Genomic DNA, 126,970 nt, shown 5'->3' with positions numbered 1-126,970 from the left:
TTTCCCCAAAAAATCCACATCTTCAATATGAAAGGTCAAAATTTTCAATTGATCGTCAGCTTTTCCTCCCAGCTACATACACTTCAAGAATATATCATTAGATTTATAAAATTTACTTTGAGGACTGTTATATATCAAAAATGTGAAAAATATCAAATTTTAATAATTTGTCATAAAATTTGTATTATATCGTGAATTTCAAAAAATTAAAATTATTTGATATCAGAAAGACATTCTTCGTATTCAGAATGCAATTCGATGTCTGATGTGCTCTCATGTCCCACAAAAAATACTGTCAAAACGCTCATTCCAGATCCCTTAAGAACTGCAGTGTATTTGTAGGAAATGAATCAAGGAAACCAATTCAGTATCGAAGTTACGTAATGTTACTATGTCAACGGGATCACGCGCGAGAGTAATGAACCACGATCGAAATGATCACCACATAAAGTATATGGCACTCGAAGGCATACCAAAGTAGCGTGATCCGGTAACCAAGAGAATTACGTAACCACTTCGATGCTGAATTCACTGTATAAGTAATGATGTAACAGGATTAAATATCATAGCAAAATTGTATTCATCTATTATAGATGTATACAATTTTTGAATATATCGCCCTGCACTACAAGCAGGTTGCACTCACCACCCGTGTATGTCTGCAATTATAGATTGAATACAATACCACTCTTTTCAAAGATACTAATCTTACAGGTGCAAGTTATCAGCATGATATGAGTATTCTATAGAATAATGACCCTGTTCATTAAAACAAAGAAACATTTTCAATGTTGTAAATTGTTTCAATTATGTAAGAGATTGCAACAAATGCATGTGTACCGCATGAACGTTGTAGTGCAGGGCGATATATTCAAAAATTGTATTCATCTATTGCTACAGTAGTTCATCCTGTTACATCGTCACTTCTATGGTGAATAGTTGCATTTATATTTCAATAATAAACTGGGCTCAAATTGAATCTTCAATACTCGACTCTAAACACGGATCAGTAACAAAACAGTTGTCCAACTGACACAACAGCAAAATGCACTGACATTCACAGCCCAATAATTAGCACCTGTTTCGTGAAGAAAGTGAAAAGCAGAAAACAGCCCCATTCCACAGTATTCCACTTGCTCTTTGGAAATTATCACCTGTGTAAGGATCTTGTACGCATTATCACAGATTTCTTTTGCTGGGTGCCAATTATTCGCCTGTGAATGTGGTCCAGGAAGATGTTCCGTGTTAGTGCATTTTGCTGTTGTGTCAGTTGGACAACTGCTTAGTTACTGACATGTGTATAAAGTAGAGTATTGAAGTAATTCTGTGTGGAATTTTGGTTCATTTTTATGGACAGGATTTAAAGATATGATCTTGTGAAAGAGTATAAGTTTCTTTTTGAGCACAGTTTATATCAAAACGGAAGTTTTGGGCATTTTAACCAAAATCATTCATATGGGGTGGGACATCTGGACCCCCTATATCAAAGCCTCCTTTGTAGAACCCAAACCTTTCATCTTGTGTGTCAGCTTTATTTGTCTCAATATTTGAGTGCAAACACTCTCATCTGACCTGCCTTTACGGGATTATAATTTGGCATTACAGATCAACAAATGAAAACAAAGAATACAAATTGATTTTTTTTATAAGCTACATGTTTTTATTCTCACCATCATAATTATCATTGAAATACTGTGTGGTACATCTGAAAATCAAATTATGCCATACAACCAGACTCCTCTACAGGGTCATCAAAAAAGCTGCCCACAAAATATGTATCATCATCATCCTTCGGCTGCAGAGCAGGCGACTACAAGTTTCCTCCAGCTACATTGGCCTTGAGCCATTTGCTATGATAGTTGACCTTGACTCAGGATGCTGTCCATATCCCCCAAAAGACACTGGATGTATGTCCAGAACAAGATTCGTTGCCGTCTAGGATTCCTCTTGCCATGAGTTGGGACATACAATGTATACTCTTTCACTGGCTCATGTAGATATTACTTAAAAACAAATTTAGTTCATGTAACGTGTCATGGGTGGATAAATGCAGTAAATATTGCATATTATTTATTTGTTTCTTTCTGAAAATACCCTTGCTTAGCCAAATATATTTGTATAAGTTCATTTTTTTTCTGAAAATATCAAATATCTTTCCAAAGTGTGGGTTCAGAGATGATCTTACTCTTCCTAGAATCCTTATCCTCAAATTTTATGGCAAATTATTAAATATTTATATTTTTGACATTTAATAGTCCTTGAAGATAACTTTATAAATCTAATGATATGTAGCTGGAGGAAAAGCCGACCATCATTTGAAAATTTTGACCTTTCATATTGAAAATATACATTTTCCCCAAAAAAATCCAAAAAGGATATCTAAAATCCATAATTATGCTCCTAGAGCATGCTCTTGGAGCTTAAGCCCAAACCATTGTATTGTACCTTACCTTATGCTTAGGATTTGTGTTAATAAGACTATGGCAATCCTACACCTTAATCCTTAACCATAGGGTTAGGATTTGGGCCTACAACAAATGTTGCAGTTTCTGGGCATACAGAGGTACTTTTATATATGTGACGTGTAATGTCAAAAGGAGACACTGGGTTTGTTGTGAATTTGTGATGTTATTAATGTTAAAAATATTGTCTGATAGTTTCAGATCAGAATATAACTAGCATCTTGTATTTTTTGAGACATTTCTCAAGGTAATTTCTACTCTCAACTTTTAAAAGCCGCTATCTCAATTTCTAATTTTATAATACCATAACTTACAAACTCAATATCTTCGTTTAGGAATGTCCGATTTCATTGGGGAAAACGGCATTGTGGAGCAAAATATCTCTATATTTAAGATATGTAAAAACCTCAAAATTGATAACCTGCCCAAAAGTGTCTCCTTTTGACATGACACGTCACATATTTCCAGCCGAGGCCAACAAAACAAAACAAAAAAGAAAAAGGGTTGTCTCTGGTCTCACGGGAGGTTGGATATGCAATGTGGTATGAGGTTTCAAGGATTTTTTTCTGAATAATGTTTCAATTTTTTTCTGATTTTTTGATGAGTTTGCTGGAGAAGATAACTTCTTTCAAAATTAGAGGAAAAAAGAAATAAAAGCAAAGGAAAACAAATGTTTTTCTGCAAGATTTTATGAACGAGAACAGGTGACAAGAGACGAAAGTTTTTTATGCCCAAGTAGAAAGCAGGAGTCCAGTTGCACTTAGTCTTGTTTACTTGGTTTCACCTAAAAATCAAAGTTTTAATTTTCTCCAAATCAACAGAAGTATAACTACACACACAAATTTAAATAATCATTTTTATAAAAAGCACAGGAATCTACGTACAGAATCAAGAGCATTAAGTATCAGATGAAAATAGTTGGCACATAATAATTGCACAAAAATTACACAAATTTTATCAAATTAAGAGCACATTTTTAATTAAAAATCATGTTTTAATTCAACTCAACTCATACGAAAAAGAAATGAATATATTTAGTTTTGATGTGTATTTGGTTTATGTACAAAACAAATCAGAAATTGGCAAATGAAAAATCAATAGCAAAATTAGGCTGTTTCAGTTGAAATTCATACACCCACTATGGAAGACATGACCTTAATCTTCCACACATGTGTTAATTTCAAATGAGGTTAAATGAATGGGTGACTCCATTTGAAATCTACAACCCCCAGTGTTGGTGATTAAGGTGCATGTCTACAGGGTGTATGTATTTGAAATCAACACCCCTGTGTTGGCATTTAAGGTCAACATCTACAGGGTGTATGTATTTCAAATGGGACAGCGCCTTATACCCAAGCTGTTAAGAGATATCATAATTATGTTGATCTGCAACATACATATAGCAAGCATAAAATATTATTTTTGAATAGCATCTTTAGATTAAAACCAAGGTAATTTGAGTTAGATGAACCTTGCAAGAGTTACTTTGATGCATGAAGCTCTCACGGAATTAGCAAAGAGAAATCATTACATCTTTTTTTAATTTTTTTTTTTGAAAACTAGGACGAACTGGCACTATGAACTCCTGAATGTCTTCACAAGTCATGCATTTTTTCATATTCGCTGTCGTAGTGTGACATCAAAAATTGATCGTTGCCAAGTCAACTGCTTCATGCTATCTGTATTCAGAACCATGATCAAAATGATCACAACACAAAGTCAATAGGTTGCTAACAGGTGTGCAAACCAAGTGTCAACCAGTAACTAAGGTATGTATATGACTTACTGATATCTTGATTTAACATTACATGTTCATGGGGATAATTTTACTGCACAGAGCAACAAAATCATGCATGCAATGATGAGTGAAAAGGGTTATGACAGACAATAAAAACATCACTGACTTGTAGAAGGCAAGCAGAGAGTATAGTGCCAATTATAATCATTTATAATTAACAACAAATATACATTGGTAATACATTCAACATGCTTGGTATAAAATCAAGGTCGATATACATATTTATATAATGTACATAGGTATTATATGTATAAATTGGTATTTTGTACATGGCCAGAATCCTCCTCTATGAATACACAAGAAGAGCCGCTGCTTTAAGAGTACCTATGGGGTACCTCACTGAACACCTAGCAAGATTGGGTGTTTCAAGGAAAGGGAGTCACAGCTCTACTAATAAGCTCACCCTCACAGCTCTACTAATAAGCATAGGGTATATCAGCCATGTGGTACCCCATGTGGTACCTCGCCTATGAGGTACCTTTAAATGAGACTAGCTCATATTGTACCACATTACAGGGTTTGCCAGTCTAGTACCAGTACCGTGGCTTGTCTATCTCGTACCCTATAACAGAGCTTGGTACCCCATATTTTCTTTTCTTTGGGTCCATGAGATGGATTCTGACTGTGTGGCTATATACTTAATACTACTACATTGAGTTGATACAATTGAATAACTAGAAAAGTTAAAAATAATTCTTTATTGCTAAGTACATGTATAATATATAGGGTCCATTGGTCATATACGATGGCTACCAATCATATGAGATGATGATGAATATACACAATCTCCAGGGAACTTTGTTCAGTAACCTGCATGTGTCTATGAACTTATCCTCTAACTTTGTGTACTATGAGGATAAAAGTAATACCTCATACTTGGGAGGTTACTATAGGTCACATTGACGAATACAGGTTAGTAAACTATGTCCTCCGGGGGTGAGACTATCTGGCATATATTGACATCAAAGCTTAAGTGATTAAATTATACATGAATACATAAAAAACAGTAATCATATTAACCAAAAAATTATACGATAAATACAATTAATATAATTTAGAATATAACAAAATGTATATTATTTGAGTTACATTTTTTGCTAGCTTGCAATATGATAAAAATATGAAAAATTATAATTTTGTCCGCTGGAATTTGGTAATAAAACAATATATTATGATATTGGTAATTATAATGAATACAAGAAATGATATGAATAAAGTAACGATGATGATGATGATGATGATATGAAATGACAGTTTGTATTATAAATATACCCATTCATAACTTACTTCATGCTTTTCATAATTAAACAATTACTGTATATTTTCAAGTAATTTTGATTGAAGCAGCCACAATAGAATTAAGTGAGCTGTTGAGAGTTGTACTCCTTCACTATTCCTCTATACAGCGACAAAAAAAATCCACCCTGTTCTACAGCCGGACGGACTTGCTATTTAAGTAGGGTTGGTCAGTTGAGATTTGTTTTTATTTGTTTATTTATTTATTTATTTTAAAAACAGGAAGTGGCTAAATGACCTCACAAAGCTTGAAAAATTGTTTGCAACTTTGACAATTTTCTGATTTTTTTTTCAAAATGTTTCTGTCAAAATCAATTCACTTCTGCCCAAAACGGCTGAACATTTTTAATTTCATGCACCTAAAAAAACCACCAAAACACAAAATCTGGTGCGTCGGGCCTGTAGTACAGGGTGTGTTTTTTTTGTCGCCCAAGTGATTTTTGGGGTGTTCTTTTTTTGGTTGTGAATTTTAACACCACAGATAACATTATTCAAAGTACAAATTTTGCAAAAATACCAATTCAAAGGTCCTGTATGTCAGAAATTGCCCAAAAATGATGTAATACCAAATTTTCCTTTCCATCCAAAGTATTAAAAAAGTGAGAATGCATACTTGTTATACTCTCCAGTCTGTTAGACTTCATGTTTGGCCATTTTAACAGTTGGTACCACAATTGCTATTCCTGTTACACAGCATTCTGTGGTTGTAATAACCAAACACAGTGAGATCTGCATTCTCATTTTTTACTTCCATGGGTATTTACATATCATCATTGTAGTCTCATTTTTATACATCTCTATATGTACACATGGTTTAAAATTAATTTATCATGAATACAATTTTGTTACTTCCATAATAATTGAAAATGGGCTATTCCAGTTATAATCCATACACCCCTATAACCTTAATACTACTGCTATCAAATATTTGAGCTCTGCCATTGTAATATTGCCAGCAACCTTAATTTCAAATGGGGTTGCCTGAATGGGTGACTCCATTTGAAATCTACACCCACTGTGTGGGATATTACGTCATGTCTTCCATAGGGGGTGTATGGCTTTGAACTAGAACAGCTTAATACGGGATACAGACAACTTGACTTGTTTAAATGAAACCATGCAAAGAATTCCATGCTAACTCAATTGTTTTATACATGATATTCAAAACTGTGAAGAACTTAAAGTTTCACAATCTCTGCTACAAGCACTATATTTTGCTACATAAGCACCTTTTTATAGTATATAGCACTGCGATAGCACTGCTTTGATGCAGAGTTGGAGCCTGCTCTATAATGCCGATGAGCAACATGCATAGTATCTTGATGACATATATAGTACGATCGGTAAAAAAAACCAAATTGTTTATCAGCAGAACATCACACAGTTTACATAAAATTAAGTTGACTTTGAACTGGCTTTCAAGAATGTGACCCAATACATGCAAATAAGGCTCTTGTCATAAGTTGATCAAACTGAAATATCGGTATTACAATAGCCTACCTGGACCCCTACGTATCCCTCTATGTATACCCCTTGTAATTGTACTTCCAAGAACGAAGTTATGACATTGATAGAATAGGCATCAAGACATCTTCACATCATTTTTCAAAACTGACCTTTGACCTTGTAGGATGTGTGTCTCAAAGAGTTTAGACCCAAAGAGTACTCAAAAATGCCTCGTGTGTAACACTATGGTAAATCTGCCATCTTGGTTTGTCGCTCAGTGGAGAGCAAATAGTGTACCACCTGTGTTTTTTGGCTAGAACGCAAAATCAAACAATAATTTGCATCTTTAGGCTTGAACGTTACAAAGGTTAGCGTTCTCAGCATTTATCCGGAGGTACTATTTGCCCTCCATGAGTAACACACGAACATGGCGGAGTTGGTACTCTTTGGTTCTACCTCATTGGGAGGTACATTATTTGCCCTCCATGAGTAACACACAAACATGGCGGAGTTGGTACTCTTTGGTTCTACCTCATTGGGAGCTACACTATTTGCCCTCCATGAGTGACACGCCAACATGGCGGAGTTGGTACTCTTTGGTTCTACCTCATTGGGAGGTCCACTATTTGCCCTCCATGAGCAACACACAAACATGGTGGAGTTGGTACTCTTTGGTTCTACCTCATTGGTGTTTCCACCTCCTTGGTGTTTCCACAACTAAAAGTCTAATCATGACAACAAGAACCTTATTACAGTGTTCAAATCACAAGTTCATAATGTGCATGTGCAGTAAATATCATGGAAACATTCAAACCAAACTGATTTAATGATACAGATTATAAACTGACAAATAACAGGCCCATGTCTTCTGTAATTAGGCTAATCCGGTTGAAATCCATACACCTATGAAAGCCATGACCTTAATCTCCCACACAGGAGGAGTAGATTTCAAATGGAGTCACTCATTCAGGTAACCCCATTTGAAATTCACACTCCCTGTGTGGAAGATTAAAGATGTCTTCCACAGGGCGATTTGAACCGGAATATCCCATTAATAATTAAAACAACATTGAACGTATACCAACAATGGCACCACAAATTTACTCATATTTAATCTGGTCAATTGCTAAATGATATCAAACAAAATAACAAATTTGAGATTTTATCAATGCAAAGCGCTCTTGAAGCACAACAACATTGGTTACTTGATCAAACTTTCTTTCATAAGTTCAAATGGATATATGCTCCAAGAGCATTGCCAAGGGGCAAAGTAATTGTGCTCTTATAATGCTCTATGTTGACAACTTCCCAAATTTGCAACGAAATGTGCTTGATTTACGATTGATCGACACATAATAAGAGGTAGCTTTATATTGTCCTGTCATAACTTGTGCTATATTTTGTTAATATTCTTAGCAGCTAAGAACCGACGGCACATCAGTTCCCTGAAATTGCAACTTTGTAACTCAAGAGGGCGTCTGTCATTCAGGTTAGCAATGTCAATGCTCTTTAAGCTGCAGAACCTGATGATGATATTTGAGTTTAAATCTGTGAGAAATTGGATAAATTAACCTTGATTTCCACACACACCCATCACGCAGCAAAGTAATATTTTTGTTTCTCCATCTTTTGATGACTCTCTTTGGGCGCATCTTTTGAGTACCCTCTTTGCAAGGTGCTGCTTATTGGAATAATTTGATATCTACATAGATTCAAAATTTTCATTTCAAATTCCCATTTAAGGTCTTTGTTTATAAATCTACTCAAAGGTTAGTTTGTTTTCCTTTTTTTCCTCTTTCAAATTTAAATTTTACACTCATTAAATAAGGTATTTAGTTGGTTTGAAACTATTTATGTCAAAAATATCATATTTGAAGAGAAAGGTTCATTGATCTCAATCCCTGTAACTCCATGGTGGTAGGGACCAATCCATATTTAACCAGGAAGGAATGAAAGAATACTGAGGAAAACATTTTTGTACTTCTGAGTGAGGGGCAGGAATGAGGACCACAAATTGTTTTTCAAAGAAAAGATGAATACGACATGTTTAAATTTACCAATTTGAGAAGAAAAAAACCCAGAGAACAAAATGTTGTTATCTGAATATGAGGGACAGGATGTTTTTTAATTTAAAATTGTGAATATCTCATTCCTTATTGGTAAATAAATATGAATTGGTTCTGTTGTGACAGTCCCAATAATGAATCAAAATTGAGAATGCATATCAAGAACTCAGCGCAACTCTGCCTTATCTCCGTTGATGGTAAAACTGTGAGATTTTGGTTCCAAAATTTTCAGAAAATTATGTGTTTTCCAGTGATGCACACTCATCAAACCCAATTATACCACAGACAACTGAAACAGCCTTATATACAAAGGCCTACTATCCCAGAATCCTTTAAATGCAATTTTCTCAAAATGACCAAAATATAGATGAGGCAGTGTTACACAGAGCCCTTGAATATGGACAATTCTGTCAATTCCAGTTGAAATTCATACACCCCCTATGGAAGACACAACCTTAACCTCCCACACAGGGGGTGTATATTTCAAATAGAGTCACCCGTTCAGGTAACCAACCTCATTTGAAATCTACACCCCCTGTGTGGAAGATTAAGGTCATGTCTTCCATAGGGAGTGTATGCATTTCAACTAGCATACCCCATTTTCCTATGTTTGTACATTTTCAACAGAGGGGAAAATAGGGCATATCATGGGTCTGATGAAATGTGTTTTTATGGCTGCATAAATTCAATGTGCCTTTTATGCATAAGGCTACTTTTTGTACAAACCTTCATTTAGCCGTGCCTTCCAAAATGCCATGCCAAAATATGTAATATTATTTCATTTTACCTTACATCAAAGGTAGGCTATATTGATTTCTATGTGACAGTCACATTCCCCATTACCATTAAATACATGCATGAGGATATAGTATATATGATGTCCATGCTCTCCATTTACTGTTTTTGAAAATCTTGTTTTTTTGTTGCACCCAATATTTCTCGAGTTGCACTGAAGCAAGGATTCAACCAATCACAATGACCGTATTTGACCTAATTAGTACCCCGGCCGCTAAAGTCAAGGGGCGCTTCTTAAAATTTACAAATGGGAATTACGGTATAAACATTTAAAATGCATGATATCTAAAATCAAAATCATCATAATCCTGAACTTTTTTAGAAGGTCATTTTATTCAGACATTTGCTTGAATTTAGTTGTACAAGTACATTGAAAAGTCAGGGGGCACTAATTAGGTCTAACACAGTCATGAACCTTTCTATAGGCATCATTTTGTACTACTGTATAAGTGGTCATTTTCGCGAATTTCACAAATAGAGATTATTTCACAAATTTAACAACACGCAAAATTTAAATTTTGTCATATGATCACATTGGAAAGGCATGAACTTCACAAAAATATGAACACGCACAAAAGTGGTTGTTGGAAACCGCGAAAATATCTGTACGCAAAAATAACCACTTTCCAGTACTTTCTTCAAATTTCCAGTTTGGATATCCTAGACGATCCACACATTGAACATTGATAATGATTTGGAGATGAAATTGGTTCCGCCACCTTGCATATAAACAAATCGGAGGGTGTTAAGAACCACTGACCCATGCTTACAAGCATTTTTTACTCCTACAAATGTGTAGGTATTAAAAACACGCTCTATGTGAAAATCCATCTTCCGACGATATAATTTGTTTCCATGATAAAAATTCAACTTGTTATTAATCTACACTTGATCCTGTTTAACCCCCTGAGCACTATCTGCCGATCTAACATTACCTCTGATTGGTCAATTACATGATATCTTCACTTAACTCACCAATCAGAATGGAGCTTTGCAAATAATTCACCCCATTTTTTTGCGTGGTGAAATTATTCTAACAATGTTGCTGATTGGGCCAATTGATAATGAAAACTTCTTTTTGGCCAATCGGCAGGTAGTTCTCATGGGGTTAAATAATTTTTAAAAATGTCATCTCGTCTGCTGCTTCACTAATCAAAATTGCACCATATAGTGGAAATCCCCTGCAAATGTCAACTTCATGGCTGTTACAGAGACTGTTGATTAGGCTGATCATCTTCCATTTTATATATCAAAATATCACAAATTGTCCATGTTGATTCTGTTACAGAGATGGATGGTTGCCTAGCTACAGGAGGTTGGGTAGTAGTAATCCCATCATGCAAAGAGACCCATCCTTGTGACCTTTGCACTCAAGAAAGTATGGATGACAAAGACAACAGGTTTAGGACAACCATGCATGTCAAGCTCCTGGAAATAAAAAACAAAACATAAAAATGTTAGAAATATTTTATAATAACAACAAACTCTGGCATAACAAGAAATACACTACCAGATTTCTTTTGCTGCCAACCCCAGAGGTACTAGGTACACCACTGCCCAGCTAATTGCAGTTCTGCGACCAATCTTGTACCAGTGTGTGTATGTATACTATGTATGTGTGATTCTGATGTGTGTACTCTACAGTGTCTACCTACACAGGTACTTTAGAGTACCCACCTTGGTTGCCAGCAATAGGAATTTGGTGGTGTACATGGCTAAATATGGATATCACAAAGGTGAAATTCAAAGTTTAGATCATCTGAAAATAGGAGTTGTTACTCTTGAGTTTCACGCTAGTGGGTGATCGTCAGACCCTGACGTCAGACGACATGATGGAGAAAATTTGGCTGGACCACCATCCCCACTACCAAAATCAAACAGTATATATTTTCTAACGGTGTCCCAGCTAATTTGGTCTACCTATACATGTATATCACACAGGGGCATAGCCAGGCGGAGCCGGGGGGACTGAAAATTTTCAGGGATAAATTGAAGATGGTAAAGAGTAAAGTGTCCTTAAAATGACTAAAAATTGGTACAAAAAATTGACAAATGGAGACGAAAATTTGACTTTGCTCCTCACACTAAAATTCTGGCTACGCTACTGATATCACAGTCTGTTTCAAAAAGAGTAGGGTGTACCCAAATTCATCAAAAGGTAAGTACAGACAAAGTGATCCGATACTTATATTCACCATAAAACAATGCCACTCGGTAATTTGTACAGGATCATATAAATGCTTGTAGTAAATAGAGGGTATTTGATTCTACTTACGAATTCTCCTTCTCCGGCACCAAAGTCAAGCCACAAGAGTCGTTTACTGTCATCGGATGAGTACCTGAGCTTCTCGTATGGATAGTACCACTGGACGTCGCCTTTATTGCTCTCGTTGCCTCCTCCATCACTGTGATTGGCTGAATTGGTTAGGGTGAATCCATTCTCGTAATGGATGGTCAATCTGGTTTCTTTACCTTGCCATGTGACAGCTGTGGACGAGAAAAAAAAGAGTTGAAAAATAAGTATATAAAGAGCACTTTTTAAAGAAAAATGTCAGCTTGGACATGACATGGTCATTTATCTTACGTTGAGGCCTACATGTACCTTAATATGTTTCCAATTAATTATGAGTTGTACTGCTCCTGCAGTTTTGATATGAGAATCAAAAATATGCATATAGACGAATCCAAGAGCCAAGTCATGGTCAGGATTTGGTCGGCCATTATTGGGTCCCCGCAACACCAAACTGGTGTTGTGACTGCCCAATTGGGTGGATTAAAGCCGCTTAAAAATCGATGTTAGATTCTATTGTGCTGTAAACTGTCATCATTCTTTTGTCTACGTGTAACACAGGTGATAGAATGCAGTTTAAAACCCCACTCCAAGGCCGCATCATTTCACATTTTAGGCGAGATGGAGCCAACGGGGACCCAGCTATGGCTGCCATTGAGGTGTAGGAATGCGTGAAATTGGATTCGTCTATAGCAATGCCCCATAGCAGAGTATGGTTAGGTTACCACTTTTACAACATTTTTGTTCACACCAGCTAAACGAAACATAACTAGGGCATTAAATTTTACTGGGGTAATGAGAAAATATTTTATGAGCTCCTGCTGATACCAAAAATCTCAGTTTTGATGAGGAAAATGGGGGATGAGGCTGTTGATCTGTCATATACCTTTAAAAGGTGGATGATGGTGTTTCTATGTTACATGGAGGCCTTTATCCAAAACAATCTGGTTCCGAGTTTTGTGTAAATTGCTCCAGCAATTTTATTTACCATGCTTGAAGTTGAGATCTTATGACATCCATTTCATAACTGCATCTTGACTTCCTTAGAGATTTATTTATTAACCCATAAATTAGCTCAGTATTTATAACCTGCCTTGTTGAATTATAGATAACACCAGCATTAACATTCACTTCAGAATCAATTTGGAGCATAAATTCAAGCCATTGATCACCTAAAGAGTTGGAGTATAATAATGTGAGAATATACTATGTGTGCTGCTTTGTGTTGGTTGTTATCAACAGTGGGCTATTCCAGTTGAAATCCATCCACCCCAAGATGGAACAGCCAAATCCTGACAAAAGAACCAAAAGTAATGCCATGCCAATTGACCGAATCATTGGGCTATTCCAGTTGAAATCCATCCACCCCAAGATGGAACAGCCAAATCCTGACAAAAGAACCAAAAGTAATGCCATGCCAATTGACCGAATCATTGGGCTATTCCAGTTGAAATCCATCCACCCCAAGATGGAACAGCCAAATCCTGACAAAAGAACCAAAAGTAATGCCATGCCAATTGACCGAATCATTGGGCTATTCCAGTTGAAATCCATCCACCCCAAGATGGAACAGCCAACTCCTGACAAAAGAACCAAAAGTAATGCCATGCCAATTGACCGAATCATTGGGCTATTCCAGTTGAAATCCATCCACCCCAAGATGGAACAGCCAAATCCTGACAAAAGAACCAAAAGTAATGCCATGCCAATTGACCGAATCATTGGGCTATTCCAGTTGAAATTCATACACCCCCTATGGAAGACACAGCTTTTAATTTCTCACACAGGGAGTGTGAATTTCAAATGGGGTTACCTAAATGGATGATTTTATGTGAAATCTACACCCCCTCTTTGAGAGATCAAGGTCATATCTTCTATAGGGGGTGTATGTTTAAACTGGAATAGCTCAATGATTTGGTCAGTATGATATTACTTGTGATAGATCGTTTCATCGCATTGGTTTCTTTTGCCAGGATTTGGCTGTCCCATCATGCGTCCCCTGACATGATGGGGACACTTACCATTGCACTCAATGGTGGAAATGACAAAACATGCTATGAAATAAACACCTCTTGGTGAAACAATAATCCTAAAGTTTGCGATTCTTATCAGGGTAATCAACCTCCAATAGAAAAGACAAATTGGTATTTTCTATGCAGAGAAAATTGACTGGAACTGAAAGGCACTGTACAAACCAACTGAGATTTTGCAAGGGTGTCCACTGTCCCCTTTGATAGATGTGAGATATCACAAGTATGTGCAATAGACGGAACAACTCTGAAGGAGAGAATATTGATGCTTTTATTACATATGTTAGTGCACATCTCATTTTTCGATGGACATACGATTTTCAATACCATATTCACTGTATTAAATTCTGCTCCTTACTTTAGCCACTATGAACATATAATAATATCATTACTAAAAAAAATCACAGGGCAGCCATTGGATGAATATGGTTTTACATGTGTACTCTTCACAGAGGTAAATAAGGAGACAATAATTTACCATGCTGGGACCGCATCTCTGTGGTAAGGCATGGTGTAGATGTCACCAAGCCTGATAAATATTTCAGTGAGATTGGTCTGCTTTGAGGAGAAGGAAAATTAGAAAAGTGTTTTTCAATTTCCTACTCGATTGGTTCCATTTGGGAGCATTGGGCAGATATAAGAAGAAATGGCCCAAAGCTGTCAGAAGTTTATTGTTTGTTTGGTTTCAATCCAATTCACTCACTGCAGGTTTTTGTTTAAATGGATGCTCTATGTTCAGAAAATGAATTTGTGCCTTTTATAAATATTGTCTGTGTACATGTATGTAACTGTTTATTCTTAATTGTTTTCTGTCGTACAGGCAAATGTGGATAGTGGTTTTCCTTAATATTCCTTCCCACAAGGTAATATGCGTATTGCATAACAATAGATACAGCTCGGGGGTTAATTCATCTCCTTTGTTTTTGCAATACCCATATTGTATTATGGGATTAAATTGATTTTCGGACGACAAACCCAGGATCCCCGTATTGCATGGGTATGCATGCACCTCACAATAACTGATCTACTATGATCCTGTGTACATTAGAGAAAAGTTGCAATTTGACTTTGATTTATTTCCTATAGAGGCCGTCAGTCTTTTCCTCAGGATCCGCCATCTTGTGGGTACTGCCGTTCTGCATGTCATGCGTTAGACATTACGCCCCCGAAGTTGCACCCCGTGACGCACCTCTTCAGTCAAGCGTCAATGCGGTGATCTTAGCAACAAGGCACTCCGTGCCCACAAGATGGCGTCGTTGACGTCACAATGACTACCTCTATCGAATTAAGCTCCATGTCTAGTATAAATATTTACAAACGCAAGTGCGATTTCAAAAGATACTTTTGAATGTAATCAAAGTACAACTTTGTGTATTCCCTGAATAAACATTAAACTCAACTTTAATTTCCTGATAAGTACACATTCTTCCACTCAGGTATTCAATTAGATTCATGCACATTTGTTCAAGAATCTTTGCGAGAATCAACTCACAGATTCTCGCCAAAATTTCTAGCCCTGAGTGCGCTACTTACGGCAATTAATCTCTTTGACAAGTACTGCAGCATTGTTAGCTCCCTGTACCATGTTTCTTGTCCACCCTGCAAGATCTCGCCTGGTATCTACTCTAAAGAGATGAGCTTCCACACCATTTCTTGTACCTGTTCTTGTTCCAAAGGTGAGCTCTACTGATTGACGGGGACCAAGACCTTTTGGGTTTCCTGAATATAACAGTCTGAAAGAAAGAAAGGAAAAAGGTGAACATTTTGTTAAGCTTATACTATGCAAAGAACACAGCATGAACACACTGTGAATGGGCTATTCCATTTAAAATCCACACTACCCCTGTGGAAGATTTTGGAAATATCTTCCACAGGGGAGTATGAATATCAAATGGAATGAACACATTAAGCAGCTTCATTTGAAACTTCAGTGGAAGATTCAAGTTGAATCTTTCTCAGAGGGTGTATGAAATTCATATGGAGCTGCTTAATGTATTAATTCTATTTGAAATTCATACTCCCCCTATAGAAGATATTTTCAAAATCTTCCACTGGGTAGTGTGGATTTTTATTGGAATAGCCCAATGCTGTGAGCAATTGAGTTATAGCTCAATCTGTCCCAGCACAAAACTCAATTGTTGTGTTCACATTTAGAGTTACACCCTAGCTCGTAGCTCGCTACTCCTGACTTTTGTCAGGAATAAATCGTCCAACGTATGCCTGGCGGAACTTGCGCTGACCATCATTCATACTGCCACTACTCCTGGAAGTGCCTATCCCTACTCATAGCAACTTGCGCCGACCAAGTTCTGCTGGGCGTACGTCTGACAATGTGAACACAGCTAATATCAGCTTGTTTTTGTGAAAATATTGAGCCACCTGAAAAATTTCCAGGAAAAAAATGTTTCTTGTGATTTCCATATATGCAAAAAAAATCAGGGAACTAATCCTGACTGTTATGGTTTATTCTAGAGTTAAGTTGATTATGGTACTGTGCTTGAATAAAGTTATATACATCCCTAAATGAAGAGTCAAATAAGCAAAATTTGTTTCAGGAAACATTACTAAAACAAGTGGAATATAAACCACTTACAAATATAAACTTCAGCAAGGTATTTTTAACATTATCATCGCATTTGTTTGCGATCTCTTTTCTTCCGGACGCTCTATAAAACTATGAATACAAATTAGTACATTATGTAGTTTATTGACACTATCTATGGTGAGTGTACATAAGTGATCATCTTTGCTGTAACGTGTCGCTACCATGATCAATAAACCAACGGAAGCAGCAGCTCCATATGAGTCACAGAATTCCATTAGATTACTCTCACTTATTACCACCATGACTTCATCTTCATACAAAACCGGTTCATTTAAGTTAATCAGTTTTAAGCATCTGATTGCCCACATGCCAAAGTAAAAAGGCAGTAACTGCTTTGTTAATTAACAGCACATACTGCTTTGTGATTAGTATTGAGTAAAAGGGGCCATCTGCTATATGACTTACTTAGAGAATAAATGAAAGGATTTCTTGTTTTTGCTACCCTCTACCATATGATGGACTACAGGCAGATTCAATAGTGGATGCTGGCGGAAATATATCAGCTGGCCAAAAATGCTTGCCCCTCCAGAGCTCATAATAATTATTGCACAGCCCCTTAATTGTAGATACCCTATTTTCACTACAGAAAACATACCTGGACAGGATATTTGGCAGCTTATTCCATTCATCATAATATCATGCAGATTATTCAACCACTCATTCATTTTTTAATATTATAGCCTCAAGTTATGATGACTTCAGACATCTTAACATAGGCATTCATGTTGCAAAGGATTCTGGGAAGGGTAAGATATCATCTCTGCCTTCTTCTCTTCTTGTAGAAGTTCTGAACCACTCATTATTCAAAACACATTTTTACACGGGGACACCAAGTGCCATTTATTTATTTATTCCTTCATTTAATCAGTCACTCAGTCAGTTAGTTAGCTTCATTGGATGTCAGTGGTTTTTACCCTACTCTTTTCAAAAATGACTGCGATGTAGGCCTATATGTACATGTATAGGTACGGAACAGATGGCTTAATGTCCCCTCCAAAGGACTGAATGCTCTCATGGTTCATGTACCAAAATTAGACATTTTCATGCAACACTAAATATGTGAAATTGTAGCTATGAAGAAAATTAATTAGCCAAATTAAAAACACACATAATTTTTTGAAATTGTTTCAGTGCCCAAACTGCACAAAATTTACCACAAATACAGTACCCAAAAATGAAACCTGATTGCATGAAGCCAAGAAGCCAGTCCCTAACTAAGCAAACACTATGAATACCAAATGTTATTATTGTCTCTTTATTTTGCTAATTTGATTCTGCCACAGTATAAAAGCACACTGAATTCTTTGCTGAATTTATGCACATTATAATGAAACACTACTGTTCAAATGAATGAATGGGTGGGAAGTCCCTTTACAAATACTATGTTCAGGCAATGTGCATGCAATCAAGGTGTACACCATCCATACACAAAAGCTGCTTTCTGTTGTTTCAATGTGTTTCAGACACAGGAACCGTATACATAATAGAAGCAGGTGCTGTATTATACAGTCCCCATAGGCGAGATCCCGGGGATGGGGGGATAAATCTCCCCAATATTTTGCCAGGGGATGGTCCATACAATCACACCCCTCCATGTTGAGGCCTGTATGTGGGTTTCTGACCAAATTAACCTCATATTTGACCATATTAGCCCTCAAAGCCCAATCTTTTTCGCACTACGCACAAATTTATTCCACTTTTCCACGATATTTCATCAGTTTAGTTTCAAAATGGCAAACTTTTTCGCGCGCATCGTACCATAAACTTATTCTGTCGCCAAAAGGTGCCGTATTCACTATATTTCAAGAAATTTTTTCCAACCCCATCCCCCAATGTCAAAAAGAAATCTACACCACTGACGGTTCCTGGTATACACCATGGGCAGTGGCGCTTCCTGGAGCAAGACAAGACTTTCAAAGTATGGGTTTTTGGTGGGAGAAAAATGTAAAAAAAATGGGGGCTTTGGGCGAGATATGGACTTTTGGACCCAATTTATTGGACATTGTGAAATTATGTATCTTTTTTAATCGGTATCATGTACTTGGTGTATTTCTTTTCATATGTTTGCATATTATTGGTTTTAGGTGTTCTATAAATTTCAGGGATTGATTAAGGGATCTGGAATGAGCGTTTTGAGCGTTTCAACGGTATTTTTTGTGGGACATGAGAGCACATCAGACATATCGAATTGCATTCTGAATACGAAGAATGTCTTTCTGATATGAAATCATTTTAATTTTTTGAAATTCACCATATAATACAAATTTTATGACAAATATTTAAAATTTGATATTTTTCACATTTTTGATATATATAACAGTCCTCGAAGTAAATTTTATAAATCTAATGATATATTCTAAAAGTGTATGCAGCTGGGAGGAAAAGCCGACGATCAATTGAAAATTTTGACCTTTCATATTGAAGATATGGATTTTTTTCCCAAAAAGACCTAATTTTTTTTGGTGTTTTTCAAAAAATCCTTATCTTCAATACAAAAGGTCAAAATTTTCAATTGATCGTCGGCTTTTCCTCCCACCTACATACACTTTAAGTATAGATCATCAGATTTATAAAGTTTACTTCGAGTACTGTTAATATCAAAAATATCAATTTTAATCATTTGCCATAAAATGTGTATTACATTGCTAATTTCAAAAATCAAAATTATTTGATATCAGAAGGACATTCTTCAGATTCAAAATGCAATTCGATATGTCTGATGTGTTCTAATGTCCCACAATAAATACTGTCCAAACGTTCATACCCCTTCCCTTAACAATGGGTGAGAACAAGTCAAAAACAGTCCCACAGAAGCTTAGAGTTGAATTGCTAGTAAATTGCTCCAAATGGCTTTGTTATTTTAAAAATAAGTAGGAAAAAGCAGAGCTGAATGAATATTGCCATCCAAGCTGGGAAAAATGGCTTGTGGGTGGAGAAATAACGGGTCTTTGGGCGACATAGCATGAGTTTATTAAAAGTATGGGTCTTGGGTGACAGCGATGCTAAAAAAAGGGGGTCTTTTAACAGCCAAAGATATGTGTCACCTCCAAAATGATAAGTATCTCTAAGGCTCAAAGACTGACTCTGGAGATACAAGTTTTAGAATATTTACAACCATACCTAAATGTTTAAAAGTCCCCAAAAGCAGCCATTTGCACACAATTTTGTTTTTAACACAACGTTGGGAAATGTTATTATTGTTACTATTTCAAGCCTATCTATGGTTGGTAGCAAGCAAGCTATACAATGCTGGAATGTAATATTCATAATACAGACTTTGTTATCTTTGCCCTGACATTAAAGGTACCTTCTAAGATGCACATGGCACTAACTGTATGTAATTGTATAATAACACAAATAACTGAATAATGGGAAAGAATGACAATATTTTAAAATGTAATACCAGAATAAGTCAAGACATAAACAAATCAATAATTGTTGAATAATAAATCAAGACAAACAAATAATCAGTACTTGCAGTGACAGCACCAGGATTTTTTTTTTTTGGGGGGGGCAAAGTGAATTTCAGGGGGGGCAAAATTGGCACAAAATTGCAGCAAAAAGTGGAAATTTATGTGATTTTGGGGGTTTTGCCTCAAAAGTGGGGGTGACAAGAAAAATGCACCCCCCACCGTAGCGCCGCCACTGAGTACTTGAACTGCTTTACAATAACGGTGTGCGACTGGCTCAACAGCCTCACCTTCCCACTTTACCCCATCACAATGCAGACTTTTGGTATCATATGAAAGCACATATTTTGTGGAATTTTCAGCCTGGAATAAAGCAGTATGAACAATAACATTCTAGCTTGGTGGTGACCACCCCCAAAAAGTCATATCATGTTCTAGTGGCCACTAGGATATACATTTTTGCTTCTAGAATTGAAATTGCTCTAGCAATTGAACTCAAAATTTGGAATAAGAATGTTTGGGTGATCGGCCTCAATGTGATGTAGAAAATTGGACTGCAATCACAGATCCTGGAAAGTTCTGTGCTGCAATCGACCACTCACCTCATCTTCAAGGACAAAATGACATGGCATATGTTTGCCATTTCTATCCATCATCAGGAATATTATCAGCTTTACCTGTGTTTGTGTTAATTTGAAAAGACGTCGATTGGGGACACACAGAAAAACCCCTTCATATTAGTGGACACATAGGAAATGCTATTGTCCACAGTTACTGGATGATGTTGATAGATCATAAAATCATACAAACCCACAATGAACAATATCCGCAGTTGGTAGTTTGGTGAGTAGCTTTGAGGGAAATATGAGTACTTGGTATTAAGGCCAATAAAGTGTGTCTGCCAGTCATCTCTGCTTACACATTTTCTTTCAACAACAAAAACCACTACCCATATTGTGTGACTTGAATGCATTTTTCAACAATTTTTCAAAATGCACCAAAAATGGAAAAATTTCAAACCATAAATATTTATTCCCTCCTAAAAACTAAAGTGGGTTTTCTTTGCCGAATTCTGCTGACTTCAAAAGGATGTCTTACTATTTTTATCGGTTACCCCAAATACATATTTTTATACTACCGCTATTTTTCTGGAATAAAAGCCGCAGCTTATACAATAAACCTTTGCCACGCAAGATAAGTGAACCTAAGTTTCCCTTGAACACAGCCCAGGCATTGATCACCATCATTCATCATCTACAAACACCTGACAAATACATTAAAAATAAATGATGACTCCCATCTACCAGACACATATCTATACTGTAGCAGAACAATGTTATTTTTAAAGGTAACATTGTTTGAACCATGGACTGTAGCTCCATGTTTGAACACATATCTATATAGTGTAGTTATTTTTGAAGGTAAGATTTTGTGTGGGGGGTGTGTGTGAGAATTGTAAAATTCCCACTGTTGGGCCATCATTATAAACCTTATATAATTGCTGCAAATTAGTTTAGAACTTGGAACCTCAAAATAAATTGCTTTATAATTGACATAGCATATTTTCATTCCAATAAGCGCCCTGGGCGCTTAACAATTCTTGATGTATACCTTGATTCACTTGTCCTGCGAAGATCACTGTTCAGCAAAGTCCACTGATAATAATAATACTTGTTTAGCAAATTGAAATTACTCTGGGTGGGCACTTATTGGGGCATGGGCGCTTATTGGAATGATATGGTACATGTAGTTCAATGTCTTGGTGATGTTGTGAGCAACAGTGCAGAAACATCTGTCAAAATTTCAAAGCACATTTTGAAGTTCAAAGTTTCTACCGGAGATACACAATGTTTTGAAAATACAAACAAATTACCTTATTAATGCCTTAAAAACACTTTGTCAAAAAGTTATGCATCACGTGTACTGTCTTAGAAACACTTTTTTCCTTGGCTTTTGTTCCAATAGCTGGTGAATGTAGAGTAAATGGGCAGGTACAGGTGGCTATTCACAACACATACTGTAGTAAACCCTGAAAGATTTTATAAAGCTGTCCCTACTGGCAGTACTGTTATAGCATTTGATGAATGTAAAGAAAACCAAACTCCTGGTGTGTTCCAAGCAGCAAATAAATAATGGACATGCAGCTAAATGGTGAACCAGTGGAACAAGTTGACGATTTCACATATTTAGGTGCTACCTGCTCCAACAACAATGACACCTCAAAGGAGATCCGAAGACGGCTTGCAATAGCAAGAAACAAATTCAGTCAAATCCAAAACCTACTCAAAGACCGGTCACTCTCAATCAAAGTCAAAACCAGACTGCTTCAGGCACTCATATTCCCCATTGCAACCTACGGATGTGAAGCCTGGACCCTGAAGAAGGCAGACACCAAAAAGATCTCAGCCTTTGAACTGTGGTGCTACCGTCAGATCTTGCGTGTCACTTGGCAAGACAAACACACCAATGAATGGGTTCTTGCCCAGATCGATCCAAAAGTAAGACTCCTGACAACAGTGAGAAAACACAAGCTACAGTACTTTGGTCACGTAGCAAGAGGCAGTGCAGGAAACCTTGCTAGAACCCTGTTGCAAGGAAAAACACAAGGTAACCGAGGCAGAGGACGTCCACGTACATCATGGGAATCAAACATCAAATCCTGGATGGGGATGACCACATACACTGCACCCAAGCCACACAAGACAGATGCAAATGGAGGCTCATCACAAGACTGGCTGCAACCCACCCCCATGATGAGGATGGTACCTGAGGTGAGGTGAGGTGAGGTTCCGTTTGACCATCTGCTGCAATACATCTCAACAATGAAGTTATAAAATGACATGAACCAAATCATATCCCAAAATACAAGGATTTTGCTTACTTCTAATATTAATTTAATTCTTAATTTTGATGTTTTCAAAAAATGAGACCATTTTAATCTATAATTATCACTTATACATGATGTCTGTGATACATGTGCATTCAAAAATAGTCATTCAGAAACACAAATCTAACACTTTAGTAACAGGATGACATTTATTATGCCACACTTCCCAAATGAAAAGGATTGAACACCTACTCCTTTCTCAAGAATAACTGGTTGATTAAACCTTGTCAAAAATGCTATAAAAACTGTACAAAATTATGCATAGACTTCATCAATACAATATGCCATCAGTCAATACATATTCTCTAAACAAAACCAACCAAGAAAATCAACATTCAATCAATCTAAATTTAAATTCCAAACCGTGCAATAAAGATAACCTATAACGCAAGACTAGTAAGACCACTATCATGTAATTGCTCGTTTATGACCAGAATTATGACTTCAGGTGCTACTTTAATGTCTTGAATCATAATTAGTCTTTGTTGCAGACCCGGTTGCAGACACATGCAAGAGCTTGATAGATGCAGGGGCAGCTCGTTTATGTGGGCAAAGGTGACCAACATAAGCAAGGTCCAAATTTCACAAGTTGGATGGAGGCATGTATAAATATTGATGAAATAAATGGGATGCATAAAGTAAGTAGTTTAAGACTTACAAGTAACAAATGAGGCCATGGCAAGGGTTTAGCTTCAAATTACACTAATATTAAATGATAAAGCTGTTTCGGCAAGATTTTAGGTTGTATGCCAGTAGAAAGTGGAGAGTACAATGTAGGCTTGCCTCTGTCAAACAAGGTCCCTTGTTCAATCCTTAGTTTGGCCACTTACTGGATATTGAGTGGCAAAATATGAAATTGGTTGGTGTATCTTGCATTAAAATTATGATTCTTCTTCATCTTGATACATGACTCAAGTTTGGCTTGTGTGTTGGGAGGTGTCTCTGAGATGAAAGAATTACCAACCACTATACCAAATTGGACCCATCGGTATACCCAAAGACCAATTTTTTGGTTAAATTTAACACAAATTTGCACTGCTTTTACCAAATTTCCAGACATTTTTAGCAAATTTTCAAAAACTGTTGGCTACAATGGGGCAACTTTAGGCTATTTATACAAAAAATAATTCAAAACTTAACCCAATAACATACCAAATTAGGCCTCAACAAAGGTGTCACTAAAATACCAAATGGCCAAATTTAATGTGACCCTTATTTATTGCAATACATCCCCATAAAGTCAATTGTAGTAGGTGCATTATTAATTAACCTCATCATGTGATCAGTTCTTCAAAGTTTACATTGTGCTGCTAAGGCCTAAAAAAATGTTTGATTGGCATAACATAAAAAATAAATTAGGGTCGGTCAGTCGGCAATTTAAAAAAAAATTTTTTTACACACATTTTATGCTGTAAATTGTTGATTTAAGAAATGCTACAGGTGTACAACCGATCCAGTCATTATATTAAACATTGGTAGCGAGCACGGTTGGTGTCAGTCACACAGGCTATATCATAAAAATGACACTGGTGTTATAAAAAATGTTTCTACACACATGATAAAGCTTATAAACTGGTATCTATGGTACTTGTCATAACTGTCACACTATATCTCATTTCCTAATTTTGACCTTTGATCCATTTTCTTCCATTTCTAGGTCCCACATATCCTAATTAGTTCTATTTAAAACTCTCTACACTGCTCAGTGTTCATACAGGCCAGCATGCTTATATAGGCATTTTAGCCTGGCTTGAGCATTTTGTTTGAGCCTGGTCCCATCATGACCCAAGCGTGTCTCCACACGGAGCGACCGTTAAAACAAACAAACAAACAAACCATTACTCTGCAGCAGGCCTGGAAAAAATTGCAATTTGGCAATCTCCTTGCTGGGAAATCTGGTCATTTGGAGGGAACTATTGCTTTTCTGGATAAAGAAATACATAAGAAATAGTGGGAAATCCTGCTAAGTTAGAGGGAATTTATCTCTCTTGCCGGGAAAAACATTTTTTCCAGTCCTGCTCTGCAGACCAAAGACCACAGATGAAGGGTCAGTGTGCGTAGACTGTGCTTCAGACTAATCAAAATTGCTCTTTTAACACTGAAAGCACACAACTGGTATCATTATAGCTGAAATAGATTGGCCAACACTAAATGGCCCATTTAACCTAGCAAAAACAACATATCAGTTTCAATGTGCATTAGCACTTTTTTTGCTCCAACTATCTTTTTGTGATTAAAGCTGTAACTTCTTAAGAAGCATCATGCAAGTTCATACACCCACATATGTGATGCGATCAAGCAAAATTAGTCAAATTGTCAGTTTCTTATAGGATAGTAAAAAGCATTTACAATGCTGGATTTTGCAGAAAACCCCATTGAAATTGAACAACCAGTTTCAAAGATATTGGCAATGAAAGAATCAATATTTCCGAGTTCCGACTGATCTTGCTTGATCGCATCACATATGCATTTTGCACTGTAACCACCAGCAAATGAGAACTTGATACACACACTGTAGTTTTTACTATCCAACATGTTTCAGGTTTTTGTTTTTTTTGTTTTTTGTTTTTTGCCTTACTGGGGACGTGGTTTAGTTTTCACTATAAGAGCTATAGCTATATTTTAAACACTATCTTATGGCATTTTTTTTTTATCTAGAAACACTGTATGGAAAACGTGGTCATCCACAGTTCCTGTGCATCCACTGTTGTACAGAGACTTCTCATGTATGTCCTTGTTTGCCAGTGTTTACTAACATATGCCCCTCTCCATACACACATTCATGTCCACCCATTACAGAATAGTCAACGATATGACTTCATCAATGGCCGATCTTCAGTAGATGTGAATAAATTTGGCATCTTTCTACAAAACATCTTTTTGGTGAATCTCAGTCGATTAGCTACTACCTTACAAAGAAAATTATGAAAGCATGCTAGCTCAATTGATGCATTAGCTCAATCCATAAGATGTTAGGCTCTAATGCATACTCTTGATTCCAGAAAAATATCCTGTCTTGCCAACTCTTAAAGAGACATGATCTGATTTTTCATGCTTTGTTTTCTATCTTAGATTGAGGCCTACCATTGAAACAATATGTTTCTAAATTTTGAGAATTTATTTACATGTATTATAACTTAAAAAACTTTAATACTTATAACTTTAAAAACTTCAACAATGTATATTTTGTCAAGCATTTAAATTATATTGTGTATGTGTTCATTTGTAAGAAGCATATCCTTAACCTAAGGCCCTCCAAAAAGTTGTTGCTTGGTTGTCCTCAGCACCAAATTTGAAAAACAAAAAAAGATTTTACTGTGCAAAAGAATACCTATACCCTAATTTGAAATTGCTGAAGGCAGGCATTTTTTCCTCCAGAATCTTTCCATTTTTAATTGAGGTGTATTGCTGCAGCAGTTTTGATATGAGAAGCAAAAACGTTTATAACAATGCCACATAGGACATTACATACACTTCCGGTGTGGTTACCACAATTCACTACGCTTTTATTCACATCATTTAAACAGAAAATATCTTCACTGGGGTAATGAGAAAAATATGAGCCTTCTTCTGATACAAAAATGTCAGTTTTGATGAAGAAAAATGGGAATGAGGTTGTCGATCTGGTCAACGAACTTTAAATGCCGTAAAACCTCGTCTAGAAGCATATATAGAGCTTTTGATTAAAGCTAAATTAATCCAGGTGCCAATATGGAGTTTGAGCAAATAAACTACAGATAAGAGGATATACAAACAAGTACTATTTTAAGACCAATCTATTGTATTGGCATATTTTCAGCTGTTTTGTATTAGTTTAGCTTTCATCGAAAACACTCTATATGCTTGTAGACGAGGTTTTACGGTATACACATATGCATTGTTTATAGGAATGGGGGAGATCATTCAAACATAACCTACCACTATAGTATTACCTATTTTGATCATGTTTTCATTCAATTAATATAATAGCACCCATCCACACAACATCAGCTAAACATCAAAATTTGCGAAGAAGCCCTACAGCTTGAACACATAATATTAATTATTTGTTAGTGGAGGCTGTGTTATCCATCATCTACCCAACATTATCACCTTCCAATTAGTTGGTAATGGAGCAGGCAAGTCCACACAGAGGGCTGTAGTAACACGGTTCTTGAGCAAAAACTTGGGGAAATCCGTCATGTGAACTGGAATCCCTAAATTATCTAGCAAATTTGTCATTTTTTGCAACTTTGTAGTATTATTGTTAACTTAGAGTTACTTTTTTCCTGTCGGTAAACATACGAAAAAAGCAGAATATCCCAATGTTTACTAAATTAGCCTATTACGATTTTAGTCATTTCTAGATGATATTTGTCTGAAAAGTTCCTGTCTGTTAGCATGTAGCACTTGACATCTACTGACCACTTGGTCTTGTTATGGCCGCACCCATGGGTCATGTGGGTATAAGTGCCTTTTATTAGAAAAGCCTAGGATGACTGCCACTGTGAGATCGATATGTTTTGCAATTCTTGAGTGTTAAGCTTCACCTATGACCTTGGTTTAATTATATTGAATATGGCTAAATTTGGTGCGCCACAAGATGGGTCACAGTAGTAATCTTCCGGTTGTAATTCCAGAGTTGATGTCATCATACATTGCGTATATTATCAGCTTCAATTGTATGGACACACACTCGGGGATTGACTTATGAGACGCAATTCTCGAGTACGCCTACGCCGATCCTCGGGAATTCCACGTCTGAAATCCGTCTGAATACGACTATATTTATTTACATGATCTCCGTACAATCATAAATCTTACATATTTTTAGCCGAGTCCGAAGTCTCTGTTTCTATATCATGCAAAGGATATGTTTGATTGGATCAGGGATGACAATTTGTATGTTTTACTCTTGGTCAGAGCTGGATTTAATTTTTCCTCACCCCACGGTGACATGACATGCCCCCTGGCTCTTCAGATCAAAGTGTTACACCCCTACCCCACTACTGTAGTTCTTCAAGTTCATTTACGTATCATCATTGACTTTACCTGGACAAATGAGCGAGAAACGTGTGTTAGTTTGCACTTTTAATGCTTATGGGCAAAATTAGGACATTAGGAGCCTAAAATCGGGCCTAAGGAAGATACATATATTACAACTTATTCCAACTTCCTTCCTTCATTCTTTTTTTATTATTATTTAAAAAAATATTGTTCTTCCACTCAAAATGTGTTTAGCCACTCCCCTGCATTATTTACCTATATGCAGTGTTCGAAATAAGCACTTATCCTCTTGTCCTCTTGTCCAAAAATCACTGGGGACAACCATATTGAGATATGTATTTATCCTCTGGACAACCACTATATTTTACCTCTTAAAATATGACACATTTTGGGGATAACCAAAATGTTTTGAGGACAAGCAGAATTTATACTTTAGTTATCCTCGGGACAACCTCCATAATTTCCTTATTGCGGACACTGCCTATATGTCAATTCAATTCAGTTGAAATGTTTAAGCTTACAATATTATACTGCTTATGACTTTTAAGTCCATCATGTTGAAGTGTTTGATTTGATTAGAGATTGATTGGTCATGGTAAATTCCTGAATCCAATTAAATTGTAATAAACTGCCAGTGTGTTATAATAAATAATGCAAATGACACCGAATGCTAACGCTTTTTATAGATTCAACATACTTTGAACATATAAATAAGCAGTGATCTATAGTGCGCTACGCAGAGACATAAATCAACAGCTTCTGCACCCTTTACTTAACATTTATAGTAGATGAGAAGAGTTTCTTGAAATTGTGAAATGCTTGAAGTTTATTTAAAATATGCTTTTTGTTTGAAGCAAATTGGGCATACTTTTCATAAGGCCAATTATTTTTAATTCCCGACTTGGTATTTTTATGGTATTTTGAGGGGGAAAAAAATCAGATTTTCGCTGATTTTTCCGGAAAAAATGATTTTTTTTTATTTCAATTTTTTTCAAATTGCGCAATTTTACAAATGTGCGCGCCAAGCTTTGAGACAAACCCTTTTTTTGGCCTAATACACATATTTTTAATTTTGTGTTTTATTATTTTACAAACAATCAATGTATGACTGAAAATGAAATACCTAACCCATTAGCAACTTTGGCAAAAAAGAAGAAGATTGGTGCAGTTCTTTTACAGATGGTAAAATAATGAAGCCCAGCTTTAATCAGACTCCGAAGTGCTGCTACAACCAAGTGCAATGTGACCCAAGTGTACACAGTACGAAACATCCTTCCACATTAGCAACAACAGTACATGCTTAACATGTCTTACTGGTGGAATACATGTATATACTAAAACAGAATGTTCAGTATTAAATTTTTAAACACACGACTGTCTTCCCGACTGCTAAGAATAATTGGTACAATTCATATTTTTATCAGAGCGTGTGATGATGAGAATTGTCATAATGAATTCAACTTCAAACATTGTCAAATGTCATTTTCAATGTTTGAACTGTGAAATATGATTTAATTTACAATACAGGCACATGTGGATACCGCATTACTGTGCATTGGGTGAGGTAGATTGTGCCTTCAATAGCTGCCTTTTGTTCATCACTCTATCAGTGGTTTAAGAATAGTGGCTCTTACTTGAGGGTAAAGTTAGGTACATGTATACAGTATACACCACTCGGGATAATAATATTAATTAGTCCAATATTGAAATTAAAAGGGCATTTCGTGATCCACAGCCTCATCCCCCACTTGTCTAAAAAAAAGTTGAGATTTTTATATCACTGGAAACCTCTGGCTACATAATGTTTATGTACAAAATATTTCTTGCAGATTAATTAGTTTAGCAAAGATATCGTGAAATTTGAATTTCGTTCTGGTGCACCAGAACGAAATTACAACGTATTGTCTATGGAGCAGTGTAATACACATAATCATGCATAACTCATAAACGCAATATCGGAATCAACTGAAATTTTGGGAATATGCTTTTTTAAATGGATATGTACTGAAAAATGTCATAAAAAGAGGATGCTAGGATCACGAAATACTCCTTTAATTGTCAACCATAATTGGTAGCAGGTGATGGGAAGGGTTAATGGAAGTCTCACTAACATTTCAATCTAATTTGGCTGATTTATATGTACATATGAAATTCCGAAATACATTATTCAATATGACATCAGGCAGCTATTGGCACTTAAAAACTTCTTACATAAGGACAATGATCTGATCTGTCCACCCAGCTGCCAACCTTATAATGACCTTATCTACACATGCTGCAATGATACCCACTCTAAAGGGAGTCAGAGATAAAAAGATGCTACTGTCTCAGTGTGAGATTAAATCAGCTGCTGCCTGTGTTTATATCTACTGAAGATCACATGTACGGATGAAGTCACTGGCATGACCTTCTCAATGGGAAGTGCGAGATGAATTGTGTGTGTGTGCTACATTCATAAATCAGATTATCTGCGTATGTCTACTGAAGATCACATTAATGAAGTCACTGGCACATACCTGACATTCATACCAAACATGATTTACTTAGTTCTCTGTTTATGATGTATGATTGATCAAATTAACAGCTTATATTTATGTCTACTGAAGATTGAAGTCACCGCCACATACCTAACATGACTCGCTAATACTCTGATAATATGTTGCTTTGTTTTGATACATTGGTTGATCAAATTGCAGGCATGAACACTAGTCTTGAAAAATTAACAGTGATAACCATGTTTTTTACCATTTTCTGTGAATTTGATTCAGAAATAGGCTGAAAAATACTGAAAGCAATAATAAAAAATGCTGATATCAGCTTAAATGCTAAAAATTTTCATGCCTGTAATTAACTGCTCATGTTTACATCTACTGAAGATTGCACCAATGAATGAAGTCACCCTGCACAAACCTAACATTAATACCTAACACGATTTGCTTACTCTGATAATAATGTTGCTATGTTTTGAAACATGGTTTGATCAAATTAACTGCTTCTGTTTACATCTACTAAAGATTGCACCCAGGCCCGTACGTAAACAAAAAGTCCCAAAATTGCAGAATTTGCAAGCGTAGCGAGCCAAAAAATCAGGTTTTTTACGCCTTTTTGGTCAAAAAAGGTCCAAATTTGGGGAAGAAAGTCCACTTTTCACAAAATTGCCCCCCCCTTGCAAAAAGTCCACTTTTTCAAAATCAGCACCCCAAAAAATCCTGCAATGACGGGCCTGATTGCACCAATGAATGAAATCACTGGCACATACATTACATTACCTATGCTTTGGGTACATGATTGATCAAATTAACTGCTCATGTTTATATCTACTGAAGATAAGGCCCATGAACATGATGAATTAAGTCACTGGCACATTACATCTACTGAAGAAGTCATCAGCACATTGAATGAAGTCCCATCACATGCCAAACATGATTTGCTACTCTGTAATAATTATGTTGTTACATGTATGTTATGATACAATGGTTTATCAAATTAACGGCTCATGTTTATGTCTACGGGAGATCGCAACCAATTAATGCAGTCACCTGCCCACACCTGACATTCAACAAACATGATTTGCTACTCACTAATATACTGATATCATGTTATGATACACTCACTGATCAAATTAACTGCTCATGTTTACGTAGACCTACTGAAGATCGCAACCAGTGAATGAAGTCACCGGCACATACCTGACAACATTGATCAAACATGATTTGCTACTCACTAATATACTGATATCATGTTATGATACATTCATTGATCAAATTAACTGCTCATGTTTACGTCTACTGACGATTGCACATATGAAGTCACTGACATTAATACCAAACATGATTTGCTATACTCACTAATATACAGATGTTATGTTATGATACATTCGCTGATCAAATCAATTTCTCATGTTTACATCTACTGAAGATCATACCCACGAGTCAGAGGCACATACCTGACATTACTATGATTTACTATTCTCTAATAATGATGCTATGACACATGAATTGGTCAAATCAAGTTCTCATGTTTACGTCTACTGAAGATTGCACCCATGAATGAAGTCAGAGGCACATACCTGACATTACTATGATTTACTATTTTCTAATAATGATGCTATGACACATTAATTGATCAAATCAAGTTCTCATGTTTACGTCTACTGAAGATTGCACCCATGAATGAAGTCAGAGGCACATACCTGACATTACTATGATTTACTATTCTCTAATAATGATGCTATTATACATGAATTGGTCAAATCAAATTCTCATGTTTACATCTACTGAAGATCACACCCATGAATGAAGTCAGAGGCACATACCTGACATTACTATGATTTACTATTCTCTAATAATGATGCTATTATACATGAATTGGTCAAATCAAATTCTCATGTTTACATCTACTGAAGATTGCACCCACGGATGAAGTCAGAGGCACATACCTGACATTTCTATGATTTACTATTCTCTAATAATGATGCTATGCTATGATACATATTACGTTCAAATCAATTTCTCATTTTTACGTCTACTGAAGATTGCACCAATGAATGAAGTCACTGGCATATACATGCTGAACATACATGTATCATATCCCTTGAAAGTGTGCGGGAGAGATACTGATGCTTCTCCATGATATATTGATGTTCAAATCAAATACAATGTTTGTATGTATGAAGATCTGATCTTTGTATAATATAAAATCAGTCACTGATATGCCTGACATAATATCAAGTACACATGTTTATAACAGATGAAGATCTGGCTAGTGGATGAAGTCACTGACATATATTGGCTGTATTTCAGACACAATAATTATATGCTTCACTCTCCAAGGGGTGCATAGATGAATATTATTGATGCTACACCATGGTGCATATTAACAAGACATGTTTACCATGTAATAAATGTCAAACCAGTGGATGAAGTTACTGGCATACATATTACCCTCTCAATGTGGGGGGCACATATAATTGATATTAGTTTGTGGGGGTGTATGGATTTCAATTGGAATAGCCCGATGGGAATGTGAGAGATAATTGATGTTAGTAAGTACACAGATTGATTACATCAACTTTTCATGTTTATGTCTACTGAAGACCATACCAATGGACGAAGTCACTGGCTTACATGTCATGCTATCTTCTGGAGAAAAAGATGAATAATATTGAAACTATGCAGTGACATATTCATTACACATAACCAACTACCAATATTCTTATCTACCGAAGATCGGGCTAATGGATGAAGTCACCAGCATAATCTTTCAGGGTCTGCATCTGTAACTTGTCCAGCTATACATTGCCCAATAACTTTAATTTGCATTTTTATGATATGCAGCTTTTATGGTGCATTGCAGATTAATTATTACCTTGTCGGAAGTTTTTATTGATCAAATAAACCGTGTTTCTCTATAACTGAATATTAAATTACAGTATAGCCTTTTCAATCTGTACTGATTCCCAAAATCCTTTTTGTATATAAAGTGTATTGAGTGACATCAATTTATCTTTAGTGGATAGAAAGTATTTTGTTAGACACAAACATGTAAGATACAGTTTTTTTCACTGCACAAAAAATCCACAAAAGAACCAATTATATACAAGATGAAGTAAAGCATAATTGGCAAGACAGATGTTGACCGTAGCCGATTTTGATTTTCATACTTTTCTGTATATTACACTTGTGAAATTCTTATTAAAACCGCCATTAAAATCAAGTCATATGTTGCTGAGATACGTAGTCATAGTGTTCATTGAATAATGGAAAAACAAAATTAATGCCATACTTGCTTTTGCCGTAGATTGAAATTGATTTCTGCGACATATGACCTATTCTGTTTGGTCACATCACGCATCGTTCACTTCATTTCATACTCCCTATGGAGTAGGTATCGTTTCAGCTCGAGTGAATAAGTTCATTGGAAGGCCAGCGCTTAGATGGACAGATCGCATGTGTAGTAGATGATATCTGATCATATCCACATGTATGCGTAGAAATCAAATAAAGCTTGACATAATTTTTTTGTGGATGAAGATTGAAAAGATGTATGAAACTTCCTGTATGTCATCATGTCACTTTGATATCGCAAAATTAAAGGATGTGTTATATTGACATACACTTTCCCTTACATGTACGTTTTGACATAATTCTGGTAAACCCTGCATACCCTGTATTTTAGGGTTAGGATTACAGTTGGGGTTAGTGTGATGTGCAAGGTATTCCAAAAATAATTTTACATTTAATTGAAAATGTTTTGACCTGATGATGTCAAAAAAGGAAAGTAATGATCTCTCAAATCCAGGCTACTATCTTGTCAATATTAAACTGGCATACATGTACACCTAAGTTACTTCATGTTCTAGAACATATGCAAGTAAGTAATTCAAACTGTGCCACAAATGTGTATATTACAAGCACATGAGGTATGCAATATCCAAATCTAGGTCATGTACAAATCAAAGGGGTGGCAGCAAGTTTCTTCCTTAGAAATATGGTACAGTATGCCCCTGGAATGATCATGTCATGTATGTTATGTATTCAGAGGCAATAACAGCAATAAATGTATTATTTACAAGCACTTGAGTCAAAACAGATAGATCAAGAAATTAACTCATTTGCTACTGAATGTTTTCTGGACACCCAAGTCACAAGGCCAACCTGATAGTAATCTAAGTATAATAGATACATAATTTTTAAAAGAAATTAGACCAAAGTTATCAAAGCCATATTGTAACATTTCTATAAGAAGTAGATTCATATCTCTTCTCCTCAAAAGTTTTCACTGCCAGATATGTCCCCTTTGAATCTTGGGCCAAACAAAATCCCTATTTAATTCTATCGTTCATTTTGCCAATGCATGTTACTCCATCGATCATGCTCAGGTCAGCCCTTTTGATGTGTTATGACCATCCTATACGTCATGTGCGTATACAGTGACATGAACATCGTATACGCACTTGACTAAAATGTGAATGAAATGTCAGGACACTTCATTTCATTCAAAATTGTTGATTCGGACACAAATACAACACCTAAAGCCTTGATTTGTGTAGGGTATGTTAGTTCATTGAAGTACATTATAATCATGTAAAAATCAGAATTGTGAAAAATATTGAAAGCAACCTTCTCATCAAATATTACAATATGTCTTTAAAGGAAGCATAATTCAATTTAAATGATTGAAAGATATGCCCTTTTAGCAATGAAAGGACCAAGCACTTGTCTTTTGTTTACATCTACTGAAGATCAGCGCGGTGGATGAAGTCATATTACGAGCTACTCTAGCCACGCTGCTGCTGGTACTTTAGTAAATGAATACAAGCGCATGCATGTGTGTGCATTCGTGTAGGGTGATATGTGTGTGTTTGTGAGCGTGTTTATGCTTCACTGTCTGTTGTATAAACAAACATCTTATTTTGCGGATGGATGGACCGGGACATGACCTTCATGTCATGCACGAGTTCCACACATCCTACAATGTGTGTAAATTTAGCCACCCTTCAATACTATAGCAGACTATATTTGCAGAGGTTTATTTTCACACAAAAATTTTTTGTGGTGTCTGAAATTTGTGAGTTGTTCCAATATGGAGCCTGTTATATTGACGGCAAATACCTTCACATGTTTTATATAATAATGCTTAGCCTCTACTTTGTAAAGAGCACAAAAATGAAAATTTATTGAAAATGTTTATCCCTGCTGTATCATTCTAAACAAATTTCATATTTGTGTGTGTGCGCATTTTACAAACTGAGATTCTACCATGCTAAGTATTTCTTCTCAAATCTACCAGAGACAAAATACTACAATTGAAGTACAATATATGTGAGTCAAAGCTTTTGTGAAAACCAGTATCTAAGAAATATGTAAGAAAATTAAATATCGTGAAAATTCTGCACATAGGAACAGTAGCATTTACTTTACATGTCGCTTTGCTTATGAATAAAGCATGCGCTCATATTATATAAGAAATGCAATGCATATTTGATGTCATTATTGACACAATTGTGTTATATGAGTGCTTGCTACTATTCCAAGGAAAATTACTTGACACAAAAATAGCTCGCTGCTCTGTAACACAATCTATTTCACCTATAAATACACCACGTTAGCTGGAGGCTCCAGCACGTTGTAGTAGTTTACGTAGTATATTGAACACATATGTGTTGGTAAAATTGTACCTCGATTCAACAGATATTGAACACCCTTCTTTGATTCAGCTTATATATTGAGTACATGGGGCAATAGTGTTCCACAATTCAACAAAATTATGTCAGTTCAAGGATTTCCCATGTTAATTTTGAGTAGCCCTACTACTATTTGGCCTTTTAAACACACTATACCCGAGAACAGCTAAAACCCAGTGATCGCTCCACCCTGGGGGAGCGGTCTCTGGGTTTAGCAGTTCTCTGGATATAGCCAGGGTCTATAGTTTTGGATCGCCACAGTCTAAAGGCCCTATAGTAGGGCTAATTTTGAGCAAGATGAGAGGCAACGAAGTGTCCTCACTAATATATTACTGATCACAAATGTATGTAAAATGCATGTCACAATTAAAGGGGACATGATCCAATCTTTTCTGTTTTTTATTTTACATTGAGGCCTGATGCATTGGAATAATATGTTGCCAAATTTTGAGTTGTATTGCTCCAGCAGTTTTAAAAGCAAAAACATGTATTTAAGAATAGGATAGTACATACATTTGTACACTTGTGGTACACCTAAACCATGTTTTTGTTCACACCATCTAAACGATGCATATACTCAGGTGTTAAATTTTACTAGGGTTAATGAGAAAAAAAATGCCTTTCTTCTGATACCAAAATCTCAGTTTTTGATGTAAAAATGGGGAATAAGCCTGTTGATTGGGTCACACCTCTTTGTGAAGTCAATAAAATAGGTTTAATATTTTGTGTACAATTCTTAAGTTCAGAACTGTAGGGGAAAAACATGAGCAAACAAACAACAAAATCTAATATAATCCTACATTCTCGTACATCTAAAATCCCGATAAGAAACTGCCGAGACAAAAATAAGAACAAAACAATTTTCCTTGGCAACATCCAGGGCGCAAATATAAGTCACAAACACACTTTACGGTACAAATCCCAGGTCTCAATAGATACAGATACTTAGATTTCGCATACTGAATTCACTCACCCTGGCATCATTTACGTATGCAAATTAGTACAGGGTAGTAGTAAAATGTTTCTAGTATTTTTCTTACGTTTATATTTCTAAGACATTTCCTCTTAGCTTAAACCATCAAGAGATTCCAAAATGTGAAATTCTATCTGATAAACAATATTCAGAAAGAAAAATCGAGGCAAGATGGAAAAACTCATCACAGCCGCTGTTCTAATGCATGCTGGATTGAAAAGTGCACAAGGGCTCCCATGAACCTACACCATGAGCATTAGTATTCAGCTTGCAGTATACATTGAATTACGTACTAGTGTGTATTACATGTGGAGTAGTCATGTACTGGCCTACTTCGTAAGACGTCCCATAAGATGAGACAAAAGCTGTCGGATTACGACCATAATGAACTGTCAATCAATTATTGATAACTAGCCAGGATGATTTTTGATTTTACAATATGCTGAATTATTAGTATCTTGATTTGCTTGTGAAAGGAGCAAATCATGATTTTGTTGTGTATGGTACAAGCCTACTACACAGTGCACACCACCTTGACAGTGAAGAAATGCCAGTATGCTCATTAGGAGACATAGATAATTTAAGAAAATGGGTTGAATTTTTTGATTTATCAAAGCCAAAAATATATTGCTTTACTTGTTTTATAACCCCCTGAGCACTACCTACCGATCTAACATTGCCACTGATCAGAATGGAGCTTTGCAAATAATTCACCCCCATATTTTTGTGTGGTGAAATTATTCTAACAATGTTGCTGATTGGCCCAATTGATAATGAAAACTTCTTTTTAGCCAATCCGCAGGTAGTTCTCATGGGGTTAAAGAGCAATTCATGATAACCTGTGTTATTAAAATGTCCCATTAGACAAGATACATGTCAGTTACAATTGCATTCTCAAGCTTCTTAATCGTGTCGTGCCAAATATGATGACTTAAGAATGTAGAAAACGATACACCCAAATGGCCTTGACATAAATATGAAACAATATGAAAATGAAAAATGAAATGAAATGAAAAGGTTATCAAGAAACAACAAAAAAGGAGAGAAGATGAACAAAGAAGTCACTTGGTACCCCTGGGATTTGAATCTTAGACCACTCGCGGCCCCGACCGGTAGCCACAGGGGTTTCGTTGGCCCGACCAGCGATTCCGTGTTTATACATATGACTTGGGGTGTTTGCGTTATGGCATCACATGGGATGCATGCATGTGTAGTGGTTTCCTTGTTAGATTGGGAATTATGCCTGCTACATGTAGTCATAGACTTCAACATAAAAAGTCCAAAAGTTTTGAGATACATTGTATTTTCTCAAAATATCAAGAGCTATCTTGAGCACAATTGAACCAATACTGGGCTTGTTTGTACTCATTTTAATGCATTTTTCATGCTGATTCCAAATATGGTCATGTAAATGTACAAATCTGAAATTTTTGAATTTTGAAAGAAAATTTGTAACTCGTTGTCTGCAGACAACACCAGTGTAGAGAGGGTTAACTGGTGCCATTTTGCTCTCATTTTACACAGAATTGCCAAGGAATGCTTTCGTTTGCTGAGATGCCTTTCATGTATCAGGGGATTATGGATTAAAATTCATCAATTGTTTATTCACCAATGTCAACACATTTAATGCATTTTAAAATCAAGAAGCAGGCAGCTACTTCCAAAATCGTTCCACAAGACAAAATTAAATGTCAGCTTACATACTGATAGATATAAAAGGTTGATCAGTAAAATGTTTCAACATTCTTCAGTGGCTGCCTCGTATGGGTGTGATTTTTTACATATGCAGCTATTTATTATACATACAATATTTAAAACATGTCCCATATTTGTAAATGATGAAAATGATTACATTAAAACTACCTTTCAAGAATTTATGATTGGTTTCAATTATTCATCCTATATTACCGTTTTAATCATATTTAATCTCAAAGCAGCCATTTTTTTACAAGACTCTCTCGCAATCAACTCTTCATTTATTGATGCCACAATGGGATATGAGTTTACATTCATAATACGATGTCATACACTTTACAAACACACACTGGCATATTCATTACCTGTTTGTTTAAAGGGGAATTTCATGATATTGCATTAAGCAGTAGTGTTATGTCCCACTTAGGCAACATCCCAAAAGACATACTAAAATCGGTCAGATTGTGGTGTTACCATTGATTGATGGATGGGGCATATGATAAGAGTTGAGGAGATTCAATTTGTAGCCAATATATATGTGTTTCCCAAGGAAAAGCTTTTACATAGCAGATATATAAACAAGAATTAAGGGGTTTGCAATTAAGGTGGTCCCACAAAATTCAGTCTGGATTTTATTTTCTGGAGGCTGAAGTGACTCTTAAATATCACCGAAAGCTTGAAAAATTGGCAAAAATGTGTTGATTTTTTTTGCAAACATATTGAAAATGTTCTGTATTTTTTCCAAAAAATTTCAGTCAAAATCAAAACATGACGGCCCCAAAATGGCTGATTTTACATAATTTTCGCCAAAAGTAAAAATAAAATGATCCCCGAACAGATTTTTTTTTTATGGCCTAAGGTTATTAATATTATTAGGGTCCGTGTTAGGGTTAATACCTGTAGTACCTGTTCTGCCTCATTGTTCCACTTAAAATAATGGTATCTACCGTGTTATATCAGGTGATAGATACACAACCGGGTCTCAAAACAATACTTTTACTCTCTAACTGTAATACACAGTTGTGTTTCTAGAATCCAAACCACCAGAGCAATTTAACTCAAAACTTGCAGAATAAGAATGTCAATGTGAGGTACAAACTACCATGCGTTTGCAAAATAACCAACCACTTCGTGTACACTATCAGGTTACCAGTAAAAGATTCTGAACTCCGTGGAGATGAGTTTCTCCGAATTGGCAAGTGGGAATTTTGTCATATCAATAAACTGTTCAACGACCTTCAACTTGATGAAGTATGCCACACATTGTTCAAATATATAATCAGTGTTCTTATTACCACTGCATTAACCTTAAGCAAAAACTGGCTATTTTCTTGGTAAGTTTGACACATGAAGCACTGAAAGTGAGGTGTGATGTACTGAGGCAAAGTGCTCAATCAACGAAATGGCTAGTGTTGCTTCTACTCTTGGTTATTGACACAGGACTGAACACACTGATGATGTGGCTCAAAATAGAGCAACCTGGAGGTAAAGGTACAAGAATCTCAAACATTGACTGCTCGGTGCCAGAAGTGGGTAAGTGCAATAGCTGCCCAGTAAACATTTGGTTAAAAACACAGTATATTGTACTTATCTACACTTGGCAGCTACACATGGCAGCTATTGCACTTACTCACTTCTGGCACTGAGCAGTCGACATGCTCATCTGCAGTGTTCGATTTACCTGGATTAGCATAGCAAAATGCTACTCACAATTTTTGGAAGTGAGTAGCATTTTTTGCTACACAAAAAAATATACGAAAATCGATCACTGGCCACTGACCTGAACTAAAAATGGAACATTCAGGCCAAGTGTTTTTTGAATAGGTGGTATATGGTTACAGTGTTTGATTTACCTAGATTAGCATTGCTACTCAAAATTTTGGAATTGCTACTCAAATCTGAAAGTGAGTAGCATTTTTTGCTACACAAAAAAATATACGAAAATCGATCACTGCTCATCTGTCACGACACAGTTCTTTGACCCCAATAAACTTGTACGATTATGAAATGACCTATAAATGCATTGGGTACAAAAACTCATCCTCTACAACTTCAAGGTCAACATTTGAGCTTTGAGCTATGCCAATTGGAATGAGATTGAACTCATAGACATAGTGTAGTGTTGTGACCTAAAGGTAAAATTGTAAAACACTGATTTTCTCACTACATATATATCGTTTTTAGGTCACTCAGCCGGTCTGGAAAAAAGAGACAAATCCTGAAAGCTCCTACCAGTACCAATTCCAAGAAAATTTCAGCATTTAGAAGGAAATATTTGCTTTCCCAAATAGAGAAATGTGTAAGAAATTGTATGTTTATGTAGTCATTCATCCCAGTAGCAGAGCTATTAATCTACAACTTCAATCTGATCAACTGGACTTACGTTTTAATATTACCGAATATTCCTACCCACATACACTGCGTAGTACAAGCTTTGAGCGCATAAGCATAGAACCTCCACATCGGTGGCACTACTGGCTATATCGCGACTTAACTGGTGGTGTTTTGGCCATGGCTCAGACTACCTCTCTCATTGTATCTTATGAACTAGGAATCTGGAACAGTAATTTTGTTTTTCATGTCTCACTTTCTTGCTTGCAGCAGAATCACACACATGTCTCAAATAGTTCTTCTATTCTCTCTTGTGGACGGACCAACAATATAAATTTATTAGTCTACATCACTGAAGGTCATATCCTCTACTAGGATCCTCTCTCACCATTCTTCTTCCTTTCATCCTTTCTTCTTTTCCTCTATAGACTCAACTGTTCCCTCATCAACCAATCCCGCTATCTGGTTAAAAGAGGTTAAATATGGTGAGTCTATACTCCGACATGTTTATGTGTCTCTCATGGAGGGGAACATACATGTAGTACCTCCAGTTTATTCTACATGCAACATTATGCCAATGAAGATGCCATAATTACTGTCAAATTTTGTGCCATTGCCAAAATATGCTCGATGTATACTTTTGGTCCTATGCATGACAATCCAGCATGGCGGATTTCAAACAGTATTTCATAAGAGGCTATGATACCACAGACTATAGACCATTCGCAAACAGGTCAAGTCGCAGCATCACCCGTTAATTAGGGCCGATCGTTCCATGAAGTGCGACAGACGAAACTGTACTGCACATAGAGCGTATTTTTATGGTCTTTTGTGTAAACATGAAAACACACAATGCAACAGGCACACAACACAGGCGTGATTGTTAGACACACACGATCAACTGATTGACCCTCATGAATATACGAGAATTCACAGCATACAAAGCATGGGGACTTTGGCTGTTAGCAAATAGTCTGTAGTAGTCTGTGGGCTATACACAGTCCTGATTCTTGTAGTCTAACCTCTTACATGTAGGGGAAATCTTAGGGTTACAAAGCAAGCCTGCGACAGTGGGTGGACACCAATCTTACTATCTTACCTTGTTGCTAGAAGTGGGTGCGACTGGAACGGTTTACCCCATTCTTCTCTTGTAAATGGCACACAGTCATACATTAACAAATCTTTATCATTGACAGCTACGAATACTGGCTTCCAATTTGAGCCACCTCCTTCTGAATGACTCTGTGATTAATTAAGATAGGAGAAAGAAAGGTTATTTCACTTTTAATTGCATTATTGCAGATACATTGTAAGTAATGATGCTCGATCTCAATGACTCTGTAATTAAATTGGCTTTAGATCTCAAAGACTCTGTAATTTGATAATGGATGGAAATTTATAAGATCGGCAAAGCCTTGAAGTAGCTCAATAATAAGAGTGATCCTTTTGCAGAGCATTATGCGGACAGTAATCAACATTTTAAATTCCCATCCCTCCGATCTGGTTTAGTTTAATTGCATGGCTTCATCATATGCATGGGCATCGCCAGCAATTTCCATAATGTGCATTGCAGGAAAAAAATATCACAATATTGGCCATATCGTGATATTTTCCTAGGCCACCTTAGCTTCAAAACAGCTTGAATACATGAAAGTTGCTCTACGAAAAAAGCAGCACATGAAAGTATGTGTTTCAGATCAATATTATCTCAGATTTGAATTGAATTCCTTTGATGCACCATCAAAAATTGTGAACTTATTGCTTCTCAAATTCTGATTGCCCTACTTCAAGTCGCTAGTTCAGATTGATAATACACATACTTCCGTGGTCGCATACTGTTTTACTGGGGTGCAAATTTCAAGAATATAAAAATGCTATAGATAGGTCATAGGTACAGTTGACAGCATAGCGAAATATCACCATTGTGATATAAGAATAATATTCGAAACAACAATATTGCACATGCTAACATCATTCTTTTATTTTTCCCAAACAGAAGAATACATGTTGTTGAAGTCTGCTGGTATTAATCAGTAGACCAGATGTAAAATGTAATTATTAATCACCAATTTTTATTTTTATTTTTTATTTTGAGACCAATGAATACTTAAATAATTTTTATGCTACATAGTCAAAAAGTGCTTGCTTCCAATGTTCTAATCATGTCACATTAACATTGGACTATTCCAGTTCAAATCCATACACCCCCTGTGTAAGACATATCCTTACCCTTCCACACAGGGAGTGTAGATTTAAAATGAGGTTACCTGAATGGGTGACTCCATTTGAAATCTGCACCCCCTGTGTGGGAGATTAATGTCATGTCTTCTATAGGGGTATATGGATCTCATCTGGAATAGCCCAATGCGCAACATCCCACCATGTTACGTTGAATCACTTTAAGTTCACAATACGTCAGAAATCACAAGTTCAGAGGACAATTTGAGTCATCTCAGGGAGGCGTGTCCTACTTCCATGGTTATATGTGACACGATCTGGTCCATGGGGGCCAAAGGCGGCAAATTTGAAATTGAGATAAAGGCAAAAATATGGAGTAAAAAACAATGAAATACATAAGAAAATACACATCTCAGAACCTCATAACTTTAGAACCAAATATGCTAGACCTTTGCTGTTTTCAGTATATGATAGCTTAATGATACTACAAGATAATAATTATAGTAACTCAATTTTCAAAAATGCCTCCTTTGGCCCCGTGGAGCAGATCGTGTCACATATTAGGTCTGACAAACCAAGCACATGCCGTATGATTTTCCACATGATCAGTTTGATTCAAAATGACTTCAATAAAGTTGATCTACATGTATACACTACACCTTCCTTTCATCACTCATGCACTAAAGTTTGTTCGGTTCATATAAGGCAGAAAAATTTAGACTCATAACACTGTGTATTTATATAGAATGGCATGCACACAGTTGGGCGCAATGCTTATGCTAGTTGTGCGTTGCGTAATGTGTGACTGGCGCACGCTTATGTGAATTTACTCGAGCGTGAGTTTGGAATTTATTGACTCGCGCAGTAACAAAAGACAAATAATTTCCGCCTTATTAAGCTGAACAAACTTTATCAATTTTCCCCAAATGTAATAATGTTACCTATCTTCAACAATCACAAATGAGGGAAAGGCACTATAATTAACGTGTTCCCAAAACAACTCTTTCATATAACTTCATGATTATTTGAAATTATTGAAGGAACAAAAATAAAAGGGTGTTTGAAAATATCAAATTAGTACTAAACAGGTTATAATGCATATATGAGTAAATCACCAGTCACAAATCAGTGTCTGAATTGAAGAGTTGAAGTGCAGCTTCATGTTAGGACCTAAATGTCTGCTTGCCTGGGACAAACAACCAATCTAAAGAGTTCCCAAGTCCAAAAAATTATGTTACTGATTTTAACATTTGAATTGATTATGTTGGTAAATTGCTCACTTGGGGGGAGGGGAGGTACTCAATGCAAGTGACCATATGGGGATGTGATGCATACAAGTCTCAATTTCAGCTAATTGACATATCATTAATAATGACCCTTTTTCGCCAGCCCATTCGGGCTGGTACCTGTTTCAGGTTTGGGGTCAGTTTACTCAAGAGATTATATTTTAGTGGTAGTGAAATGATTTTTTAAAAACTTTTTGTGGTTAAATTTAAAAAAAAATATTTTAATTCGATTTGTTAGGAAAAGTAAGTATGTTTTGCCGTTTCAACGAACTAAAACGAGTGAGTATTACCAAAGTTATGTTTGAACTAATTAATTATGACTTTAAAAGTTTAAAGGCCTAAATGTAACAATAATAGTTAATATATATAGCATCATATGGTCAGCAGAAGAAAATCTGACATCACCTATGATGTCATATCAGTGTCCTTGACGGGGGGTCCTTACTCCTTGACCACTGAACAGCGTGATATCATGTTGATAACAGATCTATAGAATCAAAATCTTCATCATATCCCGGATCATATCACAGATTCTCAACAATCTGTGATCATATGGACCATATTGATGTGAAAGTAGTTATCTATCATATCCTGTGTCGTTTTATGGATAAAAATGACTCAAAATGTTATTGATGAAATGGTTGCTATCATAAACATCAGTTTTGTCTTTTCAACGGGAAAATCCGATGCAAAATAAAGTTTTTAGGGCCTAGCTATAATATGGGCATAATTTATGCATAATAGTATTGAACAATGTACCCCATTTGACATGCACTTATAGATAAATAAATTGTCTTACTTTATTAATTTAATAACTTCTTTATTATAAATAAAATGACACATAACTATTTGATTCATAAAATTACATTCAACAAAATGATTGAAGAGAAAACACACAAGGCACTAGGCAGACTGTTATAGAATGGAGTATGTAAGATGCCATGTCCATAGCTTCGCAGGGAGTTTCCGACTAGCAATCAACATGATCAGCACATTCAGAAAAACACAGTTTAAGAGTGAAGATTGTAGTGAGTAACCAGTCCTTTATAAATGTGCTGGCCACTATCTATTATAATATAGTAGGCTTAAACTATACATTGCGAATTAATTAAGTTATTTTAAAATAAAATGTACATGTAAGTTAACTCAAACCGGCAGTGTATATATCGAAAGCAGTGAAATCGGATATTCCTAAGCGAAGATATTGAGTTCGTAAGTTCTGGTATTACAAAATTGGAAATTGAGATATCGTGGGTAAAAAGCTGAAAAGACAAAAAACCCAGCGACAACAACAACAACAACAAAACAAACAGACCAGAACAATTTGGAGTACATGTAATGAATTAAAAGAGTTGACATGAGATTAGGAATTAATGTTTTCTGCTGTTTCAGTGTGCATGTTCTCATCGTTGATGGTTTGGTGGACTGTCATGTAGATGTAAGCGTGATCCTAAAAATGCCTTTCACATTGACCAAAACTAATTACAAGACCTCTTCTACATTGAGGCTGGCTTTCCCTTTTAAAGGGAATTTTTATCAAGGTCTATTTTGGTAATGGATGGGTCATTTTTCACAATTTTCCCTGAATATTTAGGTATCCTATTTGCCTGAAAAAGTGGCAGCGATAGGTCCACTTTTGATTATTGACAGCCCCTCTCTACCCAAACAAAACTTGAGAGCATTCCCTGGGGTCCCACATAATGGTCTATTGCGCCATCTTTCAAGTGTCCAATTTAAGATCATTTTGGCACCCCTGGGCAAACATAAAGCTCAAGACCGAATTAAAAAGACTATTTGCGTATGACGTCCTGTCAACTAGACCAAAAATGCCACAGTGCGCAGGTCAGTAACCAATCTTGTCGTGCCTTTGCCCTGACATGTGACACAAACTAGTCTTTTTTAATGTGGTCTTTGATTAGATGAGTTGACCTCAATGTTTATCAACAAAGGCAAGGGACTGGTATACCGATATGCTTGAGAGAACTGCATACAACCACTACACTGTTCAATAGCCTTATTGTGTGATGTGGCGGGAATTTTAAAACCACAGGCCCTGAACAAAATATTATGCGCACACATACTACCAGGCAAAAAACAATAGGAATTGTAATGATGCGTGCGCATACTGCCAGGGAATGGCGTCAGAAGTCAACTCATCTATGGCTCCTAAGAAACTCCCCCAGGATACAGCTCTCCCAGATCAATTAAAAATGGCATTTATACACAAGCGTAGCCATATACACATGTAAAAGCCATTAGACATTATAGTTTAACAAACCTATACAGACAAACATCAAGAAAATCTAAATCTAGATGAAAATTATTAATACCAGCAAGAAATTAAAAATAAACCTAGTATATAGGATATTTGAAGGAAATGCATGACCTGGCTGATATAACCCACTTACAATGATCCAGAAAAATGAAAATATAACAGAAAATTACTAAAACGGTGACAGTTGTATGATATGGGTCACCATCCATATCACACAAATATATATGCGTATCTTTATTATCTATACAGGTTTATTTATAATACTGTCAAGAGACAATATTATCTTTTCTATCATCTCCAGTCCATTTCATATTTTCATTCAATTTAGAAATAAGAAGATTTTTAATCCCACAATGGCCATTTGATTGATGTGTATTCCCTGCTTCAAACCTTAATGGCTCTGTGGCCGATAATATTATCAAAAGCTCGCTACTATCGCAAACAAAATACATAAATATTACAATAACAGACAGATACAGCCCTGGCAGTGTTTTTGATGGACAATGTCCATAACAGGTTAGCTATCTACTCTAGATAGCATGGTCCATTACAACACTGAAAGGGAATATAGGTCAATTAATAAAAGAGTGTTGTGTTAGCCAGACCAGACAGGCTAGTATGACCAGTGACCACTGAATGATATGGGTGAGCACATGATGCAGTGATACTGAATGGAGCGTCAGATATAATTTAGATACACAAAGATGTTCTGTACCATATAAAATATTTTGTCTAATACCTTTTATCTGCACCACTAAAGGATCAAGAATTATGTATACAGTATTAGCCGCCGAATAAGTGATGGTTCAATACGCTTGTCCGTTGTGATTTTTGAACAAGCGAATAAGAGCTTATTTCGAACACTGAGTATATACAGTAAATCGAGTTAACCCCATGAGAACTACCTGCCGATTGGCCAAAAAGAAGTTATCATTATCAATTGGCCCAATCAATAACATTGTTAGAATAATTTCACCACACAAAAAATCGGGGTGAATTATTTGCAAAGTTCCATTCTGATTGGTGATTAAAGTAAAAATTTCATGTAATTGACCAATCAGAGGCAATGTTAGATTGGCAGGTAGTGCTCAGGGAGTTAAGGGCCTTCCGAATTACCACACTCGGAAAAAAACAGTGGCCACATTTATTATACCTAAGTCATACTATTACTAAGCAATACATTAAAATTGCAAATTTGCTTAGGACTGTAAGAGTAGATTAACAAATGCATGTCCTATCTATGACACATACTTGACACACTTATTGGCACTGTATTTGGTACATTTTTTGAGCGCACATTAAACAAAAATATTCATATAACTTTCATCTAGATACTTACGCCTAGTCAAGATGCTGTACATGTATATAAAGACTATACTGAATTTCATGCTCTCACAAAATCTTAAAACCATGGGATTCTTGTCTGCATGGTTTATACATTATTTATAAATTCTCTGGACGATAGCCACATTTCTTTTTGCTAAGTGGTTTAAATTTTGCACATTCTACAAAGATTTTACATTTGTACATGAGACAGTGAAAACATACTCAGGGCTTCAAGCCAGCACTTGCAAAAAAATAGAAATATAATATAGGAACGTTTTGAACAAAAATATAGGGCAAATACAGGATAGTGGAAGTCAAATGCAATGGTATCAGAGACCAGTAACTATGGAAAAGTCCCAAAGATACTTTAATTATTTTGCATACGTGTGCATTATTTTGGACTGGTATGGTGTCTATAAAAAATATACCAGGCAAAAAATAGAGGCCAGGAAAAACTACCCGCTGACTTGCTGAAAATGTATGACAACTGCATGTGAAGTGCACCAAAATTATCAACTTTACATCAAATTTTAAGTAACAATAACATGATAACTCTCTTAATTTGAAAAAAAAAAAATACAAGAATTTTTGTAACAATATAGGAAAATATAGAAAGAGTTCAGATATATAGTAAATACACGGCTGCTTGAAGCCCTGCATCATTGGCAAATTTTTAAACAGACTTACACTGAGGCCTACTTGCTGAACTCTTAGTCAGTCACTCGCTCCATCCAGCCCTCCCTCATTAGGGAGTTCCTCCTTCACTCACTCCCTCTTGCCCGCTCACTCTTAAAAATGTTTTTTATGCACCAGTAATGTGACTGAATCAATAACAAGTACAAATTGCTACATGAAAAAACCCCTTTGTAAAGCTGATACTTTCAATAATTGTATGATGCCAGTATCATTTCATTTGTAACCTTGTCAAAAAATGCTCATATAATCCAATATAACAATTTCCCATTTATAACATTATGCATGGGGCTATATACTTGTGGTCTTGTCATCTCCAGTACAAACTTACCAAAGTTACAGAGATGAGGATACGGATACCAGAGTGTAATTTCAATCGTTTTCTGGGACATGTATTATTGAAGCATAGTAAACAACCAAATCAATGTTGTCACTCATATCGCATTCATGCATTCCTCTATCATTTTTAGCTGCGGAGCTGCGGGTAGCAGCTCTATAAGTCACCATGTCTCTCCGTTAGTCCGTCCGTCCGTTAGTCCGTTAGTAACAAACGCTAAAAGATGCTGTTACGTCAACATCGTTTGTCGCATGGCTATGGTACTTGGTGAGGGGAGGGCCTATACCGCCCCATACTGGAAAAGAGTTTCATCCCGAAATATGCTAATTAGGTCATTAAAGGGGCATTACACGATTTTCAACAATTTCTAAAAATGCTGTTACGTCAACATCGCTTGTCGCATGGCTATGGTACTTGGTGAGGGGAAGGCAGGTACCGCCCCATACTGGAAAAGAGTTTCGTCCAAATATGCTAATTAGGTCATTAAAGGGGCATTACACGATTTTCAACAATTTCTAAAAAATGCTGTTACGTCAACATCGTTTGTCGCATGGCTATGGTACTACTTGGTGAGGGAGAGGGCCTATAGGGCAATTAAGGGAAATTTGGGAAAAGTAGGGAACATGAGGGAAATTGGGGGGGAATGGGGAAATTAAGGGCAATTTTGTGGGAATTAAGGGAAATTGAGGGAAATTCAGGTGAATTAATTGATTTTGTGGGCAATTAAGGGAAATTGAGGGGAATTGGGGGAAAGTGAGGGGAATTAAGGGAAATTGAGGAGAATTCAGGGAAATTGAGGGAAATTCAGGTGAATTAAGGGAAATTTGGGAAAATAGAGGGAATTTAAGGGAAATTTGGGAAAATGAGGGGAAATTGAGGGAGAATTGGGAACATTGATGGAAGTTAAGGGAAATTGAAGAGAATTAAGGGAAATTCAGGGAAATTCAGGTAAATTAATTGATTTTGTGGGCAAACTGAAGAGAATTAAGGGATTCTTGATTTCCAAACACCGCAAAATTGAATTCCTTGTCCCGCAGCGACCGCTACGGATCCGACGGTACTTGTTTATCAAAATATGACATGAGACCTATTTAGCAAGAGACATACCAGGCTTGTGCATCTTGTATAAATACCATTACCAGACATGATATCTTGACAAGCAAGTACAAGAAAGTCTGCCTTTCATTATTTAAACGTAAATGTTTATTTAGAATTGGCTCAGTTCCTCGGACAACAAGGCAGCGAAGCGGGCGCTACAGGTCAGGGCACTGGTTCCAGTGCTAATGTTTGTTATTTATCACAAATACTAAAATTCAAAGAAATTAAAATGGAGAGCTCAGACTACATGTATATACCCCCATATAATACTATGGGTAATTGACCACATTGAAAAAAACAGCAGTGGCTTATCCAGAAACCATGTGCCATACCCCCCCTTCAGCATGCCAAAATCTCTGCCCCTCGCACATGCCAGATTTTACTTGAAATTCAAACGTTTTTAAATATTTGGTAGCAGCATATCACAGTTATAGAGCGTTTTTCTACACCTTTCAAGGGGTGTAATTCCAAAGTGGTAATCCCCATCTGTTCCAAAAATCACTTGCCCGTTCCACTTTTGACCTGCCAACGTTTGCATTTAAGGGTGTACTACTGACTAGGTGACCCAAACATCTGTTCCAAAAATTATTTGCCTCCCCCTTTCGACCTGCTAAAAATGTTTTTGACCCCTTATAATTCACCCCTAGGGGTGCCCATATATATATATACCCTTGGTCAGTCAGGATGATCAAAATAGTGCAGGCTCTACAGTTTATTTTGGCAATGGAAAAAAATAACAGATTTTAACATGAGCATTACATTTACAAAGGTTTGCAGGACTTTGTGTATTAATTGTCATCAGCATAGTCAAACAACAATTATCTGCACACATTTGGGAAAAAGCGCCCAATTTTGAGAGAATCACAAAAAAAACAAATTTGCCACCAAAATGTTTTGCACCCCCTTATCTATGCACTTCAAATTATTTTGATCATTTTATAAAAAGAAATATATATGATATTACTAATTGTGAACAACCTTGTCCCAGCACATCCCTTTTTAAAGGGATTTTTTATTAATTTCCTTGCATTCACCTGACAGCATCAATTTTAAACCCCAACATAAACTTGCAGCCAATGCACATACAACTTCCTTGCACTAACACGGTGATCTATAACTGTGATATACTGCTACCAAATATTTTAATAACATTATTCCAATTCTTTGGTATAGAATATCCCCGAGAATAACAAACTTCCATAACTGCTGGAACTGTAAACAAATAGTATTAAAGGTACCCTGCAAATTTGGCTGTGGTTATTCCCATCACATTTGGTCCATAATCATAACCACAGCTAGTATTGGGGGGGGGCACCAAGTCTGATTTTGGGGGAGGGCACAAGCCATTTTTCCTATGGGATTTTCTAAATTTTGCAATAGATTGGGGGCATGTGCCCCACTAACCAATCCCCCACCCCTGTGCCCCTATGACACTACAGCCCTGGGGAGGGGGTCCTCTTGAATGTCCCATTAATATTTAATACCAGTATTCAGGGAAGAATCAGGTTTAGTATTGGATACACAGGGAAATTTTCTCACATGACATGCTAGATAGGAATAACCTTATCGTGTCCCCTAGTTAACCGTCATAATATGATGGGGACAAAATTGGCTCCGAGCCACAATCCAAATTATGATGTCAGAGTAATCATAATAGCTTACAAATTTGTTTGCGTTAAATTGGAATGCCAAATTGCATTTCTTGACATTTGCACGGTGGCTGCGTTTTTAGCGGATGGCATTACGGATAAAATAAACAACAATATGGCGTGTTCCACTCATTGTACACTATGATTAGTCACTGACTTAAGCGAAAGAAAGATGTACATATATACATGTGCAACAGTTACTATAAGTTTGTTTATGAATTTGCATAGATGAAAGATATTAAAAACACAAAAACATTCTGTTTATGTTGAACTCATTTGTCACTGTATAATTCCTAAGTTCCTTCCAAATACCAAAATTTCCAAAGAAAGAGATTCCTGGATTTTTAATTTTTTTCCAACCCTGAAGATAGCTATGGCTGATACAATATTATACAAGACCTCCTGCATAAGCGATATTAACAAAAGAGCTCGAAAGGTATCTTTTGCAATCCTCATTTTGTTCTATATTGTAAATACTGATCATACACATACGTACCTCGTATCTGTCTTGCAATTCCACAGTAATATAGAACTATATTATTATTAGGTTATTTTTAATGAATATTATTCATTATTAGGTTAATTAAGAAGAATATCACATTATAGTCTTATTGTTCCACTCTAATAACGTGAACTCAATCTAATTATACCCCGGAACCAGAGAAGATATGTTACACTCCCCACAATGCACTGCTTCAATTTCAATTTTCTGAACTGATCCAGTGCAGTCGATCCAGTCGATAGGGACAAAAAGGTACCTCAATGAACAGAGCACATCCAGATCTTGCAAATTATGTTTATTTCATGACTATTGACTCATGTTTAGCTAGTCTATGCTCAACTTGAAACAAATGGAACATGTAAATAGAAGTATGAGCGATGAAATGAGGTGACGTATTATGTTGCAAAGGATTCTGGGAAGGGTAAGCTACCTTCTCTGCTCCAGAATGTATGCATGCACCCACCCACCCACACATATTATGATATAGGCATAATGAAATAAAATCACACAAATGGATATGGATCATGGATATACATGTATTATGTATATCCTATTAGTATTACATTGTATGATCAAATGTTAGTCCTCAAGAATGAGTTCATTCCTCAAGTAAACATACACACCCACACATGTATGAAAAGTGCATGTAATTCAAAAGAATCCCTATAGCATATCCTACCACTCTGTGTTTTCAATACCCATCTTTTGGGGTATTCTGAAGAATTTTGCACACACAAATAGCAAAACACACCTCATTTAGGGCTGAAATGGTCTGAAATTGAAATTTTTAGCATGTGAAAGTCCCTTTAAGACTGGAACAAAATATGCTTATCCCGACTCCCTATGCTTCTTCCACCACGGATTTTGTCAATATGTTTGAGAACTCTTCAGAGTGATAAAAGTACATGCAGAAAGGGGTACCCAATGTTCAATTTCATCATTCTTGATGATGCACATGTATATCATTATCAATGTCAGTTCCTGAACTTTGTCTTTGCAAATTCCAGCCTTCATATAAAATGAGACTACATAGTACACCCACCTGTTCACTTAGCCATCCCATGTGTTTAACCTCTCTACTTCCAGGTGCTGCTCGTAAGATATCGTTGGCTTCTGATATTGCTTGTATGGTTAATAATGACACGTTGGCATGTAACGCACTGAACCACTCCCCAGCATTGCTTGCATCTTTACATCTCAATATACATGAGCTGCGCCCATCAGGCGAATGAAGCTCAATAGTCCTTTGTTCAGGATCATTCACAGTCAAGTTTGAGGTTACATAACACAGTTTTAAGGGTATGCTTTTCATTTCGGTCCAGTTATTCCGTGTGGCTCTAGGGTTGGCTCCGGGTTCTTTAATCACGTAAGGCGGGGCGTATCCCAGCCCACTTCGCCTATGACTGTACTCCGTCTGAAGTATGGTGTTACCTCCCGTAGGTATTTCACTGTAAATAAACCATATAAGAGAAAACATGATGAGTGATGTGTTATATCATGTACATAGGTTGGATGCTATCATTTCACACAGTAAGGAAAAACTATATACAAGATCACTTTTTTCTATAAAATGTTCGGTTTTACTATGTAAGCACTGAACCTACATGTTTGTATTACCGTTATTGAATACACCTCCATGCTATTAAGGGGGTACTACACCCCTGGCCAATTTTGTGCCTATTTTTGCATTTTTCTCAAAAATTATAGCGCATTGGTGACAAATAAGATATGTATATTATAGGGGCAAGGACTACAACTACTGCACAGGAAATTTTATTTCAGCACAGACAACAGTTGTGGAGTTACAGTCAAAAATGAGGGAAAACCAATATTTAATCAATAAATCAATAACTACTTGCCTTGAGTTGCTGAATTTTCAGTGCAGTAGTTGTAGTCTTTGCCCCTATAATATACATATCTTACCTGTCACCAATGCGCTATACTTTTTTGAGAAAAATGCAAAAATAGGCACAAAATTGGCAAGGGGTGTAGTACCCCCTTAATGTTGTGGTTATTTTTTAATATTATGGCCATATTTAAATGCAATTGTTTTGAAACTTTTTAAACACCTGTCAAGCGTGCATTGAGAAGGCTAAGCATGTTATATATGTATTCAATGTGAAAATCTCACATTTGTCGTACAACTAAATTGCCTACATTTTCTTTGCAATTTTATTTTTTAATCTTATTTGGGTGAAATTTCCTTTGAGTAAAACGTAACATCACATGTTGTGGGTGCCTATACTTCAGCATATGATTGAAATCTGAAATAAGTTGCTTTTTGGCCAAAATTGATTGATTTTGGAAATTTTTCAAAATATATTTGCAAAATAAAAATCAAATTTTTCAAGTTTGTGGAGATATTTTAGGATCATTTCAGTCTCCAGGAAAAAAGTCGCAACCGACCGACCCTACTTGAAAAGTCAGTCCGTAAAACAGAGTGTTTTTTTGTCCCTTTACTGAACATAACCTGGTCCAATGAATTGCACTTTTTCAGCTGCAATCATTAGGAATTTGATCTAGTATTACAGGTAATCGTGCATTTGACAGCATTCTGATGAATTTTATTTTGTCGTCAGGTACCTGTGCAGTAATATTGTAAAATGGAACAAGGATATGGTATTAGCGATGAGTGACAGGAGGGAAATTATATCGCCTGAAAATAACTCAAAATTCAATTTCAATCATCCCACTTCAAACACCTTTGATGATATCATTTTGATGTAACAATCCAGTTCCATTTTTATACATGACCTATAAGGTGTTGCAGTCATGCTGTTGTCATTCAGCGTATCGAGATCTACCTAAAATAAAATATGTATTAACCCTAACGGCCTAAGGACTTTTTGGCGACTGGAAGGGAAAGAAGGAAGAAATACAGAGAGAAAACAAAGAAAGAAGTTGTTTGCTCTGGGTGGGATTCGAACCTGAGACCATGCCAAGCACTAGGTCACCGACACCACGTGACTTACGCTGGCCGGGCCAACGAAAGCGTGCCTATAGGGCCTATATCACTTTGGGTGATTGGGATGCACGCATATGCAGAGAAGTTGTCTGTAATATTTTGTAGTACTCAAGCCTGTTAGGGTTTATAGTGGCTGTACACGGTGACATGCCCAGTAGAAGCAGAACGGGCGATGATTTAGTAAGTGACACCAAACTGAGTCCGCACTTAAAGGAGTATTTCGTGATCCTAGCATCCTCTATTTATGTCATTTTTCAGTAGATATCCACGAAAAAAGCTTATTCCCAAAATTTCAGTTGTTTCCGATTTTGCGTTTGCGAGTTATAATGTTGTAATTTCGTTCTGGTGCACCAGAACGAAATTCAAATTTCACGATATCTTTGCTAAAACGAAATAATCTGCAAGAAATTTTTGTATATAAACATTATGTAGCCATAGGTTTCCAGTGATATAAAAATCTCAACTTTTTTTGAGAAAAGTGGGGGGATGAGGCTGTGGATCACGAAATGCCCTTTTAAACTGTGACTACAATACAGTGCAAGCAATCAAAATCTGATCTTATAGTAGCTTCAAGGTCTCAATTTTTTGGACTTCCGCTCTCCCTAGTAAATGCATGGGTAGTGAATTGTTACCCGCACAGATAAAGATGCACATATCAAATCAATTGCTCACATATTCAGTTACTCCCATGTCTGAATGGCTAAAACTTTGACCGTGTTTGCTGATAATATTTTTCACAAAAATACAGAGATGAGGTGACATTTTGTTTTAAATAAAATTTGTACCAACAAATTGTTGATAATTTATTTCTTTCACTGTGTAGGAATTAATTTGCAGTCATTAATATTGCATCAATCTTGTGTGTGTGCTTTTCAATTCAAATAAGAGTATAGAATTATGCGGTTTTGGAGATGATTGAAGGTCAATCTCCTCCGCCAACTGACCTGGCATTTCCTGTTAATTCTATCACTGCTCAGATTCTCTTGTTTGTAACATCCTTCACTGATTGTGAAGATGTAGGTCCTATACATCATCATCTGATAACCATAGGATTTCAAAGGATTTCTAAACTGGACGCTACTACTGAGTGATTGATTTTCGATCAATTGCTACTAATATTTGATTGATCAATTAACCAATTAATTTTTAAAGCAATAAAAAACTACGTCCATCATTGATCATGTTTGAATCGCCACTCATTACCTTCAGCTTAGAAGAATACCATATTTCACAATAATTAACTTAAACAAATTTGACACATAAAATTGCAGTAATTAATGTACATGGTATATCAAAAATGAATAAATTATTAAGTGAGGAGAAAGGCCCGGTGAGTTCAGTCTTCACTGACAATGTGTACGCATGATGGTTCCAATTAGGGGTACTTTTCAATAAATGTCCGCAGAATTTTCGAGGATAAAATTGTTCGCGATTGCCCAAATAAGGGGTGTTTTTGTCCTTGAAATGAAAAATAGGGTGTATTTCAAGGACTTTTGTTCGCGTTTTACCGCTACAGTTTTTGGGTTTTTTTCTGTCCGTTTTTTTGGTAGTTCCACACAAAAATTGATAGGGTATTTTTTCCGATAAAAATTGTCCTCATTCCCCCGTGAAATAGGGGAAAAATTCAAAAGCGTCCTTGAAATGGTAAAAATAGGGGTATTTATTTTGGAAAAATGTCCTCGATTCCTTGTGATAAGGGGGTGAAATGAAAATGCGTCCTCAAAATGATAAAAATAGGGGAGGTATTTGGGGCATATTTTCCTTGATTTACGTGCAAAATAGGGGTAAATTGCTACAATGTCCTCGATTCCCGGTGAAATAGGGGTCATTTTCAAATCCTGGAACGGTCATACGTCCTACCTTTAAATACAAACTGAACCCACCGGGGAGAAAGGAAGTGCAAAGAAGCAAAAGGAAAGGAAAGAAGAATAAATCTGAAAGGAGACAAATAAAGAGTGGATGATAATAGAATGAGGAAAAAGGATAAGTCAGAGGAGGTGAGGAGCTAAAAGAGGAATGCAAAAAGAGAGTGCAAGTAATCTGACAGAGCAGAGGAAGGTAGTGAAGATGTGAACAGGGAGATAATGGGAGAAAAAGACTATTAGGCCTAAAAAAAATTGTTTGATTGGCGTAACATAAAAAAAAATTTAGGGTAGGTAGGTCGGATTCTTTTTTTTTTTTTTTTTACTTTTTAAGCTGTAAATTTCGTTTGAAAAAGGCTTTGGAACTTTTTTTCTTTTTTTTTTTTTAAATTTATTTATTTATATTTATTTTTTAAATTTTATTATTTTTTTTACAAAAAAAATAAAATAAAAAAAAGTTAGGGTCTGGCCTAATTTTAGGGTAGGTCGGGTTACGCCAATCAAACAATTTTTTTTAGGCCTTATTTATTAGAAGAGGGTGAAGAAAGAGACAGATAAAAATCATCATAGAATGGGTTGAGCAGAATTGGAATACATTGAACTAGCATAAAGTGATACGTGTGCAACGTCATTCAGTGAAGCAATGTCAATATTGGCATCGATCCAAAGGGTCAATTGGCCACAAAGATGACCACTTCTATGACTATGGCATAGAGAACATCCTCAGATGTTGGAATTGCATGCCTATTTTGGGGACTGTTAAAGAGCGATGTGAAACAAGTCAGAGCCAAATTATGACAAATGAGGGGAATCAAACCAAATCTCACATGCTAATATTACCATGGTAACATCCCCCTTCCGCCTCCACAGACTTGTATTGTGTATCAACCAGGGACTGGTAATTGGTGACATCATGCAATACAAAGCTTTTTTACTGCCAAACTAGGGATGGCCTATTATAGAGGGCTCCCTAATTAATTTATCAAGGAGTGTAGGACGTGCTATTTTTGGTATGGGACTGATTGGGTTCGTTATCTGATCAGCGATTCAGAAAAAAACTGATGAGTGATCGGCAGATTCAGATAAAGGGATGAGTACATCTTTTATAAGAAGTTATTGATAATTACAATAGAGTGGGTCGGAGCCCGGTGGGGTCACTCCCTGGCAGGGGGGACGCATAGGACCGTTACCACAAGTACAAATTACCCCCTTTCGCAGTCGATTTCAAGGACAAATCATGAAATTTTACCCCCTTTTTTACTCCCAAACAAGGACAAAATGGTACTCTGAAACACCCCTATTTTTTAGATTCCGAGGACACATTTGCAATTTTGACCCTATTTCAACATTTCAAGGAAGGGATTTTTAGGCCTATGAATGTTTTTTTTTCAATAATTAACAAGGGCATCACAGAATTCAAGTAGTACCCCTTGCATATAAATCAGAACCGAGAACAATATTGATCACGGGATGAGTACAAAGTAGGAAACCAAATTTATTCCTGTGATTTTTTTATCTGGCCACGGGATCAGGAGAAAATAATAAGAACCCCTTTTTCAATTTCGAGACATTTGTGCAATAAAACACCCCTATTTTTCCAATTTCACAGACAATTTTGTCCATGGACATGCCCTAAAAATGACCCCTTTTCCTTGATTTTGGTAACGATCGTGCGGTCAGTATTGCAAGTTGAGTGACCCCACCGGGGGTCGGAGTACCTAAGACTAAGAGAATCTGACTACAATAGTGTTTGTAACATAATTGGACCCTCCACATTCTGCATTCAATTGAGTTTGGTGCATGACCTCAAATTGGTGGTATGAAATGAAATAAAGATAAATACAGGTGGATCTGTTTCCCAGGATCTGTTTTCTGAAAATCTGAAAGAGAGTTTTTTTCAAGATGGCTGCTAATCCAAAACATGGGCACTCTCTACATCACAGTCCATCCCATCTCCTAACTTAATTTTAAGTCTTAGGTAAACTTGAGCAAGCAAAAACTGACCAGAAAGTGTTATATGTACACACACACACTGCCCAAATCCTGTAGAGACGAAATGTAAATACTATTAGTCTATACCAAATTCAATTTTCAAAAGCCCATAACTTGACTAAACAACTTACTTTGCTCGGTACACAAATCTTGAATGAGATTGCAACAGTGGATAAAATAAACTTTCCATTCTTAGCCTGAGAGAGTCCACAATATTAATATAACAATATTTGGGAATGACTACTCTACTTTCATTAAATTTCAAAGAGGGTGAGATGGATGAGTGGTAGGCGCTGTGCTATGTGTCGTTAGAATACGATCTGCGATAATTTGAGCATTAGGCTGGCCTTAGTGAGAATTTACTTCCTCTCCCAAAATATTCCTATAGAACTATTACTTAGTTTATTGATGTTTCCTGATGTTTGTTTCTCTGATTTTGAAGTAGTACAGAATATCGAATTTCTTCTCATCCCCATTAGCACTGGTATAGTGTATGTGTGGCCTCTCATCCGGGGGCACTCAACTTTGGAAGTGACGGTATGTGCCTATTTTGAAAAAATGGAGCAAAATGTTGAAAGTTTCGGCATAATTTTGAAAAAATGGAGCAAAATTTGAAAGTTTCTGCATATTTTGTTGCATTTTGATGATGCTATTCTAGGAAATCTAGAAAAAAAAGGGGTCATTGGGTAGCCTCAACCAAAAAAAAGGGGGTCATTGGGTAGCAGCAACTAAAAAAAAGGGGGGTCATCGGGTATGACTTTAAAAAAGGGGGGTCATCGGGTAGAGTCGACTTCAAAGAGGGGCCTATTGACAGGCACATACCGTCACTTCCAAAGTTGAGTGCCCCCCCCCCGGCCTCTCATGGTTCAGAAGTTACATAAAGCTGTACAGAAGAGTCACCCCTGTGCATGTTCAGGGATGAAAACAAGCACTGACAGAAATGTTTGAAACTGTTTTAACATTGCCTGAAAATGTGTATTTCCCTATACTTTGGAAGATCTAAGCAAAATTCCCTGAGATCAGGCGATTGTCTGAGGATTTACATCCCTGCATGTTGAAGACAGTCAGAGTTGTTCGTAATGAGAAGGGGACAATTCCACGTTCTGATATCTGTATTCCCATTCTCCAATGGATCATGATTGGAAATATGCTTCAAAAGAGGTTCTCTTGAGTTATCCAGGGTTGTCAATCCAAACATGATAAAAAAAATCAACATATATGCCTACATGTATGTAATGATACATATTTGCTATGTGCAACATGCTCCAGAAACATGTGACCTCTTTTTGTCAAAGCTCAAATAATTTCACAAAAGTCCTCTTGTTTGAATCTCCTTTGTTTAACTCAGAGACCATATTGGAATATGTTTACATACTTAAACCACTTGATATATGCACATTTCTCCTGCACGATTATATTAATCACATTATTCAGAGCACTTGTTATGTTCTTATTAAATTTCAGCTATCTACTCAAGATTATTTGGACAGTCAATGAGGAATAAAGCACATTTTTAATCCGCATTGAGATAAACCTGTCATCCTTTTAAATGGTTTCCATCTTAATTCCTGTTGTCTAGATATGAGTGACACACTTTAATTGAAAAGCAAAGGACTTATGCTTCTTGCCTTTCTCTCTTTTCTCTAACACTTCGTATATCCATCATAACTTGTTTGGCAACTCAAGAATTGTAAATGGCATTTCAGGGTTCCACAAATCCAAATAGAAGCACTCCAGACCTTTGCAAAACAGAATTAATACCACACCTACATTTTTGTTTAAAATTTTCCAGATGCAAGAAACTTTGGGATTATAATGGCTCAAACCTTTGACAACTAATTGATTCTCAAACACTCTTGATGAGACTAGAAATATTTGGACAACAATAGTTTATGTCACCTGTACCCACTCATACCTGTTTTTTTATAAATATCATGTTTGGCATGAGTTTTGTAGTGTATTGTCATCAAGGATACATGTATATTTGGGACCACTTAGGTTACACAATAGTTGATGGAATGCACTTACTTCTGAAATTTTCTGTTGATAGTGAAGTGTGCACAGTATTTTTGTGAGACATGAGAGCACATCAGACACACCAAATTGCATTCTGAGGAATGTCCTTCTGATATCAAATAATTTTGATTTTTTTTTTTTTGCGATATAATACTAATCTTATGGCAAATTATTATTAAAAATGGAAATTTTTGACATTTAACTGTCCTCAAAATAAATTCTTAATAATTGTGTATGTTATAAGCTGGGATGAAAAGTCAACCATCAATTGAGCGGCATACACTTGAATTACATGATAATTAGATTTAAACTTTTGTAGTTTCACCTTTTGTAGTTTGGTAGTGATGTTGTGCTTTTACGCAAATTTCATAAGCATGCCAACAGATTGCCTTTGTATATGTGTGTAATCTGCTGGATTAAGTTGGTGCATGCGATTCATCGCTGAGACCAGCGAAATACTTACATCACTACCAAACTTGAGGCAAAACAAAAAATACAGTACTTCATCTTTACATGCAATTACATACAGTTATCATGTGTCGCCGTCTTCTTTTCTACCATTCCCTCCCAAGTGCTTTCATAACAGCCACTTGCATTTCCTCCGCCATACAGGGATTTAAGTTTGCACGATGGTAAATAAATTAACATTTTGTGGGTTAAAGACCAGAAGGCCCAAACTGCAATAGCTGCCCCAGACTTTTTTTTGACAATTTCTGCATTCTATATTGTACACAATTTAAAAACATGACAACTGGCAGCTATTACAGATGTGACTTTCTTACCCTAAACACCCGATTTGTTGTTTGCCATGATTGCAATCCATTAATGTATAGGGCCTAATTAATGTTCAATTCACGTGAATTGTATATGCTACAGGGTAAAATGCCGCACTTCATTATGCTTTGATGACGGTATATAACTAGAACACAGGGGAGATGGCAAAAGACAATGTTTTAATCAAGAAAATGAACTTGAAGTATATTTATGAAACATGATCAACTGGTGACAGTGATCTATAGTTGATATGTTCAGTTCATGTAACCTTGGCTCAGAGAAGATGTCTTACACTTCCCATAATGCATTTCTCTTATTACAATTGTCTGTACTGATTTGCTATATAGTTTTGAACAAAGAAACAAAATTCTTGACTGTTTCAAAGTCAAAAAATAATCCAGAAAACCAGTCAACATATTAAAAGCTTTCCAAACCCTTGCCTGGACACTGTCCATTTTTAGACCTCTCCAATATCTGGGCCATCAGCCCTAACAAAAATGTTATGATAGTCCATCCAAGAACAAACACTGGCAGCGGGCAAAGTGCTTGACTTCACACGAACCTGAAATTTCATCTGAAATTTTGAACAAGTGTTCTAAATATATTACTTAAAATCACAAACAATATTATTATTAAAGTGTATCATTTGGACTAAGTGTATTACAGGCGTTAAACACAGACAAGGGTTTCAGATAATTTTTGTAGTTTCATTTACCTTATTTGAAATAGGGAGAATTTAGCTAAAGCAAGGTGTTATCATAGCAACATTTTTTCAGTGAGTTGCAAAAATTAACTATTTTGGCAGTTAATTTTATTATGCAATTTCTGTTGGTCCACCATTCATACCATAGGGTAGACGATGTATTGTTGGTCGAAGCAACCTAAAAATCTATTTCCATTATATAGATCAATATATCATTGAAAAATAACACCTTGATGTTTTGCAGAACTCTACAAATCGTATACTTTGCAAACTTGCTTAATTTATTGTTGTTAAATGAGTTAAGTACGTTTTACAAAATTGTTGTTGTTTCCGCCCTCTTTACAACGTAACTCAAGAACCGCATCACCTATAAAAGTATATTATAATTCTTCTACACGCTCGCTATGAATTGAGCAATGCAGTTTTTGCCAAAGCTCACTACCATTCGTAAGATGTTGTGAACTACCAAATCACAACAGTTTAAAATAGTTAATAACCTTAAAGAATATATTCATAAAGACATTGAAATGCAAGCAAAAATAATGTCCCCTCTATTCAAAACTCCAAAGCACAAAATTTTGCTGAAATAAGCGGGAAAGATCATCTGTTCTTTAGTTTTTAATTTACCTTTTATGTCCTTTATTTGTGTTTGTGCAATGTGCATACGTATACTATTACAGGGTGTATCAAAATTATATGTACCCAACAGTTTGACTGCTCAATGCTGGACGTGGGTTACAAGTGCACCCCCTGCCATGTGTAGATGAGTACAATATCTATGTGTAAATTGCCAAATGTTCACAGGGCAGTATTGAATTTCCCCACTTCTGGCACTGAGCAGTCAAGTTTTGGATGTTTATTGAAAATAATCCTGATTCTTCTAACACACTGGGTCCTCTAAAAATGACCAGATTTATGACCTTTTGCCAAATTTGGATATCTACAAATAAGGTGCATCTCTTTCGAGCTGCTTTGGATCCTCAGGAAATGACCACAAGTTACAGATTTTTAGATATATTAAATCATATAAAACTTGTAATGAATCTTCAAATAACGTGGATCTCTTTCGAGAACCAGAACTTACAGATCACACACTCTAAGTCACATTCAACAAACCTTTTAAACTTGATGGTTGGCAATGCACTATTTTCCCCTGACCTTTAAACCTCTATCAATTTCATGACACAAATCCTGTACAAATAACCCAACATCCAGTACCATGTACATAAATAAGATGAGGAAGGAAGCATTTAGGATGTTCCTAATCATTTTACATTGATTCTAGGTGAGTCTCATGAGATTGAATTCTCACTAGTCTGAAATTAATGTTTCCTGGATCATATTCACAGGAACCTGTGATTCTCTTTATTAATAGCTAAGTTGAACAATTTTGAACTGATAGGCCTATTTATAGAGAGAACAGGCCCACATGCATCAGATGCCTTTGGCATTTTACACACACTGATGCAAGTGGTGTGTATCCTCTATCGGGAGACCTTTGGCAAAAACTATTTTGAAAAGAAATAATTTCATAGTCATTATATATCATTAGTTTATTTTGGGGTACCTTTTTCATCAAAGTTCATACATTTTTTGGGACAATTTTAGAAATCTCAACCATACATGAGCAAAATCAAAATTAAGACCACCAGGCACACATCAACCAATTGAAAATTGAGCACCATAATCCCCGTCCCCATAAGATTGAAATAGGTCCTTAGCCCTCTCCACAACGATGTCTTCTACAGATGACAAGTTTTTTTTTTTTAATTCAAATTAAAAAATGTCATTTTACATTTTCATGACCATATTTGGAATCAGCATGAAAAAATGCATTAAAATGAGTACAAACAAGCCCAGTATTGGTTCTGTGGTTTTTAAGATAGCTCTTGATATTTTGCGAAAATATCTCAAAACATTTCATCATGGCTCGAAAAAGTGGGGAATTTGGGAAGCTCATTCCCAGGAAATGTTGGTGTTTGGAGGAAATTCTGGTATTTGGAGGAAATTGTGTCTTTTGTACATGTAAAAACATGCTATAAATTGTGGGAAATTTAGCTTGCTTCCCGGGAAATTAACATTTTTTCGAGCCCTGCATTTCATGTTGAAGCCTATGGCCAGCACGCAAAGCATTAAAGAGTCTGCAAGTGTCTGGTGAACATGGTGATAGGCAAAAGATCCCGATAAATGATCTACCACCAGACCCCAGTACCAGACAATCACAAATTAAACATTTCCTGGACATGCTGGATGTTGGTATGCAATTTAAGTTATTGCAAACAATACCAATTGTAATTAAGGAAATGACCATTTCCCATTGAGTTGGTACACAGCACTGTGTATTATTATTCTAAAGGTTCTTCCATAAAATCCCAAACACAAACCATTTTACAGTTTTACAGAAAACTGTTTAAATGTTGGGTTATATAAACCCCCTAAAGCATATCAAACATTCTAATAACAGTCAAAAACATTTTTTGAAAATTTGATGGAAAACAATATTTAAGTAAGTGCTGACAAAATATTTTGAAAAAAATGTTTGCCAAAAATTATTTTGCAATAAACATTTTGACAATATTTTTTGAACGTAGTTTTTTATTTTTACAAAATGTTTTACAAACGTTTGCATGACCTTTATATAACCCAACATTTAATGTTATTAACACCAAAACCTAACATTTTTATAACATTTTAAAAACATTTTTTTGTTTGCTGGAAAGTTCTATGAACCAATTTTGCACACCTACCAGATACAGATTTTGTGATGTGGAATGCCATCCATGTTGTTCTAGTCAGTTGAATTCTAAACTTGAGCAAATCTCCAAAGGCAAGAATTCCTTTTCAATTGCTTCAAAAAGTTATTTTTAGAAATACTCAACAGTGCGAAAATGTTTACAGTTTTTATTTTTTCACTTTTCGCATTAGACATAAATTCAGCAAAATCCCATTGGCCCATATTGTAGTATCGTGAAAGGGAAGACTCTGCAAAATTAATTCTCAAAATCAAATGCACAATATTATTATATTAGAAATAATTGTGAAAAATTACTCCATGAATATTCATATCTAACAGTAATAGAAAATACCAGGGTTTGAGCTGAAGAGAGATCCCCTGGACTGTAAAAACAGGTTGTAAGCTTCAAATTAGCACAATGCTAAACTGCTTAATTCGGCAATCTAAGAAATGCCATGTAAGGCAGTGACATCTGTAACAGGGTATGATAATATTTCTGCCTCAGGTTTGCGAGGGTCAGGCGTAAATGTCAGTTCATTGGATGTGGGTCACTGAATTTAGCCTTGGGGTTGAGATAATAGCTTGTACACTGGGCTTGTATACCCAGTATGCCATTGTTTTATGCTGAATTTCAAGTTAGGTAAAGGATATATAGGTAAGGCAAAAAACAATACCCTAAAATATCACCAAAAGCTTGATAATTAGGCATAAATTTCATGATTTTTTTCCCAACATATTTTTAATATTTTCACAAATTTTCAGTCAAAATCAATAAATTTTTGCCCCCAAAAATGGCATACTTTGGGGGGCCAAACAAAATCTCCCAAACCACAAAATCTGGGTCGGCCGGGCCATAAAACAGGATTTTTTCTTTTTCATTCAATTTCTGCTATTTATGTATACATTTTGAACTCATTTATTAATTTGTAATTTTTTCATTCCTTCAATTTATGTAGCAGTCTAGTCCCAAACAAAAATGTTTGGTAGACTCATAACCGTCTTGATCTTACCTTTCCGATGTTGATTAAGATACTTCTTGCATCGATCCCGAGATGCGGAAAAAACCAATAGTCATTTTGTCCCACATAAATGAATAAATAACAAAAACCCCCCGATCCCCCGAGTGGACTCACCCATTCGGTGACGTCACACCCGATAATCACCCCTTATCCGACTTGGGCAGCCCCTACTCGCCAAACTTGTAGGGCGGCGGGGTCGGATAATCAACATCGGAAAGGTAAGATCGCACGGTTATGAGTCTACCAAACATTTTTGTTTGGGACTAGACTCAGTACGCCGGTCGATCTTACCGTGTCCGATGTTGATTAAGATACTTCTTGCATCAACATCTGAAAGATCGATCTAGCGAGTACCCGACGGATGGAGGTACAAGATTGGCCAGCATCTGATAAGGATCGGAGAGTGGGTAGCATGGTAATCGCGAGGTCAAACTATTTCCCCCCTCACGGCCGGAAACAGAAAGACTACGTGAACAGACAAAAACCCCTGAACTGAAAGTTCAGTGGTTAAGAATAGAAACACTGGTTCTTACCATGTTGGAATTCTGATTGTCCGCAAAAACACCTGATACCCAACCACCATATTATCTCCGCAGAATAGCCCTGGAGAACTTATCGCCTGGTCGTTGGTTTACGCTTTTGTAGTAAACCGTGGAAAAGGACGACGGGTTCTTCCAAGACACAGCCTGACAAATCTCTTCTATGGGGACCCCCCCTATGGTAGGCCCACGAAGATGAGATAGATCTGGTTGAGTGGGCTTTGGGGCGGCGTCTTTTGCCGCCTCGAGTCCACCAACACCTGGACCAGCCACCGTGCAGAGTCTGTTTAGCGGCTGGACCGTGCGGTTCTGGCGTGAGTGATAAATAAGCGGTCATGAGCCCCTCTTAAGGTTTGTGTTCGGCCAAGGTAGTGCTGTAGCGCCCTCACCGGGCACCACAACCTGTCTTCGGCTATTGACTAACCCTGCCCAATCCTGGGTAGGAAGAGGGGCGAGTGTCGGAATGTACTTCGCTCATTTTTGCAAGGAAATCCGGGCGAAGAAACAGCGTCGCCCGTTGTTAGTAATCACGGAGGCTGACTTCGAGACTGCGTGCAACTCTGAGCAGCGCCGTCCCGAAGCCAACGCCAGAAGAAAGGCCGCCTTAAGAGTGACGTATTTAAGGGTCGCTTTTGACAGGGGCTCAAAAGGGGGTCCCTTAATATACTCCAAGACTGTGTTGAGGTCCCATGGAGGGACCACCTTCCTTTCGGCGGGCGCTCGTTGAACATACCGTCGAGAAGAAGACTTAGGGACCCATCTGAATTGATAGTCCCGTCTTGAATCCTCGATGAATCGAGAGAATGGCTGACTTATAGTTGGCTATCGCTGCCTGCTGAAGTCCTGACCTGAACTTTTCTGTCAGAAAATCTGCCACTAGAGGCACAGAGGCTCTAGTGGGAGATGTATTTCTCTCATCGCACCATGCGTAGTAGGGAGCCAAACGCTGACTATACGTACGGAGGGTAGACTCGCGTCTACCCCGGCGATGAAGAAGCAGCTTCTGATGAAAAGCCTCCCTCCGCCGCACGTTCCTGATAAGGGCCATGCAGCTAACTGCAGGTGCTCTAGTGGTAGACTTGGTACCTCTCCTCCTGGCATCCGGAGTAGATCTGGGAACTCGGGGAGTACTCGCGGCTGTGCCGCTAGTAGATCCACCATCGGTCGAAACCACAGGTGGTTCGGCCAGAACGGCGCTATCAGAATGACGTTGCAATCCTCCCTCCCGATCTTGGTCACCACCCTTGCGAGTAGCGAGATCGGGGAAAGCGTAAGCAGTCATTCCTCCCAGTCTCACGGACAGAGCGTCCACGGCGAATGCCTGTGGGTCTGCGACCCTCGAGCAGTACACGGCAGCTGATGATTGCGATGAGATGCGAACAAATCTATCGGGGGTGGTACATCACCTCGAAGATCGTCTGGGCGACCTGCGGAGCAAGGGACCATTCTGTAGGTCCCGACACCTTTCCTCGTGACAGATCGTCCGCGAGGATGTTGGTGCCTCCCGCTATGTGCATCGCTCTCAACGTAATCTGCCTGGCCTTGCACCACCCTATCAGGCGTAGTGCGTGCAGGCACAACCGTGGTGACCTTGTGCCCCCTGGTCCGTTGAGGTAGGCCACCACGGCTGTGTTGTCCGGTTGGACAACGATATGAGACCCCACGATCACCTTCTCGAAATGCTGGAGAGTTCTCTCCACTGCCCAAAGTTCGAGAAGGTTGATATGGAACTCCGTCTCCGTGGCCGACCATAGGCCCGAGACTGAGTCCCGTGGATGTGGCCCCCCAGCCCAGTTTTGACGCGTCGGTCGTCACTACGTGGCCTTTACCGCTGGTGCAGGAACCTGACACCTTGAGTCAAATTGGGCTGATGGGTCCACCACCAGAGTTCCTCTCGCTCACGATCTCCGACGCCGGAACCGCGAGGGATATTGGGTGACGACTGGGCCTGTAAAAGGCTAGAAGGTGTAGTTGTATAGGCCTCATGTGAAAGCGGCAGTACGGTGCGAGGTCTACCATACTGGCCATAAGGCCCAAAACCTTCATCCATGCCACAGCGGGTGCTCCCTCTGACTCGGCCAAGAGTCGGGCACACCTCGCCATGTTCGTCACCCTCTCGGTGAGGCGCCCGATCCCTCCTTGAGGTTGATCTGGGCCCCTAAGAATAGTGGTGTCTGCGTCGGGACCAAATTGGATTTCCTGGCGTTGATCAGAAATCCCAGGTCCCGCACCGTGCACGGACTACCAACTCCACGAGACACTGTGTCTCCAGTGGGGTGCGTCCGTAAATGAACCAATCGTCCAGGTAGCAACACATGTTGACTCCCCTGCGCTTCAGGTACGCTGCCACCGCCCTGACCAGGAGTGTAAACACTCTGGGGAGGTGGACAAGCGAATGGCAGGCATCGAAACTGGTAAGTTTGACCCTGTACCTTGAAGCGTAGAAACCTCTGATCTTGAGGTGCGATCGGAACATGCAGATATGCGTCCGAGAGATCTAGCGATGCCGCCCACATACCCTTGATGGGGCAGGCTAGCACCGGCGAAGTCTCCATTCTGAACCTCTTGGGCCTGATGAACTCGTTCAACGGCTTGAGGTTCAGAATGGGCCTCAGTCGCCGGTCTTCTTTGGAGCCAGAAAAAGCGTGCTCCAAAAACCCTTGGTGAAAGGGGGTAGACTGGGACAATCGCTTGCTTCGTGAGAAGCTGAGTGACCTCTGATAGTAGTGCCCGACGCTGGGGGCCGTCTGGCGGCACTACCGTGGACCTCTGAATCGTGCAGGCGCACGAGGGGTGGCTGGTAAATTCCAGCCTGTAACCCCCACTGACCACTGACAATACCCAGGCGCCCGGTGAGATGGCATGCCATCTCTGGGCGTAATGCTGTCAGCGGCGCCCACAGGGGAATCCCTGTGGAAGTCAAACCTGCCGGCATGGACTGTCGACCGCCCGTGCCCTCAGGACCGATCTGGTTTGCCACCCTTAGAAGAACGGCTCTTCTTAGGGGGCTTGCCATCGGTCCAGCACTACTCTTGCGCTTCCCAGTCTTTTTGGGAGGTGCTGGAGTAGCCTCGGGCTCGGGTGTAGTCTGTGGTGCGCGTCCTGCTGAAGCCGGAGCTGGCGCTGAAGAACGCTTAGAAGACTTCTTCTTCTTGTGCTTCTTCTTCGCCTTACTGCCCTTCCCCTTGGGCAGGGCAGCCGCCGACTTCTTCAGAGTGCTCTCATTGGTGGCCTTCTTTGCCCGGTCCTCAACCGTGGCGCAAAAAGGCCTGTCCAAAGAGTAGCCCCTGTCCCACCGAGTCTGACTTCTTCATTGCATCAGCAAAGTCGAGCCGTAAGTTGACTGGAGGGACAGACAGGCATTCTCCGGCGGCGAGATGACATCCTATGGGCTAGGCCCATAGAACTCTCGTTGAGGTTAGCTGTTAGCACCGCTAACAGATTAACCTCGCGGAAGAGTTCCGGCGTTGCCCGTGGTCGGTTCGCTACCTTCCTACCGAGGTGCTCGGCAAGCGTGGTAGCGGCTAGAGACTCTGATAAGCGGCGTGCTCGCTTATCGATGAGCTTTAGCTCCTCCTCCCACTGGGGAGAAGCGACCCGTCGCGCCTTGGCCGCTGGCGGCAGGCGCTGGCAACGCCTGGATCCATGTCAGGGACCCTGAGGTAGGTTTCGTAGTCCTCCTGCGAAACACGCAGTGGAAGCGTGCAAGCACGCGGCGTCGAAGCTCCAGCGAGCCTGACAGCCCTACTGAAACCTACCCTTGAGGTCCGCCGGGAATGCAAGTGCAGGCGACCCTTGTGTGGACGCCGCTAGCTGGGCATCCTACTGAAAAGATGCCCTGGTCCTCCTGAACGGACTCCTCCTGAGAGAAAGCCAGGCCCAAACCTTGGGCCACACGGCTCATCACCTCAGCGGTGTCCGCAGGCAGACCATTGCTAGCGAGTTCCTCACGGGGAAGCGGGGAAAGGATACCTGAAGCTAGCTGCACAGTCTCAACAGACTGTGAGTCGCTACTGGTTTCATCTTCCGACTCCTTTCCCTCGCCTTCAGACTCTGACTCACTCTCTGATGAGGAAGAGATCTGACGACGGGCATCTGAAGGTGGACAGGAGGTGTCGCCACCGTGTGGCTAGCCAACTGAACACCAGCAGAAGAGGGAGTACTCCCGCTAGACCCGAGATGCTAGCTATAGCACCCGGGATCCGCGACGCTCTCGCTGCTGTCGCCCTAGCCATAGCAGTGTGCGGCCTACCCTGAGCTGTATCAGGGTTAGCCACTCGCCGCCGGGTTGGGTAACAACTGGTGGTACTGCTTGCCCAACGCTAGGCGGCACTTGCCACGGTGGAAGACCGTGGAAGAAACCACCCTGCGGCGGATACCACGGGCATACCCTGTTGGTAGCTGACCCTGAAAGGATCCGCCACCAGGAAACCCCATGGAACGGTAGTACCAGTACCGCCTCCCCTGTTGCCACAGAGACTGTGGTAACCAGGACGAAATACTCGCGGTACCTGCGTGGTTGTAGCGTAGGTGCCCGGTAGGGCTCCCGGCTGCGTACCACTGTACCCATGCCTCACAGCGTTCCCGCTAGAGGATCAAGCCGTGTGTATGGGTACCCGCTATACTGGCTGTCCCTTGGCTAAAAGGAGCTTGCCTAGTATCACGGGTAGCTGAGCGTGTATACCCTCGATCAGTCACCTCGCTACCTGAATAGGCAGTATCAATCAATGGAGCCATGCTCGCTGAATAGATAGTGATCGATCATAAGAGGGTAATTGACCCATTGACTGTAATGGATCACCCACGCTCTGCTGGCTCTCGAGGACATAAGTGGGTTGTTGATCAGCCAGGCTGTTCAAACTACCTACCCTAACCTCTTGAGCCTCGCCCAAGGTCGCTGTGTGTGGCGGACCACTCACGGCAGCTATGGGCGTGCGTATAGTGGCTACCACTGAAGTCAAGCCGTAGCTCGTCTCGGTAGCTGCCACTGTTTGCACTTGGGTCGCTGTCCCGTGAGAGACTGCGAGCCCAACCCCGGTATAGCCGCTAGCCAGTCCCGGAGGACAGCCGGCAGCCATTCCAAGGCCCAGGGAATCACTCGGCGGTCCCACCATGGAACGCTGCCGTGTGACAACCCCAGTTGGTTCTGCTAAGACTACACCTGAAGCGTTAGCCCGGTATCGTCTCTGCTAAACCCATGCACGCGTTTTCATTCGACCCTTGCGAGGCGAAGCGTGCTGCGTGTCGTGGATCAACCCAGGCAAGCCCGGGTTCCACTGGCACGCTGCGTGCTGAGACCGGCCGAGGCAAGTCCGCTGCACGCTGTATGCTAGGATTCAACCCAGGCAAGCCGGGTACCCTTGGCATACTGTCCGTCGCCGGCTACTTCGCGCTGGTGCTAGACCCGCTGTTCAGCCAGCAATAGACGGGTGTCCACCTGCAAGAAGCTCGCTAGAGATCTCACTGGTAGACTGGTACTCGCCTGTTAGGGGCAAGTACCGCCCTGCTGCCTGCTACTAGCTTAGGCGTAAAGTCAGTGCTTTCGCTGGCTGCTAGGCCTTCGGGCTCGCTAGCAGTCCCGGAGGGTCCGCCTGCTTGCCGGGACCGGAGCCCCAGAGGTTACCTTAGCGTGGCCCTTGCCTGCCTCGCTAGTACCTACCATATCAATCTTACCTGTAGGCTTCTGTTTCTTAGTCTTCGCTTCTGTCTGTGTCGAAGACCCTAAGCGAGCGCTACTTTCTAAATCCTCAAGTGGATGTCCGATAAGCCTATGCAAAAGGAAGCACACTTATTTGATTTAGAGCAATCCCTGTGGGAGTAGCAGAGTGGATGCGGGTCCCACTCTGGTACAAGGGAAGGGCATGATTGACAAGGCCTAGACATTGTAGTAATCGGGGAGCGTACAGCACTACCCCCCCCGAACACAAGCTCAAGCCCAATAAACAGACCCACACGCACAGTGGCTGGCGCTGATGTAGTGGTATGATATAAAAATATATATACAAAGGGATGAAAAACTGAAAACCTTTTGGGGAAGATTTGTCAGGCTGGTCCCTTCGGAAACCCACCGAACTCTTAGCAGTAACTCGGCGTCATCAGACGCGTACTGAAAGATATAACGATAGAGCACACCATAAACATAGCGATAATCACTCACCATACATGTATACACAGTACTGTACAAACATCTATTGTAACTTACTAGTCTGTTATAGTTGTTTTACGTGAGAACAAAAATAAAATGGCGTCCTAAGGCGGCCATTTTGAAAACGTGTGTCCCGTATATGAGCGGCAACACACATACAAGCTAAGTTTTTGGATCGTTTTGTCACTTTTCTAGCGAAAAATGTCGTCAAAACTATCTCCCTAGCGACTATACTGGTTGGTTTTTACCTCAGTGTAACAAACAAACTGTATATCTCGTCCTTTGGTTCGTAATGATACTTAGCGTTGGTAAAGAAAAATCCACACGTCTATCTCATCTAGAAACCAAGGAGGATAAGGGATGATTATCGTGTGTGACGTCACCGAATGGGTGAGTCCACTCGGGGATCGGGGTTTTGTTATTTATTCATTTATGTGGGACAAAATGACTATTGGTTTTTTCCGCATCTCGGGATCGATGCAAGAAGTATCTTAATCAACATCGGAAACGGTAAGATCGACCGGTGTACTGAGTCTGATATTTTGTTTGCTTGTTGATCGATTGATTAATTGGCTTGATTGATTGATTGACTGATTTCATACGTATTTATATATTTCCCGAAATATATAATATATTTTTCAAATAAGAACAGGAACAGTTTTCACTAACTCGCATATATATGACAGACGAAGTATTGCATAATATTCCAGGGCATGCACACTGACATCACATATAGATAAATAATGATCAAAGTCTAAAACGTGTGAATAGTCTACTGGTAGCAACCTACGTGTATTGCATGCATATTGCTGATGGATGCATCATTTGCAATCATAACAATCATACATGTAGCAGTAATATCAGGCCCGTATGCAGGATTTTTTTTGGGGGGGTGCTGATTTTGAAAAAGTCGACTTTTTTTCCAGGGGGGGGGCAATTTTGTGAAAAGTGGACTTTCTTCCCCAAATTTGGACCTTTTTTGACCAAAAAAGCGATTTTTCAGAAATTCTGAAATTTTGGGACTTTTTGTATACTTTTGCAAATTTGGGGAGGTGCGGTCGCACCCCCACACCCCCCCCTGCATACGGGCCTGAGTAATATCAAAGTATGCATCTTTTCTAGGCGGTCTAAAATTGTGTGGGCAGTAGGCAGGCTGTATTTTTGACATTTTAAATTTGGATGATATATTCAGTCAGGCAGTAAAAAACTTGCTGCCCTTACAACATGTACAAAGGTCTGTGTCCATGGGTACCACATATACCGTATTATGTCTTCTCTTTCCCACGGCGAGGCATCCTACATGGTTGGCATGGACATGCATGGCCACACATGGTCACAAAGCTATGCTTGGGCTTCCCCTATTGTGTCCCATCCCCCCCCCAAATTGCCAACTTGCCATTTTCTTATTTTGAGCAAAAAGGAAAAAACTTAAAGCATATTTTTAGATTTTTGCCCCCTCTTCTCCATGAAATATATGCTCTGTATGAACAACATGGTCCAAATATGCATGGACCTTAAGATGTGTGTGTCTGAAATTTGTGATCAAGGCCAGCAGCTCTGAAAAGTTTACAAGTAAATCAAAACCTCACTTAAGTAACTGTGTTCCAATCTGTACTGGGAAACACTAAACAAACCTACCCTAATACATATTTATTTCTGACCTACTTGGCGAATACCCAGCATGGACAGTCCTTTTCAAACCCATATCAAATCTCAACATTAAGCTACATGGAATCTTAGGGTTATGAAAATATAACTAAGTGTTTCTTTGTTTTTGTTCAACTTTTTAAAGTTTACTAGCTCAGCTAAGGGAAAACATTACCGCTGTGAGCAGTAGGACTTAATACATTCTTATCATGTACAGCGTGGACACTCAATGACAAATGACGACCAGTAGAACGGCATCCCCACATCTCTGTAAATGAAATTCATTACGGTTAATTGGCGTGGAATGCCCACGGTGCGGTATCAGGTGAAGTTAATGCGTGCTTCTTCACCTGACTACCGAGATGAGATGAATGTTTCAATCCGATAAGACTCCCTTGTCTGACATGTGATTTGTGTCTACCGTAATGATCAAGTAGATATCGCACAGTTAAGGTCAATGTTACTAACATTATATCGGCTTTAAAGTGGAAACGTTGTAATCGGTAGCCTTGCCTCTTGTAAGTTGGGATTTGTAAAGATGAACTTGAATGTTTTAATGGTGAAAAGGCTTAACCCTGGATGTGAATTGATAAGGTCAATGTTTCAATCATTATCAAATTTCTCCCTTGTGAATTGTTTTCATTGTTACAATTGGAAAGGCGCATTTCTCTAAAGCTACATCGGGGCACTCATATATGAAACTTGTAAGCATCCGCGTGAAAGAAAACACGGATTTAGGGTGGTTTTGAAAAGTAAAGATTAGGTCTCAAAACACTCATTTTACTAAAAGAAGGCGTGTTTTTTTTAAGGATGATCCTCGCTTAGGGTAGTTTTTAAAATTACCCAATTAACGGACATTAGTGGTTACATATTTATCAAGTTATGCAACACAAAAGAGTGATTTCTGAGCAATTTTACTACGACATATGCAATGTCTATCCTTGTTTAAGGGTAAATTTCAAACCAATTCCTTGCTTAGGGTGTTTTTATTTGAGTAAAATCCTTGTTTAGGGTTAGTTTGACAAATTTTCAACATCCTAGCTTAGGGTCATTTTTGAAAGTCAATTCACACGGATGCTTACAACTTTTATACATGAGTGATCCCCCCGGGAGCTACATGCTTGTCTTTTGCGGTACATTTGAGTATTTTTTTATAGGATGACCGCTATGTAGATGACGTGATACTGCCACTATGTAACCTGATAGACGGATATATATATGCCTGCATGAATGTCCGCCAGACAACATTACTAACATTAGCCTTAAAGGGACATTACCTGATGTGATGAATGTTCACCTCAAGTTACTATAAACATAAGCTTAGAGCTAGTATTTTTGTGGGGTCTGAGAGCATTATCAGACACACTAAATTCCATTCTGAATATGAGGAATGTCCTTCTGATATCAAATAATTGTTGAAAAATTTGTGATATATTATACGAATTTTATGGCAAATTATTACCCCCCCCCCCCTAGCCTATGATAAGCATGATAAGACACACTACATATTATGGAGAGCGTCAGCCACAAGAAAACATACAAATCAATTTGAATATGCCAGATGATTCTGTACATGCTTAAAATAATGAAGTCCAGTTGTTGCATGCATGTAGGGTTAAGGTTAAAGGGCATCATGCAATGCCACCTGAAACGAGACCATTGTTTCAGTCAGATTATCTGATGGCATCCTCCTCATCATCTTCTTAATGATAAGGTTGCCTAGTACAAAAGTATACTGTCATTGGCGTTTAACATGACATGTACAATGTACATATTTGTAACTTAGTTCATACTGAACGTAAATAAAGTTAGGAATTCAGTTTAAATTGCATTAAAGACAAGCACTACAATGAAGTTGTAATGGCTAATGAATGATGACATGGAATGTTTTACTCCCATGTTATTGTGCAGGGGAAGGGGGTAATAGTTTGTATGCAGTGAATGGTAGGTTAAGGTTAGCATTCTTTAGATTACGGAAATTTCTGCACCCACCCCACCCCATATACCACACTTACAATGCGCAAACACCTTTTCCATGATGACAACTGGTAATAGTCGGTACATACTTTCAAAAGACATTGTTCTGCTATCTGGAGCATATGCCCACCTGGTCATTCCCATCTCTCTTTCTTAGAAAACTATCATACAAAAGAAAAGGTTGCCTTAAGGCTGGTTCAAAGTGTATATTCGAAGGCGAATATTCGGCTTCGAATACTTTTTGGTCGTCAAAATATATGCGGCTTCGAATATAAAACTATGAACCGGAGAAAGATATATTTCTACAATTCACAGCGTTGCCCGACTGTTAACAAGTATTGCCCGTTGACCTAGGTAAGCAAAAATTAGAGAATTTCTATAACGTAGTCAATAAAATAATAGGTAAACTCAATATTGAACTACTGTCATGATTTAATGTCTGAAAATAAAAATGAATAAATAAATTAATAAGTTAATAAAGAAATAAATAAGTCAATAAATAAGTCAATAAGTGACCATGCGTTTTAAGTGGAGATGTAACATTTTGGGGTTCATAATATAGGCTCATACCCGGGAGGCCTACAGCCTATGTAGTTAAATTTGGTGTCAAACTAAAGCTTGTGATGAGACCAATACAGTAAGCATAATAAATATTGTAAACATTATTAACATTTGCATAATGTGCGGGGTGGAGGATGATCAGGAGGAGCAAATTGAATATAAGTGACCCCCAGTGGTCATATAATGGTAGAGGGCCATTTCTTTTTTCACATTTTGTTTACAATTCACTTTAAACTGCATACTTTAACACCATACAATCATATTCCAGGTAATTTAATTTGCTTTGAGAAGCAATTTTACATATTTAATTTTCTGTAATTATCAAACACATGGCTAATTGTTATCTAATCAAGTATAACATTATAATTATAATTATAGGCCTAGATAGTAATGCGTTGAGTTTTTAAAAAGTAATATCCGCCTTTTTTTTTTCTTTCTTTTTGAAATGACATACTCGTTACAAAAACAAATCAGCATGGAAAACATTTTTTTCGTCAGAGGCAGATATTTGGTCTATTCAGTGTCATAAAGCTACAAATAGACGATCTTTTAAATTCATTTTTAAATGGCTTTTTCTTTTTCAACCTTATTGTTTGTATTTGTAATGTTCACACAATCTGACAATGTCCCAACTTATACCTAATGTGAATCGAGCCATTTAACATGTGCTTGTAGGACAACGATTTTGAATGAAACTTATTAATTGTGATATTTTAATTCCCTAGAACACCACAGTTAAGCGTCAAGTCCAAAATTGTAAGTGGGTTTTCTTTTATTTTACCTCATTATTTCGTTAAAATTACTCGAAAACCCTCCTAAGAGTTGTTACTGATATACATTTCATAATTTTCGGCAAAGAATAGCCAAATAGTTGACCGAAATCGTATATTTGCACCAATATTTGACTGAAATCGTATATTAGCATTACCGCCCTTCGTGACTTTATTGCTGCTAAATGTGAAACGAGATTACTTGAAATATATATTTCAAGAGTTGAACAAGTTTCAACTCTACGAATATATTTCTGAAATATGTCTATCTGATTGGTTGATGGTCAAGAGCATTACGGCATCCTCAAAGTCTCTTGCTGTAATTCTCTAATCGATATCTATTATAGGACCGATCTTTTGAAATCCATATACAACCGTGTCAAATGAAATAGTCTCGGATCATAATTTGTGCACGATACAACGTTGATACTTCAGATTTCGAATTTTATTTAAAATAGGCATAAATCACCTTGAACAGGTTGAATGCTGGCAAAAGTAGATAAAATAACTATGGGTCGAATTTACATTAATCAGTGTCCTGGGCCAGGATAACATGTAGGACTCCTTCGCACTCTAAAACAATACTTCACCAAATGTCCTTGCTTTCATTTTCTCATTTAATTTATTTTTATTTTTATTAATTTCTTTATTCACTGCCTATGTGGTCAATCCGGTATTGCCAAACATTTCTCGTCCATTACCCGTGTTAATCTATTTATTTATTAAAATGCACCATCTATTAAATTCCTGTAATACAAATGTATAGTCCTAGTGTATTTTGATAACAAAGTTGTTTTTATTTTTGATTGGAATTTGGGGTTCCATAGATTTACAAGGGGTCAGTTTTTACACGATTTCATATATAAAATATGTTTGGGCATGGCGGAATTAATATATGATTAAAATAGACATACTCTTAGGCCCCCCTTTTTTAATGTGTGTACATTATTAATATTAATTTATGTACAAAATGCAAACGAATGTATATATTTGACTGTTTTGTAAACATTAATTTTGATGTTTACTCATAATTATGTCTGGAAAGTCAGGAAAAAAAAAAAGGAGTATCGATATTTCCTGGGAAAGTGGATCAGATGAGCAGTGAGTAAAAACATTCGCTCTAAATGTTTATTTGATTTTTATTTTTTTATGAATTTATTAGGCCTACTGGTAAAGTGAAGAAAAAAACTCCAAACGCACTCTAGGATTTTTCATCAGCAGCAGTAGAAATTTCTCTTGCATAGATTTTCGGGTGATCTCGCTTGATTTAGCAAACAATGAACCGTTCACTTGTAGGTTATGTTTGTAAGCCTAAATATCATATTATTTGCATAAAACATAACTTACCATCACTACAGCATTGGAATGCTATTGCCTGCCAGGCATTTTCCTTTTTCTGGACGCCTTTATATAGTCCCTTACTTTTATGTCATATAAAATGGGTACGCTTTTGTACCGCACTAATAACGCTTTCTTTCAGTTCGTTATCAGCCATTTTGGAACTATCCAGACGTATTTTGCACAACTGTGCAGGTTAATTTTCATTGGGGATTTTTGAAATCATCGTTCATTCGAACGATATTCAGGTGACCTCGAGCCTTTCATATAAATCAATAGTATCTCGCTATCAGTTGCGCGATATTTAATCCGACTCAACTCGGCGTGCCATCATATTTTATTCGTTGCAGTATATATTTTGACGTCACAAAAGTATTCGACAACGAATATTCGCTCGAATATTCACTATGAACCGACCCTTACTTGTCTCTAATAGTGTGGTTTGACTTGATAGCTGTAGGCTGTTTCTGAATACATCAAATGTAAATTCTCTCTATATTTCATAAAACAAGCAAGGCATGCCTAATCTAGTTTGACATATTTTCTTGTGTTAATAATTTAAATTGGAACTACTATAGCGATGAGCTGAAATAAAAGCACTGACACTGTCTTCATGTGCTCAGTAAAATGCAAAGTATTTCCCAATTCTGGTTATGTTTATTTGAAAAATTAGAATACAATTGAATACCAATATCAAAAAGAAAGTGAGCACATGCCATGTTGACAATCAAATTCAGTGAAAATTAAATTTTCCAAGTGTAAACCGCAAACTTGAGAATTTTTGTAACCTGACCAAACAACAATTTATACTAATTTTATACCAGAGTGAAAAGGGCCAATGTCCTCGCTCGCTCTCTCATCACTTTGAGGTATCTTCAGGCTTTTATCGTGGTGCAGAAATACCATACTCATACAGAGGTTATCATCACAAGACATTTGAATCCTAGCAATTGATTTCAAATTTGGAATTTATGCATTGTCTGTAGGGGTGTAGATTAAAGCCAGAAGTCCTCCGCGTGGCAGATGTTTCCGCGCAGAATTCAGGAAGAAATACGGAAGGCAGTTTTGCTATAAAAAAGAAAAAATTTAATGAACTGAAAAAAGCTTTAAAAAGCAAAATTAATTAAAAATTTTTTTAAATGAATTAAATAATAAAATTGGCTTTAAAATTCAACATAATAAAGTGAAATAAAGTTAATAAACTATCATTCCACACACATATGCGATATATATCGATCTAAGAATATCCATTCTTAAGGTTTAAGGTTTTTTCACTTTTTTTTTTTTTTTAAATTTACAAAGCAGAAAAAAAGCGGAATTTGACATTTGTTAAAGCGGAATATTTTGGGCTTTAGTGTAGATGTACAAGACAACACAATTTTATACAACTCTATGAACATGGGTTTCTATCCCATTTCATAACAACATTTTTCTCAATCCCCATACATGCATAGATGCTATAACACAATCCATTGACTGTTTATTGAAACTCCTGAAAATTTGAAGCATCAGCAAGGAAATTTTTGAGCTTTCAATAGGCAACAGTTGTGTTTATATTTGTATTTGTGCAACATTTACTATATTCTAAGATCAAACTGCCGCAAGGGCTGCTAGAATCCTCTCTAAAATGCGAGTGTGGAATTTGAGAGTATTAGACTCAAGATAAGCATTAATTCCATCACGAAATACTGCTTTTAAAGAGATTTGTTGAGCAGGCTCTCGCTTCACTACGTACCGGTACTATCTCATACAAGTCAATCTGAAGACATATTTCTTCAACCCTGATCTACATACAATACCATATGCAATGAACTTGGATGTTAAAACTCATCTTCAGCAACACAAGGTCAAACTTTACAATTTCACATGTTTATGTAAGGTAATTGAATTGTGGCAGTGGAGATGATGCTGTGTTTGCTCGCTATGAGTTTATCCATAGACTCTCAGAGTCTATGGTTTATCTTGGTGTCTTGTAATGGATTGTGTGTAAGTCATGGTCTTGATAAAAATAAATACCCGAGTCGAAATAGTTTTTACTCGTATGATAAGTGGTAGGATGAACTAAACCAAAAGAGAGAAACAAAATTAAATTATTCTTTTTCTGTAATTATATTGCACACTGTGAAGATGTCAAAATTGGTAAGAAACACACAAATTTGATTGATGTAGTGTTTTTAAAATTTAAATAGTGTTTCTAATAGAAACCTATATAGGTGTAGATCAGGTGGGGGGATGAATCCTTCCCCCACCCCTAATATTTTGATACGGGGATGGTCCATACAATCACCCCCCCCCCCGCCCCATGTTGATGCCTGTACATGGGTTTCTGACCAAATTAACCTCATATATTTGGCCATTGTTCATCAAAGATGTCATGTTTTAGTTTGCAAAACTTAGTTTATGCTTGCCAGTCATCAGAAGTAGCACATTTATATCTTATCATCTCATTAATCACAAAAACATAATCTTATGAATCCCAACCATGGTTGCCAGAAGGTAGGTACCACATCAACCCGGAGACCGTAGTCAAGCAGCATATAGGGCATTTAGGCAAGGCAGAAAGCACCCAAAATCCCAAAATGTTGGTGTTTTTGCTGAGTTTACAGCAAAGCAATTAAATCACCCATGGAATATCAACATCACTTCCATGACAGGGAGCTGCAATACAACAATCTAACATGTGGAAGGTCACAGGTTTGATTCCTGCATCGGCGCATTCTCCAATATTTCATCTGGAGTTTGCGCTGGCACTTGTCAATTTTGCTGGTCTTAAGTTTTAATTGAATTACATATTGGGTGGGTCAAACAGTTCTTTTTTATTATTTTGTGACAGTTCAATAAAGCAGTCTTAACATGCTTTGAATTGAAGGTGGGTGCTTGGATTTATTGGCATATCTGACTCAGACTAAACACCATTATCCATTCTCTAAATTGCGGAACAATATACTCCAAGGGAAGAAAGCCCAGTTTCATACAAGGACAAACTGGAGTATACCCAGGGAAATCCTGAGAAAGTGAACATGGACTGGAAATCAAATGCACATAAAGCTGCCCGGGAAGAGCCAGGACTCAAACCAGGGACCTCAGTGTTACCAAGCGAGGACAGAACCAGTACACTACACTAACCTGCTCGCCCCCATCACCCGCTTTGCATTGTAATAAGCAATTGTGCAGTGCGCACCCAGTGATGTGACTGAAATACTTGTAAAAAACTGAAAATTACCCAAATAAGGACAACAATGGAATTATAACTACACCACCATGCCCTGACTTGCAAAAGTAGCCCTTATCGAACATGTCATTTTTTTAAAATGTCTGAATGGCGATCAGAAATAGCCCAAATGTGCAAGTACACATGAGGCACCATATGGCAACTCTACCTTCCACCTCCGCTACATCTGATAATTATGACTTCTTTAACTTTAAGCTCTGATTACCATCTTACAGACAAATCTACTATCAGTGTAATTAGCTCATTGGATTTACTTTGAATTCCCGTTATCTTGATTCAATTGACAAAAAACGTGTGTCAATATCTTCCTATTATCTATGTGGAGATACTGATATAGCACAGTGACCGCAATGCTGGCAAATAATGAAAAATCTGCCAGCTCTCTATATCTTGCCAGTCTTGCCTTGGAGCTCTTAAGTTAACCATCTTACATCTTCAGGTTGCTATGCGTACATTGTATACATGTACAATCAACGATTCATAAACTGTTATTCTGATTTTCACTTTTAATAGATCTTCTTCTTAGTAGATGACATTTTTCAAATGAAATCTGTTTCACTATTTATCAGGTGCCCATTAGATTTGCTATTCCTCCCCCCAACTGAATAAATAATAAATAACCAAATTCTATGGTGTCAAATATTACTTTGTGCTACAGGAGCACTATAACCCTTGTGCTCCAGGAGCACTGTTTGTTGATGATATTAAACACAATTTTGCAGACCAAAGCAGAACTCACAGTGGGTCTGAATAAGCAGAAAACAGGCCTCCACTATGAATTATCAAAATCATGACTTTTCACTTCAGTCATGGAAAGAGTGCAAAATTTTGCAATTTAACTAAGGGCCGTTTTAAAACTGTAGTACAAATGTAGGGGTGTTACTGTCAATATCATGGCGAGTCTTAAAGTGCGCAGACCCCTTTTCAGGGGTGTTAGGGGCGTGACGCACCCCTCCAATAAATCAACAAATGGTCTGCTTTGTCTGTAAAACAATGCAAAATTGGCACAAAATTTAAGACAAAAGTACCACAAATCATGTACTTTCTGTGAAATTTGTCTAAAATATAACCAATAACCCCACAAAAAAATGGAGGTTAAAGCGAATTTCAGGGGCAAAAAACAACAAATTTTGCATAGAATTGCCACAAAACATGGATATATTCATACATTTGGGTTTTTAGGGGGGAAGGTGAACTGGGGGGGCAAGAGTTCTGATTGGGGCCCCTGGTGCTGCCATAGTTAGTCCTATCTCCGACCAACATCCATATTATTGGTAAAGGGATAAAAATATTGGTACTGTCTGGTACATGTAGGATACTTAACTCTGATTTTACAAATTTATGGTAAGCTTACCTAATACATATACATGCATGTATGGGGTAAGGACCTCCTCAAAACACATTGTTATTACACTATTATTGATAGCAATGAATAATTTATTTATAAATTATGCACACATATAATGTGCTCGTTTCTAATATAAGGTTTTATTAAAAGTTTGACTCAAAACATAAAATGTGATGATTATTTTCAACCTGCCGACATAAATTACAGCGAGCAGAGTTGCTAGTCAAAGATAACACTAAGACGTACACCTTCATTTCCTCAGGCTCTATAACACAATATTGAAATATTGATAGCAGAGGTAGAAAATGAAAAAAAAAGTCGCATCCTTTTATATTCAATGGTGGTTTTGTAATCTAGATTTTAAGGTAAGCCTTTAAAGGCTTAAAATCAATAATGACATTACTATTTTTGTGCAGGGAAGTTGTTCGATTGTGATTTTGAAGTCATAAATCATATATATTATATTAATAATGAAATTTATTATGGAGCCTGTTCGTTTTCGCACGCACTATTGCAATTTCTAATTGAATATTCTGTGGTATAAATTCATGCACAGCCACCAGACATTTCATGTACACCTATCAATAAGTCTGTCCGTACATCAGAGGGTAAAGGAATACAGAGAGAGATATCATATTTGCTGCTCAGTGACATACAATGTACATGTCGCATGATAAGCCCCCCTCCCCCATAAAAAAGTATGTTTCCAAGCTTATTAAGCTATAAAGATTTTATATAGATTATAAAGATCTTAATACCAATGCGGAACACGTTCTGCCAATCTCCTTCTTCAATTTTTAGGGAAATTATTATCACCTGGTCAATTTTTCTGCATATGTATACATTGTTTACTATATAATAAGTATTTAGAAGCCTCATCTTCACTGATCCCCTGTACTGTCGCTTCCCGGGTTGTATTATATATAGACAGCACCGTTTCATGGCTCTGACCAGAGCCACAAGCAAAGCCAACACAATTATTTGGGTGTAAAGGACACTGAATTCAATATAAACAAGTGAAACAATATCCCCAAAAAAGTAAAATGCACAAAAATGTTCGCTTAAATTAAAGCAATAATGTTTGATTTGCATAAAGAATTTAATAATAGATTCCTAAATTTGAAAGTTTTCACTGATCACTGATAACATTGTCTTATTTTAATTTTGAACCAAACAAATGAGGTATAGACAAAGAAAATTGCTATTTAATTCCAGTGCCTACAATGCGTGTTAGCTCGCTGATCGTATTATTATTATCATGATTATTGGTGGAGCCTCACGCAGCTGGGATGTACTTACAAGAAGCGATATGAACGCAATTTATACGTCAAGATGTACAAAATGTAAGATGAATGGCGATATGCACACAGTTTATACATCACTGATTCAATACACATGCACATTGTATGCGATGTGTTTCGCCATCACTCGATCAGTGAACTCTGAATAAAACCAGAGATCTCCGGATTTAATTTAAAAACTTGACTGTAAGCACTTTAGTCTTTCACATGGCATTTTAGTACACCAATGGGCATTACAATCATGCAAAAAGTAGAATTTCACACAAAAAGGAGGATGTCGCTATGGAGCAAATCACACAAGTAGTCTCATAGCTACTTATGGACAATTGTCATGATTGTGATAAATTTAGAATCAGTAAATAATTAAACCTCCTCCAAGGATGCGATAAAACTGATAAATAGGTGATATCAAGGATCTGAGATCTGACAAATCTACATTAATGGATTTACCTTTGGCCTACTCCCATGCAATCTTAGGTCACTGTTACCTAATGACCCTTCTGACAACTCTTCTTCTGACAGATATGACAGATATTTACATCTTGGTTTTAAACAAACTCGACACTTCAATAAACAGGCATGACCGGAAGGCAAGGTATTTTAGAACCTGGAAACATGAATGTGATTTTTGAATGTTTCTTGCAGTGATGGACATTTGTATACTCTGATGAAATTGCAACACAATGTATCCTATGACATATCTTCATCGGCCGGCTGCGGAGCAGGCGACTACAAGCTTTCTCCAACTGCTGTGATCTTGTTTGGCTGCAGCATCCCTTCAGTATCTCCAAGGAGGTGCTGAACATACTGGTTTCCTCTTCCCATGTTTCCTCATCCCATATACACAACATACAGCCCCCTACAAAATATTTTTTGTTGGCAATATCTTGAGCATGCCTGGCGACTGGGGGAATACAGTGGCGTAACCAGTGGGGTGGCCGGGGAAAGCTGCCCCGGGTACAAAAAACTGGGAAGAAGAAAAAAATTAGGAAGGGAAAAGGGAAGAAGGAGAGAAAAAGGGAAGAGAAAGGGAAAAGAAGAGAAAAAGAAAGGAGAAAGAAGAGAAAAAAAAAGAGGGAAGAAAAAAGGAAGGGAGAAGAGAAAGGGGAAGGGGGAAGAGAAAGGGAAAGAAAGAGGGAAGAAGATCTATAGGGTCCTACTACTTTCATTGTGAAATTTGTTCTCTGAAACACTGATTTTTTAGCTTCTAATATGCCAAAAACCAGCAGCTTCAGGGAGCTCCACCCCCTTGACCCCCGCCGGGGCTTTGCCCCTGGACCCCACCAGGCAGTGTCCGAAATAAGGAAAATATGGAGGTTATCCCGGGGATAACTAAAGCATAAATTCTGCTTGTCCTCAATACATTTTGGTTGTCCCCAAAATGTATCATACTTATGGAGGTAAAATAAAGTGGTTGTCCAGGGGATAAGTACATAGCTCAATATGGTTGTCCTCAGTGATTTTTTGGACAAGAGGATAAATGCTTATTTCGAACACTGCCACCAGGGGCCCTAAGGCGGGCCCCTGAACCCCACCAGTTTAATGCTTCGCTCGCACATAAATACTACAATTTTTTTTCAGAAATTGGGAAATTTTACAATCTTGCCCCCCCCGGAAGGTCAGGTCTGGTTACGCCCCTGGGGGAATAGGTGGGGAGGGGGTATATAATCAAAATATATTAGATCACATGCTTTTCAAGAGTGTTCTGAGAAATGACAATTAATCCTGTATGACATTGACATAAAAATAAATTGAAAGGAAGCCCAGATCTTTACTTGTCGAAAAATAGTTTTGACTTCCAATCCTTTTTTTAGGAACTTTGCTGAACAATTTTACTCACTAAGATACATGTAGATATAAAGCAATGTTTTGCAATAATTTCTGGTAATCCATACAATGCTATAGCTAGACCCCCATTTTGAGTACCATACTTGAGTCTAGCAAGTAGACACCCAAACTTAATTTTAAAACACCCTCACTAGGACTCTTCAGATGAATAATCCAATTTGTTTCATTCCTACATGTAATTCCTGCATTGAAATTGCCTTTTCTTTATTTTCACCTAATGACCCTAAAGACATACATTCAACTTAGTATTTGAGGAAGGAGATTATGATGTCACAATGTTTGAAACTGTGTATAAAGTTTACAGTTTGAATGCTACTATTAAAGTATTATAGTGAAGGACATATACGCTTTCATTGTAAGTTAACCATTTTTATTTGTTTTAGAGGAGAATTTAACAAAAGTAACATTTTCAATGCAAAAAATTCTACATTCTACATTGTGTAGTGCATGTACTATTTTAACAAAGAATGCTTTGGTATCATGTATGCCTACATTGGATAGTACATTTGTAATGTTTTATTAAGATTTTGAGTTAAACAATTTTCCACACAATTTGTTTTAAGGACATAGAACATGAAAATAATAGGGCCATATAGGCCTACATGTACACACTATACATTGGACTGTTCTAGCTGACAAAATGATGTGACATGCCAAAATGATTTTCTACATTCAACATTTAAAAATTGGGCTACTCAGTTGAAATCCATTTTAAACACCTTATGAATAAGAATTCCTTTAAAAAAGGAATGGGGCGCACAATGGGAGCTTTGCTTTGATGTGAATGTGCTGAAATCCTGGGGGGGGGGGGACACTCCCACTTTGAAGGTGACATGTATGTAGGGCTATTAAGACCCCCTTTTACCATCCCTGTCACCCAAAGACCCCATTACCAGCACATGCTCTGTCACCCGAAGACCCCATAATCTTTCACATGGAGAGTAAATTTCAAATGGGATTACATGTACCTGTATGGGTGACTCCATTTGAAAAGTACACCCCACTGTGTGGGAGATTATTTTAAGTTCACCTTCTTCCATAAAATTTTGGTGTTAAAAGTAATTTTGGCTTTTAAATTCATCTACCTAGAGAAAGAATTTGCAATATACTGGTTCTTTCATCTATGCAACAACACATGATTGTCAAAATAAACCTGGTGTTGGAAGTAAAAGTACAGACAAAAAAAATCATTTGCCCAAACATTAATTAATCTGTGAATGTCTATTTACATTATATACCAATCAGCATAAACAGGATATCATCTTTTGTGGTCAAGTGGCAAGTGTATTCAAGTAGGTGATGATTGGATGATTGAAATCTTCCAAAAAAAACTTCCTAAGGAAAAAAATCCCAATAAAAAATGCAGACTTCCTACATGTATGTAAAATTGTAAATACAGGCAACATGACATATTGTACGTATGTTTACCAAATACAGGGCCTACATATTTCATAACATATCATGCCAACAGATCATTCCACAATTTTGATTACAAAGTATCTTTGCATGGATAATAGCCAACAGGAAATTGGAAATTTTCATTTTCAGTAAATTGCTCCCAAGTGGAAGCATGGAAATAAGAGATGGTGGAAGTAAGATATTAACTTTTGTACTCAACATGACTCTAATTTATACAGTAACAGTACATATGGCAAAGAAAACTTTCAAGAAAAGAAAATTACAACATGTACGCCATGTCTTCTGGCTGTTTTCATGCTATAAATTGTACTTGCTCAATTTATAATAATTAACTGCACAATATAACCAGGCAAGTCTGACAGTGAGGGGGCAGGAGCATGCAAAGGTCAAAAGTACATGTTACAAGCCCAATTCAAACTCACAAGAGGACCACTTTGGGGTAAAATCTTTGAACTTTTTTTCATCAAATACATTTGTAGTGTAGTAGTGTACCATATCTCAAAAATTGGGTAAATCACAGACAGACCCTGTCATGTGTGCAATTGTCAGAAACAGATTTTACATAACAATACAAGACTACTGGTAGACTTGTATCCATAAAGCAAGTTCTTTGAAATGAATTAATTTCACTCACTTTATTTATGCTCTTGGGCCAGACTTCACTCTTGCCAAGTTGTGACAAGTGGGGGGATAATGGCATAATTTCATGGTTGAGTTCAATCATTTCTGGCAATTTCTACCAAATTTCTGGAGTCAAGTCAAGGCTTAAAAGTCACTGTGTTTATCTCTGGTGAAAATTAGAAAAGGGAGGGAGGGAGAGAAGGGGTTACAAATTTTGATTACAGTTCTCATTATTTATAATCTCCTAGTCCTATAACAAAAATATCAATCTTATTTTGACCCACTTCAGGTTTTCTTTTGTTACACTTTATACAGACAGGGAAGAAAGGGTCAGATTTATATAAAACAAAACTAGTTATAATATTGATGTCAACAATCTTTTGGGTTGTTATAATTTTTAAAACAAATAAGAAATAAAACAATACATAAACAATAAACAAGTTAAACACACAAGTGCATGCAGGCTGTTCTGGTTGCAGTCTGTGAACTTAGCAATGCTTACAACATGTAAATGTACATGGTGCTGGTACTAGGCACATGGGTAACATTTTGGGAAGGGAGGGGGTTAATGAAGGTCACTCCCATACAGAAGTGCTACATGTACACATGCTTGACCAAGCATCTCAGAATTGTACATTTTAAAATGTTTGTTGTAGCAAATGCTGCTCCTCCCCCCTTTCGAGTAAAACATAATGTATAGTACATGTACACTGTACAACATGTACACTATGCATACATTAAATTGTACCCCCGTCCCTTAATGTACATGAATATTGCACCCAGCAATGTACATGTATTATGGCATAAACAACACATAGAGTACCGGTACGCTCATAATCAGTTCAATGCACATTTTAAAAAATGTCAAAGGTTGATCACAAAAAAGTGCCTCTGCAAATTACCAAAAACATTGATGATACCATACTAGAGTAAATTTTGAACAATTTTTAATGTTTTTAGGATGTAGATGCCTGTCTGTTTGCTTTGAAGTTACTACTGAGTGGGAATTTTTTTTAATCATTTAGATACCCGGTAATCTACACACCACATTTTAATACTTATATTTCACCATCATACTCATGTAGGGCCTACTATATTCACAATTGAATGTCTTTAGCGTTTATAAAAATTACTTAAATTGCAAAAACATTCAGTTGTATAATCGCTGCATGAATTTGTAATGTGTGTAACTTTGACCTTGTAAAGAATGCTGCTATTTATATCTTGTTCTCCCCTGCCAGCAAGGGTCATCAGATACCCGGAGTAGAAATGGGCTATTCCAGTTGAAATCCATACACCCCCTGGGAAGACATGGTCTTAATCTCCCACACAGGGGGTGTAGAGTTCATATAGTCACCCATTCAGGTACATGTAACCCCATTTGAAATTCACACTCCCTGTGTAGAAGATTAAGGGGGTACTACACCCCTGGCCAATTTTGTGCATATTTTTGCATTTTTCTCAAAAATTATAGCATTATGGGTGACAAGTAAGATATGTATATTATAGGGGCAAGGACTACAACTACTGCACTGAAAATTCAGCAACTCAAGGCAAGTAGTTATTGATTTATTGATCAAATACTGGTTTTCCCTCATTTTTGACTGTAACTCCACAACTGTTGTCTGTGCTGAAATAAAATTTCCCGTGCAGTAGTTGTAGTCCTTGCCCCTATAATATACATATCTTACTTGTCACCAATGCGCTATAATTTTGAGAAAATGCAAAAATAGGCACAAAATTGGCAGGGGTGTAGTACTTATAAGGTCATGTCTTCCATAGGAGTGTACATGGATTTTAACTGGAAAAGCCCAATCTTAGGGTTATCGTGATGGCATAAAATTACACCAGGGAAAACTGTTGAATTATTTGCTGTTGTCAAATTACTTGCTGATCATGAAAATAATCTCTTTCAGACAATTTGCAAGTTTATAAGGACTGTTTTCATGATCAGAAAATAATCTTATAATAAAGTTATATCAGCTACATACGTACATGTACATGCCCCCTCCCAAATCATTTGCAAAATTTAGAAAATCCCATAGGAAAATTGCCAAAGAATGGCTAGTGCCCCCCCCCCCCCCACAGACCTGGTACCCCCAATCATGGCCAGTGCGGTGCCCCTCCCCCCAAAATGTATGGTACATGTTCATGTATGGACCTACATTGTACATGTACCATACCGGTACCAGCAAGTCTCAGTCACAGGTGCTGAAGTACAATGGATGTACATACATTGTATATATACTTTAGATTCCATGCAAAACGAATATTTCAACAATAAATTTTCTACATTTTAAAATGCAGTCATCCTGAAAGCCTCACATGGTTACATTTTTCAAATGATACTGACTTCTGTATAATAGAAAAAAAGTGTACTGAGCACATTCTCAAGTCACAAAACCACGAAAGCAGAATCAGTCGACTCACAATTGACTCACAACTTTGGGATTCGGCCGGTCAGCATGATGTCACTAGTGATAGATCACTTAATCGCATTGGTAGTTTTTGCTGGGATTTGGCTGTTTCATCTCGCGCCCTCTGACATGAACGGGATGCTTACCCATTTCAGTCAATGGGGGAAATCACTTATTTATTTTCTATGGACATACATTGTATGAAATTGAAAACTCAACTCACTGTGACACTGCATGAAAAGTCAGGTCATGCTTGTATAAACTAAATAGGGATTTGCGAGCACAGGGTTGGCAATAGCCGGTATCGCAGAGCAAAATGATACTCAATTTTGATTACTTTGCAACACAATTTTGGAAATTTGCTTTAAAAGTTCCCTCTTTCAGTCTTGGTTAGCAGCGATGTAGCTTGTGACACCATCACGGCATCTTCATTCAGCCCGATGGGTGGTCAAATGTCAGCAGATCATTTTAGATGGCAGGCAGGTCGTATCCGGCGTCGGGTGACCGGAGGATTGTAAAAACTACGCTGAATGAAGACGCTGCGATGGTGTTGCAAGCTACGTCGCTGCTAACCAAGACTCTGAAAAAGGTAACTTTGAGCAAATGTCAAGAATGACAGAGTCCAATATCAGTATCCATGGCCATGCTGCAAAAAAAATAAAAAAATCTGGAAATGTGTAGCAATTTAATAACATAGACTTCCAACGCTGTTTGCGAGGGTGCTCCTTTGTCTGACAGATGTAAGAATTGGGTAAATGCAACAGATAGCAACCTGCCGGGGCAACCTGTCATATGAACATATGATTTAGCTTCAGTACATGTACCGGTTTTTGTACCCCTACTTTTTCGATACGGTACACTTTTAAATCAAGATTGCACCCGCACGTTGCACCAAAACTTACCTTCTAAAACTACTTCTTTGCCCGCTCTCTTCAAGGCTCGCACAGCTTCATCATGAGTTGCATCTCTCAAATCATCACCATTCACTGATAATATAGCATCTCCAACATAGAGGCTCTCCGTTTGATCTGCAGCAAGACCTTTAAAGATCTTGCTTATGATTATCGGCATCTTATTTTCCTTGCCACCTTTGATGCTGATACCCAGACCACCGACCTCTTGTTTCACGACTTTGATGACTCGTTTGTGATTTGCTATATTATCAGGTATTGTATCATGTCCATGATAGTGCTGCATATAATCTGAATGTCGTAATGAGTCTCCATGTTTTAAACTTCCTGTACTGCTACCGCCAGTACTTCCCCCCTCCTGAGTTAGCATGTTCCCCCACCCCATGTGAACCTCCATTGACATTGACTCCATTACTTTCGTTGCCATCCTCTAAGCTTATCGTTAAAGATTCCTCGTCTAATGTGGCTAAAACTCGGCACCATTGCTCCTTAGCAAGCACCTCTAGTAGCCCAGACTTTGCTACTCCGGCTGCGGCCATTTTCAGGTAGAAATTCCGTGCACACTGCAGGTGCTCAATGCATCGATGTACAGTAGCTTCACACTGCGACGATCAAGAGATAATTTATTTATCAACACTTTGACTTTTGCACAGGGCTTGCATGAGCGATAATTAATTGACTAGTCTCGTTTTCCGGTCGTTCAAAGTACACATTTCGTGTATGGCAAGCCATTGGGATCACAATGCATTATAAAAATGATAAGCCATTGGGGCCATAACGCGTTGTATAGTGTCAAAAAATCAATGCAACTTTTTTTGGCGTGTCTAGACTTGAGGCAAAATCTGAGTGGGTAATTTTTTAATGTTCTGGCGGAGTAGGGGGCCGTATTAGGCCTATTAGGTTGATCTACTGAACAAATCAGACTTGGGATCTTTTTTCAACTGACTCATCGGCCTACTCAATGAGTCCTGTTTCGCAGGTTTAAAGCCCAAGTTACCCCATGAGCAACGTCCTAGGCTCTCAATAGGTCTAAAAAAAGATCTCAGGCCTATGGAATAGGCCTTAATTTATTAGCCATATATCTGGGGCCGCCATGATGTGTCAGTGACGGTCCTGCTACTCATTTGAGAAAGTTCCCAAAATAATAGTGGTTTTGGGTCATTAATTGTTTTCTTTTTAGGGTTATGGGCCTATGCTTCAATAGAATATGTCGGCCTAGGCCTATATATCCATGAAAAAAGTCAAGTTCATTTTCACTGAGTTGATTCGGACTTAGGACTATGTTATGCGTATGGGAGCCAATCACTGTGTTGTAATTTCTGTCTATCGAGCAGACTCCAATGACGACGCCTTGCCAAACAACTGAATCGTGGTATATAGGAATAAGAGTTGAGGCTGCATGATGAGGCTCACAGTAGGCCTACCCCAGCCTGGACCTCAAGTTGTAACTTCATTGTTTGTGTTTCTCTTTTCCAAATTTAAAAAAGCAATAACCAAATTCGGCTGGGTTTGTTGAAATTTATACATCAGTCTGTGCAAATAAAATTTCAAAAAGAAAATTGATAGGGCCTACAACTATCATATTCGGACAAATTTATGACATCAAACATTTTTCAAAACTGGTAAAAGTAAAAGACTCCCCAGCCAGAATTCCATTCCACTTCATCCAAAATATCCAAATAATTGCAACCCATTTATTTTCAACCACCACTTCAGCACATTTCCTCATAATAGAGTAAACGTTTTTGGGAACTTTGGCCTCACCCACAAGACCAGCAAATATTTTAGTAAAAACATCTTCCTTAGGCTAAATTCTTGGAATTCTGAAATCAGTTCAAATAAATCCCATTGATTAAAGAATTATAATTTCTCCTGTTCCTAATAAGAATATCAAATTCAACAACTAAATCTTCAAATGTTTTGACCAAATTGTTACCATAATAAAGATCTGAAATATGATGAATACCGGTACCCTTTTCATCCCACTCAAGGTAGAAAAACATTTTTGTTTTCAACCGAACATTTCTATTCCACCTTGATTTTGTTCCTATATAAATACCAAAGTTTAATACTTTCCACAAGCTGACAGTTAGATAAAGTAGGCCTATTCAAAACACAATCAGGGGTGAGACCTAAACAAGACTGTCAATGCCCAGTCTAAAATTTCCAGAACAGAAAGTTCAAAATGCTTCCAAAAGATAGAATAGTCAGGGTCAAGCAATTGTGCTTAATCCAAATAAATTTTTGAGCCTGAGAAAACACAAGCGGATCAAACATGCGAAGCCCACCATACTAAGGCACCATGTTCAAAACGGTTTTGGGGTTAATGCAAAGAACTGAAAACAAATAAAGAAGTTGGGGGCAGCAAAAGGGATTTAATAAAAGTAACTTTTCCAATAAGAGATAAATTCCTATGCCTCCAACAGTTTAGGGTTTTAAGTTTGGGGATACTACTAATAAATCTTGAGTTCAAAAGGTGCTGACAGTGCTACCCAATGTAAAATGTTTTAAACGTGAGTGTTTGAATTCCACCAAAGGCCATCATCCTGAAATGGACAAAGATTGGTTCCCTTAAGACTACCAATGTGGATAGGTTCAGATTTAGACAAATTAATTTTAAAGCCAGAAAAAGCTAGAAAAAGAGACCAATGTCCTCTACTGCCTATACTTCAAGCCTACTTCAGCTAAAAACCCTTGCTGTCAACCCTAGATCACCGTGCTGGGTAATGAAACTGCGCCCTCATTTGAAGAGGGCTTGCTTCCACTAGGCATACTACGGGCTATGTTTAGGCGAATTTGTGCCATGTGTGTTGTTTTGATCTGAAGATGAATTTCTGAAAGAAAAATAACGAATGCGAGGTATTGAGGTAATGTGTTGAGAGTTTATCAATATTCACATAAACTGAAAAAATAACTGTATAAACTAATGGGTCTTTAACATTAAACCAAGTCTTGGATACCATAATATAAGCTTAAGCTTACCACATGCAAATCATTGTGACCAATAGAGGCCGTCAGCCTTTCGCCATCTTGTGGGTACAAATGATCTGTGTGTTCATGCGTCGGACACTACGCGCAGGGTGCAGCTTGCCACGCAGCTTTTTTCGCGCATCAACGCGATGATTTTGCTGTTCACGCATGGAGATCGAACGGCCATCACAGCGTGTACCCACAAGATGGCGGCATATGACGTCACGCCTCTATTGAAAGTGCTAGACATGCTAGATGGCTGCATGCTAATGACGAGTCATGCCAATGACAGTCAACTCACCTTCCATTACCATAGCATGTTATGTGTTGTGATTCTCTTGCAGGCCATCATATTATTACCAACAGTGACACACTGCACTGACACAATGATGTCATATGTCAAGTTTGTTTGTTTGTTTAAAGTCGTGTGGTTTATAGGTTTGCCTTTTTTTAATTATAGTTATGCTGGTTTCATACTTTCCTGCTGTTTGCCGCTTTGCCACTGTGAAGATTATTTTACTTCACTGCACAGTCGCACCAGAAACCCTAGCGGTGACCAGAGGTAAGCCGATATATCGATCACTTCACTGCTTTGCCGTGGAGGCAGCACCGCTGGGAGTTGATTTCGGGGGGAATTTTGGAGCGGTGCTGAGCGGCAAGAGTGGCTTCCAGAGTCATGAAACTGCCACTCAGCTGTGTGCCACTCCGCTTGCAGAAAAGTACAAGAGGCATGATGAAGCGTCACATCGCTCAGCAAGCGGCAGAAAGTATGAAACCACCAATTAATAATAGTATAGAGTGCTTGCACGCATGCACAGCCTGCATAACTTCCTTCATGGTCAAATATTGATCCATGCCTTGGCAATTTGAAACAGTGCAGAAAAGTGTGCTTGCTTGTCCTCTACCATGTGTGACTTACTTCAGCATTGTCACTTAGTTTGACCTATTGACCTTCTGTGGAAGGGCCCTATAGTTTTTTGCTAAGCTAAGCGGCTTCACCATCATGATTTTGCATTTACAAGCAACTTGAAGCAAGTGCCATAGAAAGTGTGAAGCATGATTAAACATTTATTCTGCAAGACCATGTATTCACAGATTTGGTCAAATTGAACCTTGCCCAAGATTACCATGTAGTATAAAGAAGTATTTAGTTTTAAGAACAAATAGGTTCAGATTGATTGATGTTCATTGTTTAAATGTCTCTGTATCTTACTGGTGTTTTTATTTTATTTTTACACAGCACAGGGATTCCATACTTACAACTTTGTGCAGAAGCCGATTGTTATGCGTAAAGATTAATGTCATAATGGCGTCAGTATCAGTATTGATGTCACAAAACAGTATCATACATACTAATAATCTGATAAAGATGGGTGTATTGGGTACATCAAGGCTGTTGCAAAGAACTATACCATGTTTTTGTTGCAAAATGAGCCACCAAAATCCAGTTTTGAGGTATTCAGTTTATTACAAACAAGCAATTTCCAAACCTTCAAAACAGTGGATGATTTCTAGATTTGAATGGCCCAAACTTGAAAGAAACAAACCTTTAGGAATCTCTTTGCCAAGTGCAGCATCAGCAAATTGCTTTCATACAAGCAGTATTCAAGGAAATAGAGAGGAGGACACTGATGAACTGAAAAGAAAAGAACCATCTGGCAGGAATGATGTCACAGAGGTCTTCTCAAATGTGGACGGACAAAGATTACTGAATGAGCAAAAAGAACGGTACAAGACTATGCTAGATGATGCACAGTCATCTCCAAGGGCCGTCCCAGACTCTTTTGATTTTAGTGATGTCCCACAGCATCGCGAAGAACCAATAGAAGAGCGTCCGAAAAAAGCAAAACTTGACCCAACCGATATGTCAGTGTTGTTGTTCCCAGGTCAAGGGTCACAGTTCGTTGGTATGGGGGAGCAGTTGTTGGACTACCCTGTGGTGAAGGACATGTATGAAGCAGCGTCTGCAATCCTTGGATATGATCTGTTAGCTTTGTGTCTTAATGGGCCTAAAGAGGATTTGGATAGAACGGTGCATTGTCAGCCGGCCGTGTTGGTTACATCTCTAGCAGCGGTGGAGAAACTCAAACATGAAAATATCAAGGTATGTATTTTCTGAAAGTACATTATAATGCAAACAGGTCCATAGTCAAGATTTTTTTCCTTTACTCTCAAAATAATTACTTACAATGCATGCAAAAAGTGGACTTCCACCTCCTCACTTTTTTAAGGTTATTTTGAACAGTGTAACATGATCACTTTGTTAATTTGAAGTGAATTGAATTGAATTTGTCTTTTTAAATTTGTACCTGCTTACACACTTTCCCCCTGATGAAAAGTGGACCTTTTTGTCAAGGGGGGGGGGGTTCTTTTTAAGTTAGGCGGGCAGCCTAACTTATTTCTTTCTTGCCATTTCTTTCTTTCCTCTTTCTTCTTTCTCACAATTTGCTACTACTGCCACATGCTTGATCGGATTTGGACCAAACTCAGTCACAAGCAGTATTGGGTAGCTGGCTACAAAAGTTATGGGTTGTTTAACGTCAGAGGTCATCCAAGAGGTCACAGGGGTCAAAAAGGTCATTTTAACCGAAAATGCTCGATTGAGCTGAAATTTAAATGCAATGATCCTTATGACATTCTAAACATGTTTAAAATATTTTAAAATTTATTTAAGGTCATTAAGGGGCCATAAAGGGGTCAAAGGTCAAGTTTTTTCAAAATGCTCCAATTGAGCTGAAATGTAAATGCAATGATCCTTATGACATTCTAAACATTTTAAAAACATTTTAAAATTCATTTAAGGTTATTAAGGGGTCATAAAGGGGTCAAAGGTCAAGTGTTCCAAAATGTTAGGCGGGCAGCCTAACTTATTTCTTTCTTGCCATTTCTTCTTTCTCACAATTTGCTACTACTTCCACATCCTTGATCGGATTTCGACCAAACTCAGTCACAAGCAGTATTGGGTAGCTGGCTACAAAAGGTATGGGTTGTTTAACATCAGAGGTCATCCAAGGGGTCACAGGGGTCAAAAAAGGTCATTTTAACCGAAAATGCTCCAATTGAGCTGAAATTTAAATGCAATGATCCTTATGACATTCTAAACATGTTAAAAATATTTTAAAATTTATTTAAGGTCATTAAGGGGTCATAAAGGGGTCAAAGGTCAAGTTTTTTCAAAATGCTCCAATTGAGCTGAAATTTAAATGCAATGATCTTTATGTCATTTTAAACATTTTAAAAATATTTCAAAATCCATTCAAGGTCATTAAGGGGTCATAAAGGGTCAAAGGTCAAGTTTTTCAAAATGCTCCAATTGAGCCGAATTTTAAATGCAATGATCCTTATGACATTTTAAACATTTTAAAACTAATTTAAAATGCATTTAAGGTCATTAAGAGGTCATAAAGGGGTCAAAGGTCAAGTTTTTCAAAATGCTCCAATTGAGCTGAAATTTAAATGCAATGATTCTTATGACATTCCAAACATTTAAAAAACATTTTAAAATTCATTTAATGTCATTAAGGGGTCAAAGGTCAAGTGTTCCAAAATGCTCCAATTGAGCTGAAATTTAAATGCAATGATCCTTATGACATTCTAAAAATGTTTAAAATATTTTAAAATTCATTTAAGGTCATTAAGGGCAATAAAAAGGTCAAAGGTCAAGTTTTCAAAATGCTTCAATTGCGCTGAAATTTAAATGCAATGATCCGTATGACATTCTTAACATGTTTTAAATATTTTAAAATTCATTTAAGGTCATTAAGGGGGTCATACAGAGGTCAAAAGTCAAGTTTTCAAAATCCAAGCTTTCCACGATCAAGGTATATTAAAACGGCAATTAATGAAACAGTCTTATTAAAATTAATACTATCCAGCACAGTATAGCATTACTGCTTGCATCCGCCTAACTTACCTCGTGCCCTTGCAAAGGGCACAGTTGCTCTAGTTAACATTTTATTTTGTTGAAAGCAATTGAATATGAATTTGGCTGCTTATTTGGCTATTATATCGTAAGTCCATATTCATTTGTATAAGACTTATTTGGTTGGCACAACTTGGCAGTTATGTTGATAATTAAACATTGATACACTTTGTTTTCCTTCATTGTTTTATTTAGGCTTTAGAGAACTGTGTTGCTGCAGCAGGCTTCAGTGTAGGAGAGTATGCGGCACTCGTCTTTGGGGATGTTCTGTCATTTGAAGATGGTAAGATGATTATTGTTGTAGTTAGTAATTGAACTTGACCAGTTATTTGAATCAGATTGCCCATCCAAATTTGACCTTGGGTCTATTCTTCATTTTAGTATATATATATACAAAATTAGCATAATTGTCAAGACTTCATTGAGGGATTAGACAGCTTTATTCTGTAAGCTGTATAATCCATGTCTTGATACTAGGCTCAGGCTTTTAAGTCTGAAGATACTTAAAAGTATCTTACTAGGCTAACTTGCGGTTGCGTTCCAGAATTGGTTGTGCTTGTGAACTTGAACCTTGGACATGAATCCCTGGTATTATAAAGGCTGATTGAGATTTGAGAGAGAGAAAAAAATGTGAAATTTTTTTTTTGTAAACTGTACTTCATTTCAGCTATCTACCTGATAAAGATACGTGCCGAGGCTATGCAACGCGCCTCAGACATGGTGCCCAGTGGCATGATATCGGTGATTGGCGGCAGAGCGACAAAATACAAGGAGATATGCGCAGAGGCAACAAGCTACTGTAAGGTTAGCCTGAAGATGGAGAAGCCTGTGTGCAAAGTGGCTAATTATCTATTCCCCAATGCCAGAGTACTGGCTGGAAACAATGAGGTATGTAGAGGTCAAAGGTTATAAGTGAATGCATGGTATTTACAAAGAGACTATACGTAAAACTTTACCCAGAGGCACTCAACATTCATGTTAATAGATAAAAAGTCTGGAGCGCTGAAATTTGAGGACTGAGAACTGATATTCCTGCAAAATAGGGGCTTTTGGGGCCAAAATATAGCTGTGGTTTAAAATTTATTAATCTTAATCTTCCCTGGAGCATGGTCCCTAAATGGGGATCTTCAAAACTGCCAGGGAGCCTGAAAATGGGACCCTTGATCATATTGTCAAGAAGTTGTTTTCCCCGGTTTTAAAAGTTTTATGTTAAATAGGGACAGTCCCGATTTTTTTGGTGGGAAACCTCTTTTGTTCAGACCAAATTCCGATTGGTAGCTAAAATCCTCTGGATTGATCAATCTTTTGTTCAGAGCAAACCCTGATTGGTCACCGAAATTCTGTGCCGATCAATTGGGGCTCTTCCGTTTTGTGTCCAAACTCCCTGGCCAGGTTGTTCGTGTTCATATTTTTTTTATTTCATGTACGGGAGCAAGTATATTGACGAATGTCCTTTCCTCTAGAAAAAAATTTAGTCAGTGGAACTTGCCCTTTCACAAATAGGGAGGGAGTAAAGTGGATGTAAAAGCGGCGAAATCGCCGAGACATCCGGTCTAAACCAGAGCAGATTAGTTATGTCGGGTCGTTTGTGGGCTAGAGACGTACATCTGGTTTTGCTTTTAAAAAATGTTTCAATTTGTTTTATAGGTTTTTCAGCTAAAATTTAGTGTACTATAGGAATAACTCCACCTTGAGAGTGAATTCCCTGCACAAGTTTGGTCAAAATTTTTAGTTCAACCAACGTCGAGAAAACAAAAAGAAATTTTGAGATAAAAATGGCGTCATACAGAATTGATGGCTTGGTGAGTGTCGTAAACATTAAAATCTGTTCCACTGACTGACTGACTGACCCTCCATTTATCCATGTTTAAAAATAGCATCTGGGATGTGTAAGGAATTATATTGCCATTCTATTACGGGACACAAATAGAAAATTGTTGTTTTATGAGAAATTCAGACACCTTTGCCTCAAATTTTAAAAAGTCCACGGCATTGTCATATGCTGTGGCTTCTTCATTCGGTGATACCCCCACAGGCTTTACCTTTTTCTGTGGTCATCATTATTCAAGTTGCAAATACTTTATACCAGATATTAAATCAAATGTCATGCCCTCTCATCCTTGTCATGTGGATTGGAGCCCAAGAGATGAAATACCTACACCGCCATGTTTGCGTATCCCTCTGATGGGAGGGCAAAATATTGTGCCTCTGGATTAATTCGCCAGCACCTGGCAAACGTTGATTTAAAGTGCGTGCTAAGTTAAATTTTTAGGTCTCCATCATGACAAGCCAAGATGGTGGATTTACCATGGCCTTATGCGTAGGTCATTCATAATTCTGAGTTAGTTCTCTTTGGTTCCAATATCTTTGGGTGCAGCCTAGTTTTATTAATTGACTTTGAAGAACATCCCAAATTCCAGAAAAATAGAGCATGATTAAAAAAAAAAATTCTGTTTTACCAAACGTAAAACACCCCAAATCCTAAATATTAGTTGGACGGTTTGACATTTTGCACTCCAGCTCCCCCTGGCTATGCCACTAAATTCATTCATTTGCTGTGTGTGAGCTTTTATTACTTTCGATGTAACTTTCCTTTTCGTTTTGCAGGCGCTAGATTTCATCATCGACATGAGAGACAAATTCCACTTACGCAAAATCAAACGGCTCCCAGTAAGTGGAGCTTTCCACACGCCACTGATGGCACCGGCAGAAGATGCCATAGCCGCAGCACTGGAAAAGATCGACATGGAAAAACCACCCATCAAAATTCACTCCAACGTTGACAGCAAGGCATATGTCCACGAGAAGCACATACGTAAGCAACTCTGTCGCCAGGTAGTGGAGCCCGTATTATGGGAACAAACTATGAAAGAGATATATCAAAGGGACAAAGGGGAAAATTTTCCTCAAACTTACGAAGTTGGGCCTGGAAAACAGCTGGGGGCTATGTTGCAGAGATTTAATGGGAGAGCGTTTAGAAGCTACTTTAAAGTTGAAGTGTAGATGTTCTTTGTGAAGCTACTTTAAAAGTTGAAGTAAAGACGTTCTCTGTTTGATGTCACATTACGCATGAACATAGAAAATCTTAACTATAAATCCCTATTCTAGTAGAGTACAGCACTATTTTTCAAAATTAAGAATATGAGATGCAGTTTTGCAATTAGTACTGAAACTGGTATTGAATAGCGAGCATGACTGGGAACTGGGACTCCTTTCAATAATTTTAGTCAACGTTTGATAACAAAACCTCACACTTGAAGGCTGTTCCACATGAAATCCATACACCCCGAATGGAAGACATGCTCTTAATATTCCTCACATAAAGTATGAATTTCAAAAGGGGTTATCTGAATTTAAAATATACATCCTCTGTGTGGGAGATTTGAATCACCCACACAGGTGTAGATTAAAAGGTAATGTCTTTCATAGGGGGTGTATGGATTTCAACTGGAATAGCCCAATGTTCACGTATCATCTAAGCTAAGAGTAAGCATTCAGTATTGTGATCTGATAAAAGAATTTTTAATTTAAATGATGTCTCCGGCAATCACAACATTATGCCTTATGATAGAAAATTAATTATCAAGCATGGATCACATGGTTTTATTTGAAACAAACTCATATTGACCATAAAAACGAATTAATACAACTGTCTTTCCGAAATTATCCAGTGCAATGAGGTCCTAGTAATACAATGAAGGCTGACAACAATTGAGCGCAATGACAACAATTGAGCACAAGTAATCATGACGTCATTGCACTTGTCAATTTCAGAGCGGGAATTTTGAATATCGCTTGTTGAAAGCTGGCTGTTTTTTAGGATAAACCACATGATCAGTGCTTGTTAATTGTTTTTCTAATATATACATTGTATAAAGGGATAATGTTGTGATTGCTGGAGTCATCCTTTAATTGTTGAGCTTGATTTCTCCCAAAAGATGCAGGCTGTTGATCCTTTTAATGCAATTGACTATAGCAATGCTCCCAATCGATCTGAAATTTTAAAAAATCCCATAGGAAAATTGCCGAAAAACGGCTTGTGCCCCCCCCAATCAGATCCAGTTCCCCCAATCATGGTCGGTGCCCCCCATGTGATGACCCATGCTACGCCACTGGACTACAGTTCAGTCAACAAATCATATTTTTTTAATACACCGTACATGTATTTAGTCACTACCTATGTTCATAACCAGCGACCATCAGGCGACTGAAATCTTCACCCACTGTGTGAGAGATAAGGTCAAGCACCTGATGATCACTGGACGCGAAGCACTGTTGTGACTAAATCAAATACATTTTGTTAAATTACTCTGCCTATAATGTTAATAGTATAAAGAACTTTTTATGCTCATTTACAAAATTGAAATCATACATTATGGCTTTGACGTCACACTCCTACATCCTACAATGTAGTCTGACACTATAAAATATGTACTGGAGAGATCAGCTGGTACAGTTACTGAACAGTCTTTAATATTTTACTTATTCAATACAAAAAAACCCACCATGTACATAATAAATATCTAATTGGAGAATAAAGGTATTGCTTTTAGCAGCTGTCGTGCATCTATCGTCTCATATAACATGGGCGTCATCTTTATTTAAATATTCGCTTTGTTGTTTTATGCCAAAAACAATGATGTCAATGATGTTATATGAGATGACAGCAGCTAAAAACAATACCTTTATTCTCATTCTTAACACTTAAATTCAAATAAAATATATCATATTAAGTATATACCAAATTTTAATCAAATTAAATCCTGCAGGGCTTAAAATCAACCAGTACCGTTGTTGCTAATGTTATGCGCCTCCGATTGGATCAAATAGTGAGTACACGTATCGCGTTGATTCACATGCGCTGAAACCCTGAAACGTGTTATATTGTGTCATTTCACATGGGTAAGAACCAATAAGATTGCAGTACCATTCCCAAGTGTTTAAGAATAATAAATATAATATGTGACATCATCAAGGGGAATGAGTCACATGTCGACCCTGGTTGAAAATGAGTTTTACATACGTTTCTAAAGAGGACATTTAGAGCTTTCAGAAACTCAAAACCCCATGTTGATACGACTTTTCTTTGCGAAGTTACATCCATTTTTCTATGGCAGAAAACAATATAAAACAAAACGATTTTAACACTTTCTTTGCCATTATCTCAAAATCAATATTAGCGACATCCGACTCATTTCCCTTGATCGTGTCACATATATCAAGGCTCAATGCAACAGCAACTCATTCATGTAGCTCCCCTGGGCAATGTTATTCATAAGTGTTACATTTATACACAACATTACCCAGGGGAGCCATATGGAGATGAGTCTTTGTTGCACAGAGCCCTTGATATGTAACTAAACTGGCCTCAAAAAGACTAGCCCACATTCACAGCCCAACAGATTTCTTTTGCTGGGTTCCAATAATTCGCCTGTACATGAACAAAAATTACACACAGGATTACTTCAGTACTCTACTCTAAACACATGTCAGTAACCAAGCAGTTGAACTGACACAACAGTAAAATGCACTGACACAGAACAGCTTCCAGGACCACATTCACAGGCGAATAATTAAAAAAAAAGCAAAAGAAATCTGTTGGGCTGTGAATGTGGTCCAGGAAGGTGTTCCATGCATATGTCAGTGCATTTTGCTGTTGTGTCAGTTGGACAACTGCTTGGTTACTGACATGTGTTTAGAGTATATAGTATTAAAGTGTAATTTTTTGTTGTTCATTTTTATAGACAGGATTTTAAGATATGACCTTGTGAAACATGTTAAGTTTCTTTTTGAGGCCAGTTTATAATAGATCTTGGAGCTTTGGGAAAAAGGTTTTTGGACCTCAACCATTGTCTGAAATGGGAAACATTATTATTAATATTTTAAGTATGTACCATATTAACTTTGCAATACAAATAAATGCATAGTGTAATGAGACCCTCAATCAACCTGTAATAGCAATAATTATAGGCTACTCCAATTATTGTACCAGTGATGAAATGATTGAGGAGCATAATTTTATGCTGAGAAAGTAATTTGCAGTCTCTTAAACCTGCGCACATAGGTATGTTAAATCAGCCCCCTCAATAATTTTGGTGTGGGGGCTTGAGATAGCTCGAGATACTCTAGCTAAAATACAGGTTTACATTTTACTATCTTACATTATCTTGCTGTATTTCAGCTAGAGCTCCAAACGACAAGCTTCCAGGGTTTTTTGGAGAACAATACTGTTACGTAAGATGAAGAAACCCGCTTCGGAGCCCGCCCTACTCATTATTTCATTGTAGGCCTACTTTATATTGCAATTTGCCTCCACACATTACGTAATCAACACAAAGCTTTTGTGAGGATTAGTGAGTGGATAAGAAATTGACAGTGGAGGATACGAAGGACACGCCGATTGTTAGTTGTCAATCATGAACTGCCGCAACGTATTAATATTTTACTGCATGGCATTCCGCAAACACCAAGACAAATTATGCCGTATTTTTCCAAAGATCATCTCATATGAAGTAAGGGACCGATCGTTATTTACGGCAGGGGGGGAATGGGTGTTTTGGTAAAAATATTAAAATTTAACAATCCCCCTCCTGGTTCAACTAAAATTTCAGGTTCCCCCTCAAGACCACAACAAAATTTCGTGTTCCCCCCTAAATTTACCCATGCCCCCCTGCCATAAATAACGATCGCTACCTAAGCTGAATGCGATCTGTACTTTTGTAACATTCCGATCGCTTTTGATCACCTATTATCGGCGAATTTGCTTGCAAACACGTGAGTTCATGTTGTGTAAACATAATTAGCATAGACACATATGAAATTACGATGCAATACAATGCAAGGTGAATGCTCACCAGATCTATAGAAATAACGTTGCCCGGTTTTATGCAGAATTAGACCCTGTCTGGCTTGAGACCCTTCAGACCTCAAAGTTCAAAAATGTCAGGAAAAATGTGTGTTTCTGATGTCTTTTTTGCAGAATTTTCTGATTCCTCAAACACTCACATCAACAAATGTTCATTTTGTCATCCGCCCTCGTAATGTTGAAAATCTTCCTACGTGCACATGTGTAAGCCATTGGTATACATGTATTAAACTATGACACTACTCTAAATTTATGTTTAGAATACAACTTAATCCCATATTAAAACAAAAAACCTTTTCACTTCTGTCATATCGATGGGTCAGAACCAGAAAGCCGTAACTCACTATGACCAGCTCTCACAAAATGAGCATAAAGTTGGCTTCTTCCTTTGGTCTTTTAAAATCAATATTTCCTCCACAATGTTTTTTGTTTGCTATTGAATTTTGTCATGATTAATGGGCTATAATTATCTTCTATAGTGCCCTGGCGACTTTATGCTCATTTTGTGGGAGCAGGTGATTGTGAGTTGAGGCTATCTGACTCTCACCCATCGGTATGTAGAAAGTCAGATTTGTCAAAACTTATAATTGATTTAGATTTTTAACAAGACAGTGGTCGATTTTTTTGCAGTTTACGTCATTGCTTTATGAATTGAAATTGTATGTAGTTTTATTGAAGATATTTGAAGGAATTCAGAAAGCCAAATTTAAATCAAAATAACATTCCAAGAAATACTGGTTTTCCACACAGTGACGTTATACCATCCAACAAAGGCTTGATTGGCATTCACCAATAAGAAAGGCAACATATTGGATTGCTGAAACCGTATGGAAAACAGTTTTTCTTGGAATTTTAGGTACAAATAATCACACTATTGTTATCAACAAGACACAGGTTTCTCTGAAATGGTGTGAAAACGAAGATGACTCGCAAGATGATCTCTTCGTTTAAAGCATTTCTGACAATATTCACACTGGAAAGGTTTCTTTGTACTGTGAATTAAGAGGTGCCTTTTCAGGGCATATTTTAGTGCAAAACATTTCTGACAATGTTCACACTGATAGGGTTTCTCGTTGGTATGACTTGTTATATGCAGTTTGAGAGACCTGCCAGTTGTATAGCCCTTCTGACAATACTCGCATTGAAAAGGTTTTTGGTGTGAGTTCTGATGTGATAATTAAGATTACCTTCTTCAGGAAAACATTTCTGGCAATACTTGCACTGATAGGGGTTCTCTTGTTTCTTTGTCCTGTGAGTTCCAAGGTGTCTTTTCCAGTCTTGACATCGTGCAAAACACTTCTGACAATGTTCACACTGATAGGGTTTCTCTCCAGTGTGAGTTCTCATATGCACTTTGAGAGTCCCGCCAGTTATATAGCCCTTCTGACAATACTGACATTGATAAGGTTTCTCATTGGTGTGAGTTCTGATGTGACCATCAAGATTACCTTTTTGAGCAAAGCATTTCTGGCAATACTTGCACTGATAGGGTTTCTCTTTGGTATGAATTCTCATGTGTATTTTTAGATTGTCATTTCGAGTAAAGCCTTTCTCACAGTGCTCACATTTATATGGTTTATCTTTGCTATGAGTTCTCATGTGCTTTGAGAGGTTTTTCCTGTAAGCAAAGCGTTTTTGGCAATGTAGGCACATATAAGGTTTTTCTTTGGTATTATCATACTCAAATGGTTTGTCTTTTCCTATAATAATGCATGTTTTTGGAGAACTTCCTTGTGTGATGTTCAAGCTATGATGGTACTGTTGCTCTTCATTTCTGGTCTGTATGTCAAAATCAAAAGTTTCCACAGAATACTGACTACAATACTGTAGTCTCTTGTTATGTCCAAGTTTCTTGTCAGGTTTTGAAGGATGGTCATTATAAATTAGTAGCCTATCTTTACTTGCATTGTTTGGATTGCTATGTGTTTTCAGGTGTTCAACCAAATTGCTTTTGTTCACAAAGTACTGCTTACAAATCTTGCACTGAAAGAGCAGTCCTATACATGTAGACTGTGTACGTAGATCACTGATTTGTCTGTGATTACCATGCAGTTTCCTCTTTGCACAAGCTCGTGTATACTTCACCATGTGTCTTTTTCTGTGTCGTTTTAGCATATCAAAAGAGTGTAAAGTAGCTTCACAAAATGTGCAGGTGAAAGGGCGCAACTGCTTCATTGTTTATCTGTATTCTCTTGCAGATTTGGTTGACCAAACTGAGTAAACCTGGAAAGAAAAGAACATTAGAAATCATATATTTAAAACTTTTCCTGTTTATCTTGAGTAATGTACAGTTAGCCAAGGAATTAAGATACCAGTTGTGCTAACCCTGTGTATCCTACTAAAATAAAGACAAATATGTCAAAATAAAAACAAGCAGCCAATACCTATACTCTTCCATACTCTTTAGCTCTTTAAATTTTTATAGATCTTATTTGTTGAAATTGGTTGAGAATTAAAGAATCGATGATATAAAACCTAATGAAGCATGACGCCAGTTTTAACATGCTAATCAATGGAAGCAGTGCGCTAGTTCTCTTGTTCACAAACGCTTTGTGTAAAAATCAATAGGGCATGCAATTGAGCAAACTACCAGTTATAAATTGACATCTTCCTTTTGTTTTTGGATCGTCATGTCTTTTAATATTTCTTGAACAATTTCAACAAATGAGGTCTTACCATCTTAAATTCAAGCTAAAAGATACATCCATTGGCTGCTGGTTCCAATTATGACATAATGTCTTTGTTTATAATATACAGGGGGTGAACATACTAGTAACTGGTACCTTAATTCTTTGGCTTACTGTATTTACAAAATGTATACAGTGGAAACTTATAACTATTATGCATAGTGTGGTGTCAATGGGCTCCTCAAATTGATTATCACCTGTACACAAATAATTATATGTCGACACTCCAAATGTAATGAAATTTGAATGGATAATACAATGTAATGTACCGTATTCGTTCCAATAAGCGCCCTTGCCCCAATAAGCGCCCACCTACGGTATTTTCAATTCGCGTGGGGTATGAACGTCTGGACAGTATTTATTGTGGGATATTAGAGCACATCAGACATATTTATTGAATTTCATTCTGAATACGAAGAATGTCCTTCTGATATCAAATAATTTTGATTTTTTGAAATTCGCATTATAATACACATTTTATGGCAAATCATTAAAAATTGATATTTTTGATATTTAGCAGTCCTCGAATTTAACTTTATAAATTTGATGATTTATACTTAAAAGTATATGTAGGTGGGATAAAAAGCTGACGATCAATTGAAAATTTTGACATTTCGTATTGAAGATACATACACTTTAAGACTATATCATTAAATTTATAAAATTTACTTCTAGGACTGTTATATCTCCAAAATGTGAAAAATATCAAATTTTAATAATTTGTCATAAAATTTGTATTATATCGTGAATTTCATAAAATGGATACATTATTTGATATCAGAAAGACATTCTTTGTATTCAGAATGCAGTTCGATAGGTCTGATGTGCTCTCATGTCCCACAAAAAATGCTGTCGAAACGCTCATTCCAGTTCCCTTAAGGGTACCATTAATGTTGAAGTGACAGAAAGGCGTTGATACAGTGAAATAGCTGGGAGACCACAAGTCCTGTGTAAACTTGAACGTCGCAGGACCCTTTTATAACATACGTAAATTCATCTCTAATAAATGCCCCTTACGAAAAAAATAGGTAAACCAGGTGAAAAATAAGTGCCCACCCAAAATGACTTTGTTAAGCGTCCTGGGCGCTTATTGGAATGAATACGGTACATGTAAAACATTTGTAATATGATCCTTTGAAAGGACCTGTCAGCTTGTTCCCAACACATGCAAATTAAAAAGTGTATTTTGTTTCTTGTGCATTTCTAGCACCACGCAAGGCTTAGACCAAAGACCATCTACGGTAATTAGATAGTAAAACAAAATGCAAAGGAGATATCATGGCATGCATATACTGTATACGCTGAAATTTTCGTGGTGGTTTTATTTTCACGAATTTCACGGATTTATATGTGCCCACGAAAATAATAACCCGCGCATATGTTAAAATAAAGACATTTCTTATGTATTTTATTATATAAGTTGCCAAGAACTGCAAATTTAACACTTCACAAAATTGTCAGCGATACTTGAAACCGCGAAAATATCTCTGCATTTTGTTTGTGAAGATAATCTTGTAGCATCATGGAATTTGGTCCAAATGTACATCTACATTTATAGCTGACACAGGGCCGTAGCAAGCGGGGCGGTTGGGGATGCCATGGCCGCCCCACTTTTTGAGAAATTTGTTATGTTTTTCTTTATATCTTTATTTCAATTTGGGCATATATTGTGTAATTTGGCCACCCCACATTTGTGATGGCCACCCCACATTTTTCAACCTTGCTACGGCCTTGAGCTGACATCCACCCTGATGCTTCACATATGTGTTATAATACATGTGCATGCAGCGTTCAAAATAAGTGGTTGTCCGTTCGCCCTGGACAACTAAAATCTGGCACTGCACAACCAAAAATGCTACTGGTGGTTGTCCGTTGGAAAACCAAATATCTGCATGCACAATTTCAAAGAGCTCATACACATATTTAAAATACACTATACAGTCATGAGTCATGATACAAGTCTTGAATAAACATAATGGATAAAGTGTACACACAAAACTACACATGTAATATTTTATCAACCACTGATCAAATCTGACAACTATAAAGGGAGATCTACACAGGTTTAAAATCCCAGGGGGGGGCACTCACATAAATGGTCTGTATGCATGCGTGACCAAAAAAACCCAATTAAGTAAAAAGGGGAGTCTTTTTAGGAAAGGCAAGTTACGCGTGTGATGCATTAGGGTCTAAAAAACACTGATACTTGAATACGGGCAGTTTTCTGAAACAAAACTTGTTTAGGGTACTTTTTCAACTTTTTGTAATTACCAAGTCCAAAAAGGGTACTTTTTTCATTTTTACTAGCCAAAAACTCATTAGGGGGTAGATTCTATATCAAATTACCTTATTAAGGGGCTAAATTTGCTGGTAGGGTAAAACTCGTTTAGGCGATGTTAAAAAAAAATCTGGTCATGCATGCATACACTTTCAAAGAAATAAGGAGAACCAAAAAATGTGGCTGACAACCAAAAAACAAGACATTTATTTTTCAACACTGTGTACATGTATTAAACTATATCACTGATATATCACTGATACTCTTAATTCGACTAAATTTATGTACACTACAGAATACAACTTAATCCCATAAACAAGCAAACAGAGAAATCTTTCTCACAATAATCACACTGATAATTGATTGTTATCAACAAGAAACAGGTTTCTCTAGAATGGTGTGAAAATGAAGATGTTTCCATTTAAAGCATTTCTGACAAAATTCACACTACAGAATACAACTTAATCCCATAAACAAGCAAACAGAGAAATCTTTCTGACAATAATCACACTGATAATTGATTGTTATCAACAAGAAACAGGTTTCTCTAGAATGGTGTGAAAATGAAGATGTTTCCATTTAAAGCATTTCTGACAAAATTCACACTGAAAAGGTTTCTTGGTACTGCGAGTTGTGAGGTGTATTTTCAGGTCTTCACAGTGCAAAACACTTCTGACAATGTTCACACTGATAGGGTTCCCCTTTGGTGTGAATTCTCATGCAATTTGAGAGTCCCAGCCAGTTGTATAGTACTTCTGACAATATTGACAGAATTTTTTTTGCTTTGGATCAGTTCTGACGTGATCATTATTAAAATATGACCTTTTTGAGGAAAACATTTCTGGCAATATTTGCAGTAATAGGGTTTCTCTTGTTTATTTGTCCAGTGAGTTGTGAGGTGTCTTTTCAGGTCTTCACATCATGCAAAACACTTCAGACAATGTTCACACTGAAAGGGTTTCTCTTTGGTGTGAATTCTAATATGCTCTAATTTTAACAATCCCGGTATCCCTAAGGTTCGCTATCTCTAATTTTAAATAAGGTCCGCTATCTCTAAGGTTCGCTATCTAAGGTTCGCTATCACTAATTTCAAATAAGGTTCGCTATCTCTAATTTTAAATAAGGTTCGCTAATCGCTATCTTTAATTTTAAATAAGGTTCGCTATTTCTAATTTCAAATAAGGTTCGCTATAACGGTCCTTATTTAAAATTAGAGATAGCGGACCTTATTTGAAACTATCACTAATTTAGTTGAAGGTATAGCGGACCTTTATTGCAATTAGTGATAGCGAACCTTAGAGATAGCGAACCTTCAATAAATTAGTGATAGCGGACCTTATTCAAAATTAGTGATAGCGAACCTTATTTTAAATTAGTGATAGCGAACCTTATTTAAAATTAGTGATATCGAACCTTAGAACTAGCGAACCTTATTCCAAATTAGCGATATCGAACCTTAGAAGTAGCGGACCTTTTATTAGGTATAGCGAACCCCTTTTCTCTATTAGAGATAGCGGGATTCTGATCTCCATAGACTTAACACGTTAGTGATAGCGAACCTTAGAGATAGCGGTCCTTAGAGATAGCGGGATGTCACCGATTTATTTCCCAAAAAGACCTAATTTCCCACCTACATACACTTTAAGTATAAATCATCAGATTTATAAAGAGTACTGTTAAAGGCCGCTCTAAATATCTGGAAAACACATTATGTGGGAGCTGTGTAAAATTTGGTGGTATAGATAGAGGTGAACATTGACTTGATTATATTTTAAGCCTACTTAATTGGGTTGCCCTTGTAAGTTTGCCTGGTCAACTGGATGGGTCTTTAAATATCAATTTTTAATCATAAAAATGTGTATTACATTGCGAATTTCAAAAAATCAAAATTATTTGATACCAGAAGGACATTCTTCGTATTCAGAATGCAATTCAATATGTCCGATGTGCTCTAATGTCCCACAAGAAATACTGTCCAAACGTTCATACCCCATCCCTTAAGCAGAGGCTCCGGAAGATTTTGAATATGGGGGGGCAAAAATTTTGGCCTGCTCCGAGGCACGAAACGTTGAAGGGGTGGGTGCGGTTCGCACGGGAAGCTTTTCAAATGCATACATTTTGACATGAATTGTACCTTACATGTTGAATTATATCTTAAAATTATGAATTTTACCTTAAAATCATGAATCTGATCCTAAAATTATGAATTTTTTTGTTTTTTGGGGGGGGGGGGACTCCCTCACCAATATTATTTAGGGGGCTGCACCCCCAGGCCCCTACCCCCGGTTCCAGAGCCACTGTTAATTAAGTAACAAACAAAAAACCTTTCCACTTCTGTCATATCAATGGGTCAAGAAAGCCGTAACTCAACTCACTATGACCAGCTCTCACAAAATGAGCATAAAGTTGGCTTCTTCCTTTGGTCTTTAAAAATCAATATTTCCTCCACAATGTTTTTTGTTTTCTATTAAATTTTGTCACGATTAATGGCTGTATCTTCTATAGTGCCCTGGCGACTTTATGCTCATTTTGTGGGAGCAGGTGATTGTGAGTTGATGCTTTCTGACTCTCACCCATTGGAATGTAGAAAGTCAGACTTGCCAAAACTTAAAATCTTTGATTTTAAATATGATTTTTAACAAGACAGTGGTTGATTTTTTTTGCAGTTTACGTCATTGCTTTATGAATTGAAATTGCATGTAGTTTTATTGAAGATATTTGAAGGAATTCAGAAAGCAAATTTAAAAGTTAAATCAAAATAACATTCCAAGAAATAATGCTTTTCCACACAGTGTCTGCACCAGGAATTTTTCCTGGAGAGGGGGGAAATCACAGCCAAATATGAAGGAGAATAAAATGAATGGCATTACAGGGGCATTACAAGTTAGTTCCATGTTTGAATTAATCCAGAGGGCACCATCTTCGGATGACATTATACCATCCAACAAAGGCTCGCTAGGCATTCACTAATAAGAAAGGCAACAGATTGGATTGCTGAAACTGTATGGAAAACAGTTTTTCTTTGAATTTTAGGTACAAATAATCACACTATTGTTATCAACAAGACACAGGTTTTTTTTGAAATGTGGTGAAAACGAAGATGACTCGCAAGATGATCGCTTCGTTTAAAGCATTTCTGACAATATTCACACTGAAAAGGTTTCTTTGTACTGTGAATTAAGAGGTGCCTTTTCAGGGCTGCAGATAGTGCAAAACATTTCTGACAATGTTCACACTGATAGGGTTTCTCTTTGGTATGACTTCTCATATGCAGTTTGAGAGACCCGCCAGTTGTATAGCCCTTCTGACAATACTGCGCATTGAAAAGGTTTGGTGTGAGTTTTGATGTGATAATTAAGATCACCCTTTTCAGAAAAACCTTTCTGGCAATATTTGCACTGAAAGGGTTGCTTTGTCCTGTGAGTTCCGAGGTGTCTTTTCCAGGCTCCACGTCGTGCAAAACACTTCTGACAATGTTCACACTTATAGGGTTTCTCTCCAGTGTGAATTCTCATATGCACTTTGAGAGTCCCGCCAGTTATATAGCCCTTCTGACAATACTGACATTGAAAAGGTTTCTCATTGGTGTGAGTTCTGATGTGACCATCAAGATTACCTTTTTGAGCAAAGCATTTGTGGCAATACTTGCACTGATACGGTTTCTCTTTGGTATGAATTCTCATGTGTAATTTTAGATGGTCATTTCGAGTAAAGCATTTCTCACAGTGATCACATTGATACGGTTTCTCTTTGGTATGAGTTCTGATGTGCTTTGAGAGGTTATTCCTGTAAGCAAATCGTTTTGGGCAATGCTGGCACAAATACGGCTTTTCTTTGGTAATATCATACTCAAATGGTTTGCCTTTTGCTGTCATAATGCATGTTTTTGGAGAAATTCCTTGTGTGATGTTCAAGGTATGATGGTACTGTTGCTCTTCATTTCTGGTCTGTATGTCAAAATCAAATTTTTCATTGTTTGGATTGCTATGTGTTTTCAGGTGTTCATCCAAATTGCTTTTTTCCACAAAGCACTGCGTACACATCTCGCACTGAAAGAGCAGTCCGATAGACTGTGTACGTAGATCACTGATTTGTTTGTGATTACCATGCAGTTTCCTCTTTGCACAAGCTCGGGTGTACTTCACCATGTGTCTTTTTCTGTGTCGTTTTAGCATATCAAAAGAGTGTAAAGTAGCTTCACAAAATGTGCAGGTGAAAGGGTGCAACTGCTTCATTGTTTATCTGTATTCTCATGCAGATTTGGTTGGCCAAATTGAGTAAACCTGGAAATAAAAGAACATTAGAAATCATATATTTAAAACTTTTCCTAATGTTTATCTTAAGTAATATACAGTTAGCCAAGGAATTAAGATACCAGTTGTGTTCACCCTGTGTATCCTACTAAAATAAAGACAAATATGTCAAAATAAAAACAAGCAGCCAATACCTATACTCTTAATAGCTCTGATTTAAGACCTTATTTGTTGAAATTGGTTAATAATCAATATAAATTGACATCTTCCTTTGGTTTTTGGATCGTCATGTCTTTATTTCTTGAACAATTTCAACAAATGAGGTCTTACCATCTTAAATTCAAGCTAAAAGATGCATCTATTGGCTGCTGGTTCCAATTATAACATAATATATGTCTTTGTTTATAATACACAGGCTAGGGGTGAACATAACTCCCGGGACATAACTGGTACCTTAATTCTTTGGCTTACTGTATTTACAAAATGTATACAGTGGAAACTTATAACTATTATGCATAGTGTCAATGAGCTCCTCAAATTGATTATCACATGTACACAAATAATTATATGTCACTCCAAATGTAATGAAATTTAAATGGATAATACAATGTAGTGTACATGTAAAACATTTGTAATATGATCCTTTGAAAGGACCTGTCACCTTGCTCCCAAAACACATGCAAAAAGTGTATTTTTGTTTCTTGTGCATTTCTAGCACTACGCAACTTAACGCAAGGCTTAGACGATAGTCTTACAATGACAGAATAAAACAAAATGCAAAGGAGATATCATGGCATGCATATACTGTATACGCTGAAATTTTCACGGTGGTTTTATTTTCACGGATTTATATGTGCCCGCGAAAATAATAACCCGCTGAATATGTTAATTTTTAAAATAAAGAAATTTCTTATGTATTTTATTATATAAGTTGTCAAGAACTGCAAATTTAGCACTTTACAAATTTGTCAGCGATACTTGAAACCGCAAAAATATCTCTGCACGAAAATATTGGAATATACAGCATTTTGTTTGTGAAGATAATCTTGTAGCATCATGGAATTTGGTCCAAATGTACATCTACATTTATTGCTGACATCCACCCTTCACAAGTCGTGTATGCAGAGTTCAAAATAAGTGGTTGTCCGTTCGCCCTGGACAACTAAATCTAGCACTGGACAACCAAAAATGCTACTGATGGTTGTCTGTTGGAAAACCAAAAATCTGCATGCACAATTTCAAAAAGCTCAAAGCACATATTTAAAATACACTATACACTCATGATACAAGTCTTGAATAAAACTAATGGATAAAGTGTACAGAAAAATCTACACATGTAATATGTTATCAACCACTGATCAAATCTGACTACTATATCCACCGAGATCTACACAGGTTTAAAATATGATACTTGACTAAATTTATGTACAGAATACAACTTAATCCCATAAACAAGCAAACAAAGAAATCATTCTGACAATAATCACACTGATAATTGATTGTTATCAACAAGAAACAGGTTTCTCTAGAATGGTGTGAAAACGAAGATGTTTCGTAAGATAATCTCTCCATTTAAAGCATTTCTGACAATATTCACAGAGAAAAGGTTTCTTGGTGCGAGTTGTGAGGTGTATTTTCAGGTCTTCACATCGTGCACAACACTTCTGATAATGTTCACACTGATAGAGTTTCTGTTTGGTGTGAATTCTCATGCAGTTTGAGAGTCCCAGCCAGTTTGTATACTACTTCTGACAATAGTGAAAATTATTCGCTTTTGAACAGTTCTGACGTGATCATTATTAAAATATGACCTTTTTGAGGAAAACATTTCTGGCAATACTTGCACAGATAAGATTTCTCTTGTTTTTTTGTCCTGCGAGTTGTGAGGTGTTTTTCACATCGTGCAAAACACTTCAGACAATGTTCACACTGATAAAGTTTCTCTTTGGTGTTAATTCTGATATGCTTTTTGAGAGACCCGCCAGTTATATAGTCCTTCTGACGCCAAGATAAATTCTCTGACAATACTCGCACTGATAAGGTTTTTCTGTGGTATGAGTTCTGATGTGGTACCTGAGACTGCATCAATGGGAAAGCATTCCTGACAATACTCACACTGGAATGTTTATTTCATCTATGTGAGTTTTGATGTGTCTTTTCAAATCATTATTAACCGCAAAGCAGATCTGACAATACTCACATTGGTATGGCTTTTCATTGGTGTGAGTCCTGGTGTGGGTCTGGAGATAACTTCTCCGGGTAAAGCATTTTTGACAATACTCGCACTGGAATGGCTTTTCTTTGGTGTGAGTTGTGATGTGTCTTTTCAAGTCACCATTACGAGCAAAGCATTTCTGACAATAGTCACATATATATGGTTTCTCTTTGGTGTGAGTTCTGATGTGTTGTGTGAGGTTACTTCGTTGAGTAAAGCAATTCTGACAATACTCACACTGGAATGGACTTTCTTCGGTGTGAGTTCTGATGTGCCTTTTCAAATCATTACTAACTGCATAGCATTTCTGACAATACTCACATTGGTATGGCTTTTCTTTGATGTGAGTTTTGATGTGTCTTTTCAAGTCACCATTGCGGGCAAAGCATTTTTGACAACATTCACATATATATGGTTTCTCTTTGGTGTGAGTTGTGATGTGTTGTGCAAGGCCACTTCCTGTGGTAAAGCACTTCTGACAGTACTCACACTGGAATGGCTTTTCTTTGGTGTGAGTTCTGATGTGGTCCTCGAGACTCCATTTCCTGGTAAAGCATTTCTGACAATACTGACATTGAAAAGGTTTCTCTTTGGTGTGAGTTCTGATGTGATCATCAAGAGTACCTTTATGAGCAAAGCATTTCTGGCAATACTTGCACTGATAGGGTTTCTCTTTGGTATGAATTCTCATGTGTACTTTATGATGGTCCTTTTGTGCAAAGCATTTCTCACAGTGCTCACACTGATATGGTTTCTCTTTGGTATGAGTTCTGATGTGCCTGTTAAGGTGTTTCCTGTAAGCATAGCGTTTTGGGCAATATAAGCACTGATAAGGCTTTTCTTTGTTTTGTATGTCAAAATTAAAATACTGATGCAGCCATATTATCTTGTTATGTCTAAGTTCATTGCCAGGTATTGTAGGATGGTCATCACAAATTAGCAGCCTATTTGCATTGTTTGGACTGCTGTGTGTTTTCAAGTGTTCATCCAAATTGCTTTTTTCCACAAAGCACTGCGTACACATCTCGCACTGAAAGGGCAGTCCGACAGACTGTGTACGTAGATCACTGATTTGTTTGTGATTACCATGCAGTTTCCTCTTTGCACAAGCTCGTGTGTACTTCACCATGTGTCTTTTTCTGTGTCGTTTTAGCATATCAAAAGAGTGGAAAGTAGCTTCACAAAATGTGCAGGTGAAAGGGTGCAACTGCTTCATTGTTTATCTGTATTCTCTTGCAGATTTGGTTGGCCTGGAAATAAAAGAACATTAGAAATCATATATTTAAAACTTTTCCTAATGTTTATCTTAACAGTTAGCGTTTTGAGATGACCATACAAAGGGCCAATACTTGGCTTTATCCTTCGTGTAAAAGAGCGCAGAATTAGCCTAGCACAAAAATCTTCTATTAAAGGATAATGCAGCTCTGAGCTGCTTAACTCCTCAATCTTTACCCTGGTCTTAACTCATCTTACACCAAGCATACACTGTGACCCATTATTGTTATAACTTGACACAAAGCTGCTAATTTTACACAAACCCTTCTAAATTGGCAGTGATTGTACCGGGGATTGTACCAGAGTGCATGACATTGATTGAGGAATGCAACTTTGTGCCATTATAAACCCAAGGAAAGTTAATGGGGTTATCTCTAAACTTGTGCGCAACTGCGCATTATATGTTTTAAAATCAGACGTCAAGCCCATTTTGAACTACCATTTTAAAAGAAGAAGAAAGTGGGCTAAAAAACACTAAAAAGAGAGAAACTGGTCCCTTCGCATAGCCTTTGTTACTGGCATTTCGTGGACGAATCCTTAAAGAACTTGAGCAAAATTACCCTCGATTACAGAAAAGCGAGGGCAATAAATCTTCTTTCCCTGGTCTTATTTTCACATACCACTCTCAGCAGGAGAACTCCAACCAAACCATAACCCTTTCCCTTCTTCCCTGAACCTCTGTGCAACGGGTATACCAGGGATATGATTTCATATCCCTGTGCATACATTAGTAGGCCTATGTGCTAAAAGATAGATATACTTTCCTTTAATATTTTCTTATCAAGATAATTATTCTTTCTCTTTAATAATATTTTCTAAACCTTTATTCTTTGTGCAGTAGTAACAATTTAACCTTGGTTAATGTTGAATCTTGATGAATTCTCGATTATTAGAGCATGCAAGGAGTTAATAGACTGTCCAGGGCATTTAGTGTCTGACTGACTATGGTCAGGCACCAAGTACTGATATTTGTGTCTTATTTACTTTTCACTTCTTTTCACTTCATACATTTTTCTCATGTGATATTTTATGAAACTAATTTAAGCTTTTGTTTTTAGTGCAAAGAGGTAATTTAAAATACCAACAGAAACATATAACCATGATAACCAGAGTCTAGAACATAGTACTTGCAGTGAACATAGCTTGCTGCAAAAATTATACTGATTTCACTCCATCCACAGAAGGCCCAGAGCCTAGGGGGCATAATGACCCATCCACCTGTTGTTAACTCGTCAAAAACGACATATGGTATGAATACACCAGTAGCAATTCTAGCTGACAGCTTTCAAAATTTGCTATCAAAACTTTTTAAGGATATGTACGTGTAATGGGGAAAAAAACAAAATATATAAACAAAAACGGATAGCACAGCTTTTTTTTGCCAAATGTTTGAGACACAAACCTTAATCTTTTTGGCTATATTTTGGGAAGTATTGGAAATTAAAAAGGTGCTATCCGCTTCTAATAAGTGAATTGCATATTTGAAACTATTTATCCCTCAAAACAAAGAGGTGAAATGTTGGCATATTTTGTATGAAACAAATATTTTACTTAAAATGTGGTGTCACATAATGAACTAAAATCATGTCCTACTTTGACCAAAGACCATCTAATTAGATAGTCTATGCTTTTACAATGACAGAATAAAACTAAATATGAAGGAGATATCATATGGCATGGATATAATTTGTTTGTAAGACAATCTTTCAGCATCATGGAATTTGCCAGGTCCAAATGTACATCTACATTTATAGCTGACATCCACCCTGATGCTTCACATACGTGTATACATGTGCATGCAGAGTTCGAAATAAGTGGTTGTCCGTTCGCCTTGGACAACTAAATCTAGCACTGGACAACCAAAATTACTACTGGTGTCGGTTGGAAGACCAAAAATCTGCATGCACAATTTCAAAAAGCGCACATAAAATACACTATACAGTCATGAGTCATGATACAAGTCTTGAATAAAAATAATGTATTTTAATGTGCACACTTAAAAGTGTGCACATTTAAATATTTTATCAACCACTGATCAAATTAAAATTCAACTTTGCATAAGTTTTGGTGCCAAAGAAATACAGGACAACGACAAAATGTGGCCGACAACGACAAAATGTGGCCGACAACCAAAAAATGAGAGATTTATTTTTGAACACTGTGTACATGTATTAAACTATAGCCTATACATCCCCGGTGTTATCACTTAACATTGACTATGTGTACGCATGATCGTTCCCAATTTCAAGAAAAAAGGGGTTATGTTTAAACTATGTTCGCGATATTTAAAAAATAGGGTTGTTTTTGACGACGGTGTACTCGAAATTAAAAAATAGGGTAAGGTATATTTTGTGAATCCTGATGTTGAAATCATACCATTTCTTGCTCAATTTACTCCCGGTTTCACTTTTGTGAAACTTTTGTGCATTCAAGTAATATTCAGGAACTCACTTGATGTGTTCTTTGGTATGTGTTCTAGAAATGTTAAAAAAAGGGGTGCTTCTGTAAAAGTGTACTTGAAATGCAAAAAATAGGGGTAATTTTTAAGGCTAATTTGTACCCGTTTTTGTGTAAAATAGGGGTACGTAACAAATGCTGAAAATGATCTTGAAACCGCGCAAAATAGGGGGGCATTTTTGACTTTGGGAACGATCATGTGTTACACCTTTGAATAGGAAGTGACAACACCGGGTATACATCATGTATCACTGATACTCTAATTTGACTAAATTTATGTACAGAATACAACTTAATCCCATAAACAAGCAAATAAGGAAATCTTTTCACTTCTGTCATGTAGAAAGTTAGATTTGTCAAAACTTGCATGTAAAACCACAAGACCTATCTGTGATATTTGAATTCTTCTACACACTCGCTATGAAATGATCAATGCAAATTTTGCCAAAGCTCATTACCATTTGCAAGATGCTGTGAACTACCAAATCGCAACAGTTTAAAATAGTTGCTAACCTTGGTTGACTCGCATGCATAGGTATGTCTAATAGCAGGTTTTGTGTGTAGCTTACAAGTTTGGTTGAATTGCCATTTTCAATAATTTTGTTGCGGGCGCTGATACCCTTCAGAGTCAGATCCCCCAATAAAAATCATAAACCGTGGGTGTTTTTGACATATTTTTTTGCATAAATTTCTGACTCCCAGGGGGAACCCCAGAATATGGGTCATCAACAAATATTCATTTTGTCAGCCCCCCCATGTGGAAAATCTTCTCAAGCCACTGGTATACATGTATTAAAAGGTATCACTCATACTCTAATTTGACTAAATTTATATAGTGAATACAAATCCCATAACCAAGCAAACACACAAAAAACCTTTTCACTTTTGTCATATATGTAGAAAATCAAATTTGTCAAAACTTAAAATCTTTTGTTTTATTTAAATAATTTTCAACAAGTGGTTGATTTTTTGCAGTTTACATCACTACTATATGTGCATTTGAACTTGTAGGTAGTTTATTGAAGAAGAATTCAGAAATCGGATTTAAAAGTTTTCATATAAAAGAAGAAGCAATTATGGGGTGAACCAAACCTGCCTGGTTTAGTGGTTATCAAATTAATCAGTGACAGCTAGGGACTGTCTTTTGAGGCTCTGTACTGCTCAAATCTGATATAGGCGAGTGATCTTTAGGTCTCCTTAGTTGACTATTCTCTCCTTACCCGAAGTCACTCAGCTACATTGGTGTACACATGCGTGAACAAAAAAACGTAAAAGGGTCTTTTTACAGCAAGCAGCGTAACACGCGTTGCATGTTTAGGGGTCTAAAAACACCGTTTTTCAACAAAAAGGGTATGTTTTTTTTGTAACCAGCAAAACTTGTTAAGGGGGTCAATTTTCGGAAATTCTACAAAATAAGTAGTACCAGATTTGAACACTAGTCGATCCCCTCGCAAATTTTCCCAATTAAGAATTAGCATCGTACCAGATTTATAATACTTGCACTTACATGTATAAGGTTTTCCTGTGTTCTGGTGTGGTACATGAGGCCACATCTATGGGTAAAGCATTTCTGACACTACTCACACTGGAATGTTTATTTCTTTGATGTGAGTTTTGATATGTCTTTTCAATAAGTATTAACCGCAAGCATTTCTGACAATACTCACATTGGTATGACTTTTCTTCGGTGTGAGTTCTGATGTGCCTTTTCAAATCATAACTAACCGCAAAGCATTTCTGACAATACTCACATTGGTATGGCTTTTCTTTGGTGTGAGTTTTGATGTGTCTATTCAAGTCACCACTTTGGGCAAAGCATTTTTGACAATATTCACATTTATATGGTTTCTCATTGGTGTGAGTCCTGATGTGTCGTGTCAGATCACTTCTTCCGTAAAGCATTTCTGACAATACTCACACTGGTATGGCTTTTCTTTGGTGTGAGTTTTGATGTGTCTATTCAAGTCACCATTTTGGGCAAAGCATTTTTGACAATATTCACATTTATATGGTTTCTCTTTGGTGTGAGTCCTGATGTGTTGTGTGAGGCCAGTTCTTGTAGTAAAGAAATCCTGACAGTACTCACACTGGAATGGCTTTTCTTTGGTGTGAGTTTTGATGTGGTATGTGAGGCCACTTCTTTGAGTAAAGCATTTCTGACAATACTGACATTGAAAAGGTTTCTCTTTGGTGTGAGTTCTGATGTGATGTGTGAGGCCACTTCTTGTAGTAAAGGGTTTCTGACAATATTCACACTGGAATGGATTTTCTTCGCCGGTGTGAGTTCTGATGTGCCTTTTCAAATCAGCATTACGGCCAAAGCATTTCTGACAATACTCACATTGGTATGGCTTTTCTTTGGTGTGAGTTCTGATGTGTCTTTTCAAGTCACTGTTACCGGCAAAGCATTTTTGACAATATTCACATTTATATGGTTTCTCTTTGGTGTGAGTCCTGATGTGTAATGTGAGGCCACTTCTTGTAGTAAAGAAATTCTGACAATACTCACACTGGAATGGCTTTTCTTTGTTTTCTTTGGTGTGAGTTCTGATGTGCCTTTTCAAGCCACTATTACAGGCAAAGCATTTTTGACAATATTCACATATATATGGTTTCTCTTTGGTGTGAGTTCTGATGTGGCTCTCGAGACTCCATCGCCAGGTAAAGCATTTCTGACAATACTGACATTGAAAAGGTTTCTCTTTGGTGTGAATTCTCATGTGATCATCAAGAGAACCTTTATAAGCAAAGCATTTCTGACAATACTGACATTGAAAAGGTTTCTCTTTGGTGTGAGTTCTGATGTGACCATCAAGAGTACCTTTATGAGCAAAGCATTTCTGGCAATACTTGCACTGATAGGGTTTCTCTTTGGTATGAATTCTCAGGTGTACTTTTAGATTGTTATTATATGCAAAGCATTTCTCACAGTGCTCACACTGATATGGTTTCTCTTTGGTATGAGTTCTAATGTGCCTGTTAAGGTGTTTGCTGTAAGCATAGCGTTTTGGGCAATATAGGCACTGATAAGGCTTTTCTTTGTTTTGTAAGTCAAACTTAAAATACTGACTATAATACTGATCCAGCCATATTATCTTGTTATGTCCAAGTTCATTGCCAGGTTTTGTAGAATGGTCATCACAAATTAGCAGCCTATTTGTATTGTTTGGACTGCTATGTGTTTTCAAGTGTTCATCCAAATTGCTTTTTTCCACAAAGCACTGCATACACATCTCGCACTGAAAGAGCAGTCGGATAGACTGCATACGTAGATCACTGAGTTGTTTGTGATTACCATGCAGTTTCCTCTTTGCACAAGCTCGGGTGTATTTCACTATGTGTCTTTTTCTGTGTCGTTTTAGCATATCAAAAGAGTGGAAAGTAGCTTCACAAAATGTGCAGGTGAAAGGGCGCAACTGCTTCATTGTTTATCTGTATTTTCTTGCAGATTCACTCATAAATTGGTTGGCGAAACTGAGTAAACCTGGAAATAAAAGAACATTAGAAATCATATATATAAACTTTTCCCAATGTTTATCTTAATTTTTACAGTGGAAACTCTTTAATACAAAATTTGTGGGGCCACAAAAGTTTTTTGTATTATCAGAGCTTAATTGTATTAACGAGATTCCACTGTATACAGTTAGCCAAAGAATTAAGGTACCAGCTGTGTTCACCCCTGTATATCCTAAATAAAGACAAATATGTCAAAATAAAAAACATTAAGGGGGTACTACACCCCTGGCCAATTTTGTGCCTATTTTTGCATTTTTCTCAAAAATTATAGCGCATTAAGATATGTATATTATAGGGGCAAGGACTACAACTACTGCACTGAAAATTCAGCAACTCACGGCAAGTAGTTATTGATTTATTGATCAAATATTGGTTTTCCCTCATTTTTGACTGTAACTCCACAACTGTTGTCTGTACTAAAATAAAATTTCGAGTGTAGCAGTTGTAGTCCTTGCCCCTATAATATACATATCTTACTTGTCACCAATGCGCTATAATTTTGAGAAAAACTTTTAAATAGGCAATAAAAAATGGCCAGGGTGTAGTACCCCTTAAGCCAATACCTATACTCTTTAGGTCTGATTTAAGACCTTATTTGTTGAAATTGGTTGAGAATTAAAGAAACAACAATGTAAAACCTAATGAAGCACAACGCTAGTTTTAATGTGCTAAAATAAATCAATGGAAGCAGGGCGCAAGTTCTCTTGTTATTAGCAAACGCTTTGTGTAAAAATCAATGGGGCATGCAATTGAGCAAATTACAACTTTTAAATTGGCATCTTCCTTTGGTTTTCGAATCGTCATGTTTTAATAATATAAATAATATGTTATTGATCCTTTGAAAGGACCTGTCACCTTGCTCCCAAAACACACAACGCAAAAAGTGTATTTTTGTTTCTTGTGCATTTCTAGCACCACGCAAGGCTTCTGATAAGCGTATATGCTGTAATGAAGTATATCTATAAGCGTAAGCACACGGCACACTTTGGGGGTAGAACCCTGTTTTGAGATGACCATGCAAAGGGCCAATACTTTGCTTTATCCTTCGTAAAAGAGCACAGAATTAGCCTAGCACAAAAATCTTCTATTAAAGGATAATTAAGCTCTATTCTGTAAGCTGCTTAATTCCTCTATCTTTACCCTAGTCTTAACTCATCTTACACCAAGCATACACTGTGACCCATTATTGTTATAACTTGACACAAAGCTGCCAATTTTACACAAACCCCTCTAAATTGGCAGTGATTGTACCGGGGATTGTACCAGAGTGCATGACATTGATTGATTAAGCCAAGGAAAGTAAATGGGTTATCTCTAAAACTTGTGCGCATATATGTTTAATCATCAGCCATCAAGCCCATTTTGAACTACCATTTTAAAAGAAGAAGAAAGTGGGCTAAAAAACACTAAAAAGAGAGAAACTGGTCACTTCGCATAGCCTTTGTTACTGGTAAAAAAGCAAAATATATAAACAAAAACGGATAGCACAGCTTTTTTGCCAAATGTTTGAGAGACAAACCTTATATAATCTTTTGGCTATATTTTGGGAAGTATTGGAAATTAAAAGGTGCTACTCTGCTTCTAATAAGTGAATTGCATATTTGAAACTATTTATCCCTCAAAACAAAGAGGTGAAATGTTGGCATATTATGTATGAAACAAATATTTTAGTTAAAATGTGGTGTCACATAATGAACTAAAATCATGTCCTACTTTGACCAAAGACCATCTAATTAGATAGTCTATGCTTTTACAATGACAGAATAAAACGAAATGTGAAGGAAATATCATGGT

At 37.4% G+C, this 126,970-nt stretch overlaps 6 protein-coding genes across 8 annotated transcripts in view; 1 reads left to right on the top strand and 5 right to left on the bottom strand.

The window, feature by feature from the left end:
- Window positions 1–10,228: 10,228 nt before the first annotated feature.
- On the bottom strand, window positions 10,229–93,370 carry LOC140136296 (beta-1-syntrophin-like). The gene is given in 8 exon segments (XM_072158022.1): window positions 10,229–11,291; window positions 12,139–12,350; window positions 15,717–15,916; window positions 42,355–42,497; window positions 53,642–53,979; window positions 53,982–54,047; window positions 92,730–93,096; window positions 93,098–93,370. Coding segments are annotated over 8 exon segments (1,599 nt in total). The 5' UTR covers window positions 93,278–93,370; the 3' UTR covers window positions 10,229–11,198.
- A 2,125-nt stretch (window positions 93,371–95,495) lies between these two features.
- LOC140136289 (malonyl-CoA-acyl carrier protein transacylase, mitochondrial-like) lies at window positions 95,496–103,349 on the top strand. 3 transcript variants are annotated; one of them, XM_072158016.1, is made up of 5 exons: window positions 95,496–95,605; window positions 96,954–97,812; window positions 99,826–99,913; window positions 100,298–100,518; window positions 102,238–103,349. In XM_072158016.1, the coding sequence occupies exons 2-5, from the start codon at window positions 97,015–97,017 to the stop codon at window positions 102,631–102,633; spliced, it is 1,503 nt and encodes a 500-aa protein (XP_072014117.1). In that variant the 5' UTR covers window positions 95,496–95,605; window positions 96,954–97,014; the 3' UTR covers window positions 102,634–103,349. The 3 variants fall into 3 exon arrangements, with proteins under 3 accessions (XP_072014117.1, XP_072014118.1, XP_072014116.1); XM_072158017.1 differs by having other exon boundaries at window positions 95,515–95,597; XM_072158015.1 differs by having other exon boundaries at window positions 95,544–95,605; window positions 96,949–97,812.
- A 4,110-nt stretch (window positions 103,350–107,459) lies between these two features.
- Window positions 107,460–126,970, bottom strand: part of LOC140136288 (uncharacterized) — a 33,397-nt gene continuing 13,886 nt past the window's right edge. Inside the window, exon 2 of the mRNA XM_072158014.1 lies at window positions 107,460–108,718. Coding sequence (XP_072014115.1) covers window positions 107,582–108,670 — 1,089 coding nt within the window. The 5' untranslated portion in view covers window positions 108,671–108,718 and the 3' untranslated portion in view covers window positions 107,460–107,581. The remainder of the gene's footprint in view (window positions 108,719–126,970) is intronic.
- Window positions 114,444–115,837, bottom strand: LOC140136650 (uncharacterized). Its single transcript, XM_072158325.1, has one exon. The coding sequence runs from the start codon at window positions 115,693–115,695 to the stop codon at window positions 114,691–114,693; it is 1,005 nt and encodes a 334-aa protein (XP_072014426.1). The 5' UTR covers window positions 115,696–115,837; the 3' UTR covers window positions 114,444–114,690.
- Window positions 117,812–119,171, bottom strand: LOC140136649 (uncharacterized). The gene has a single exon (XM_072158324.1). The coding sequence runs from the start codon at window positions 119,142–119,144 to the stop codon at window positions 117,825–117,827; it is 1,320 nt and encodes a 439-aa protein (XP_072014425.1). The 5' UTR covers window positions 119,145–119,171; the 3' UTR covers window positions 117,812–117,824.
- LOC140172789 (uncharacterized) overlaps window positions 122,969–126,970 on the bottom strand; it is a gene marked incomplete at its 5' end in the record, with an annotated part of 6,135 nt that continues 2,133 nt past the window's right edge. The window contains one exon of the mRNA XM_072195916.1: window positions 122,969–124,228. Within this exon, the coding sequence (XP_072052017.1) occupies window positions 123,538–124,228 (691 nt within the window). The remainder of the gene's footprint in view (window positions 124,229–126,970) is intronic.

Source organism: Amphiura filiformis, chromosome 16, assembly GCF_039555335.1.
Source record: "Amphiura filiformis chromosome 16, Afil_fr2py, whole genome shotgun sequence".
NCBI lineage: Eukaryota > Metazoa > Echinodermata > Ophiuroidea > Amphilepidida > Amphiuridae > Amphiura > Amphiura filiformis.
The sequence above is the reverse complement of the archived record's forward strand: the minus strand, read 5'-3'. Positions and strand labels throughout refer to the sequence as shown.

Coding starts and splice junctions, on each gene's coding strand:
- LOC140136649 (XM_072158324.1), bottom strand. CDS start 119,144: ATGAAGCAGTTGCACCCTTTCACCTGCACATTTTGTGAAGCTACTTTC.
- LOC140136650 (XM_072158325.1), bottom strand. CDS start 115,695: ATGAAGCAGTTGCACCCTTTCACCTGCACATTTTGTGAAGCTACTTTA.
- LOC140136289 (XM_072158015.1), top strand. Junction 97,813..99,825: donor TCAAACATGAAAATATCAAG/GTATGTATTTTC, acceptor TGTTTTATTTAG/GCTTTAGAGAACTGTGTTGC. Junction 100,519..102,237: donor TACTGGCTGGAAACAATGAG/GTATGTAGAGGT, acceptor TTCGTTTTGCAG/GCGCTAGATTTCATCATCGA.